At 34.7% G+C, this 111,686-nt stretch overlaps 1 protein-coding gene across 2 annotated transcripts; it reads left to right on the top strand.

Moving 5' to 3' along the window:
* Positions 1 to 3,223: 3,223 nt before the first annotated feature.
* On the top strand, positions 3,224 to 87,957 carry LOC120626862. Of its 2 annotated transcripts, none has more exons than XM_039894652.1 (9): positions 3,224 to 3,345; positions 40,148 to 41,027; positions 45,186 to 45,372; positions 49,496 to 49,595; positions 51,336 to 51,444; positions 81,776 to 81,867; positions 82,845 to 83,037; positions 84,565 to 84,719; positions 87,093 to 87,957. In XM_039894652.1, the coding sequence occupies exons 2-9, from the start codon at positions 40,199 to 40,201 to the stop codon at positions 87,222 to 87,224; spliced, it is 1,797 nt and encodes a 598-aa protein (XP_039750586.1). In that variant the 5' UTR covers positions 3,224 to 3,345; positions 40,148 to 40,198; the 3' UTR covers positions 87,225 to 87,957. The 2 variants fall into 2 exon arrangements, with proteins under 2 accessions (XP_039750586.1, XP_039750578.1); XM_039894644.1 differs by having other exon boundaries at positions 87,090 to 87,957.
* The last annotated feature ends 23,729 nt before the right edge of the window (positions 87,958 to 111,686 follow it).

Genomic DNA, 111,686 nt, shown 5'->3' with positions numbered 1-111,686 from the left:
CTATTTGTCGCAACTCCAGGAAGAAGCTGACAAGAAAATTAGCAGTTGCTCTTGACCAATTGTTTAATAAGCAAACGAAGCTACACCGATTGGCGCAGTTTGCAGCGTACCTGCTTTCTGAGTCCAAGGCCGTGGGTTCGATTCCCACAACTGGAAAATGTTTGCGTGATGAGCATGAATGTTTTTCAGTGTCTGGGTGTTTATATGTATATTCTAAGTATTTATGTATATTATTAATAAAAATATTCATCAGTCATCTTAGTACCCATAACACAAGCTACGCTTACTTAGGGGCTAGATGGCGATGTGTGCGTTGTCTTAATATATTTACTTAATATATTTACCAATGTTTACTAATCAACTTGACATATAAAATCTACGATCTTTATAAGCGTGTATAACTTTGTACCTCTTTATAAATATATCTCGTGTGAATAGTGTGACATTTGGCATAGTAAAGATATATAAACAGAAGTGCAGAATGGTAAAATCCTAACATATTATATCGACGATCTCCCTGACGCAATAGTTAGCGCTTAGGTCTTATAAGTAGAATGGTGACTTAAAATCCCTGGTATATAATTTCTAGGAATATATAGAACAATTGAAACCAGAGACAATACAAGTCAAAGATATTATTACTAAAAGCCGAGTACATTATTGGATAATAACCTATTAATATCCAATTGAACAGCAAGGCCTTTGTAATTACATTACGTGTGTCATTTACATAAAGACGCGTTTACTTGCAGCGTCACCCTACATATTAAGGTAATTACATTTCGAACTATCTATACCTATTAAATTATTATATACCACGGCTTCTTCCGTATTCTTTTCGATTTCTTTTTTTAAATCCCGTGGAAACCGTTAGTTTTCCTGTTATAAAAAGTATCCTATGTCTCCACGAGGCAAGGTTTTATGTGTGGCAAATTTAATGAAAATTGGCATCGGTATTTATGCCGAATATAGATAGCAAACAAATGAAGAGTAAAACATTCTTAACCATAGGGTTAGGTTGATGTTAATTTTTAAACGTCTTAAAAAAAGGAGGAGGTTCTCAATTTCTCGTTATTTATTTATCGAATCGGATTTTTTTTTGTTTGAAACTGTATAATACATTGTATTGTATGTGTATTATACTTCCCAATTGCCTTGTTGGCAATGAACCACCCATTGCCATCAAGTCAAGATGTATTAATGGGATCGTCGCGTTGAAAATTGAATCCATACAAATACACAAAATATAAGCGTATTAGAAAAACAGCTTCTTACTGACTCTTTAATTTACATACCTTTTTTCACAACTTGTAAATAAATCGCTCCTAAATTTTCCAATACTAACCTAGGACAATTCTCACCTATTAACCGAATGACTAATCTTTTTAACAACTTAAAAAACCCTGACATTGACATTTTTCACGACACTTTATTTAGCTTTAAGGCGAAATTATACTTAGAGTAATATTTTTCAAATTCTTTCTTTTAATTGTTTTAAATTTTTTTTTTTTAAATTTTAATCATTATTTTCATTTGTTTAATATTAATTCTTTTACTCTTACTATTTTTGCTTTTGACTTAATTTAATTATTTTTAACCGGACTTACTTCAATGTTGTGTATACCTGTAAGTGATAACTGTACTCGGACATTAAACTATAATGTAAAATGATTAATGATAATACAGTGTATCGTTGGTATATCTAATGAAATAAATAAAAAAATAAATAAATAAAAACCGAAATATTACTTCGCAGGCTTTAGAAGTACCTACTTTATGTGCAGACTCTGAGACTTATCCGTAAAACCGAAACGCTAATAGTTTTTGAATAAACTTCTGATATAGTTATTACTGAAAGAAATCAGATACAACCCTAACATCGCGAAATTAAAATCAAGTGACTTCTGTCACTTTATTATGTACGCGTCGCGTAGCGTACGTACTATGCGCGTGTAGGTATTTTATCTTCAATAGGGCTGTCATAAGTAAACACTTAGAATGTTTTGAATTCGGTTATATGGTAAAATAAACAAGCTTCTTTTGATTTAATATTTTTTCCACGGTGCTTCCTTATGAAATATACATATGCACACTTCCAACGACATTTTTGTGACATTTGAGGTGTACTATTTTTTTTATTCCACTCCAAGTTAGCCCTGAATTCAATCTGACCTGCTGGTGCAACAGCAACCTGTTAAGGGTATGGCTGTTATATTAAACCCATACAGGATTCTAATCGGTTTCTACGCGACAACGTACCGGAACGCTAAATCGCTTAGCGGCACTTCTCTGTCGGTAGGGTGGTAACTAGCCATCGTTAAAGCATCCCACCAGACCAGACCAGATCAAATTCAGAAATTTTAAATTTCCGACTTTTCCCTGCCGGGGATCGAACGCAGGATCACCCACTTAAATCTATAGCGGTCACCGCTACGCCACGGAGGTCATCATACTTCCACACTCATATTATAAAGAGGAATGATTCGTTTGTTTGTTTTTAATCATAAAATTTGGTTTATAAAAAAAAGAATATTAGAAAAAAAAAATTCTGGTTTGCTTTACAAATACCATCATGTATATAGCAAAGTCAGTAAAACGCTTTAATTTTGACATTACTGACTTCCATTTAATTGATTCTTATATTTCACTTTCTTATATTTCGGTTTTACTTGAATTCTTTGGATGTTAAATATACTTAGGAGTAATAATATAATAATATAATCTAATGAGGAGATGGAGATTGGAGAGAGATCCGTAAAGAGCTTCTAAAGTTTCAGATTTTAGGGCACCTAACGAAATGATTAAAAGAGATTGAAATACTCTCGTGTACTTATCAAAATTGTTTTTGATTGCAAACGCAGTACTTTAGAGAACTTAATCGTGAGCAAAGGATTATCACGATCGACCAGACGATGTCTTAATAGTTTCAATACAATCTCAGTTTTAATAATTTAATTAATAACTTTAAAGTTTATGTCATTTTTCAGTCTTTCCTTTTCATATATACAGTTTGATAACGACCAGTTAGAATTATTATTTACAACCTTTTATGTAGTCGGAAAACTGTCCCTTAATGACATAGGATTAAAGAGTCAAATTGCGCCTCGTGTAGTTGAAATCGTAGGAAGCTATCTAAGCGGAGCAGGATTCTTTTTCCCTTGCATCTACTAATATCCTACGGCTACCGATTCCCCAGTCGAGACCAAATCGTTGTGGAGGGCGGACGTACCGAGCGTCTCCCTATAAACCCGTGCAATAAAATCAGGTTTTTATGTGAGATATCTATACGTCATCCCAGTGGTTTGTAACTTGAACTTGGCGAGAGCGGTGCGTGAATATTTCACGGTAAGTTAACTATAAAATTTTCACAGTTCAGTGTACTGTACCTGTTGCGTTCGGTTCGGGCCCAAGATGACTGATTACAGAATGATTACAAACGGCGAAAATTCAGTTTTATTACGGAGCGTACCACGGTTTTGAAATATTTGTAAATATTTATGTCGATTGACACGACGCGTTAGCGTAGATGATGCTTTTTTATTGATCCTTTTCTTGCTTCGAAATTAAGTGCCATTATTATAATTTTTAGGCTGAGAAATAATAATTTTACGCAGCAATTCTATAAATACTCGCTGAAAATAATAATATGTGAAATACTTACTACAAATGAAATGTTAACGTTACCATAAAATATGGTTAGTTTTGTTAATGTTGTTGATACTTTATTGGCGGAAATCTAAAGTTCTAAAGTTTTCAACCAGTGTGTCTATCTCGTCCTCACTTAAACCCTGAAATGTGGATAAACAGTCGTGTGGATTCGTAAATTTAAAACCTTAAGAGGACTATGTTAGTTATTCTTATGTTCAAATGTAAAATGTAATTCGGAATGAAGAGTTTCGCAGGAGAACCAGTATAACTGACATAGCCCAAAACAAGCATGAGCAGGTAGCATGAGGAGGCAATGAACATGTGTCCTAGAATGGAAATCGTATAAGCAAGCATAGTGTAGGTACCAGCAATTCGGCCTTTGATAAAAGAGTAAAGGGAAGTAATAAGTTGATAAAAGGTACATAGATGAGGAAGATTGAGTGGTTTATAAAGATAGCAAATAAATTAAATGAATGAGAAATATTGAGGACCTGATTTGGGGCACTTATTGCTAGAGACCTATGTCCAGTAGTAATAGTCCAAAAGCTTCATGATGATCAAAAAGTACGACGAATACTTTTAAAAGAAAAATGTTCTCGAATTTACTTTGCTTGCGATACTAACTTTCGAAGTACGCACGGATCTCTATCATCTCGGACGAACTTGGGAACAAGCTTCTTTTATATAAAGCGGAAGTTCGGCCTCACATAACCTACTGCTCACACCTGTTGACCGGAACACGTTGGTAGCAACATTTTTTATTTGACTGAGTGTAAAAGCCAGCAGTTCGGTTCTATACAATCTCTAATTGACTTGGACTTGCACAAAAGAGATGTTGGCTCTCTTTGAGTGCTCTTACGGTGGAAAGTGTTCTAAAGAATTGTTTGGTGTAATACCATCATCCCAGTTCTTTGATAGTATATTTCGCCGCGGATAAAAAATTAAATTTCATCATCTAAGTATATGATCTGGATGCCTGGTACTTTGCTACCACTTTGTACTGTGCTACCAAATTGTAGAACCAGCTTCTATTCCACGTTTTCGGATTTCCGTTCTTTAACAATACAATCTGGATTTATTTTTGTTAAACAAATAAATTAATTTACTATAATCGACCGGATCTTTCAAGACATACTTTTGGAATTGAGCTAAGACAAAGATGCAGTTAAAAAGGTGTATAGTGTATAGTGTTTTTAAAGGTAATCCATAATTTAGAATAGGCCAATAAACTGGCTACCTAAATTCTCGAAAACGAACTACCTAAATTCTCGAATGAACACTTCCCATGGTTTTGTTAATATTATGGGAAAACATTTTATTTCTAAAGCCACGCTCTACGAGCGTTTTGTGGCTTCGAACAAAAGAGGAGCGCTGAGGATGTAAAGTATAAGTTTTTTATGAACCCTGTTATTGTGAAGGGATATTAATTAATTAAGAAACCTATTGTTCCTTTTCTTAGGGTTGTTTTTCTGTCTACGAAATTTAGTTCTAAAAATTAAATTCGTTCCAAATAATATATTGCAAAAGTATTTTTCTTTTAAAGTAATGGAGAAAAATTTGAGAAGAGCCCCACCCTCCCAACGAGAGGGTTTGCCCATAATAACCACGCTGGGATTGCATTCGATCAGATTTTGTAGCATATAGAACGCTGCTACCTGCTCGCTCTCCGTTATATTCCCTTTGTCGCCTCGAACGAGACCCACGGGAAAGAGAGGAGAGAGAGAGAAAACTGTGTTCTAACCTGCAGTCACCACACGCAAGTGTACACAGATCCACTTTATATAGCTAAAGCCTAAAATAATTACTTATGTCTATTGTTATAGAGCCGAAAGTTGCCAGCGGTACTGGAATAATATTATAAAATAACATACTCATAAGTCACTTAACATACCAAATGTTTCTTTCATTATCTTTTAGTAAATTAAACGGAAATGTTTACAAAAACAAACAAATATAGATTACTTGCACTAATGAAATAATGTTACTAGGCACCTCCTCTGGCCGTATGGCGTATATATGTAATGTGCGAAGTAAATATTGATCTATGTAATAAATGAAACGTGAAATAGGGTACTCTATTGGATGAATGGTCGATTAATAATGCGGTATGTTCAAATATCCATATACTCGATTGGATACCAAATTCTATACCTACTTGGATTTCACTAAATGTTTTGTTGCTTTATGCTATAACTAACATAGCAATGCATATTATATGCTTCGTAAGTGAGATAAACTTGATTATTTTTCTTACTTCTTTTTGTTTAAACTTCCTTACGCGTATTTCACTCTAATTTACTTAAAGATATTTACAATGTTCTATTTTGTGTTGTTGGTACCATACATTAATTGTTGCGTCTGTTGTTGTCTACTACTGCAACTTTATTCTATCAATTCTGTACCCTTACCAGTATTTTAAACAAATAGAAAATACAATAAATAAAAAATAAATCTACTTTGTTTACTTTGCGTTATCCTAATTATGCAATTTGCATTACTAGGGTCGAAGGACTCTCTCACAGTAGAGAGACAGGGGGGTTAGAAACTCCACACTAGTTTCAAGGTTTTAACGATTACCCTTCTCAGACCTTCGAGGCGCAGTGGGTAGCGCAATGTTGTCTTATAACTGAGCTATCCCCGTAGGAGGCAAAGAGTTTATAAGTCATGTTTTTTCTCTGCTCTGGTCTGGTGGCTGGGTGCATGGTTAGGTATAATTCTACCTCTGCCTCCCATCATGTGGGCCATAGGTTGTGGTGGGTAGGAATATCATTTAACTCAATTTCTGCCCTAAGAAGTCCTCCCTCGCCATAAAAAAATAGATACCACTCTATCGGCGAACCCATCCCCTACTATTGTAAGGGATGGGTTTAACTGCAACTCCTACCGACTGCATCATCAATTATCACCAGTTGTTGTGGCAACCAAGTGCTTACTTGTAATAGAATCAAAATTTTAAAATTAATTACAATCAAAATTATAAAATGTAACAAAATCATATTTAGAAAAAAAAAAAAAAATGTTCCTAGTCGTATAGCTTTTTATGCCAGACCTTGTCCGGGGCAGTACTGCCACCATGCTTATTTCTGCTGCTTAACAGCATTGTCGCGTGTGTTCCAGTCTGAAGGGTGTTGTTGAGGCTTAAAATACTATCAACGCCTTAGGTTGATGGACACAGGGCAAAACTTTGCAGGACGTGTTTCTTGCATTCCCTGCAGAGTGTTGTTTTCTTCTTACCTAAATATATATTTATTTATTAATTTATTTAAACAACTTTATTGCATATAAAGGAAACACACACAGGAACACTTACATTAACATAAATTATATGCAAAAGGCGGCCTTATCACCAACAGTGAATATATAATCGACGGTTTTGTGCGCTCCCTCCCACCCTCGTATCCCAGGTACGTTGGCCATCCCTTATTTCTAAATAACGAGCTGGTATTCCGAAAATCGAACTCAAGCTTCGTGATGAGTAGTCGAATAAGGTAATCAATAGAAAAACGAGATAGTTTAAGGCAATTTAATTTTATTATTTGGATATGACCGACTTGGATGGGTACCGTAGAATAGATATACTCGTATGTATCCCGAACACTGGCAAATCCAGGCAACATCATTCAACATAGTCTCTACGATAACAACGAATGTATCAAATTTAATGTATCCGTCCGTAATCACCTCATCATGAGCATAGCATTTCAATCAATACGTCGATGACTACAAAACGGACTATTTCCATTGTACATGCTCGCTGTATTATAGCAGTCAATGATTCTATTTCGACTTATGAAGTTAGGCATATTGCACACTTGGGGTGACGATTATCGTAGTATGACTTATATTTTCAATGCTTTCTGATTGACTGTCATTATTTCTACAGACTGTTATATATATCATTACAGGATAATTAAACCTAATGCTATAGTGTAGTAAAATAGGTCTCAGTACCAGGGCGCTGTGTTAAGCGTCCTACGGCGTTCCCCACAACGTCCCTAGCGGGCTAACTTACATACGTCCATTCCCACGACACGATCTCGCTTCGGTGACTTCCCACCACGCCGCTTGTCCACTCTGAACCGAAGTGGCTGAACTCTTTTAGAAACTAATTTACTAATTTCTGCTTATATCAGTGCTTACCCCGAATTGGGCGTCAATAATAATAAATATCGTAAATTATAAATGTTCCGATCGTCGTTTCAGTCAATGGTCTTCTCGCGAAAAGCTTCGACCAACATCTTAAGAAGCTTTCGCTTGGTTGTTGGATCAAGGGTCGGATACAGAAGGCAGTAGTCCTTGGAACGGCGCGTATTGTGAGGAGGTTCCTCACTCTGGAGCCCTGACCACCGGTTGCTTGGGCATTCCAAGCCCCGCAAGCGGAGGGTGGAAGTTTTTTTATGCATTGTTAATAATTTAAAAAAAAAAGAAAAATAATAAATGATAGAATAAATAAAAAATATCATAAATATAACAATAATTTCGTTATTCGCACTGATATACCGGTCCTGCAATCGGTTTAGAGGTTTATCGAATTGTTATGACATAGTTACTCGCATATAAGTATAACCTGACGTAGCTTGTAATCTATTAGAAGTAAAGCTTTTTGTGAGCGAGCTCGTCCAGGGAAGTACTACCGCCTTCATTTCTGCTGCCAAGCATTGGTTTCCTACATGCAATCAGATGGGCTCTTTGCTAGATCCATCGAGTTTAACCTAAAGATTACATGTCACGAAATATTTATTTTTCTTCAATTTCAATCAGAATCTTAGCCCTCTGTTTGTGTTTCAATCTTGTTTGAATCCTCTTAGTTGTACGATACAATGTTACTTGGAATAAAAAAAAAAACAATTTCAAATTAGGTATTATGATTTCACATTACATTTACGCTTTTTTACGCGTGCCTGTGAACTTGTCTAGTTTTAATAATTAAGGACTTTATTTATTTTTTTCTTTCGGCATAATAACCCGTCGTCCTTTTTTCTTAAATGCTAATGTAGCTGTTTTCATGGTTGTCACTGCGTATTTTGAATATTGTAAAGTTATTTTTCTGAAAGTATTGTTTCTTTAAAAGAAGTGGATCAAAATTTTTTACACCTTCTTACTAATTTACTGAGAAGAAGCCTTGTATATATAGCATTTAAAATATATATTTATGTGATGTTGGCATGCCTTTATGGGTTTTATCATCATTAAATACTTTTTTCTTTTTTAAATAGTTACCAAGTCTTTAAAATCGGTGCTATTTAACTCCTGTATTTTTTAGGTCTTTGTAAACACATGTTGATTCAGGTGAAGCTAAATCTTTTGCTGAAATTTTAATCGCTAAAAATTCTTCTTTTATTAACATTGCCATGACTACGGAACTCTAAAACATAAATAAGATAATACGCATTTAATTAGTTATTTATACTTATTCGATTAAGATGAGTACGTATGACATGCACACTGCACGCCATTTGTAAACAGAAACACATCGATAAACTAAGGTCGACTGGTAGAAAACCATTTAGTTCGCCTTTTATACGTTGTCATACTTTCTTGTGTAATGAAGTTTAAAAAATACATACATCCAGAGTGCCTACATTGTTTCCATTTTTTTTCATAATGTGTTGACGATTTGAGCACATGCACTAATGTGTAAGCATCTTAACAAAATGTCATAAATATCGCGAATATATATTTAGCGACTAGTTGGTTATTTTGCAAATCAGTTCTTAAAGTTCTCGTTATAAGGAACAAAGTTGTGTAATTTGTTTGGGTGTGTGAATACAAGTTTGAGGTGCTTATTATAGAATGCAATTATTGTATACATAGTTTACTATTTGTATTTTGACGAGCTTTTATGATAGAGTTCTATTTACTAAATTTGCAAACACATTTTTTTTTATATAATATTCTTATAAGCATCGTTCTTTCTCCACTAACTTTAAGATGACAAAACACATAAAAATAAAATAGAAAAGTACACTTTATGCATAAATATAGGTCGGTTAAACTATAAGTATGTCCGATTTTATCTACCAAGGAAACTAGTGGCATGAAATGCACAATCATTAGCAACACGGGGAGAAATTGAAAATTGTGAAGTTTGTTCATTTGTAGTTTAATTATTTTTGATAATAAATATGAATGCAAACTAAATAGTGCAAGATAGAAACATTGTTCATTTTGGTTAACATTTTACATTAAGCTACATAGTGATCTCGAGAGATGGTGCAATATATTACACACACATACAAATATATATGTTGATCATCATATCAACCCATTACCGGCCCACTACAGGGTCTTCTCCCCAAAGAGAAGGGGCTAAGGCCGTAGTCCATCACGCTCGCCCAGTGCGGATTGGTAGAATTCGATCATTATGGAGAACTCTCCGGTATGTACGAGTACGTTTCCTTACGAGTTTTTTTCCTTCACAGTTGGAGTTAGTAATTTTTTAATTGGTAAAACGCACATAACTTAGAAAATAGTGCGTGCTGGGATTCTTGTGTGTTATGGGCACTGAGATTACTGATGAATATTTTTATGAATAATATACATAAATACCTATAATATATAGAAAAACACCCAGACACTGAAAAACTTTCGTCACACAAACATTTTCCAGTTGTGGGAACCCACGGCCTTGGACTTAGAGAGCAGGGTCGCTGCCCACTGTGCCAATCGGCCATTACATTACATATATTACGTCGGATTACTAAATAGTTGTTGTTGGGTCAAGAATCAAGAAGATTGAGTAATAATAATTAAAACACATCAAATTTCTTAACAGTTCCGCTTTGCTAATGTTTAACATCGTAATATTAATCTGAAGTGGGATGATGATAAGCTTTATCGGATAAAATACGAGTGGGTTTCTTGTGATTCCACGTGTAAGACGAAACGTCGGAGTCTCTACTAAGTAATAAAACCTATTTATGACAAACTGTGTTGTTGGTTTATCCATTTTTCATGGAAGAAAAGGGAAAAAATGTATTGTTGTAGTAGAGCGTGTAGACTACTCCCGGATAGTATACGCGAGTAAATCCGCAGGCATAGCTTCGACATATAGATGAGTAGCAGAATGAAGGTCCATGAAGAACCATCAACCGAAATTGTTATCTTGTTTTCATCCATTGTGATCAATTTGATTAAAATCCAGATATTTGTTGATCCCAAAATATTTTTCAGGGTTGATATTTTGATATTAATTAAATTCATGAAACTTAATACGACTTCGGCGGAGAGGATTTATAAATACTTTTATGTCTATATGTAGCAATGTGGGTGCATGTTGCGTAAAAACTTTTGAGCATTTCATATAAGGTTAAAAAAACTGCCCTCCCACTGCCAATGATAATAATTTTAACATTACTAATGTCGAATAGGGATTAGCATGCTCAACTACAGATTACGAAGTCCTGAGTTCGATATAGTGTGGGACTTAAAATTTCGGCTTTTTTACGATCAGTACGTACCATTAGACATCGAGCCAAACGCCGTAGACGTAAAACGTGTGTCCGTACTTCGTGTTATCAAGTAATAATAATAAATAAGTGAAGTTAAAAGTAACAATTTCATGCTTTACGTGGTGCATACATAAATAATAGTGTTGTAAGATCATCCAATAGATCAAAATACAATGGTTTACCATGTCTTAAAGTCAAGTTAAAGTCAAGAGAGAAACATTAGTCCGGCAGGGTGATTACGTATCTCGCGACAGGCTTGCGACAGGCGTAAATGCAATTATTGCTGTCCAACGTCACTTTTGTTTATTTATTGTACGGAAAATAGACATTTAACAGCAGTGATTGCAAGATTAACGCCAGCCGCAACCCTGTCACGAGGTACGTAATTGCCCTGCCGAGTTGGGAAGTTAGCATTGTCCACCTACGCGTCTCGGAGAATACGTTAAGCCAGAAATAACTATTATACCAATGACTAAAAGGCTTTAAAGTTGGCTGATAACTTCTTTATCCGCGCGTGATTTGTTAAATAGTCCGTCATACATAAACACTATGTAAAGCTACTACACAAATATCGTAGCCTCTCTACACTTTCGCAACGCTGTCTAGACGATGTCGGCATTTACCATAACATCAACGTAAAACTAGTGTATTTCTAATCTCTTCTAATATATAATACCATAATTAGATGCACCCTAGTGTGATAGTCACCTGCAGCCTATTAATGTCCCAGAGATGGTTTTAGGTTAGGTTTAATGACATTTATTCCCATAAAAAGACCTTAAGTCACTTAAATAGGATACTTAATTTTCTATAATAGATTAAAACACTTCGCCATTAGACTTAATTACTAAATTCAATATTACTATTATCGACTCATTCAATGTATTCGTCTTTAAATTTATTGGTATTACTTAATATGTAAGAAGCTAATTAAGTTTTTAATACAGTGAATGAGTTTACATTTTTATAGGTATAGGTATTTTATTATAAAATTTGGAAGGTAAGGCCTTCAAAGGTAAGGGATTTTTGTCACTAATTCGTTCTAGTTCTACTAGGTAAGGTGAGGTAACTGGCTCGTTGGTTTCATTTATCTTTTTTGTGAAAGTGAAATTAGTGTGGATTGTTTTGTTTATTGATTCTTTTGATTTCTAATAAAGATGCACGTGCTATATAGGTTAATAATTGATGAATGTTCATTATTTTAGCATCACTATAGATTTTTTTGGTGGAAATTCGAAAAGGATATTGGAAAAGAGTTATTAGTATTTTATTTTGAGCAGTTTGCAGATGAGCTAATCTTTTTTTGTGGTTTTAGAGCATAGACCTACCCAGCTGCTCTAATGGGTTGGTTTGCTGTAATATTTTTGCATACACCTAATAATTATGTGTGACGGAAGGCGGATTAAGAGTTTCAGCCATAAATTTTAAGCGAAGTGCTATCTAATTTAATACATCACCATAAACCTATTACCGGCCCATTACAGGGCAGAGGGTTCTTCTAAGAATGAAAAGGGTTTATGTCGTGGTCAACCGCGTAGGCCAAATGCGGATTAGTAGACTTCACACGCCAGTTAGTGATGCAAACCGGGAATGGAACTCGGACCCCCGAAAGGAATACCGAAGTCTTAGCCACTAGGCTGTCATATATATATACCATTACTTAATTATAAAAATGAATTGTAAAGTAAGTCGGCAATGGAACTATCATCTTATATTAAACAACCTCGTGCCAGTTTAAGATTTTATAAAAAGTAGGAGCGCGGAGGATCCACGTGCAAGCTATCCGATTTTATATAACGTAGACTTTTTATCTCTGTAAGTGACGGAGTTGCAGAAAAAACGTGAACGTTTTGATATTGCTACCGAGTACCGATCCCCTTGACTTTTTATAGTTTTTACTAATTACACTTACTTAGATAGTGAAGTTAATTTCAAATTTAAAATGCATTTGTTTCAAGTAATGTATATGATCATCTAAACTCGACTTATAAACATGCTGAATGTGTTAAAAAAATAAACGATTCCCGCGAGATTTAAAACAAAGCCATAACAAGCGCGGTCGAAGTCGCGAGCAACAACTAGTTAATAATAATTCTTACGACTAACGACTTTCTACGACTATCAGCTAAAAGTTCACCTTTTCGTTTTTTTTTCTAAACTTGATGTGCAGTATCAATAAAATAAAAAAAATAATAAAATCTCAGATAAAGGTAACTATGTCCTTTTTCTTTTAAAAAAATAGTAATAGTATACGTGCAGTGTCTAAAACATCGTATACTATACTATTACTACTTTTACTCATAATATACGTGGTTAAGTATCGGAACTTAGTAATAATATGAGCAACAATAACAATGTTAATCACTGTTCTTAGTTAAAGTGGCAATTGAAGTAAATTTTCCGCACTCTTTGTTGAATTCTGACGTACATTGAACATTAAGAGAAAGGCAGGAGAATTTGTAGGGTGTAGTCATGTCCTTTAATGTCAATTTTTAATTTTTGGTACTAAATAAATGAATAAGTTTTATCAATTGTTCAATGTAACGTCAAAATCTCCTGAGGATGCTGAACTGTTGGAGCGTAGCGTGCGTACAGAGTACATAGCAGATGTTCTTCGGTGAGGGATGGAAGACTGAAGAAATTAAAAATTCCACCGTACAGAGTTCCTACTTTTCGCGGGGTATAGAAAAATAATCTTTATTTTCTTTTTTATCATGGAGTTCTGCAAAGTAAACAAACGCCTGTTTATTTTTACAAGAATTCTGAGATATCGACCCTTTTGTCAACCCTGGAAACATGTGACGTGCTTTACTGATTTTTGCGTAGGCTGGAAAGTGTTTTTAAATTCGTGACGTAGTTCGAAAGCTTAATCCGCCTACATTAACGATCCCTTAACGGAGTCGTCTGGCACGTTTAATAAACTTAAATTATTTAACTATTAATAAATTTCTACTTAGTACCAACTTGCTACTCTTACTTACACTAGGAAAGCCTGTATTGTGGATGTCTTTTCAAGTTTCGAATAGGTACTCCTCGTTCGGTTACCGTAAGTTTTACCGAAATAAATCAGTAAAGAAAAGCAGTACATGCTTTTCTTTCAAGAGAAATTTGTTTACAACCAATTTTCTTTTTAAATTGTGCATTAAAATTTACATTAACATTAAGAAGGTACTTTCCTTTTTGGGGTGGTACTTTACGCTAAGAAATAGTCTCTAAAATCCACATGAAAAGGGACGTAACGGTGGCTGGAAGATAGTGTGAAAGTCCTGTTTTAGAAGTCATAGCATTAAAATCTGCATAGTTAACGGTTTTCTATAACCGTTAAAGGTGCAGAATAAGGAAAGAAAGTTTGAATTGGAAAAATTTTCGTTTTACGCGGAAAAAGAAGTTGGCTACAGCTGGTTCGAAATAAAATAAAAATGAATGTTTTTTATTACATTTTCGTTATTTTCTCCAAGCAATATATGTTATTATCAATATTTTTAGCTGCTAAACCAATTTATCGTTTATTCGCCGGTCTCTAGTGGACGTGAAGGCGTTAAAAGCTTTTAAAAATTTGGACCCTCTTGGGATTACGCAATCGGTTATTCGGTCAACTATTTATTACACTTATATACCTCAATCTAAAAGCACGTAAGGTAGAAAATTTATAACGTTAATACAAACGTTAAAGACTGTATGTTGCCCGCGATCATTATCCGCGTTTATTACGGTTTTTTCACAGATAGCGTGGAACCCGTTTGTTCTCCTGAGATAAAAAGACGTTACTACATACATAATACACATAGATTTAGTTGAAATCGGACCTTTCAATAACTATTCTACAAATCAAGTTAATTATTTGCTTAGTTAGAGCGTGAAGGAAGGACAAACAAGCAAACAAACACACTTTCGCCTTTATATTATTAGTTAGGATATAGTAATTTGGGCAGTTCGAATTTTTGTCTACAAAGTTTATCAACAGTGTTAAAAAAATAACTTTTTCAAAAAGCATGTTGGCCGCCTAACTTAGTTAACCAGCTTTTATAAAATAAAATAATACTAAGAGCTATAAGTCATATTCGGGCGAAAAAAGTACGAAACATATAAAGGTCAGCTCATGTTTTGATAGACATTCACTGTGCGGAATGGATTCGGTAAAAGCTCTTCAAATCAGATGGACGCTATCTGACTATTCACTGCAGGAACGGGTAGGTAGGTGTATCGAAATCAATACTGTAGTGTGCGGTCTGAATATACATAGCAAATGTTTACTAGACTGATAATACACATTTTGCTTATGAAATAATTGCGCGTCCAGCTGTGTAGAGGTCTGTAATTCTAATTTAAATAATTATTATATTACATTTGTCAGTTAGAGTTAAAAGAAGTTTAAATTAAAAAAATAATTTAAATAGAACTCAGGAAAAAGCGGTGAAACTAGTGGACAAGGTGCCTACATGAAGGGGGGTAGCTCGATCTCCAGCAAGATTCTTTATTCTTTTTTTTTTCTATTCGGAGCCAAGCAAAGAGTTCATCATAAGGTTCCCAAAGGGATGTAAAGTCTACCAATCCGCACTTTACCAGCGTGTCGGACGGCCTAAGCCCTTCTCATTCTTGGTAGTGAACGATTAAATTGTATTAAAAGATATCTTTTACCGTTATGGAATCAAAGTAAGAAAATATATCCTAGCGGACACTAGTTAGCAACTTATTTATTATTCCTTAGGCACGCTCAGGAGCCTTACGGGTTGATAATGATAAATGAGACATCGTTAGATTTGACTTAGTTGCTGCGGAGACACTCATTAACAAAAGAAGAAATGATGCCATATCAATATTAACCTATTGCCGGATCACGCCTCAGTACGGGTTTTAGCATGAGAAGGGTTTAGGCTGTAACCAAAATGCTGGCCAAGTTCTGATTGTAGACTTAAATTGCCTTTGCATCACGGCCGACCTTGAACAATGAAATAATTAAGATTAGTCCCCTAGTTCCTCCGACCGTCGCGTTTCGATAACATTATTGAAAGCTCTCAGGTATGCAGGTTTTCTCACAATGTTTTCTTCAGCATTCATGAAAGTTATATTAAATGGCTTAACACGACTATTATTCCACGCTATTACCGTTTCAAAAAAATGTGTTATTAATAAAAAAAATAAAACCATTTGCACAGAGGCCTGCAAAATTTTCAAACTTTCTTTAAAAACTGTATAACAATGTTCGTACTTTTGTTAGTGGGGAATTTATTTTATATATTTTGTGGATTCCTGCGGTCTCTACCTTTTTAGAACGTTGCGCGAGGCCGAGACCGCCTGCGGCTTTCCAATTTCAGTTCGTTTTCATTCTATTTTTGCTTTGGACTTCAGAAACTTTCCACGGGGTCCTATGAGAATTCCTTCAAGCAATATTTTATAATAAAAGAAACCACGCTTTATGGTTAGAATGGGAATAAGAACGAGAAAGTTCTAAACAGTTTTAAATCTCTTTGGATTTAGTTTTTTTTTGGTTAGATAACATTTAGGATAAGTAAAAAAATCCAAATTTCTATTCAAACTTAGAAACCCTTTTCTACCGTTCTACACCCCTCAGGTTTCCTTAAAAGCAACTTATTGAAAACACTGCAGATTTCAATGCCCTTCCCTTCTTCCACCCCTTCACCCCCCTTCACCCCTTTAATACTTAAATTGATTTATGATCTACAGTAATTTCAAAAAATTCAATTATTTTTGGCAAGAGTATACTGTCGCATATATACGAACAATCTCTTATTTTTTTTACATAAAATTGACCCTTCAATTTTACTTAGGTATTTATAGACATAATACCCGCCGTTATCATCATAAACACAATTTTACCCCCACTGCTGTAATGAAACTATACTTATATTGCAGAAAAGAGCTGTACGATCAATATATAAACATAAAATCACGCGAATCCATATTATATTATACGCATAATCAACGCATAATAGGGAAAAAGTTGATATAAACAACCGTCTTACGAGAAATGGTCATAAATTAGTTTCACCTACATATCGCCTGCGAGATACAAAAGTCATTTATAGGATTGAATATACGCTTTTGTAATATGATTCCTAAGGTAATTTGGGACCTTTTCTTTTGAAATGCATAAGTTTAAAAAATTACTATACAATTGATGAATTTCTTAATAAAAAGGTTGCTTGGTATCATTCGGCTCATTTTTACCTCTCACAAGATAGAAAAATGATGTTAAAATGTAACATTTTAATTGTTGATGTTGAAAAAGAGCAACTACGGAGTTTTTTGCCGGCTTCTTTTCGGTAGAATCTGCCTTCCGAATTGGTGGTAGAGTTACTACAAACAGAGAGACCTGACGTTTCAAAAGAGCTTATATTTATGTATTCTTTTGTATGTTGGTTGATGAGTTTCTAGTGAATATTTTCAAATATAATCATATTAAAAAGTGTCTCATTGCATTTAAAAAAACACGAATAAAAAATTATAAAAAAATATGATCAAATGTTAGTGATGATATTCAGGTCCAATAGGCCCTTAGTGATGAGTAAGCCAAATTAGGGCAAAATTCAGTCACCTATCCAGTTATTGATGTTGCTCAACATTGCTTTAAAAGTGTCGCAATAGACTCTGTTCCACTAGGCTTCACTGATTTCCAGTAGTAATAAAGCTTTTTGTGTCAGAGCTCGTCCGGGTAAGTACTAACGCCATGCTAATTTCTGCCACAAAGCAGCATTGTTGTGTTCTGGTCTGAAGGGCGTGGTTGCCAGTGTAATTCAAGACACATGAGGCTTAACACCTTTGCCTCAGGTTGATGGACAGAGCGACACGTTTTAGAATATATTCCGTGCAAGTTGCACGCTATACGAAGTGTTGCTCTGTTTATAAATTTAAGTATCGTTTAAGTATAGGCGATGGCTTTCCGATTATCAACATCTTGGTCCGTCAATTATTACTATTAAAAAAACACCGAAGAAACACGTAATATATGGTATGAAACTCATATATTACGTGATTTTCGGTTTTCATCTGCTCGCAGATTACAGCGCGCATGAACGCTACGCAATTTTCCTTAGTGAAATTTGAATTACGTCATCATTACGTCAAACGCATCGAACGGCGCGTATGGTGCTGGGATACCTTAACCTTTTAGTTGTTGAGGCGTAGTCTTACATTCCTAAACCGAAAGTCTTTCCTTTCAGTAGGCGTTTCATTTGATTGCGGTATTTTCACGCAGCAACAAAGTAACTCAAGTGTTTTATTGTTAGATTTTTTCACACTTCAATAGAGCAACGCGCACTTTTTTATTAAGAACATTTTGAGCTGGAGACAGACTTATTATTCTTTTTATCCCGGGAAAATGCACGGTTCGATCTAAAACGCAATCCACTTTTACTTTTTTTAAATTTTGATAAAATATCGTTTAATGTATTGGAATAATATACAGGATTTTTAGCTTGAGGTAATTTTTGCCTATTCTCATGCATTCGTCTTAGCACTTAGCGTTATATTTTTTGAATACTTTTACCCTTACCCTATATGCAAGGGTAAAAGTAATAATGATACATGAATCCTTAAAACATGACACTATTATGACATTTAAAAATAATGCTAAAAACACATTTGTAGGAATAACACTATTCTTTTTGTGTACAACAGAATACTATTCTCCGGCTCAAACGCATAATGAGTAAGATAGCTTTATTTATTTTTATTTATCAAGATAGAAATGGCAACATCATTAGTATTACTTCCGGTACATTTTGCTAACGTGATGCTCTAACGGCTTCGAAAGCCTGAACAAGAAAGATAAACAAATGTTGCGCTGAAAGGTTAATGGTGCTTTTGAAATTCTATCTTAAGACAAACGTGCACTTATTTAACTTTAGTTATGCCTGTTTTACTTCGCACTAGGTTCTACCTGCGACATTGTTTATGCATGAAATTCGGTTTAGATTAGGAAGTTATATCTGCGAAGTTTTTGAATTTTCCGCATTAGACTGTTATGTAGGGCATAAGCGATCTCCATTTCAAACTTTGGTAAAATAGGTTCATCCTTTTTTTTATAAACTTTATTGCACAAGAAAAGTTACAATGTAGGTACAAAAGCAAACATAAAATGTACAACAGGTAACCTTGGTTCATTCTAAAGGCATGTTCATTGTTTGAGGAAGCGAACATCCAAACATACAAACGTTAACATCCCTTCTAATAGTGTATATGCGAAGGTGTGTCTGTTTGTTTATATTTACCATTTACTATCACGTGGGACAAAGCAGTTTAACTATGTTAGTTATTAAAATTTGCCCGACATATTATCTCCTAATTATTAGGGTACAATCTTGAGCACTTAGTGTAAGAGTGCGTACCCACGCAAGGCTCCATAAAATGATTTTTCCATTTATTCAAAACTTCAAACTTTTTGATACAGCTTTAGAAATTAAATACTTTTCTTATACCTCCACTTTAAGAGTAGATTCCGAAACTGAAACAAATACTTCTGTAATTTAACCATAATATACTGACTCTTAATTTAATTATATTATATACATAGCTCCCAATTAACCACTACCAATTTTTGTGGATATAAGTTTGTGATATAAAAAATAGCTTGAAAACTATGGGACTTTGAAACAAACTTTCATCCCTTGAAAAATTGAATACTTTTCAACAAACATTTATTTTCTATTTCACCTATTTAGAAGTAGTCTCTTCAAAAACTGTGGACAGATGCTTCTTTTGAGAGCCCAACGCCCAATTCTTTACATTTTTCCCGTGTTTACCTTAGAAGTATAATAAAACACTTTCTTGGTACACCTCTAGGGTGCTCGAAGGATTTTCTCTTAAAATTTCAAATGCTAGTTGGCCTGTAGGTTGTCTGTTAGTAAGTCAGGATAGAGCCTTTTATAGTTATTGATTATAATGAAGTACTATAAAGGTTTATTTTTATCATTTCAATGCGGAACCCTAAAAGCAATAATGTTACACACCACTCAATCTGTATCAAAATCATCGATGCGTATTGTTATACTAGATTTTACGTATTACTTTTATGTGGATCAAATTCGGCACTCTGAACCTTTTTATCTTTCTTATATTGCGAAGATCACGAAGATGAAACTCTTAAATCAACATTGAGGATTATAGCACATGTCAACTCAAAGATAAGTCCAATGACTGTTTGCCAAAAATGTACCTGTCTGTGAAAATGGGTAATGTAGGCATTATTAAGGTTATATAATTTGTTATTAAATTATCATAAATTACAAGTGGACTCGGCAGACGTCGTCCTGCCTGGTAAAGCAAACCTATTGTGTTCTTAAACCCGTAGAATTATACACGCAACATTTCATCAAAATCGTGCACACTGGCAGGAGCTAGGTGATAAGCACACGTACTGAATAACTGTACAAATATATAAGAACTATATATAAAATCTTTCCTAGACTTTCACGAATATTTCAAGACCTAAATTAGTCAAATCAGTTCAGCCATCTTAAAAGTTTTAGTGGGACTAACGAACAGCAATTCATTTATATATATATATATATACTTAAAATTAAGAGTAAGTATATTATGGTTAAAATACAGAAGTATTTGTTTCAGTTTGGGAATCTACTCTTAAATAGGATGTATAAGATCGTAGAAAAGTATTTAATTTCTAAAGCTGTATCAAAAAGTTTGAAGTTTTGAATAAATGGGAAAATGCTTTTATGGAGCACTGGGTGGGTACGCACTCTGACACTAATTGCTCAAGATTGTACCCTAATAATTAGTTTATGTATATATATATATATATATATATATATATCTTCATCTCACGGGACACCTAAAATTCTAGGCCCACGAAATTGCTGGCATTCGCTAGCATACCAATATAAGGACAGACACACGTGTGAAGATACCCCTCGTTTATTTATCTCGGTACAGATCATTACGAAATGAAAAAAAACATACTAAATATTAGAGGAAAATAGAAATATAACAGGGAAAATAAAAAGATATCTATAAATAGCACAGTTTTTAGAAATCATATAATATAATAATCCCTAACAAACGAACTTATTAATGCGATGTTTCTTTAGGGACAGTCGAATAATAATAAATTAATTATTAAATACTAGGGGCGTTATATCTATGCGTGTGAAATAATTCGAGACACTCCGTATACTCCAGACGCAAGTCTGGAGCTAATATTATGCCAGGGAGTTAAAAATGAGTAGAAGTTTTGTTATTTCAAATTGGAATACTCTAGACATAGGCAGTAAGCAAGGTAGGGTAAGATTGCTTAAGCCGTACTTAGAGCCTTAGTTGAAAGCAATATCTCATGTTTGTGAAAAAACAATAGCTCTCGTTTGTGACACATAAGCGAGCTGAAATCACACTGCATTTTTAAGCCGTGTGATTAAATTAAAACCAGTAGCGCGCCAGCCTCCGTAATCGAAGAATGGTTAATATAAATAGTAAAATATTTGTCGTTCATTTGGAAGCCATTTCAAAAACCTTTATTTTTTGTTATTTTGACTTGTTCATTTATAGATTTTATGTCTATAGTCACTTAAATCGTACATAGATTATTTTATAGTTTAACGGTGAAGGAAAACATTGTGAAAAGGCGTGTAAATTCTACCAATCTGCTGAGGGGAGACCCGATCCCTAAAGATTGCTGGTAATTGATTGATAATAATATATATATAATAGTAATAGTTTTAATATATTTTGACTACCTCTTTCTAGACATGTCTGAAGAATCTAGTATTACTACTATAGCTATTGCTTTTTCGATCAATTGTTACGTTTTCATGTGAAGTAAGTACCAGCCGGGCGTCATAAAAATTAGGATATAGTTATTAGTTTTATCAAACTTTAATTATCTTTATTTTAATAACGGTCGTCCCTTATGCAGAGATACGACTTCAGCAACCTTCCCCTACGAATACATAACATATTAAATTGAACTAAAGAGTTTCAATAAAACGAGGGTTTAGTTATGGTCGTAATGGCTCCTCGTTTGGGTGCCCTGTGCAATGTGCAGCTGATAAAAATACACTTGCCACCACACCCACATCATTCCGTGGATGTTGTACGCCGACCAAGAGAATATAACATAGAACGGGCAGCGTCCTCAGTGCTACTACTACCATCATTTATTATTATTTTTTTTTTTTTTTTTATGTATTAACAATGCTTACAAATAAATTAAAAAACACTATTAAAAATTTATAAAAAAAAACTTCCACCCTAAGATTGCGGGGCTTTTGAATGCCCAAGCAACCTGTGGTCACGGCTCCAGAGTGAGGAACCTCCTCACAATACGCGCCGTTTCAAGGACTACTGCCTTCTGTATCCGACCCTTGATTCAACAATCAAGTGAAAGCTTCTTAAGATGTTGGCTTTTCGCGAGAAGACCATTGACTGAAACGACGATCGGAACAACAACGGTCGACTCAACCATAATCATTATTATGAAAATAAGCGTCACGCATGTACTTATAATGCATGGTAAATGCGGAGCACAACCTTTCTGCCTTTTTTTTTTGTTTTTTTAATCTTTATATAAAGAGCTTAGTCACCAATATGCCACAAGCCATAACTATGCCACTCTGTTAAAGCCACTTAGTAAGACTTAACTTACCAACTGCATTTTATAAATCAAGATAATTAGGATGACATGTTTCCTAAAACTATGTTTATACCGCCAGTAGATTGGTATTTATTCATTTTGAAAATGGAACGTCGCATCGTCTTATTCCTAACACATTCCATAAAAATATGAAATACGTCCTCCACTACACCGCATTCTGTGCAATGGTTTGTGGAAACCTTACCCATTAAAAAGGGGAATTTCTTTCGTTCTTTCTTTCTGTCCTTCTTTCATCTACTGGGACACCAAGAGTGGTGATTATTGGCAAACCTTCCTGTTGGAAGAGTCCTTTAGTCCAGCAATGGACTGTAACCGTCTATTGATGCCTTACAGTCTGTTTAGATATGCTCAAAATGCTGACTCAATATAGTGAGTTAATATTAACAGTTAGTTAATCGATTGTTTATTGGTAGGTTTGTTGTATATCTCGAATAACCTTCGTTATCCGAAGTTGCGAAATTGTTACGGCGTCGTGGTCAAGTAGTGTACTTTCGTGATTACGTAATGTACCCTCCGTACAGATCGCGTGTTTATTATTACAGTGAACTGTCGCGTTGGTCTAATAGTTAGCATGTTCATGGTTCATGAGATCCTAGGTTTAATATCCGTGTCAAGTCAAGAAGTATTGGGTATTTCCTGCCTATAGATAGAAAATTCGAGAAAATTCGTGGACCCGTGATCACGGGTCCACTCTGCCTCAGGGAGCACGTTAAGCTCTTGGTCTCTATTTTTATCGCATGTAATGATTACAGTTAAAGCCCGGATTGGTAGACTCCACACATCTTTGAGAACATTATGGCGTACTCTCTGGCATGCGGGTTTCCCCACGATACTTTCCTTCAAGTGATATTTAGAGGTGCGTGCTGGGTTTTGAACCAGGACCCCCGAAAGTGAAGCCGAAGTCCTGACCACTAAGCTATCATCATTATATACATATATTTATATATCTGTGGAATATATAGAAATATAAATAAACCTGAGCCTTTCTTAATTGTAAAACCAGTTGTTTTGAACTTTCTAAAGATACTGTAGCGGCACTGGATCGTTATGATTCTTTCAACCATTGCACGCCAAGCTCAATGAAACTACGATCTACATAATTGAAGAAATAGCTAGGTAGTTATTACAACATATTTTTATATTTTAATGAGGCTCCGTAAAAGTTACCGCTTACGAATGGAATTGAGAACTTTTTTTGTGAGCTTATTAACTTTGCTAACTTATTTACGCCGTAATTTCATTTTGAGAAAGTATTAATGAGATTCTTATTGTCAAGCCGGCGAACTTTTCAATTTCTATCGGCATTTGGCAATAGTAGTAGTATAGCTTTTATGACAATGCTCGTCCGGGGGAGTATTGCCGCTGTGCTTAATTCTACCGTCAAGCAACATTTCTGTGCTCTGGTATGAAAGGCGTGGCGCGAGGTAATTACAGGTACATGCGTCGTAACACCTGCGCCTTAGGTTGGATTATACAGGACGGCACAATATACGACGTTTTCTATGCATTCCCTGCGAAGTGATGCTGTTGGTTTAAAGGCGATGGTTTTCTATTCTGGCCGGGCCATAAGCTTGGTCCGTCAGTTATTACTATACTATAGAAAAATAAGTATACAACATACATATCTTACATTTAAGAGATTGTTAACGGACATCCTACAGCTCATCTATGAGCTTAGGGCCTGGACGACCGACGCGATGTTCTTACCTAAATGAAACCCGTCACGTAATTTTCAGTTTATTTCCTAGATCGTAATTTTGATGAGACGTGACGATAATAAACGCACTCTATCAAATATACGGTTCCATGGCCTGGGTGAAATCATCTCCACCACCAGCCTATTAAAGTCCCACTGCTTGTCACATGCCTCCTATCCTCTCATAAGAGACAGAGAGTTTAAAGCGCAGACCCACCATTTTATTTAGTTTAATCTGTTTCGTTTGAATATAATGTTCAGAAATCTCAAGCATTTAATGACAAGATTTCTTGGAAGCATCCGGCTTTGCTGTCGTCTGTAACAAGATAGAAAAATGAATATTAAATGATTGTAAATTGTTGATGTTGGGTTTTTGTCGGCACACTTTCTGCCTTTTGGACCTATGGTAGAGTATAAGTATAAATAAACAAACTTTACTTTTAAAAAGTACAGAGAAAGCCTACTTGAAATAAATGAATTTAATTTTTGTTACCGGGCAAAGATACTAAATATAAACGCAGTATCGCGCGCGCACTTCGCCGTGGTGCTAAGGCAAAATGGAACACCTTTTATTTATTATTTAGTTATAATATGGATTGCTTAAAGCGAAATAATTTTCGCGAAAACTTCTTGTATTAATTTTGCTTCAAATACGTTTTTCAAACACTGGTTCCTGGCCTAATCTTTACACTTGGTTAACAGTGGTTGCAATACCTGGTTGCTATAGCTGAGATCCGCCATTTTGAATAAATTAAGCATCTAGATAATAAAGTGTTCTTTAAATATCTTTCGTAGAATTGAAAGCGCTAATCCATTGCTTTTGGTTTAATTAATTATCAAAATATACTCATTAATTAAGCAAGAAGAATTGCAAGAACGTTTAATTTAATGTGGATAACTAAAATGGATAAATTTCAGGTAAGTATCTAATTATTAAGTTAAAATAATATATGCAAAACCCTTTTATTGGAAAGTATTTACGTTATGTTTGAATTCAAAATACATCTCAGAACGTGGAAATGAGCTCTCAGAACAAAGTTGTTTAAAACCGCGTAAAGAAAAAGTTAATTGCCTGCAGCATTCAACAGAATAAATAACAGAACCTACAAATTCAAGATGAAAATTGGATGCCTTGAATAATATTGCAGAATTGCAGTTCTGTTGCTTTCTTAATTAAAATCAATACAATTGGCGGGCTAAGATCTAAATTATCAAATTGTACAAACCAAAGTTCTGTTTTAGTTAACCTCTAACAGAACTTTGGTTTGTTTGCAAGTTGATATTTTTTTTTCTTTTGATAGTCAAGTGCCTACATAACTGGAATGATTTTATAATCTTTTAATACACTAAGGAATTAATTTAATATTTTCCATACAAAAGCAATTGAAGTTTCATTTTATTACACGGTCAAAGATTATTTGGAGATTGAAAAATGGGCGCTAATATTATTAAGTACCTACCTAAATATACCTTAATGGTTTTATTTTTTATAGTGGGTTTATAGATTTAATAATTGACCTTTGTGAAAAAGTTGTTATGTTTTGTGTGGCAGAAGAATGTGATTTTTCACATCGTATACTCAATGAAATATAAATCAAAAGAGGTAATAACTTTGTAAACGCATTTATTAGCTTCTCCTTCGCGGCCGTTAGATTTTGAAGCAGGAAAATCGAATAAAAATAAAGAGCCCATATCTCCAATCTAATGATCTTTTTCGCTTTGTAAATATTTTCTGGCGGAATTTTTCCTAGAAGGTCAGGTCGCATTACAAGGAGGTCGACCAGTTTAAAGCTCCCGAACAATGTTATTCGTGTTTTTCATATAAGGTTAAAAAATCTGCTCTTAAGATATATGGATCATAGTTATCCCGAATCTGATGAGTCTAGAATCTGTCCAGTGCCGCAGAAAGGAAGTAGCAATGATGAATAAAACCTAGTAACAATTTTTGTTTTACACTTTTATTCCTGAGATAAATATATTATATTACTAAGTACTAAAGTAGTTATATATGTGTTTTTTTAGAGAAGATGGATGGATGTTTGATAAGCTTTCACGTAAAAACTACTAAGCCGATTTAAATAAAACTACACAGTTATAAAGGTTATATATCCGAACTAGCGGTGCCCCGCTACTATGTCCGCGATGCTAACATCATAATCATCGTGGGTAGCTATGTACCTACTATTATTTTACGTGGTATTTAAGTTGATACATACATACATTCATCCCTACATCCATCCCTACATCCATCCTCACAAACTTTCACATTTATAATATTAGTAGGATGGGACGCATGCATTCGATCGTTTTCCCATATGCCTTGCGACTAACAGTTATTTTTGATGAGTTATGTTCTTTATCTCCGACAATATCTTAATAGATCGTTATTAAAATAGGACCATACATGCTTGATAGTAAACACTTTCAAATAAAAAAATAACTATTAAAATCGGTGCAAATTTATGAAGTAAAATTGATAAAAAATTTCATCCCATTTCCCAGAAGAAACTTATTGTTTCTCGGGATAAAAAGTAGCCTATATGTTGACCCGGAATATCAACTACAACTATACAAAGTTTTATATGAATCCGTTCATTAGTTTTCACGTGATGCCCGGACAGACAGACAGACAGACAGACAGACAGACAGACAGACAGACAGACAGACAAAAATTAAATAAAAATCTGTTTTGGACTCAGTATCGATTATAAAGCATCCCTCGGTCAAAATTGTCAAAATATATTCAATGTACAGAAATCTTCCAGTTACAGTTTTATTATAAGTATAGATAATACATATAGTTTAATTTTTGCCCTAGGTGTTAATTTTAGATATTGTGTAAATTGGCCAAAATGGAACAATTAGTTTTAGAAAAAATGTCTTCCATCTGAGGGGTAAAGTACGGCGGTGGCAGGGAACGATGCGACTAAAACAATAGTTAATAACAAGAAATCATAAATGCAACGCTGGTAAAGGGCGGCGCGTAAGGTAGCAGGGCAGGGAACGATGCACCTAAAAAAAAACTTACAAGGAATCGTAAATGCAACAGTCGCGGGTATCCACTTGTTATATTATGTACTTTAAAGAAATAACTTTACAATTTTTTCTTAAAAAGACACGTAGTGATAATCATAACATCAGGTATGTTTACATTTAAGGTCAAATAGGGTCGCGAATTATTAGGGCAACATAGAAAAATAATGGACCTAGATTATATTGAAAAAAACTATTCACACCAACGTTCAGAACACACAGACAGTGTAAACGTGATTCCAAATCATTACAATTAGGTACTTGAGATTGTATTATTTTAAATTTTTTCATAAAAAGATACGTAGTGATAATCATAACATCAGGTGTGTTTACATTTAAGGTCAAATGGGATCGCGAATTACTAGGGCAACATAGAAAAATTATGGACCTACATTATATTGAAAAAAAAATTAGCACCTACGTTCAGAACACACAGACAGTGTAAACGTGATTCCAAATCATTACAATTACTTGAGATTGTTTTTTTTTTTAGTTTATTTTATAAAAACTGAATTATACTAAAAATAAAATAATGGTTCTATAGTGCCACCTTCTAAGGTTGGAGTCCAAGTAGGTACTATGAACTAGGAAGTCATGTTTTCAGCATACTTATTCTTTAACTTATTCCAATATAATATTATGTTATTGGAAATAATTCACTCCTCCATATGCAATATATGCTAAGAAGGGTAAACACAGTTCTCTCCTATACACAGTGTGATGGTTTATGAGAATTGACTCATTTCACCCCCCACTGTTTATGACGACTACCAGCCACTCTATTGATTGTTATTGAATAGATACAATTACGTGTACAGTCATACAATACTAAGTTCAAAGAAGGTACTAACTACCAATTAGCTAGAAACAGGATCTCTTCATATTTTACTAGCTTCATTCCTTTGGTTTTACCTGCGTTGACTAAGGGTCGCAATGTAGTGTTATATTGGCCACGCGGTGACCTTACTTATAGACGTAAACTCCCGTACGTGTTTTAATTTTGATGTTTCAGTTTCGTTCTACGATTATGAATGTGAAAGTAAGTTGGTTGGTTTGTCCTTCTTTCACGCAGGAATTTTCATGTTTATGGACAACATAAGTAGGTAACTAGGCGGAGAACACGCGAATAGTAAGTTCATCTAGAGAAAGCAGCGGATGGAGCTAGTTATGTATTTAATCTATCTGCTGTAATTTTACAAGTTACTGCACATTTCTAATGATTTTCATTTTTAACTCCCGACTCAAAAACGAAGGGGCGTATTGACTGTGTGTGTGTGTGCGTGGTTTATAAAATATTTACTTATGCAAATCAATGCATTCGTACCTATATTGCCAGAGGTTAGCTATAGCAACCGAATTTGGCAAATGTAATTAAATTGGGTAGTTTTGTGCAATTCGATTGGTTATGGCCTTCACTTCGAAAAAGGAGGTTTCAATTTGTTGTATTATTATTAAAATAATATTAGGATGTACTTTGAAATTGATCCCATAAAATCTCATCCAAATCGGTTAAGTACTTTGGTATTAAATCTTTATGCCAAAACATGCTGATGGGAAATCAACCACGGTGCATTGATGGCCCGAGGATCGATGGTAAAAAGTTAATGTGGAGCTAAATTGAATTATATCTATGAGAATACAAGTAACCTTCCTATCTCACGTTAGTAATTAAATTCTTTAAGGTACCATCTGTTTTCCTCACAAAGCTAATTTTTATTGGTTTTATTTGTCTGGAAAGAAATAAAACGTTAACGTGAACGCCTTAATTTAGCGCCGGCTGTAAAAACAAATAGCTTGTTACGCGCTATAGTAATTACGTTTTATTGCAAGTATTGAACTTGTGTCTGTCATAAAAATGTCATCATTCGTTCTCTAAAGGAGGAATTTCATGAGTTTCATTTGTAACATTTCGTTTTAAAAAACTACACTCATTGCCCTACGCTCATTATTCAATCCACCCAATATGCCGTTGAGATTCCAATTTTGAGGAAGAGGTGAACCGCCTCTATTTATGGTACCTAATTCTAATCTAACTTCATAGCTAAATATTTCACTTCATAGCTAAATATGAATTAACCAAGGCTACGTTTGTTGTGGAATTTCCTTAGACCACGGCGCCTTTGGTATATTCGTAGCTTTAGGTTTAAGATGGAGAACATAGTGATCACCATCACCTTACAATTCTGTAAACATATATGTATGGGCGCTCTATAAGTGACTGTAATAGGTCTGAATGAATAAAGAATTTTTAAATTCGAATTAATGTGGATATCAATTCAAAATTAAAGCGTTGAAATAAGTTTACAAATGGCTCTAACTATCCCACCTGTAAGCGTACATTCTGATCGACACTAGGAAATAACTAGCTAACCGCTGATAAAACTTTACCCTATAGCGAGGAATTTTCATTCGAAAACCCGAGGAATACTTTTAATTTTGAATTTGTTTTGGCGTTCCTGAACATTTCGCGCTGGAAATAGGTTAACAATGTGTTTTTATTTTACTATTTAGTTTGTATCGTATCGTATCGCCTCAGTTCTTTATCAATGTATTTACTACCGTAGAAAACACACACACAATGTAATCAGAACAGTTCAATTATTTTTTGTGAACGATAAGCTACAGCCGATTTTGACAGCAGAATAGAAAGAACTTTTAGAATTCCGGCTACTACTCCTCTTTGAAAGCGAATAGGCCTACATCCTGTTCTCTAAAAAAAACACTTTAAATATTATTCAAGAAAATATAATTCTCATTGTGACATTATTAGAAAACTTTGGTGCCTTTTCTTTTAAAGAAAATGGGTCGCTGTAACTTTTATATTTTATCCGTCTTAAGGAAAGAAACTTAAGAATTGATTGTTCGATCCTGAACGGAGATATTTTTTTCATTTTGGGTGTTACGAGAGGCAATTTTTCTTTTCAAACTTCGACTTATGTAAATAAATATAAAATACTTACTGTTGCAGTGATTTAACTATTATCGTTTTTTTGAACTTAACCCCTTTATTATAATTCATGTTACTTATATACTTTATTTAAGTCCTGACGCAAAAACAATGGGATGTTTAGTATAAGTTTGACGTGTCTGTTTTTGTGTGTTTGAGTTGATCCGTGGCATCGTATTTATTGAACGGATGAACTTGATTTTGTTTTTTTTTTGTTTGAAGGTCGGGATATTCACACACACCATAAGTCGGGAGCTTTTTATATCTATCTTTGATGGAAATTGATCCATGATGGCCATCACGTAATGACGGATCACATAATTTTCACAACTGCCTCAATATGGGTATCAAATGAAAGGGCTCGACTAGTAAAATACTATTTATTTATAGAATATTTATTATAAACTAAATAATATTAAATATAAATTATGGATCATTATTTCGATTTGGTTATTTACTTACTGTCATTTTTAATTTTATCATGTGTTTGTAGAGTTTATTTTAATTTAATTTGACATTTAATTAAGGTTGATCTTTTTAATATCCAATGAACCAAATTTGCGCACTATTAATTTAGTAGAATGTTATGCTCTCTAAAATAACTATATTGCTTACCAACATCTTTATATTGTACAAACGTTCTTGCCAATAAATAATTATTATTATTATTATTATACTCTATGATAAACTTCAAATCCAAGGTGGCCACGCAATCACAAAATGGTGAATTATTTTTCTTTCCACAGCTCCCTCAATATGGGATTTAAAAGGCTTGACTATTTATAAATATTAATAAATTAAGCTTAATCTTCATAGGGCTTGGCGAGTAGAGCACTATACTGAAAGTAAAGGTAATTTAAATTAAAATTTTTGATTTTTTAAGAGCCGACCAAACATACCTTTTCATTTTGACTTTTTATTTACAAACTCAATATATATACTATTCATTTCAATAAATAATAGTTTAAATATCGTTTGCCACATTAAAACCATTGATGATTATTAGAACAATAAGATTTAGATAAATATGTTTGAATGATGCTAATAAGTAAATCAGTATTAAAATAAATTTTCAGGTTACCGTAGATGGGTTACGGGCTGACTGGGTGACAAATATTTATTGACCATGTTTTCGGTGCCTGTTTAGGTCAGAGGAAAAAATCATTCTGAGATAAAATGAATTTAAAAGTTCCTCATGATAGTATGAGGTTATATAAGACTGTCGTCACCGAGAATTACCTTAGTAAATCCATTTACATCAATAATTCGTTATCCAAAAAAATCTTTTATAAACCGTTTATTTTTTGCATTATTGTGGTAGGTAAAAGATATTAAGTCCATCAACATTAGTTTTTGCCTCGGAGATAACGTTATCTACGCCGTCTATCCGGGTTATCTATATATACGTGCAGCAAAAACTTTGTTAACCTTTTTACGAAAAATGCATGGACGGAGGAGAATTGAATTTTCCACACGTGTAGTTTATATAGAGGATGAAGGATGTTAATATATTTTTTTAAACTACGCTACGCAACATACACACAATCGATTAAAAAAAACATTACACTCACTACCATTTATTTGACACATACACGCAGCTACTCTTTTTAATCGTTTTTGGATTATAATTGGTTTGAAAAATAGGCAAATTAACAGGGGCAAATTGTCAGTATCAGTAGCATTTAAATAAAATCAGTATATCAGTAGCATTAAAATAATGAAATATGTAATTAAAGAAGTCTTTGACAATAGAACCTTACTAAAGTTCAAACTTATAATTTAAATTAATTATGCTCTAAAAGAATTTCGATCACTAGTTATAACAGGCGTGTGTAATATTTATGGTTAAAGTTCACCAAGCCGTAATGGACCAAAACTTTTTAAAATTCTCTCTGTAGCAGTGGATTTAAGCTCTTAATCCTTCATATCCAGAGGCTTTTACTTTAGCAGCGGGAAATGAATAGGCTTTTCGGAATAGTAGAAGCTATACTTTTTGGGAATTATTACCGCCATGCTTATTTCTGTCGCCAATAGGTCTGGCACATGAGGCTGACCTACGCCTTAGGTTGATGGATGCAAGGCGGCATACTTGGGGATCAGGTGAGCCATCTGCTTGGTACGTCAATTATCACTATAACATTAACTGCTGAATGCGTTTGAATAAAAGGCATTGGCAAGGAGCTCGACTTCACTTTCGGGGGGCCGAGTTCGAACCCCAGCACGCACCTCTAACTTTTCTAAGTTATGTGCATTTTAAGTAATTAAACTATCACTTGCTTCAACAGTGAAGGAAAACATCTTGAGGAAATCAGCATGCCTAAGAGTTCTACCAGGGTTCCAGCGTGGTGGACTACGGCCTTAACCCCTTCATTGTGGGAGGAGACCCGTGCTCCGTAGTGGGCTGGTAATGGGTTGATGTGACTTGACAATATTCTGGATCGACACATAGTTTGCCTTAAAAGACTTGAAACTTGCGGCTAGAAAAAAAAACCTTACACTTTAAAGTAAGTCGCATGTACCTACTAGCTGACTGAACCACTATAAAGCGTCAAAAATCAATACTTTTATCTGCTGATATCATTATTATTAAAGTAATAATATGATACAGTGTCGCATGATAAAATAAATAAGCTTGGTTGACCAACCGCTTAATTTCGTCCAATAGTATCAGCGAGCTTCGTTAGAAAATAAAATAAATAATGATCAGTAGAAAGACCAGATGCTCGACAAACGATGACCGGTCTTTCTACGGATATACACGGTATAACCATGTAAGTACAAAATCCACCGGACCGGTAACGGGAAGCAGCGTCGGTGCGAGAGAGCCACGATGACCACCCCGCATGCCAAGCGTGATGATTATTGGCAAAACTTTTATGGGAAGTACTAAAAATCACAGTCTCCGGTGGTCCCGTAATTCCTAGCTCTAGCAAACATCAAACGAGTCGCTGGAAGCTGCTGGATACGGGCGGCCCGGGACCGTGGATTTTGGAACAACCTACAAAAGATATTTCCAGCGGTGGAAATTTTCTTTTATAGGGCGTTCGGTTCGGTTGAACTGATGATGATGACGTGAAAAAGTTGGATTGGCCTACTCCCCGCTGGGTGGACAGGCAACATCAAAACAATGATATATTTCTTTTTTTTCTCCAATAACAAGTTTGCCCTTGACTGCAACCTCACCTGGTGGTATTTGTAGCGGTGGTAGCGGGCTAACTTGCTAGGAGGTTAAGCAGTTACAGTAAAGTTCGTAGAAATCAATAACTCGTTCGTCAAAGATTTTAATTATTTGTTTGTCATCATCTAGGACCTTTTAGGATGTCTTAAAGTTAGTATTGTTTTTTATATTATTCGTACCTAAGAGTGAAACCACTTTTTTAATCTGTAGGTTTCTTTTCTGTAATATTTTTTTCTCGTTTATAGGAGTTCAGTTAAATTTAATGTAAAGATGTAGACGTAATGTAATTACATAATATTTTAAAATATCCCTACATAAGGATGGCAATGTCTTCTCTTTAAAAACCATTTAGTATAAAATTATATAAGCACCTACCTAGAAGTCTAAGAATACAGAACAACTGTCTTCTGTGCTAGAAGTATACGACGCATGGGCATCACGCTAAACTTCTCGGCTAAACTCTGTCTAAATTATAACTACGTGTCTTGAGTGCTTGATCTTGATATGAATCAAAATTACTTAACGCAAAAATGAAATATTTATGAAAGCAACACGCTTTAATAAATCATTGAAAAATTGTTTTGTAAGAAACGAGTCACCTTATAAATTGTTTTTTTTACAGATTATAGAGATTTCTATAGCAAAAAAGTTGTATCAGTTGAATGGAACACAATCAATAAATAAAATTTATTCAATGTGTTTCATAAGAAATTCTCTGCATTAGGTGTAATTTCGGCAATTTACTGAAACACGCGAGAAGGTAATTCAGCGTTTTGGCTTCAGAGTAATAGCAGTAGTTATTCTTATGGTTTCGCCCAAGTGGACATTTGATGTTATTTCCTTAATGGGCCCCGCGTAGGTACTTCGAAAGTGTTTTTAATTATTTTGGATAAAGTATAACATATTAGATCCTTTTGTTACTAATTCTAATGATAATTTTATTACACTGCAATTAATGGAAATAAAATGGAATAGAGCGTTGATCCACTAGCATCACGTTCAATGATTCTACCTTTATTTTGTTTTAATTTTTACAAATAATTATTTATTTAATTATCCTAAATATTTACAAAAATCGAAATTAATTAATAATTCATTCATCGATTTTGTTCCCGCAGTGGCTTAGATTTATATTCACAATTGAGTTCCGTTAACGGAGTAGATAGGGAAGGAGGATTTTCAGCCGAAACTAGAGCATCCACAGAGGATAGCGACATCTCGATACGCTCTGGCGTAAAAATGCGTTTGAGGGTCCTTTTTTTTTTTTTTTGTTATTTTTATTGTAGAGTATTTGTATGTTTATATGTTTGTATATATGTATGGAATATATTTTATATTTTTGTACATATCTTTAATATGTTATATTTAATATGTACAATGTTTTATGTTTATTTTATGTTAATTTAGTTTAAAATTCTAATATTTCACTAATGTTTGTTCTACCACCTACTAATTTCGTATAGCATTTTCTTGTATGCCTTTGGTTGCCTGGAAGAGATCGCTATTTAGCGATAAGGCCGCCAAATTGTACGTTCTACTTTCTTGTGCTGTTGTATTTGTATCTCTGTAAATTTTCTCTGTGGTGTACAATAAAAGTGTATTCAGGTGTTTAGGTAGTGAATTTTCACCATTTTCTAGTTTAGTCAAACGCAGTATCGTATTCTGCTTTATTGGTTAGAATAAAATTTTATTTCTTTTTTACTAAATCAATGTACAGGTATGTTGACAAATACCACTAACTGCGATTGCGACAGACGGGAATATTCAGTATTTGCCAAACAATCAACTCAGATTGCTGCAAAGGGAAATATTTCTAAAACAAGTTTGTAAATATTGAAACGCTTTTGATGTTCGAAAGCTTATTACTTACCGTGACTTTATTCTTGACCAGCAGTTCCCTACGACTTCGTCTGCTCAAAATTTCTGTTTTAGTTTCCTAAGTTATATCCAGCTGCGCCTATGTAAATTAAGCAATTGCTTAGGGCGTCACTTTTCGAGAGGCAAAAATCCTAATTTCAATAAATAAAAGAATTTGCTTTAATTTTTAAGAAGCAGGTATGACCACGAAAGATTTTCATCATTTTACGCTTAGCTTGCTTGTTAATGATAACTTTAAGTAATACGGCCACCTTTGTACCTTAACACTAAGTACTTTTGTGTTTGTCTTTGTATTTCTTTGTATTGTTTCTTTGTGGTTTGTTGCAATAAATTCTATCTATCTTTATTTTCTTCGTAGGTACACTAAGAGGTTTTAATCCGGCACTGGGTACCTATAACTTTACTTGCCGGCAAAAGGTCTCTCCAAATTAGTTTCAGCCACTCCAAAGATTAGACTGGAGTGGATTTTAAAAATATTAATGTTTTTAAAGATGCTCTGATTAGAGAATATATCTTACTTAATCAAACTTCGAATAAAGTTGAGCGGAAAATGACCTGAATGATCAAATAGAAGCATCATCATGCGAACTACTAAAGGCAGTATAAAATAGTATTGATTTTTTTTTGTTATTCCACCACAAGTTTGCCCTTGATTGCAGTCAGCAATCTCACAAGTGATGAGGCAGTCCAAGATTGTAGCGGGCCATCCTTTCAGAAGTGTGGCAGTTTTATAAAATCCATGCCTCTAATCGGTTTCCTCGCGACATTGTACCAGAATACTACGTCGCTTAGCGACCATCTTTGTCGATAAGGTGGTAACTAGCCACGGCAAAAGCCTCCCACCAGAACAATTTTACTACAGACATTAGGAGATAAACACCAAAAGAACTGGAATATCAAATGGCGAATATACATCATCGAATACTCGTTCGTTTAACAAAATAATAAATAAAATTGTACAGCCAGTGTAAAACCTTTTCACAGCCAGGTGAATGTCAATAAGCGGTAAGCGAGCGTATTGCTAGCAAAACATTCAATATTTACAGAACAATCGACTCTGATGGCTGCATTAGTAAACTATACCTAAAGTTACATACCTAACAGTTGTTGATAATAAATTTTAATTTATTGGTGTTATATTTTTAGCTTTCACGGCGGCTAAGTGTATTTACCAATACTATTTTTGTTATCTCAACATCATTATCATCATGATGAATCTATAAGCGTCGAACTGCTGGGCCCACGCCTCCTTTCCCATAAGAGAGTTTTGGAACGTAAACCCAGCACGCTGCTCCAATGCGGGTGGATGGGCTTGAATCCTAGACTAAACAGACATTAAAGTAGTTCATATTGTTTGGCCATTAAAATATAAAACATATATTTTATTTTCTTAGCTGTGATATAGAATGCAAACAGTGTAACGATAGTACAAGGGGCTTAATTATCTTGTAAGTAAGCTATGGACGTCAGTGGCGTGCACTTCATAAATGCACAAAAGCACCGCCTACCCTAAAATTGATATATAACTCGTTTAGGAGGAGGATTTTTGCCGTTTTATCCAATTTTCCTGCTGTATGCATACCCTGGTGCACGCCACTGATCGACGTAGTATAATATTATTGAGGCTTCGAAATTATTATCCTTATTTTAAGAACATCAAATTATGTCATATAAATACAAGTTACGTAATATTCATTTATAATTTAAAGATTATTTATTTCATGAATTATAATTAATTGTATTTTTGTTTTTTATTAAAATTGTATACCTTTTGGTTCCTTGGTTGACTAAAAAATTCTATATAACCGATCACAGAATTTAGAACATATATAACTGTTCTTAATTCTGTGATACCGATACTGTTACTTGTGACTCTTGGAAAAAGATATTTCCGATGAACTATTTTATTGTGTCACCATTTATTGTATCTAAGATCGAGTTCGTGAATACTGTTTCTACTGTTAATAAATCTGTCCGAAGGGTCTTTCGAGCATCACTTTGATGTTGGCTTCAGTCTTGCATCAGAAGAAACTTGAAAGGTAAATTTGTTTCGTTTTATAAAAAAGTTCAATAAAAATCGTGAAGTAAAAGTGCAACTATGTTATATACATAGATACGATTAGTTAATCAGTTTATACAGTATTTCTACTTTCTCTCTTTTTGACCCCCGAAGCAAAACTGACGAGATGTTATAAGTTTAACGTGCATGTGTGTGTGTGTGTGTGTGCATGTGGCATCGTGTTTACCGAACGGATGAACCGATTTATATTTTGTTATTTTTGAAAGGTGAGGGCTTCACTAGTAGAATAATCTAACCGATAACGAAAGAAGGGGGTTTTAAAATTTATATATTATAGTTTAATGTATTCATATTTATCCTAATTATCACTAGCCTTTTAACGTCCCACTGCTGGCCAACTTCCCATAGGAATGAGGGTTTTTCGAATAGAACCACGAAGGAAAACATCGTGAGGACACATGCATGCCTGAGAGTTAGATAATGTGCTCAAAGGAGTGCGGAGTCCACCAATCCGCATTCGGCCAGCGTGATGGACTACGGCCTTAACCCTTTCTTATGATTAACCCGGAACGATGGCTAAAAGTGCTCCCCGAGCACCTGGCTGTTCCTGAGAATTTTTAAAAAAAAAATTCCACCATAATCATTCTTGACTCGACCATGTCTTCGAATACAGGATCTCAATATCCGTTATGGAATAAACCAAGCTCAAGAAAAGTGATCGAGTTATTTTATTAAACCATATGCGCATGTACTTCAGCCAGTTGCTCTTCTCCTTCTCGCGCTCCTTTTGCCTTGCATCCATCCCTAGACAATCAATTGCAGAAGACCATACTTTGTACCACGGAGGATATGACCAACTCCAAAACTCTTTTCTTAACAGTGTAATGAAGCTCCCGTTTTTTCCCAACGCGCTGCAATACTGTTTCATTTTTAACTTGTGTTGTAAGTGTGTATAAGTGGCTTTATATTTGACTGGGTGGTGACTTTGATAAATGATAAAAATTTATAACTAAAAGTAAAAAAGGAGATTTAAATCTTTTGGTACGAGTATTAAGTAATTGAATCTTTTATCTTCATGAGAAACTTTCAATGACGAAGAGCCAAGAGTTTGCGTGCGCAGCGTTTACTTCCTAACATTTATTTTTGTTTGGTCTGGTAAAGCAAAAACTTAACTTTATAAAAGAAATGAAAGGGCAAAATTTAACAACCATTAATTTATGTTTACTTATTTACAGTGTCAGCTTAATATTTAAATAATAACTTATTTTAGCTAAGATTCTTAAATGCTAACAGCTTATAATAATTATTTCCACTAATCTTATTACTTATATTCATTATTCTAATCTAAAGTAAAAGCTAGTCGCCGACAATTTTTATTTAGATTTTTCAACGACGGCCTAGTTTTATTTAGATAATTAGAGTTTTTTTAGTTTACTTAAAATATTTTATACTTATACCTTGTTACTACAAAATTATTCAAATTTTTTGTGATTTATATAAAAATTGATCTAGGGCGTGAAAGATGACAAACAAACAAACACACTTTCGCTTTTATTATATAAGTTAGGGTTTACAACAATGCTTCTACAGTCGAGTTTTTCCTAATCAATGTTAAGATCATTTTATAAGGTCATCGTTATGATATAGCTTAGAAAAAGTGCCCTAAATATGATATAACCGGATTTAATATAGGAATGCAGATTAAAATGCGAGCTAAAATGTCAAATCGCCACCCAGTGCAATTATTCCCACTATTTTTACAATTTTTAGTTATAAAATAGCAAATTTTCGTCAAAGGTTACAGCCATGAAAAAATGTACAGTTTACGTTTACGGCGGATACCTATTTTGTTGAAATTATGGCGAAGAGTAACATATCTTTTTTTTCGCTATGAATAATCTACCTCATAGACAAAATTATATGGTTAGAACCTTATTTTGGAATACTCATATTTATAAGAATGGTGCCTCAGTCATTAAAGAAAAGGTTACCTTATGTTGCAGTTTCTTCTGTAACAAATTCCTACGTAAAGTATGATACGTGGTTTCATTTAATAAAGGGTATAACTACTTAGACTCTGGGCACTTAGCAAATTCAAAATAGGGCTGTATAGTTTTATTATTCAAATACTGGGGTTTACAAGAACTATTAGTAGAGTAAATTGTTTGGTTTACCATTTGTAAAGTTTTACTAGATTTCCCTTTGTATATCAAATTTAGTGCGGCTAGCCTGTTCATTCTGAATAAATATTAACCTATACGTACGTAAGCTAAGACATTCCAATGATCTGGAATGTTTCCATTCGTTGCAACATGAAGGGACTTCGAAAGGAAACAGGGTGTTTATTTATGGAAACAGTATTTTGCAACTGACTGATGTCAAGAAGTGTAGTTAAATGTGAAATGACAACTTCAATTGATTTCGAAAGGGGCTACATCTGGAATTTATATTCATTGAATGGTGTGTAATATGCGTATGTAGGCAACATTAAACGTGCTGAATACATCTTACTTGCATTATACTCGTATACATAATATCAAAACTGAAATTCGATTGTTAGCAAAAACTCGAGACGTTTTCATTGAAGGATATCGCGAAAACGTATAAAATTTTTATTCAAGTCTTATGATGTTAAGTAGACGTTATATACTTTAACAATTTATTTCTTTTCAGGTCAAGGGGAAATGAATCTTCAGCCGTAGCAATAAAGGTGAAAGTCTTACGATGGCAGTCAACAGCCCTAGCGGGTATCCTCCACTCTCCCCAAAGCCACTCACACCGAAGAGTCCCCGCCACTTCATATTCCCTCAAAAGAGTCCTTCCATAACATCTAGCACGTCCTCTTCGGGTTATTTTACTCCACAATCCGGATGCAGTTACGATAAACATGGTCCGCCTAAAAGTCCAATCGCTCACGGTCATCGCAGCCCAGCAAGTCCAAGGCACTTCCACTTTCCCCAAGTTGCAGAATCGCCTTCCGAACGCACGAGTCCCAGCAACTTCGATCGACCACACCACGGTCTTCACTACACTACATCTCTTAAACACAGCCGTCGTGAAAAGTCCAGATCACCCAAGCCACCTCCAGTGCATATCCATACAAACCCTGGCTACGTTTCTCCTAATAGAATGAGGAAACTATATGGTTCAACTTCCACAGTGAGTTCACCTCGGCTGGTGACCTCTCCAAGCATTATATCAAGTCACACGGATGACTCTACGGATGCGATGCCTGGTACACCGTCCGCAATCGTCAATGACGCGGACGATGAAGCCACAGAAACTTCTTCGAGGATCTGCCGAAAATCCACTTCAGACTTAACAGATTTGACTGAAGATACACCTCAGACACGGTCAACGAGCATCAGTAGACCATGTTCACCAATGCGAAAAGGTTCAATGAAGGGAGGATTAGCGTATTTGGCTAGTAGACGGGGTTCGCGGGAGTCAACTATGTCGAATTGTGATTCAGTGGAAGACATTGGGCCCCTCAATTTTCAAAATACGATGCGTGGTCGACAAAGGCGGACCTCTAATTTCTTGGAATTACCAGGTTAGTAATAATAGTTGTTTCTATGACATTATATTAGACATTTCATCAATAACCTATAACAGTCCACTACTGGAGTAAAGGTTGCTCCAGTAGTGGACTGTTATAGGTTGGGAGGGTTTGCCCAAAAGGCTGCCTCTGCTCATCAGGCTGCAGGTCGACGGGTTTGTGATCGCAGGAGTACTCTGTACACCTCTTTCTCTGTTATGGTCCCTTAGTCACCTTGTATGAAACCTGCGGGAAGAGGACGGGTAGTGTCAACTGTATTTTGATCTGCCGTCACCACACGGCACGAAAATTAACACTTACTTGTTTATTATTATTATAATACTTACTAAGGTACGAGAAATGTCTTGTGTGTACCAAGAATAGATATCATTTGGGTAAATGAAAACTTCTTCAGCACTTTACTTAGTGTAATAGTGTAGTTTAACTAAGGAAAGCTGATTTAATCTAGAAACCATAAGAAACTTTGTTTTCGTATGCTTTTTAAATTTTGCTTTGTTGCGCTTAACTAGTAAAGAGGTAGACCTCGTTTAAAGGTATTTTTAGTATAAATGTACTATATATATATACAAATGAATTCCAGTTTCACGTGTTGTAATAAGACCCACGTAGGTGTACTTTCGTTTACCTTTCTATACGGTAACACCAAATACCAAGAAAGCCTTTTCTTAATTTAAAAATAAATATTCCACGAATAATTATTATCCAGGTTAGTGAAAGCTAAAATCAAAACTTATTAAAATGCCAATCACGAAGAAGAAATTGCTGAAATTTCCTGAAGGTACTTAATTATCATTCACTAGGTGTGCTCCGTGGTTTTACCAACGTTAACTTTGGGTGGTATAGTGTAATATTATATAGTTGTAGCGTTTTGACTTTTTCCGTACATTCAGTATTTGCGGGCGGGAAGTTTTGGCAGTGGCTCGTTACCAACATGTCAACAAAGAGGTGCCGCTTTACGATTTAGGGTTCAAAGTCGAAGTCAAATTCAAAGTCAAATATTTCTTTATTCAAATAGGCATATAGATGGCACTTTTAATGCATAAATTACATGTAAGTTATGACATAGAAGTGAGTTTATGGCGATAACTGAATTCGTCAACTTAAAACTAAAGCTACGAGAACTCCAAACGCGCCGTGGTTCCTCTTAAGGAAACCCACAACAAACCAGTTGTTTTTTTTTGTTGTCACCATCTCACATTTCCATTTAATACTATTAAAGAAGCAATCTGGTTAGAGAAATAATTAACACCAAAGCATTTTTATCGTTGACGTAGTCCTTAGTACTATAATAGGACTTTTCTATAAGCTTACGTTTAATACAAACTTTTTAAGAGACATCTCCAAGATATCAACTGGTAGTTTATTGTAAAATTGTATACAATTTCCTTTAAATGAAGTACATATTTTATGTAGTCTAGTATATTGCAGGTTTATTTTTGCTTCTAATTTTCTAATTATTGCAGTCTCATTTTCTCTTCAATTTAGTTTCGTTGCGATGTCACGTAGAATCGATTAGGGGTATGAATTTGTTTTAGATGCCATACCCCAGTCACCAGATGTAGAATAAAAAAGCATCTCGGAAACCCATTACAATTCTATACTAAAAATGTATGTAGGTAGGTACTTACTTTTTATAATATACTACAATCGAGTGGCCGAGTAGGTAACCCAAATTCACCTACAGGCCTTATATAAGCACTTTTAAACGCCTAATAGTCGAATATGTCGACCACGAAACTAATGAGTAACATAATATACCTATGAAATGGTTACAATTTTCGGTTCGGTCAATGTACCTCCCATAATCAATCCTCGCCCGTCTTTTGACAACTTAATCTATAAAGCTGGGCGCACTTAAGGGGACAGAAACCGACTGATATAGTGACAATTTAATCAATATGGAACTATATATTTTGTTGATGGTTGAAGAAAAGCTAGGATAGGACTTTTGTCTAGTAAATTTGGTCGGGTTTCCCAAATATAAGGCAAGCCAGCTCATGTAAAAAGGATTTTCTTAACTAAAAATTCCTAAATCTAAATATTCTTTCTGCTTTTAAGTCGTAGCAGCTCATAAGTAAATTGTTTTTTTTAATAACGTACCCACATTTATGTTTCAAATGTAGTATTTTTGTATTAACCTTATTTTTATCATAAACTTGCGGAACCGGCATATGTCGCCCTGCTCAAAGCAGTGTTATATACCGGGTCCAATTGAGTTTCAGACCAGCTTCTGGTTCTGCCCGCCACTTCGTCTGCGTGGACTTCAGAATTGGGTCCAAACCCGAAAAAACATCTTTTACCTATGGGAAAACACCTTTAGAGCGTGTACGTGATAACCGAATTACACGCGGACGAAAACGCGGGCGGAAAGCTAGAATGTTAGAAAATAACAATTTCATTATTAACAAATTATTGGTGCAAAGCAATTACGAGTATTTATGCTTTTCCCACGGGAAAATTTTGATAGATCGAAATTAAAAGTAGTAGTAGTAGCTTCTGTCCGCGACATCGTCTGCGTGGACTTCAGAATGGGGTCTAAAGCATCGCTCGTTAACGATTTTTAATATTAGTACGTGAACTATTTGAGAGATTGGTAAAGAAAGTACATGTCTGACATGCATATCAAATTTCAAAACGGTCTGCCAGCGGCTTAGCTCGTAAACAATTTTCAATTTTCCCTCGGGAACTACTTAAGGAATCGGGATGGAAGCCTATTTTCTTTCCATGTCAAAGGCTTCACGTATGTCAAATTGCAGCCAAATCAGTTTCGCTGATTTTTCGCTTTTGACTAACATACATCCACATTTTCACAATTATAATATTAGTGGCAACGAAGTTTGTAGTATTATAACATATTAACTTCGTATTTCCACCCTTTTACTGCATCATGCAATGAAACCTCGAAACTGCTGAAAACTAAATGTTTCACTTTGTAGAGATAAAATTACTTCATACAGAGTGGATTGCTCACAGAGTTTCACTATTAAGATAATTAGATTAAACGACCCTTGTGGCAGTTTGTAAAGTCCGGGCTTATAGGACACCGGTGCTGCGTTGGTATATGTTTAATAAGAACAGGTTTGCAATTTAACATTCTCGCTTTCATGTTAATTAATTAAACAATCTAATAATGTACTTGCAGCAGAGTTTTGCGCCGGCTTTTTCTCAACATAATCTTACTCAAATTAGATTTTAGAGCTACTAGGGTAAATTCACTAATGGATAGTTCCATCATTCCAAAATAAAAAATTACCTTCACACAAACGAACGCCCAATGTCTTAAAACAGATTGCCGGGTTACAGCTATAATACAAAAAAGAGAAACACATTAGATTTTTAAAATATCCTGTACCTTTTTAACTTAACTATACGCGCAGTAGTAACTTTTTTTAAATAGTCTACAAAAACAAATCTTTTCCTCTTTCTTAAATGCATTATTTAAGACTTGCTTTGAGGTAATGTATCCCTACGTGATGCAAATTTGCATCAAAATGGACACGGAAAATATATAACATAGTACAATGAATATTAAAAACAAGCTTTCACCGCCTAATTATGCCGTAAAACATATCTATCATAATCTTAATATATATAAATCTCCTGTCACGATGTTTGTCCGCGATGGACTCCTAAACTACTTAACCGATTTTAAATAAATTGGCACACCGTGAGCAGTCTGCTCCAACTTAAGAGATAGGATAGCTTAGATCTTTAATTATAGTCGCAATTTTATTTTATTGCTAATTTTTTGTCTTTAATTAATTGACAGTCACATGTTATACATATATATACTACTATACTCATTTAAGGCTTAACGATACTGAATACTTTAAAAACAAAATCAAACGCAGACGAAGTCGCGGGCAACAGCTAGTGTTTTATATGTCCTACCTAACCTCAACACCTAACGTTCATATATCTACAGGTACTAATAATAAAGCTGAGTGCCTAGTGTGGTTTTCTGAACACGTTGACTTATTCGATCGCGTGATAGTTAACTACGGATTAAATGGCATAGAAAGAGCCATCTAGCGACTATACTGGGAAACAGCAGAAAAAGTCACACTAGGGACTCAGAAGAGTTTTTTAGTTTCTATATGAACGCGCCTATCTCTGGAACTGCGTTTAAAATTGTGAACATTTTTGTTGCAGTTGTAGAGCACTCAAGACCAAGGGTGTGCTCATTACCAGAGAAACCTTACAACCCTCGGATATCAGATGATCTCTACAGGCTGAGAACATTCTCTATCACCACCAAAGGCGGCGTTGTGAATTGCGGTGACTCCATTTGTAACCGCCGTAGTAGATCCAATACTTCTGTTAACTCTACGAATAGCAGGTAACTATAAAAACACGTATAGTAAGCAGCGATATTCAAAGGCTTACGCTTTTGTACAAGAACTGAGATTTTTTTTTTTTTTTTTTTTTTATTTATTTATCAAATAAAGCAATTACAATAAAATGGTTAGTATAAAAACACCGAAAAAACCGCAGAGGTTTGTCCTCGGTGCCTATCTGCAACGATTACGGTGTTAATTAAAAGAATAAAACCAGCTGTGGGAAAAACATACTGCTACATTGTAGAACGATAGGAACCAAGTAAGACTGTCAATTTTAATTTTTAATAGTAGTAAGTACCAAAATAATATAAACCATACGAGATACAAAAGAGTCAGCCAACTAACTTCGCTAAAAAGTATTCTTGAGTTTACGCTTAATGTTTTTAATATTTACATTTTGGATCAACGTTGAAGGTAGTTCGTTCATGAATCGCGGAACCAAAAAGGCGGTCGTACGCTCACCGTATGTATTGTTAGCGCGCGTAATGAGCAAGCGGTTGGCAGTCATCGTCCGCGTATGTACAGGATGTTCATTTTTCCGGAGTATCTTCTTATTAAAGAACTCATTTTTCAATAAAGTATATTTAAACTGTTCCTGAACAGGTAATGTTTTACAATGATTAAAAAGCCCTAGATCATTACCGTCGTATTTAGATTTAATGGAATGTGAGACAATAGCTTTTAAAATTCTTAACTGTAAGCTATATATGTTATTGAGATAAGTTTTATAAGTACGACCGTAGCTACTGAGACCATATTGTACGTAAGTAAGAGCGAACGAGTTATATAGCATTAATTTGATTTTAAATGGAATCCGTCGATTTAAAATAGTTATATTTGAGAGAAATTGCCTCAGTTTATTACATACGAAGTCTATGTGGAAACTCCAGTTGAATTTGCAGTCAATAGTAAGACCAAGATAGGTATATCGGTCGACTAGCTCAATCGAAGGGCACTTACATGAATTATAATTTACACTGTGTAGACAAGCATGATCGTGAGCTATAATATTTTTAAAGGGAATGAATTTTAGATATGGTGATCTAATATGAATCAGTTTGGTTTTTTTCACATTAAGAACTAAGCCCGCATCGTGACACCACATGGTCAGGGTGTTAAAATCCATCTGCAATGCTTCACAGATCTTGTCAGGGTCCCGACCAGCAAAGATGATGCAAGTATCGTCCGCGAATTGGTAACATGAACAATGCTTTATACAGTTGCTCATGTCATTCACATACGTCAAGAAGTGCAACGGGCCGAGGACGGAACCCTGAGCCGTGCCTTCACTAACCACATGAGTGTCGCTGTAGGCGTTATCAATCCTTACACTAAATGTGCGTTTGCGAAGGTAGTTTGCGCACCAAGCGAGCAAAGGACCGCGGACACCACATGTTTCTAGTTTACTTTGAAGAAGATTATGGTTCAAAGTGTCGAAAGCGCGCGAGAAGTCTATAAACAGTGCAAGTACATGTTTTTTTTGGTTAAGCTGTTCATTAACTTCGTCAGAAAATATTGAGAGAAGATCTATTGATCCCTTTCCCTGCTGAAATCCATATTGGTTGCGGTAAATTACTTCGTTCTTCTTATAAAATGTATGAATTTGTTCGCAGACAAATTTTTCCACAATTTTGTCTACCGACGATAAAAGCGTGATTGGTCGGTAGTTTGAAAAATCATTGCGTTTCCCTTTTTTAAAAACTGGTCGAACACACCTTTTTTTAAATTTTCAGGGTAGAAACCGCTTTTGACACTGCTGTTAATTAGATTTGCTATAGCTAAAGAAATTTTATCCCTAGCCGTCTTTATGTGGCTAACCTTAATGCTGTCCGCTCCTGGCGCTTTACTTGAATTTAAGTTTTGAATAATCTTAGAAATTTTAGTGCATGTCGCTTTCTGAAATAAAATGGAGGAGTTCACTGACTTGGTATACAAACAAGGGTCCAATAGCTTGGAATTGCAGGTCGGAATTATCGATTTAACAGCCTTGTCGAATTCGTTTGCAAAACCATTAGCAATGGCGTTACTGGATAACCCCTGTGATTCAAAGGCTTTTAAAATGGAATCATCAATAGATAAGGATACACGGCCCATCATTTCATTTATTAGTTTATAAATTTTTTTAGAGTTATTAAAGTTGGTATTTATACGTTTAACATAATATAAATTTCGTCGGTCTTCTAGTACTTTATAAGCTTTATTACGTGATAGTAATAAAGTGGACTATTAGTGGACTACTACGCGATCTCTTCGTGATAGAGCCTGTCCGGAGAACTACTACCGCCATGTTAATTTCTGCCGTATAGCAGCTTTGCTGTCGCCAAGCAGCAGTGCTGAAATCCTGTCTAAAGGGTGTGATCGTCCGGGTAATTTAATTACTTCGTGCTCTATAAGGCTATCATGAGGGACCCACGTCCTCAAATTGATAGAAACAGGCGAAATAAACGAGGTTTTTTTTTTGCTCTGTATATAGGGCCATCTGCTCGGTCCGTCGATAATTCATCATCATCATCATTTCAACCAATCGACGTCCACTGCTGGACATTCGTCTTTTGTAAAGAGTTCCACAATCCACGGTCCTGGGCCACTTGCCTCCAGCAGCTCCTAATTATTGACGACATCTTTGTTAGACGTCAATAATTACTAAATAATAAATAAAAACTTTAATTTAGCAGGGGCATTTTTCATTTTATCTACTTATGTCAAAACATAGGAAAAGTAGCCTTTTTTGTGACTAAGGCCACAGGCGACCTTAGTACGTACGACCTTAGTACGTATAGAACTGAGGTACGTATAAATAGGTAAATAATACATATATCTAAGAATCAGTATTTATTTTAGGAATTTATGTATGAATTTGTTACAAATTACACAACCTTAAACTATATATGTGCCATAAACTTAACACTTTTCATAAAAGACATGAGCTGTTTGATTAAAAAATTTAGTTTCAGTTTGAGAATAATTTCTCGTCCAATTCCGTCCTTAGTTTCTGAAGTATTTGGAAAAACAATTAATTCTATACATATAGACATACCTACAGCTAGCATACGAAAAAACTTTAGCCGCCTACGGTAAAGTTTTAGTTTGTAAGTTTTCAACTTGATTTTTAAATGTACATTTAACTGGCTTCGCTTTGTTATTCAGAAAATGTACGTTCATTCCACTTAAAGTAGGAAAACAATGTTCTTAGCAACAGGCAATGGTGGCCTAGTCTGTTAGGCTCACCTGTTAATCTGATTACAGCTGGTTGTGACTGATTACAAAGTTGCGTGACCGAACCGACCTACTTAAAGCGACTCTCTTAACAAACGCTCTGCGGTTTAGTACGGAATACAGATAACACTTATATGGTTAGATCAAAGTTATTATTGATTACAAATCGAGTTTGGAAGTATTAGAGTTTATTTATTTATTTAATTAACACATAAATAAAATTTATTTATTTATATATTTACTATTGTATTATATAATACATTAGCAGATATTTAAGTAAGTTAGAAGCCCAACAAATAAATACCTATGTGTAATGAGCGAAAAACCATTGTCCATTGAATTCTGAACTACAATAAACAGATAAATACACAGCGGTGATAACCCAGTGGGTAGGACTTGGACAACTGCACATTTTAAATATCATCGCATCTACAAAAACACTGCGGTAATTTTTTTAATGACTGTGCTATAATATTTTTTCCTTTCAGCTTTCAGCGCCGACTCTTTTGTAGTTTCGGGTGGTTGCATTTATACGTATAAGTAGGGCAATTTTAAAGTTTTTAAATGTATATCTTAAAACGTAGAGATACACAGGAGTGATAATTCGTAAATGTTCTAAAGGAAGCAAAATAGTACGAGATATAAACGATTTTATTTATTTGACACCGGAATTAAGTACTAAAACAGCTACTACAACCGTTAATTACCAAGGTAGATTTAAAATGAAAATATTTTTGTGTTCTCTATAAATAGTTCTTTCCAATATACCACATGACTCCCTCAGTTTATTTAAACTTATAGTATAGGTGTTATAGATCCTAATATCTATACCGAGGGACGATTTTCCAGACGAAGTTCTGTAATTACTTATCGTGTACAAAAGTTAACTGAAGCGTTTGTCCCCAGAGCATCAGATAGATCGCCATTCGACGGTTCGTGTTGCTCGGGCTATCGGCCAGTCGACTCCGCCAGCCTTGATACCCCCGACGATGATGAACTAGATCCAGTAAGATATATTTTTTTACTTATATCTACCCATTAGATTCTTGCTCAAACCAGTAGCATTTCTTATGACTGGGGTAAGTTGGTATATACCACTGGTTGGATTTCTTGTTTTGGTCTAAACTAAGATGGAAGTCGCACGTAACAAGAGTGCATGAGGTTAAATAATAAAAATAACTTTTATCTATCCTCTTTTCATAAATATTTCGAAACAACACAGCGGATTGTTACGCTTTTATATAAAATTTATTTTAAGTTATGAATTCCAGATAGAAAGAATTTACTTGGAAAGCATAAATTTCATAAAGTATTTTATAAAATATCAAATTAAAACTTACCTCGCACAGTAAATGTTGAACATCATTATCGCCCGCTAAAGTTGTTTACATTGCGCAGTTGCCGGAAAATAAACTTCGACATTCGAAAAGTTACGAGAGTGAATTTTTTTCTGTTGTGGAAACTTATTCCGAATGCAGCTCTGTGGCCTTTGCTAATAACATAATATCTATTTTAATTCAATGAACTTGTTAGGTGTTCATTTTCGAGGAGAGTCTTGAGCATCTTCAGCAACATGTTATGAACAACTGCTGTAAATGCAAAGGTGGTTGTCGCATTTAAATTGGTTTGGTATGAATTTAAAACCATTTTTATCACGGCTTTAATCATGTTTTATTCATCAATTGTGTATGTGGATATCTTTTATTGAAAGCCTTTTTTAATAACAATTTGTATTTGATAAATATGTAAAGGTCCGCGAGAAAGTCAAATGCGCCGCCGCGTAGAAAACGATTTGGGCTGAATATAACTGCCATACCCCTAAGCCTAACAGGTAACCCGTTACCATCATAATCTGCATTATCACTCACTTGTAGCGTAATTAAACAAAATGCTGACGTACCTACATTAAAAAGTACCGGCGAACCGTATTAGGAACTTCAAACATTATAATGATATTTTCATTGTTCCGAACTTGCTCTTGTGCCAGTAAATGTGGCACGATTATATTACGTACATGAATTCGCGAGTCGTTAATCTACTTTTAGATTATCGTGTAATCGATGTTGGGCATTATCGCGTTATTTTAATGGTAAAGAAGATAGATAAAAATTTAACGTTTTGTGTTGATTTAGAAGTTGGTCTGTCTTTATTGTTAACCTCATTGTTCTTTTTATTATTGCTCGAAGGTTTCATACTATAAATACTGTATAAATATAATACCGGATTACGGATACCAAAAATAAAAATATATTTTTGTCAAAATAAAAGTCAGGAGATCGTCAACAGCCCTCTGAAGTTCTGGGGGATTTTATAGGAATTTTCTACTGCCGAGTATCTAACTCGCACGCTACTGCCTGTCATACCTACCTGTTTACACTTTAATTTTTCCGAGGTTTACTTTGAAATACTTACGAGCTATCACCATTACGTAGTTTAGATTTTATATTCTCACGTGTCTTAAAATGTAACAATCTTTTCAACAATTTTAGTAAAAAAATGTTTTCATTTGTTAAAACAACGTGCAAATGCATACTAAATAATGCAGCGGTTGAGCTGAACATAGGTGGCAAACAAAGAATTAACAACCAAACACACTTTCGCATATTTTATATTTTATACTTCGGATTTTTTCTAATACTTAAACATATTTTAAACACCAAAAAATGTCGGTAAGATTATTTAAATTATAAGTCTGGTAACAAATGACCTAATGTAAATGATTATAAATATAATATTTTGTTCATAGATACCAAAATATCGAGTGGTACTTCTGGGAGATTCCGGTGTCGGGAAAACTGCTTTAGTGTCTCAGTTCATGACGTCAGAATACATGAACACTTACGACGCGAGTCTGGGTAAGTTTTTGTTAAAATGAGTTTAGAAAAAAGTTGATAAAGTTTTTATTATACTACCATAAGTTTTCAAATTGAGCGTTAGACTTTTGTAATATTTCTATTACGAAATTATAAAACTTAAGAATAGCTCGTTTTGTACAGCCAAAGATAGGTCAAGTGCTATTCCTTAAAGTAAATACCTACTTAATAATTCCTTAAAGTTAAAACCCTCGTAATACACAATAAACTGTCAGCGATAAAAAACACGGCGCGACGACCCAAAAAATGAGTGATATGTTTTCAAGCATTATATGTATATTGTTTAAACGTTTCTTTATTTTACGATTACTTTAAATGCCAATACAGATTTCGATACATGAGAAACCCTTAGCTCAGCCTGAGGAACACTAACTTAAATTAAAAAAATAAAACATTGTTGCGCTTTTATGGCATCATTTTCAAATGTAACTTTCGTACAGCGCTCAAAAGCCTTTTTTGATTACGTACGCGTTATACGTGACATTAATAATGTTACAATATTAGATTCAAATGCATGCTGCATGTGTAAACTGTTAAAAGATTATGGCTTTGCTTATAGCTATTCATTATTTCAATAGTCATTTAAAGCATAAGTATAATCCAAAACTAAAGGAGTACGTATAATTTTTAAACGTAGTATAAAACAAAGTCCTTTTCCGCGCTATATGTTCATGCGGTTTTCACCATCGCTCTGATAATATTTCACATGGTATCTATATATAATAAAGCCTAATATTTTTTTTCGTAAATAAAAACAAATGAATTGCATAAAATTGTATTTGTATCTATCTATCTGCTAAACAGAAATTTACATGACATTAACTTTAGTCTTTTTTTCTAATGTATACCCGTGCGAAGAAGTAACGGGTTGCTAGTATTAAATGTTCTGATAAATGCCTTTCTCGTCGCATCGCACAAACTGTTCACTCCAATAGGTGTATTGTAATTTGAACTGTTAAGTAAGAAGAAGATAAAAAATATATAATATTGGCGCTATCCAAAACCCCCAATGGTGAGATGTTAAAGGGAATCGTAATTATTAAAGATGTAAATATAAATATACTTTAATATAGTATATTAATCATCTCTACCAACGAACGTTCGCTTCCTAAACAGCTTGCTAAACGGTATGACCCGCTATGAATCACAAAGCATACATTCAACAGATCTTATACCTAATTAAACCACAGAATTATGTTCGGTATATTATGCGGTAGGTCAATTTATATGCAATCGACGCAGCGGTGAGACGTTTCCTAAATTATATTGTTATTTACATTATACTTAATGTAATTGTGGTTAGATTAGTTTTTTTTAAGTTTTAATTTTTTTTCTTTTTTAACCAAATATTTATGTATGAACTGTTTCTGATAAATAATAATTATTTGAATCGTCTTACTATTAATGTTATGTAATAATTTAGAATGACTTGGGATGTATACTAATATTATAAAAAGGAAAGATTTGTCTTTCGTTGTTATTTTTTTCCATTATAAAGCTCTTTTAACCAGAAGTAACATAAGCTGTATTGAATTTCGGGTTCAATAACATTTCAACCCGAAATAATAGGTAGGTACTTATTATAAATCGAGCCAGAAGAAAAAACTCCGTCTGCGTGGCCAGACACAGTAATACGTTAAGAAAAATATCTAAAAAAAAATTGGAAAATCCAAAAGTGCACGACTCATTAATAAAATAGCTATCCAATTATTTGTCAATAAATAACGAAAAAAAACACATGAGTCGTGCAAAATAAAAAGAAAAAAAAAAAAATTTTTAAAACAGCTGTACTAGGAAAGTGATGCACAGGCGCCCCTGGTGGAATAAAATGTACATAATATCTATAGATATATATCACCATCCATGTTAATTTTACATGGATATATATATAGATATACAGTCTTGCAGTTTTCAAATCAAATCAAATCAAATCAAATCGTTTATTTGCAGATTGGTATTACATTGTTGGTAGGTACACAAAACATAGGGACAAACAATCCGCCTTAGATGGCATGCAAAAAATATATATGATCGTACAATAATTATACAATAATAATACTATCTTAAATCAATCGATATTATTAAAATAAGAATAAAATTTAAGAGTGATATCAAAAGTACAAATATTATTATTCATGTCAAATTATAATCACTGTAAATGTCAAACCTATAATATTGTGTCTGTTAAATATTCTTGGATGGTATAATAACATTTCCCAATAAGTAATTTTCGTTTTTTATTTTATTAATTGCAATTAAACTACACTGAATTAATTAATCATTCGCATTCAGTGACCTACAATCGTCGATTGGAATTAAAAAAAAAATTTAACTCAAATAATGGATTTTTTTACAAGTTAAGAGTGTTTTCGGGTTTCACACATGACGGACAGAAATTTTTTTTTGACCTATTTTGGTGTTTTTTTCCAATTCTATTGCAGTAAATCAATTTTTTAAAAGTATGGAATTAATCTCCATTAAATTATCTCGACAATAGTATGCAAAATATCTTGATTCCGTGAACTAACAAGGCTATAATAATAAAAATAGCCGCCGAAATGAGGCGAAAAGTTTTTTTCCCCTCATTTCGGCGCTTCGATCGTAAAGCACTCTCTGATGCTTCGCATCATGAGTCGTGCAATAAGCCACAAAAACGTATTTTACGTCGGAAGACAATTGTATGTGATTCTGAAATTGATATTAAATATTAATCCTTACAAAAAAGTGACAGTTTATTACTAGTCTATATATATATAATGAAAATGGTCTTCGTTTGAGGCTCAATCACGCCTAAACCACTGATCGTATCGACATGAAACTACCACCATTCGATGCGAATTTTTTCCTAGATGGTTTATGGCTATCTATTTTTTGAATTCCAACATTCCTTCATTTTTTTATTGCTGTTTTACTTTTATGAACATTTATCCCGCTAATAAAAACAAAAGATAAGCATTTTCTCTTGATTCTTTTGTTTTCATGGATTTCAACAGAGTGTATTAAACGGATTATGGTTTTTTACATTCAGCTAAGAATCTACTCACGGTAGTGGAGAACGGCTGGACCAATTGGGCTTTTTTTTATCTTCAGAATTGTCAGGAGAAAGTTTTGTATGTAAGAAAATTTTAAAAAAGCCCGATAAATAGTTAAAAATTTCGATGATAATCGAAGAATTCCCATCTATATAGTCACTCACCACGAAATCTCGGGAACCATAAGACTTAGAAACGTGAAACTTGGTAGGAATATTACTTTTGCTATGTAGAGGTCAGGTCAGCTATGAATAGATTTTAAGAAATTCATTCCCCAAAGGGGATTGCGGGGGCGTTAACAATGAACAATTCCCGTTTTTAAACTATAGCTCCTATAGACTTCAAATTTGGTAGGAATCTTCTGTAAGAGGTGTAGAAATAGGCTATGAACGAATTTTACGATAGCTCACCCCACAGGGGGTTGCGGGGGTGGGTATTAACAATTAATAGTTTTAATTTTCCAGCTAAAGCTCCTACAAGCTCCAAATTTTGTAGGAATTTTCTATAAGTGATGTAAAAATGATTTATGAACAAATTTTACGATATCCCACCCCAAAGAAGATTGTGGGGGCGTTAACAATGAAAATTTTCAATTTCCAAGCGATAGCTCCTATAGACTCCAAATTTAGTGAGAGTGTTCTATATGTAATATAAAAATGATCTTCGAGCGGATTTTACAATGAATCACCTCCAATAAGGTTCGCGGGAGTGGGTGTTAACAATAAAAAATTTCAATTTCGAAATATAGCTTCTAAAAATTCTAAATATGGTAGGAATCTTTTATTATTCACATAAACAACATCTCAAAATGGATTTCAATAAAGTCTACTTCCGACAGGAATTGCGGGGGTGGGTGTTAAAATCTAAAATTTTTATTTCTAACCTGTAACTTCTACAGACTCCAAATTTGGTGGGGATCTTCGTGTATGTAGGGGTATTCGTGTATTTCCTTGCAACAATCGTCTTTTTGGCAGCGGAGAAAAAGTCATTGAGAGGTTTCAAAAACTTAACTTTACATGTAGCTATCCAATCAACGGACTAAGAATTTTACATTCATTTTACTTTTGCAGACTACATAACCGACGAATTCTTTTATTGCGGGATCGCGGAAATGTAACAGATTAAAATGAATGCATTTTCCAAGCACATGAGATGTGGAAAAGAAATTTAGTTACTTATTCCAATAGAATTCATAAAAAACATGCACAATTAATTTTCTATAAAAAATTGATGTCACGGAGAAAATTTTAGTTAACAGAAAATTCGTCGCACTTGAACCTAGACAGATTTAAACTTCACATATGAGACTTGCAATGACTTTAACTTAAACTTTCAACGCTCATTTCAAATTTTTTTCTTCATGTCAATTATTATTAATTTTTGGAAGAAAGGCACGGAAATGTTATAATGATTGCACATTGAAAGTTACAATAAATATTAGTGAGAAAAATCACCTGGATGAAAGATACAGGCTAAATCGATGGAATTTGGAATTTGAGTAAGTCTAAACAATATCGATGCTTACAGTTCTATCCGCGGGGCCTATTTATGTTCATACAAAAATAAAAAAAGGAGAATAATAAAAATATGAAAAAAATAAATAAAAATGATACATAAAATGTAATTTATTTCCTTTTTCAATTCGCCCAGCGAAGCGGGCTGGAAACGGCTAGTTTAGTATAAAGTCAACCTTAGATAGATATAACTTTTTTTTTGCCATTTACAGTATGTTATTCGGTAGATAATGAAAAATGATTATTACGGGACTTACGGGAGGGGGTAAGGTACCCATTATAAAATTATGTTACGATCTTTATCTTACACAGGTAAACCCGCGGGGAAAAGCTTGTTACTTATAAATATGTTGTAATCACATAATAATTATGAAAGGATGTAATGTAATAAATTCTATGTGTATCTCTATATTACACTATAGAGATTAAATATATTTTAAACTTAAAATTAAAGTCGTGTTAATGAATTAATTACAAAATTTAAAAGAAATATAATAGTTTCTTATTACATTACCATCATTTCTAATATTTAAAAAGAAAGTGTTTGCATAAAATTATAATTGACACTCCTGCCACTTGTTTAGATTATTTGCTGATAAAATATAGAGGTTAATGTTTATTAGGTTACAATAGGGCTGACATGCAGCTGTTCTGTAAAAGCCCTTAAAATAAAGATATTTCTTATGGGCAAACCCTCCCGTTGGAGATATTTAGTTCCGCAGTTGACTGTTATATGTTTCCGATGATAATCATAAGACATTTCTCATAAAGTAAGTATGTATTTACTTGTGTCATTATGATGAATTCGAAGAAATACCTAATGAAAATACGAAAATTGATGTTTTCCCGCGCTTCCCTTAGGCCAATCAGAATTTTCCCGGGGAGATGGAGGAATTGAAAGAAGAATAGAGAATGGAAGGCGGGGAAGGGTAGAAAAATATGGTGGTGAATGGGATCAACGATAAGAGCTATTGTATTATCGTATAAGACGTATCGTAATTTATGAAGTACTTGTGCTAAATGAGCTACCTGATGAGTTTGGTACCTTGTTCGTAGCATGCTTTAAGAGTAGGGTACGTTTTGTTAATCAGGCTGTAGAAAATATATACCTAATATTTAGTTTATTACTAATCTGATGTCATTCTATAAGTCTGTTTTTTTGCATTGTTGTTTAATTTTCGAGAATCTAATTAACAGCACTTGCCTTAGTACAAGATTTGGTCACTCGAGGAGTCGTTTTCGAGTAGGTATGGAAATACTGGAAAACGAGTAAAAAGGATCTTAACTGCATTACGTTCAAGCGTATCACTATTCTTTTAGGATTTGCTACTCTAAAACGAGTGAAGTCAGTGTCAGTTTTACTTTGAGGATACCGAGTTTGATGATGCGATAACGATACCTTGATTGCGAGAGCAAATCTTGTAGTAATGCTACAGTTAGTCCACTTAAAACCCTGTTCACATTATTTTACCGTGCCATAAATAAACTAAACCCTCTGATTAAATTTTAATGAATCTTCCACGAGACGTCACTAAGTAGACGAGAATGGACTGTTATAAGAACATAATACATTGGAAAATAGCTAAACGGTACAATGTTTGCATTCACTTAGCTATATTACAAAATGGCAAACAAAAATTTTGCCGAGAGATATAATAAAATCTTTGTGAAAGGAATTTTCAAATAAATCCTGCTAGAGTGGGGAAAATCTATTAAGACCCCGTTTAAGTGAAAATGTACATGTATTTAAGTTGAAATTATTGTAAAAAGCTGGGATGAGATTACTTTTATTGAAAACTGGTGTTAAATAATGTGCTAGAGATATATAGGTATTTTATTTTTACTTGTGAAATATTTTATAAAGTAATGTTACCTAAAGAAGGGTCTATCCTACAATTTGAAATATTTTGCGACCTCAGTAACGCGTGCTTTGGTGCTTTGGTCTTATAAAAGGAAGCCCCGAGTTCGATCACGGGAAGGGGCAATTTGGTAATTTATAATTAATGAGTTTTCTCTGGTATGGAGGCAGACATCCCACATGTCTTCTGCTATGGCTTTATTGCAACTATTTCGAGAAATAAATATGACCAAATATTGGTTTATACAACAAAGGTTTATAAAACAAGTTTTTAATAAAAAATAATTTCACAAATTAATTTCGCACCCAGTGTATAAATATTTACTCCGTAATATGTTCTCATAATTAAATTGTAACAAACTGTTTATTATATGCCGCTATGTGTCATATTACATTTAACACGATGTCATGTTACATTACACCCACGACAAATTAATGTTAACCGACGATTAATCTGCCTTATTCATTAAAATGCTTTAACCGGGTAGTTTGTTAAGATTACACGTAATGTGATTTAACTGACAAAAACACAGAGTAAACACCTTTTATAAGTTAACTATCTGTCCCGCGACTTCGTCCGCTAACAATGTCTGAGAGACTGAGTCCTTAAAGGTTTTTAAAAAGGCCGTTAGCGGTATTTAATCTTTAACTACCTACGCGTATTAAAATGGTCTAAGCTCAAAAACAAGGTGCTTCATACAATCTTCCAACAATCGTTTTACCCCTTTAGGAATAAATATTACATTTTCTTTCTCATCGGCTCTTCTCGGTAGAATCTGCTTTCCGAACCGGTGGTAGAGAAACTACAAACATACATACCTCACGTTTCAAAACTTCTTTTAAAGTAGGCCTACTGGAATGGTTTTTATTGTAACTAAATATATATATATAGATAATATACTCTCACAATTACGATTTCAAACAAAAACATACGCAAACTATCTAAGAAAACGCAAAACTAAATTTTTACTATCTAAAACTAGAACCAATTATGGAAAGAAAAGCTTACTGTGTGCAGTGTGAGTGAGTGCTGTTGTACAATGATTTACCTGAGATAATCATTAACACTAAAAGTTTACCAATATTTAAAAAACTTGTTATTGAACATGTACAAAATTCCGTTCATATTATTGTATTCTCGATGTAAGTTATCTATTGTGTTCTTTTGAGAAATAAATGTCTTTAAGCCGAACTATTTCATAGCGGATAACAACACAAACTAATATAAAGCGTGTAAAAATGCCACCATTCCTCCTAAATTTTCATATCCCTAACTTTGAAGAACATCGGATTTTCGTACAGTTTTTAACTCCGTTAAAGTAAAAATTTGTCCAGTCACCAAATTACGACGAGCCGAGTCGAAACAAACAGACAGTCTTTGTTTTCTGTACCATAAATACTTTCTATAGAATCGAATCCGTGGGACTTGCTAGTATGGTATTATAATAGGGGTGGCAACGACGTGTTTATCTAGTTTCGAATGACAGCGCACTTCCCTCTCCTGTAATGGACATAATGACAAGCGACAGAATAATGATTAGAGGTATACCTATATTATATACCTACTATCCTCTACGTAGAATAGAGGGCAATGACATACCTACTTCCTATAATTTGGGCAAATTGACCGAATAATAACCTTATTTTATAGTTGGAATAGCCGTAACAAGTTCACTTTTTATTCGTCTTCTAACTGAAAAAGGATTTGTTTTCTGAGGGGAATGGGTAATTAAAGCGGTTAGACGACGTAAAATGGTTATAATTATTATTTATTTATTTCAATTTTGTCCGTTGCTTCAGAGTGAACTGATTTTAATAACTGTTTTTTCTTAAATTGTTGCTTAGTCAGAAAGAAAACAGTTATATAGGGTAATTACTCACAATAATGGTAAAAAAGTTTAGACGGCCGATTGGCGCAGTGGGCAGCAACCATGCTTTCTGCGTCCATAGGTTTCGATTCCCACAACTGAAAAATGTTTGTGTGATAAACATGAATGTTTTTTCAGTCTCTGGGTGTTTATCTGTATTTTATGTATATAATTCATAAATGTATTCTTCTGTCATCTTAATACCCATAATACAAGCTACGGTTACTTTGGGGCTAGATGGTGTGTGTATTGTCGTAGTGTATTTATTTATTAAAAAAAAAAAGTATATATCGGTATTAGAAGTATTGGTACTGGTATAGTATATAGGCAAAATTTTTATTATCAGAGACATAATCCTGTATGATTGACTCAGCTGGTATTTTGATTATTTTGATTGGTTCACTAGACTTGTGAATTGTGATGGAATGAAATATTTAAATGCGTTCAGTTTCTTAAACAAGACTGCAAATTTATTGCAGTTTTCAAACTAGTTGTCAAAGTATATTTAAAATAGAACTATAAACTAAATACTAAATCAAATACACTTGATACGCCTCCACCCACTATTCGGTATTGATAATCAGTCAAATGCATTTGTTTCCAGCTCTCGCCGACTGTAACAGATTTATCACGATGCTCCGCCATCGATCTTGTTTCTTACACTGTAAACAACTCTGTTATAGTCGTTTGCCCTCGGGCAACGAGTTCTATGACATTGTAAAGAGCCGCTTTAAGAAGTATTTTTTTTACACAAAAGGATGTTTTGGTATGGAGCTTGCTTTACCTACGGTCCGCCATATTGGTGATTTCCTCCACAGCGGCTACGCATATAAAATAAAATGAAAATAAATAAATTATTGTTTAAATATTCGTCAGTTTACAATAGTGTTGGGAATCCTGAAGTTAGTTTTAAAATAAAACCTGTGTCTCTCTCCTACGTATACAATCCCTATCCCTACTAATATTATAAATGTCAATGTAAGTTTGTTTGTTACACTTGCACGCAAAAACTACTTAACCGATCCCCATGAAACTTTGTACACATATTCTTGGAAGTGTTAGAAGTAATATAGCATACTTTTATCCCGACATTAAGCTTGGTTACTTTGGGAGAGGGGATGAGTGTTTGACAATTTTACACCATAACTCCGACAAATTATAACCGATTTAAATAATTATTTTTGTGCTATAGAGGTTATAATATGTTTTTTAATTTTGCCCAAACTGTGGTTGGAGATAGAGGGCAGAACTCCTCAGCGGACAGCAACAAACCCCTCATTTAAATCTTAGCGATACTGAATAATTTTTTTTTTTTTAGATCTACAACAATATTTAATGCCACATCAAAAAACAAAATCAAACGCAGATGAAGTCGCGGGCAACAGCTAGTATATTATAAAACTTGCCATAATCGATGGCTGGCATTAAGAACATAATAATCCTCCGGGAGTGCCGACAGAAGTCAAAACTTATTGTTAAAATAAGTTTTCACTTCTTGAGGCACTATTTTTTAGATGGGTACTAGTGTTATTGGGGTACGAATTGTATTTTATTATTTACTAGCTTTTGCCCGCGGCCCGCACACGATAAGTTAAATTTTTGCTTTGGTTCAAATTTTCATCCCCTATTTGATGCCTATGCGAGTTGGAATTTTTAAAATTTGTGAAACACTTATTTCTTTATTTTTAATCGAAAACCTAAAATCAAAGTTTCATGGATGTAACTTGAAAAACAAAATGATAAATGAAGGTTTTTATATTAAGGGATTATGGGAGTTTTGAAAAAATAAATGTAATTCGCTATTTTGTGGTGGCGCCCAATTTGCATATGAAATTTTTCATAGTCTATTGCATTTTACTAGTCTAGCCCTTTCATTTGATATCCATATTGAGGGTCTTATAAAAAAAAATCCCTTTTTTGTGGCGGCGGCCATCTTAGACTAATTTATCAAACGTAGCTAGCACTCCCGAAACAATAAAATTAAAATCAAAATCGGTCATCTGTTTGGGAGCGACGATGCCACCGGTACACACACACACACACACACATACACATACACACACACACGCATACATACATACATAGATATATTCACACAGACACGTCCAACCTATAACACCGAACACCCCGTCGTTTTTGCTTTAAAAAAGGGGTTAAAAAGCACTTAGACCTGTATTAATTTAATACCTTTTAAGTAACCAATATACTCAAATGCAGGTTAGCGGGCGTTATAATTATTATCACAAATTAGTGATAGTCATATGTAGAGGTTAGCATGTTTGAGTTGATCACGAGGCCTGGGTTCAGTTCCCGCGCAGGCCTCAAAGATTGGTATTTAAAAAGTAAATATCGTTAGGAAATTGGCATTGAACAACGTGGTGGTGGTAACATGTGTTACGTTGAAACCCGCCAACCCAAATCGGATTAGTATGGAGTATGTTCTGAATTCCTGGCCGGCGGACTGTGGCCGGAAGTTGGACGATGATAATCTAAGGATGTTGATACTGAAAAAATGTAACTTTTTATATATATAAGGTGTATTTGCAGAATGTCTTCTTTAATAAGGCCTAGTAGGATTCTATCGGAAACAATTTTTCAGCCTTTACGAGCAATTTCAATAAGCATCGAGCCCTTCCCAGCCACTCTATTGCTCAAAGGGTCCCGGCTTACGGTCCGGGTCTCCACAAAATAGGTACTTGGGTAAATCGAGGTCAATTTCGAGGAGATGTGGAAAGGCTACAAAAATGTGTTGACATTTTCATACATGTACAAAGACGGTTCATTAGATCGACCTTGCTTTATTTGTTCATAAGCTTTACATTCAGACATTTATCCAATATATCCTACCTACTTTCGTCTGTATTTTGTTATAAATTAAGTAAAACCAATATTCTAATATTGTAAAATGCAATCTTTGGTCGATTCGTATGCACAGTGTAATTTTTCAACTAATCAGTTTTGATCATAAGAAAATGAACTAATGGGTAATATTTTTGCATTTAGTTAGCATTTTTTCTCTTTTAGATAAATTTAATATCAAAGATATGTCAGGAATATAATACGCTATGCAAGCTTTTAATTTACTTACAGCTGATACATACATTGGGACTTACTAATTTCTATGTACTGGATTGGTAAGGTCACACCATGCATTACCCCCTGTGGATGTTTCACAGAGGGTAATCTGTGATAACATTAAATAAAGTTGTTAAAATATATTATGTAATTTAAGCTATATTATAGAACATTTTTTTATTTAAAGCGTGATAAACCGGGGTTATGACTAAATTCTGTATGTACATATTTAATACCCGTCTCTGGAAGCCAACCCCAATTCCAAACAGATATAAGCCCGGATTAAGCAGCTCTGAAACAATCTAAATAACTTTTGTGACCTTTTCAATCTAAGGGCTGGTTTTGCTGTCAATACAATATGCTGATTATCGTAGACACGAAAAGCAACTTTAAATCTATACCAATATTTCTGTTCGTTTGTTTTGTTTGATTGTTACATATTCAGTACTATAGTTATGCGACGAAATCGCCTGAATTCCGCTACCGGTATTCCGGTTTAAATTGGTGCTGTTTAACCATTGTGGCTCGGAGAGCACGTTGAGCCTTTGCAGTCTTACCCTGGGCTATTTCTAGTCTTGTTGGAGCTGCTGTCCCATCAGACTATGAGAGTGAGGGTATGGAGAGTACACCTGTGTTAGCGCACACACTTGTGCACTATAATATCTCCTGCGTAGTTGGGAAATGTCTCTGGAAAACTTCAAACTTCTTCTGGAAACTGCACTCAGTTTTTTTTTCGAATGATTTTTTTTGAATTTAGATTTTTTTCACTCAGAATGGCATTAACTACATTTTGTTATTTCCCATCTCAAAAATGTCTCTACTCGCTCTGTAGCGGAGCTTCTAAAATGTTAAAAAAGAAACAAAATATCTCTATTTCAACAAGTCAGGATGTCTTTGATCAGTAATGCGACATTAACAAGCTGTCATTTCAGCCCATGCAAATAGAGAAGAGCGTAATTTTATATCTACGTAAAATGAAAATGAATTTTAAAGAGGAGTGAATGTTTGCAAGGAATTTGTAAGCTGAGAATTGAGATAATCTATCTCGTCCTCAACCGAGCGAGCTTCTAGAAAATGTACCCTAATAACAATATTTCTGTGAATACCATTATACATTGTTCGATGTTTTAACTAAGCGTTATATAAGCATGGTTTTAGAGTACCTACGTGGTTCTAATGACTTGTTTGAAATTTGACATGTTGGTTCAAATCATACAAATAACTTTTATATACATACCGACTGACAGACAGCTGAGTGACAACCTTGGGGTACGAAACCCATTAAAATATTTTTTCCCTTAAATTATTTTTTCTTCTATCTCTATAGATAAGTTTGGCTTTGTAATTTGCTGTCGAGGTGCTGAGTCAAGGCTCAGTTATCACTTATCTGTAAGAGCGCTGTCTCATGGACTATCAATCTTATGGAATAAAGCTGTCTGAAACTCCATATAAATATCGGCGATTTTCGTTCAGCCGGCTATGAATATTTTTTGGGAATACAAACAATGTTTCTTACGTGACAAATAACTTAGGCTGTTGGAAGTAAATAGGACAATAGTTCAAAAGATAAGTCGAAAATGTTTGTTTTACTACGTGAAAAACACAAAATGAAAGAATCGGGGCCATCGCCCTCTGTAACATATCTGCTTCCTATCTACCTCTATTAACCCCCGACGCAAAAGTGACGGGGTGTTATAATTTTAACGTGTTAGTGTGTGTGTGTCTGTGTGTATGTGTGTGTGCGTGTCTGTGGCATCATGGCGGCCAAACAGATGAACCGATTTTTACTTTGTTATTTTTTTTTTTCGAAAGGTGATAGAGTGGGGAGTTTTCTTAGCTATGTTGAATGAAAATTTTACCATAAGAGATATCATAAGAGATAAAACTATAACCACTGAATCAATGGTAGCTGTAATTTTATATATATAAACCAGTTATGTTGGTTTCAAAAACTCTAAAAGTTCTGCACAGATCGAGCTGAAATTTTAGCATGGTATATAATACGCATCAAGGATTGTTTTTATCTATTTTTCTCAACCATTCAATCAAATTGTGCCGCATCGAAGCGTGGCAGGGTACAGTTTGTACATGTGTATATAAATATTTATATATTTTTTTACTTTCTTGCTAAAGCACCCTCACTCGTTTTTCTCGCACGTCCGAAGGTTGGCTGGTTGCTTCAGCAATAAGCCCGCCGTTTGTAAGCCGTTTTTTTGGGTTACGGTAGCGTAAGCTACTAATTGAGGAGAGTAGTATGTCACTTAGCCTACTAAGTAGAATAGAAATCAGCGGCTATAATAATCCCACACCCGTCTGTTTATTCGCCGAAGTTTTACGCTACCATTGTTATACGTTTGTTGGTAGGGTTTATATAAAACCGGGTAAACTAAGCGATCTATCACACGCGCGTTTGTATAGGCATCAATGATTAGCTTTAGTGTTGATTGCTTGTGTATGTATACAATACATAATCCAGTTGGTAACTACACTAAACCAAGCGATCGATTACATGTGTTTCTGGATAGATTTACTATTAAGGCGATTATTAAGGCGACTTCTAGTCGGCCAGTTTGCGGAGCCGATCCAAAATCGAGGAAATACCTTCGTACAGTGATTCGGGTGGATGTAGCGAATATGCGGCCAACTTTAATTACTCTAATCTATCGAAACATTCCTTTAAAAAATTGGATTGGCTATAAATAATTTCCAAAATTTTACACCTTATTAGAAATAGTCATATTCGTAATGAGAACAATTTTTTTAGTCGTATAAAAAGATTGTCATGTCATAGGTATTCACATTTAAAACGCGTGAGACGCTTGATTTCTTATGAAAACGCGCTTCGGATGCTTTTAAGGCAAACAAACATTAGTATTCAAGAAGAAAGAAACTTTACGTTACCTATATTCGCAACGAGATACCCGGGTGTAGCGATATCGAATACAAAATGCGCCGCACTATGTACTACGTAGGTGATACCAAAGTTTAACGATCATGCCTATATTTCGCAACGAGAGACATATTGCTCGCGCTAGACATTCCGAGCTGTGGTAGCTGTAAGCTGCGGTAATACCTACCGAGCGTAGGCGAGAATGCCAGGGCAAATAAGCAGGATTTTCGCAGTCGATTGAACAGCGCGGCCGCGTCACTATGTACCAGCACCTTTAGATATTTTTAGAGTTAAAGGTATCTGGAACTCATATTCAGGTCATACTCGTTGGTCTAGTGATTTAACTACGGATCATTAGGTCCGTAGTTCCAGGTTCAATTCCCATGTCAAGCCAAATATTGTTATCATCAATAGCCTATAACAGCCTATATGTCTATAGCTGGACTAATCGGCCCATAATCTCCACGCTGGGCAGACGGGTTAGTGATCGCAGAAGATGATAGTAGTATCACAGAGGACTCTGCTGCCTGCTCTCCGTTATATTCCCTTGGTCACTTTGTACTACACCCGCGGGAAACGAGAATTTCTTAGTACAAAATAGAAGCGTACGTAATAAAAATAAAATTCCCTAGCAGTTTTAAGTAGGTATATCAGAACATTTCGTGTATAACTTAGGGTATTTAATAATCAAGGTATTATGAAATAGGCAGGATGATTACGTATCTCAAAACAGGCTTGCGACAGGCATAAATCTTGCGATCTTTGCTGTCAAATGTCGCTTATGTATTTTTATTGTATGCAAAGTCATAAACCTGTTGTGAGATACCCAATACCGCTGTCAGTCTACTACGTATAAAGTAATTTCTTGAGTATGATGAGAATAAATTATGAAGTTATATAAGTGTCAGGCAGCAAATGTGTGAGTGCGAGGGAAAGGCATCTTATGAGATAAGAGCTAAAGCTTAGAAGTTAGCCAGACGGATTATAAATGAATTATATAATTTTATAGAAATAACTGAGTTATTTATGTTTTCAACTTTATTAATGTTCCTATTCTTGATTGATAAGTAATTCTTTTGTAGCAATATTATCGTTTTTCTATTAGTGATGAATGTTCATATATTGATCATGTTTTCATTTCAGAAAGTAACTCAGTCGAATGAACTGTACACCTACTCTTAGCTTAATGCGACGCGTTACGCGTAGCAAGGAATAACGAAAATCTTTTAACTAGTATGATGTTTATAATATCTAGTAAGCCGAAATGTCATCATCGATTCCAGATGCACAGTTTATTCGAGGCCAAATAAACGCGTCCAGGTGCCCCATTCACTAACTTTTCCAACAGTTGTTGGATCTCCATACAAAAAATGCTATGTTGACATCAGTATTCTGTCGCTATCAAATTAGGAATTTTGTAAGATGACGTCGAGTTGGCAACTTGTTGGATAAGTTAGTGAATCGCGCAATATTTGCATTCGCGATGAAGTGAATTTTTTCGACCTATAACAAGACGCGAAGGATTGGGCATGAGTTTATATTGGACGCAAGTAGGACGAAACTGTGGACGCGACCATTGCCTTTTTTTTAGCGATGATATAGACAAAGATGCAACGTTTTAGGTTACTCATTTTAGGTTTCGTACAATGGCTGTAGTGTTTACTAGTTATAGTGCTTACAACTACAGTATAAATATGCAACCAGTAGTTCCACTTCCAGTGTCTAATTCAATAAAAGGCGTTCACTACAGGCTCTTTTGAAAGGTAGTACCGGAGCTGAGAGGAAGCCGGTTAACTCAGCTCTTTTCAAACATCAACAGTTTTGTTTTGTTTAATTTATTTAATTATATCTTTTTGTTCAAATTCTTTGTTATTACAAGCTTTTATTTAATTAACTGCACGTAAGTCTTTTCAGTTGAAATGTTCAAGATCGCATCGAGCCGACTGAGCTAAAATTAAGTTGCTTTTCACTTTTCTGACCATATTCACTGGTTCGAACATCAAAATTATGTACTAATTTTAAAGCTGGTTAAAAGCCTATTAAAAGTATTAAAAAATTCCCAGAAATCGGAGTTTATTTAGAATCTTATTAAGTCTCATAAATTTCTCAAATCGATAAAAATTTAACTAGTGTACTGTGTACGATACTAAAGTTGCGAACTAGTATAAACTTTATGTCACTCTTGTTTCAGTCCTGTACTCGGTACTGACTTATATTAAATCTCTCTCTGACAGTTTGCATAATTATTGTACAATTTATCCTTATTAAATACTTAATTTTGTGCTTAGCGAGCACAAAATCTTAATGAATTTATATTTGAGCTCAATTGCCTTTGCTATAATTAAAATTTTCAATAAATCAATGTTTTTTTCTATAATTCGCGACAAAAAATCTATCTGGCTAATCTATAAATAAAAATTTACGTTTCACTCCGATAACCCAGATTTTGACTTCACAACACATTCAAAAGTAAAAGAATTCTAAAGTCAACATCCCTTGAAGGTGCCAGGTTACAGACTTAGTTAAATATGCGATGAAAATATCTTTGTGGGTATATACATCCCCAATGTAACGCTTGCTTCTATCTAGTACAATTACTACCTATTTGTCATACTGCTGGTTACGTTTTTATACTGTGTCATTTTAACACGCTTTATTTTCAAAATAGCTAAAAATAATCTTAACACTATTCTATAGCGAAATAGTTGTATTTGGCTGGCTAATGCTCCTTTTGTAAATAAAATTACTTCTTTTTATTGCTATCTGGTGAAGTAAAACGCGGTAAGTTCACTTTTGAATGTGTATGTTATACTTAATCACCTTTTCTTTTTATTTTTTCTTACAGGTTAAAGAAAAAGACAGATGTAGCAAAGTACTTCTTTAAAAAAGGCTAATTGGGCTTGGTAGCTTGGTACCCCTTGTACCAAGCTGATGCGAAATTACAGTATTCATATTATAGAAAAACTTCTTTTCCACCGTTTTTTTCTTAAATCAATACTGTAAGTAAAATAAATAAACTAAGTTGTTACAAAAAGAGACGCAATAACCATAACATCAGCTATGAATTTACATTTAAGATCGAATATACCTGTATATATAACTGTACAATCCGTGGTAGTATAATAAACAAGAAACTTTTCCTCTAAAAAAATGGTACGTATTGAATATACCTATTTTGTATATATATTTAACAGACAGATTGTAATATGGTATAATAAATAATAAGCCTTTTGATAGTTGATACTACATCAGTCTTTTTCTGTGTATGATAATTGTTTATATGTCTACTTCTTATATGCTTTGGTCTACTTAGTCAGTTTTTAAATTTAAAAAAAAACGCACCGTAGTGACAACCCTTGTGTTTCTTTTTGAAAGCCTTTAACAGACATTATTAAAATGGTTTTATATAATTGTAACGTTTTTTTATTCATACGAAATGACAGATTTCTCTAATGCAACTGTAATAAATGGCTGCTCGATGTAGCCACAACTATGTAAGTTACTTAATTATAGTCAGATGAGGCTTAGCTTTTCCCCCTTAGGTTGATGGACACAGAGAAGCTTGATGTTAGTCTATAGTTATAGGTGATGGTTATTTACTAAACATCAGGTGGGCCACCCACGGGGTCCGTCAATAATTACTATTAAAAAGCCATCACATGTTTTACACGCTCAGCGGTGCGTTTAATAACATATTTTGTTTTTTAGCAAATTTAATCAATTATGTAATGTCGCACGGCTATTTTACTGGTCCTAATTATTGTAATAGCAATTAAAAATACAAGATAATGGGGAACCTATTGTCTAAGGGGAAGATAGATGCGAAACATGTTTAATACATTTGGCAGTCTTCATAATTTTTTTGTCTGTGTATATTTGGCGTAATTCATCTTGCTCGGGATTGCGTCCGTGTTTTTCTGGTTTTTTGTCTTGGTCTTCGTCCGTCTTTCGTCCGTTTCTTTGCCCGGATTAAATTTCCTGCCGCCATTTTTATTTCGAGGTTGCTAAAGCTAAAAATAGGCCTAAAGCTCGCTCCAGGTGATTTGTCGTTCTATTTCTACGAAACAAGACGAGATCATGGTGAGACATAATTATTTCTACTGGAGACCAGTGGCGTGCATACAGGGTATGCAGAGGGTATGGAGATGATATAAAATAAAGAAAATCCCCATAACGAATGATATAAACTTAAGGGTATGCTTTTTATAACTCTTACAATGCCTATCCTTAAGATTTTTATAACTCGTACTGGATATTTATTTCATTTTGTATAATCTGCCCGCTTAGTGCATACCCTGTATTCACCAAACTGCTGGAGACGACGCTAAGCTAACTACTTATAGTTAGCTTGCTAGCGTCCTTATCGTTATCTCTTAAGATAACGATAAGAAATAAACAAACATTCACATTCAATATTGCCTGTTTATGTAGGTTGGATAGATTAAAAGGGCTGTCGAAATTTACAGAAAAAAAATCACTGCGTATTATATTGTTCTATATGGATCAAAACAAGCACTTTCAAAGTCCTACTAATGGTTGATATTGGCAAAGCTTTAGAGAGCATCGACATTTTTATGTATACCTTCATTTCCATTTTTATATTGTTGAACTTTCAGTTTGTGTCATTTCAATGGAATATCTATCTATCTATCTAGTAGATGTATGATGCTTGACCCAGCAGTATAAAAGTGCTCATAGAATTTTACACGTAAATACATTTTATTTTGTTATTTTTTAACGGCTTGTTGATTATATTGTATTAGCCATATTGTAGTAGCCATCATTCAGATTACTGAGTACGGTATAACATCCTGCAAGCACTTTGGACCGGCAGCACTCCCTTTATATCAGAATAAAATACAGCGCAGTTCCTCAAAACTCTGCTCCGACAATCGACCTCAGAAGATGTTAACTCTATAAAGGTTTTCCTATACTAGACCTGGGAACTAGTTCTTAAAATATCCCTACTCTTCATTTACGTATTCCTCACTGTTTTGTGTTCCACTGCTGGGCAAAGAGCTCCTCCCTAAATGTAGAGCATGATTAAGAGAACAATAACACTGTTTCGATCACTGTTCTATTAAAATGATATATAGTCATAATAAACGCTTAACGTGTATTTCTCAGGCGAGGAGATAATGCAATTTTCATATCCAATACTGAACATATCTATATATGTAAAAGAGAAAGTGTTTGGGTATGTTCCGTATAGGCTTCGAAACGGCTGGACCGATTTTAATGAAACTTTCAGGGAATCTCCGGATTGACCTGGCGAGTAATCCTGTAAAGTTTGGTGACGATCGGAGAACTCCTATTTTTGAACTGTCAAACTGTCTAATACAGATTTTATTTACAATGATGATATTCTATTGTTGGGTGTACATGGGTGTAGATAATGATCTCCACCTGCTCGAGAAGTGAATAGAAGAGAATGAATACGGAGAGAAATAAATGATTTAATATATTATGAGACTTAAATTAAAAATTTAATTATGTAAGTTTATTGTTTAAATAAAATAAAGCAAAATCTAGCCCAGCGAAGCGGGCTGGGTACGCTAGTTGTCCATACAAAAGTACATAAATACTTATACCTAATAACTTAAAAAAAATCCTAACACCGGCGAGTTTGTCACATTAACTTGAAACTCAAACACCCTATTGTGATATTAAATTATTTCTAATTGCTCCCGTGGTTTGTGTGCTGATCGCTGACCTCCATTATACTATATAGTATATAAGAGGTCAGTAGTGATGGTGGTATATTTGTAATGAAACGTAATTTACTTAATTGACAATTAATTAAGCAATTCAATTGAAACAATACCGTGGAACTTATTAACAAATAACAAACCTAAGCCTTAAAAAGGCTTTATCGTGCTTTATGTCGGGAATGATCGGACTATTTTGTTTATGTACCTTTGAAATGAAATAGTTGAAGGTTTTATGCACTTTTCTATAGCAAAAAAGGCAATGACAATTGTATAAGCGGACAGACTAGGTCAAAAAAACCATATCTATAAAAACGTTTTTAAATCATTTTAGAAAAATTAAAAGTAAAATTACAGTGAAATTCACGTTCGCTTAGACGTTCGTGCTAAACATTTTTGGAAAAGAAAATAGTTTGTTTGACTACGCCAGTGGCGTAGTAAGTGCTACGTTGGATTCGTAGCGAGTTCGCGGAGCCTGCTCTTGCTACAAGAGCATAAAACGATTATATTAAAAATACTTGCACGCCAACTAAACTCCCTGCTGTCTGGTAGATTACACTTTCTCACTGTTCTTATCTGTTTTGATAAACACTTGACTAATTGTAAATCGGGCATAATAGGTTTTGAACATTGCTACCGTAAAATCCTGTAATGCCAGAGAATATATAATGGCTAATGTGTGAATACAAACTCAACATATTGTAATGGATGGGCAAGATTTATTTGGGTCTCGGGCAACAGCGCTTTTGTTCAGCCTCCCTTTCAGATAGGGCCGGGCAAAATCCCTTTGGGTTTCAAATGATAAAAAAAGTCCCCATGCGTTGTAATTAACTAATATAGAATTTAAGCACAAAGAGGTTTTTGTACCTTTATAAGTACTACCTTTATTCAAGTTGCTACAGAGTTCTAAAAGTACATAACTGTTTAATCCATACTCCTTACCAATATTATAAAGAGCTCGAACAGCGCTTATGATTAAATTATTGAGCTGATATTGCTAGAACGTTTGAGATACATAAATTCTTTATAATAATTATTTAGAGGTCTACGTTCGATGAGGGTACATTGCTGAAGATCTTTTTGTGGAGTATAAGGATTGAAGAAATTATAAATTACACCATACAGATTCTCTTGCTGTTCGCGGAGTATAGCAAATTAAGCTTAATTTTCATAATAAACCATGAAACGGTTTATATAGTCATTGTCAGAGGTGGCCCAGGGAAGTGATACCATGTTTATTTCTGCATCGATCGAACTGTACCGACAAAGACGTACCGCTAACCGCTTTAACGTTCCGGTACGATGTTGCGAAGCAACCGATGGATACGGATTTGAGACAATTGCCATACCCCTATCAGGTTAGCTCGCTACCACCTTAGACTGCATCATCATTTACGTAGTAAGATTGTAATCATGGGCATACCTTGCAGCAGAATGAAAAATAAACACACATACATTTTTTGAAGTAAAACTTCTTTAGGCACGACTACGGAGTAACTCACATCTTTTTTCTGATGGAAGTAACGCTTATGTCAGACGTCTGTGTAGTTTCCGTTATTTAAAAATCATAATTTGGTCGTAGGTGGGTATATGTCATATACTCCACGCCTTTTGACTTATACTGCACTTATTGCGTCATTCTATAATATTCAAATCTTACTCACAATTATTCTATTTAACCAATGAAAATATTTATAAAATTTGAAAGTGATTTTAATAAATTTGAAATAGAATATAATGTAATATTAAATGAAATGGCGGAGTCCCAGGAACATTTTACTCTATCATCAATAAATAATAATAAAAGTTTTAATTCAAACGCGCGTAAAGGTTACACGCGCACACTTTTTTTTCATCATAGAAATATACCATCATCATAGCAACATACCTACGTTTACCTATTACAAAAACGTTTTTATAAGAATATCAACTCGATTACTTAATTACATCTCAATCCCAAGAGTTTTCTTGTGCTATTCATCACAGATATCCGAAGGGAATTTGCCTGGTTCCAACTGAATGGGATGTTGAATAAAGTTATTACTCGATTCAGAGAATAGATAAGGGCGGCTACACGATATAAAATGCATCGAATCAAAATGTAGCATCAGTATCTAAATACATTATAAAATTATCTATTTATTTCGTACGTTTGTTTTCCCGAGCTTAGAAGTACCACAATATGTTAGTCACCATGGTGATTACATGTCCAAAAATTTTTTCAAACCAAATAACTTTCCAATAAATCATAAGGAATTTTTCCCTATTATTACGTGTTCCCAACTTGGTATATTTAGATAACTTCAGTAGGTAATATTACGACTATTGTGCGTAAAAGCCCTTACCGCAAATAAGGCAAACTTACTAAAGTGTAAGAGCATCATTAGTATAGGAAACCAGCTAAGTTTACCAAACATCGATTCCTTACGAATTTTCTGCTTGCAAAAGATATTGCGAACTCTACTTGAACGTGCTTGCTCAAAATTAACGAGATATGTTTTATGTTGAGAAATATGTGAATATCATTTAAACCGTTAGGTATATTATATCTACAGCAACAAGTGTTATCCTATTCTCTTCTTCTTATGATTCTGGACCTCTTTCCGTACTTTAGTCGTCGGAATCGTCCGTTGTACGTCGTGCCGCTGTTGCGACTCCCAGATGGGTTGCTTCGGCAAGTCAAGCCCACTCCAGAAGTGTAGCAGACCGCCCAGGTCACCGAGTGAGTCGGAACACTCTCCGACACTCACTCTCAGCATCACTATGCTGAGAGTTTGTTGCGTTGTGTTCGTGATTGTCAGGTACCTGCTCCTTTTTATCAGACCATTACCTGTATCGATGTTTTCTCTACACGCATGCTGTGCACAGAGGACTGTAAGTTTTCATAAGGTATGGCCTCGTCGGAAGATGCACGTCAATGCCTGGCAACAAGTATTATGTAGAAATTTCCAAAATTCCACGATTTTATACCGTTTGGCTGTGCTGTGGAGAGGCCACTGCCACTTCAGCTTCCCATCTGCCTGTGTTATGTCGATAACTCTTGTTCTTCTAAAGATCTCCTAGATTCTGATTTGATCAAGCAGCTTTCAAGCATATACCTCTCTAACTAAAAGCCCTCTCTAAAATCTAAATTTTTAATTTCCCGAACCGTACCGAATTTTTCAGTCAAGACGTTTTTCGGCCAGATGGCCAAATGGCCAGAAATCTGTCTAGCTATTTTTCCCTGAATTTGAAGCAGGTCATGTTCATAATTTCCACCTTTTAAGTGTTTTAAGATTTTTTAGATCTTTGCTAAAGAAATTATTTAGTTAAATTGAATAATAAAATCGGGGAAATGAAATCTACCATGTAAACTTACGAGCGTAATATATAATACCTTTAAATTTTGCACAGCGTTGAGTGCCTCATTAGTGTTTTACATTGGAACACCCAATTAGCGGTACAAGGCGAGAGTTCTTCAATCTCCATGCGCCGGCTTTTAAAGTATGGGCGAATGATGTTTGTACAAAAATAAATCCTTATTTTTCAATTCTAATATATTTTGAAATTATACTCAACTAGATTTTATAATAAGCACTTTTGATTAAATTAAATTTAAAAAATCCCCGACTATCAATATAGTGTACACTATTCTACTAGTCAAGTCCTATTAACACCATTATGTGGTGGCGGCCATCTTGGAATTGTATTTTTCATAGACTGTATATTCTATTAGAGAAGTCCTTGTATTTGACTGACATATTGAGGGAGTTGAGAAATAAAACCGCCATTATGCGGTGGCAGCCATCTTGGATTTGAAATTTGTCATAGTGTTGGATTTATAAGCCTGCCAGCCAAGCCTTTTCATTTGATACCCATATTGAGGGAATTGTCAAAAAATATCTAATCTGCCATTTTGTTGCGGGCCATCTTGGACCGATTTTCATGAAACATAGCTAAGAGCACGTAATTAAGAATATACAGAAACCGTGTACACGTGTACTATTGCAGTGAAGCATAAAAAACCACTCCACTTTAGTATGGTTCCTCGAACAAACGGTTAGTCACTTCATACAATTTAGCAGTCGACAGTAAGTATTTCACCATAGAATGGGAAAATAGGAAACATTGTGAGCTAGCCACCTTTTTTCGACACAATGCACTACATACAATAATGGCTGAATGAGGATTCTGTTTCTTATTCACTTTTTAAACAAAAAAAAAAAGAAAATTAAAAATCGGTCAATTTAATACATGTACACGTGCCACTTAAGAAAAACATGGTTTATAAAAACAAAATTGTTATGGTTAATTAGAATAGATTAATATAATGCAGGAGAAACTTTGCTTGCTTTTTATAAACAAAGCGATCGATAGGCGACGTAATTGGCTACAATTCACAGTTGAGACATGAAACAATCAAAAGCGTTCGACCGTGGCGCAAAAGCTTGAATACATTTAAATATTAATAAGTAATTTAATATATTTTCATGCGGCCCGCGACTTCGTAAGCGTACAAGTAGCAGAATGTCAAACTTTTAAATAAAATTCTTATCCCATTGATTTAATATGTTACTATTCCCCTATTCTACACATAATTTTAACTCCCGGTACGGTTAGATGGGAAACTCTTTTTCAGTGAATAAAAACAACCTCATAGGAACCTAAGAAATGTCAGTAGAATAGAACGTGTTACTGACTGTGTAATCTCTCTTCCCGCCAGTGGAAGTGGAAGTTCCCTATAAATTGGTCAAGTTATTTCGTAGATTTCGTAAAAGTAAAAATAAGGGCAACAAACTGACACTACAACTTAAATTAATTGTATAGACAAGCGGGTCGTTTGCCACGGCGTCCGCGTAATAATTTAGTTTCGTTCTATTTTGTTATTTTGGTTGAGACTAAGGAATAAGAAAACCGAATGTTTCAGCCTGTCTCCAGAAAGCACGCTACGAGTACAAACTGTAAAAATTTAGGTTAGTATTACATTAGCGTTTTCTCTAAAGTGTCATAAGCTGCCATCTCTACCTAAATAAACAAGACAAGAACCAAGTAAAGATGTTGATAACTATAGGTTACACATATTCCTTTGCCTAAGAACTTCCACGTTTTTTGCACTGGGTAAAGGGCTTCAAAGATTTAAATTATTCAACCGTCTTCAAAAAAGAAGTTGAGTATAATTTTTGTTACATAAACTAATGACTTAACAGAACATTAACTTTTCGGTGTAAGATTGTATGAATAATGAACCTCCTACTTCGTCGTTCGTAGTCTAGCAAAATTTGGATCTCTTGTACATTATGTTTGACTCAAATGGCACGAGATTGTCGCTTAGGCGAACTGTGTTTAACAACTTTCTCGACCTTTCTGGCGCTGGCAATCTAAAATTTATAATTTCTAAAATTTCTCATAAAGGGGTGTAAGTGGGTGTGGCTGGGGTGTAAGTGGGTGTGGCTAGTACCAGTCAGCCTCCCAAATTGCCAACCTCACCTGCACGTGGTGCACCCTGCCGTTTAACCGACGAGGCTCTGGCGACCGACAAGTGGCGGTATAACCACTTCAAATTGGCTAGGCTGAACAAATGGCACAGACCGGTGTCGGGCAGCAGCGACGCCGGGGCGATCAGTCTAGCCCTGCGATGACCAACCCGCCTGCCCAGCGTGGTCATTATCGGGCATATCTTTAATGGGAAGGAGAAAAAAACCACAGCCCCTAGTTCCCGGCGGCCCCGCTATTCCTGGCTCTGGCAGCGGTTATGGTAACGGCGGGGCAAGGGGTGTTAAGAATCTCCGGCAGAGATTCCGCTGCCAACCCCGACGACTTGACCTGGCAACATACAACGCACGCACGTTGAGGACCGATGGAAAGGTGATTGAGCTGGAAGAAGTGGTGAGCAAGTTGCGCTGGGATATTATAGGATTGTCTGAAGTCCGGCGAGAGGGGGAGGACTCGATAATCTTGGAATCCGGCAACTTGTTTTACTACCGGGAGGGTGACCAACAGTCACAGGGTGGTGTCGGGTTTATCGTCCACAAGTCTCTCGTCAACAATGTTGTAAAACTCGAAAGTGTGTCGAGCAGGGTAGCATACCTTATACTCAGAATTACCAAACGGTATTCGTTGAAGGTCATACAGGTATACGCGCCGACTTCGGCACACCCAGACGAGGATGTAGAGGTTTTGTATGAGGACATTTCAAAAGCCATACATGCCTCGAACACCTACTACAATATTGTGATGGGGGATTTCAACGCGAAGCTTGGCGAGCGAACTGGTTCAGAGTTGAGGGTGGGGCAATTTGGGTATGGGCAACGGAACCACAGGGGTCAAATGTTGGCTGACTTCATGGAGAAGGAGGGCCTTTATATGATGAACTCCTTCTTCAAGAAGCGGCCACACAGGAAATGGACCTGGATAAGCCCCGATGGTTCCACGAGAAACGAGATCGACTTCATCATGTCGACCAAACGGCATGTATTCAATGATGTCTCTGTGATCAACAGGGTTAAAACCGGAAGTGATCACCGTATGGTAAGAGGCACATTGAGTATAAACGTTCAACTTGAAAGAGTCAGACTGGTGAAGTCTACACTCCGGCCTACTCGTGCCCATATTCAAAACCCCGAGAGCTTTCAACTAGAACTACAGAACCGGTTCGGTTGCCTAGCAGATTGCGACACTGTGGACGATTTGAACAACAGGCTGGTGGAAACTGTCCAAACAGTCGGGTCCAAATTCTACAAGGCCCACCGTAGAAACAAGGCCAATAGGTTCTCAACCAATACACTCAAGCTTATGACGGAGAGGCAAGAGATGAGACTACAGTCTATAGCAGACGCGTCCGCTTACCGGCGGATTAATAGGCAGATCTCTAAATCACAGACTCGTGATATGCGGCACTTCAATACAGAGCGTATTAAAAATGCCATCGAGCAAAACAGAGGCTCTAAAGTGTTCGCTAGAGATCTGTCTATCGGTCAGAGCCAGTTGATGCGACTGAAGACCAATAATGGTAGTCTTGTCTCTTCCAAACCTGAGATCTTGGGTGAGGTTGAGAACTTTTATGGACAGTTGTACACCACAGTACAGACGCCTGTTGAAGATTTGGCTAAGGATCCTAGAGCCAAATTAACTCGACACTATACCGAAGATATCCCAGACGTCAGCCTATACGAGATTAGTGTGGCTCTCAAGCAGCTTAAAAATGGCAAGGCGCCGGGTGATGACGGAATAACGGCAGAACTCCTGAAGGCAGGTGGAAAACCGATACTGAGAGTCCTTCAGCGATTGTTTGATTCCGTTATTCACCAAGGCACAACGCCAGAGGCATGGCACAGGAGTGTGGTGGTTCTGTTCTTCAAAAAAGGTGATAATACCTTGTTGAAGAATTACAGACCCATCTCGCTGCTGAGTCATATCTACAAGCTGTTTTCGAGAGTCATTACGAATCGTCTCGCTCGTAGGTTTGATGACTTCCAGCCTCCCGAACAAGCCGGTTTCCGTAAGGGCTTTAGTACCATAGACCACATTCATACGCTGCGGCAGGTTATACAGAAGACTGAAGAGTATAACCGGCCACTTTGCTTAGCGTTTGTGGACTATGAAAAAGCCTTTGATTCGGTGGAAACTTGGGCTGTGTTTAGGTCACTGCAGAGATGCCGAATTGACTACCGGTATATCCAAGTGTTGCAGTGTTTGTACAAAAACGCCACTATGTCAGTTCGTATACAGGATCAGACTACGAGACCAATCCAATTGCAGCGAGGCGTGCGACAGGGAGATGTTATCTCCCCGAAACTATTTACCGCTGCGTTGGAGGACGTCTTTAAGCTTCTGGAATGGAACGGACTTGGCATCAACATTAACGGCGAGTACATCACTCAACTTCGGTTTGCCGACGATGTAGTCATAATGGCAGAGACTCTGGGAGACCTAAATACGATGCTCGATGGCCTCAGCAGAGCTTCTCAACAGGTTGGCCTACGAATGAACATGAGCAAGACGAAGATTATGTCTAATGCTCATGTTCCGCTTCAACCAGTAATCGTTGAGAACACTGCACTCGAAATTGTTGACGAATACGTATACCTAGGACACACGATCCAGTTAGGTAGGTCCAATTTCGAGAAGGAGGTGAACCGCCGAATCCAACTCGGATGGGCAGCGTTCGGGAAACTCCGTGCCATCTTTTCGTCAGAAATCCCTCAGTGCCTGAAGACGAAAGTCTTCGAACAGTGCGTGTTGCCAGTGATGACCTATGGCTCTGAAACATGGTCGTTAACTATGGGCCTCATAAGAAGGCTTAGAGTCACTCAGCGGGCGATGGAGAGAGCTATGCTCGGAGTATCTCTACGCGATCGAATCAGAAATGTGGAGATTCGTAGAAGAACCAAAGTTACCGACATAGCTCAACGAGTCGCGAAGCTTAAGTGGCAATGGGCCGGGCACATAGTTCGGAGAAAGGATGGACGTTGGGGTCCCAAGGTGCTGGAATGGCAGCCCCGTACTGGTAAGCGCAGCGTTGGTCGACCCCCAACGAGGTGGACAGACGACATTAAGCGCGTCGCAGGTAGCCGTTGGATCCAAGCGGCTCAGAATCGTGGAACTTGGAACTCCCTACAAAAGACCTATGTCCAGCAGTGGACGTCTATCGGTTGATGTGATGATGATGATGATGATGATGAAAATTTCTCTGGTCTGATGGAGGCTTGGACAGACTTGAAAGTACCGCCTATTGTTTTACCGCTACGGTACGAAGTCGCGTAAAAACCGATAAACATTTAATCTATTGAATTTAAAGTGGTAAATATACAAAATGTGTTTGACTTGTCTGTCTGGGAAATATACAAAAATATAGAATTAATAATAAACCGGCGTTGCACCGCGTTTCTCGCGCACCTTTTTTTATTTACCAGTGAATTGTGTATAATTGTACCTACTATGTTGCGTTGTGTGCTGTTAACCCTAACAAAACCTTGTATAATTACAAGCAAATTTTGGACTCGGCAAGTTGTGAAGAAATAGGGATTAAAGTTTTGTCTCCATTAATCATTGTCAAGTCTATGTTTTACGATTTACGCTTCGTAACCGTCAATCTGTCCCAACTGAATTTAATTATTCATCCTTGGTACCCAAAAATATTAATGATAAATTATTTCAAAATACATTTAGACAACTTTTTCTACGGCTATTAATTTATTGCGATTATTTTCAAAATAAATCCGCTAGAGAGCGATTGTGTAAAGTTGTTTATGGATTGTATAAAACTGTCTATTAATGCGGTGATTATAAATCAAAACTGATGCACCTTTTGTAAGCTTACCAATAAGTGCATCATAAAAATTGAGAAATGAATTTGAAGCTGTTAAATCAATACGATTTTCTCATACAAATGCACCTATAGCAAATCGACCTCCCTAGCGCAATGACCTAAAAGTGGGAGGGGTACCAACTTCTAGGCGTTTGTATTTTTTTATAGAAATACTTCGGCCGTAGCTTTTCACTGCCTTTATTTTCCATTACTTTCATATTGTACCGTTATGGAATGACAATTTATTTGTTTTCATATAACAATAGCAGATGAGGCGGAGAACTTCTATTAATTTTAAAACTTGTGTTAGAAGATCTTGCTCTTCTCTTACAAAATTATTTCAATTTATTTATATAGTACATTTATTTATTTATTTGTGATATGAAAATAAAACATGCAGTGTATGCCAGTATGTGTAAGTGTGTTTGCGTGTGTGTGTATGTGTGTGATCGTGCTTGCGGGCGGTGTGTGTATGCGTGAGACTGATTATGGCTGAAGTCATACACCTTATTGTTTATTAAGTGTAAAATGACACTTATTTGAGCAGTTGCAAAAGGAGTTCCGTTTTTTTATATATCAGAGATTGTTACCATTGAGTAATTTTTGTTTTACAGACGTAAGACTTTAATTGGTAGATATTAAGTGCTTTATTAATTCTGTTATATAAAGAATTAATTAAGCACCGTTTTATTAACCGTACCGTTCCGTACCTTTATATCCGTTCTTTTCATAAAAAATACTATTTCTTTCATCAAACTCAGCGCTCCAACCAACATTTCTCTAGTGTGTTTTGTTAGTTCACTTGTATTCAATACCTGCATAAGTCTTTTGTTACCTGAACCTGAAAATAGAGTGAATATTGAATATTTCGTCAGTTTTGCTTTTAAGATTTAGTTGTTGTAAAAAAAAATGTATTTTCTGTTAATCAATTTCCTTTATTTTTGCTTAACCTAATTTTGCTTATCTTATCTATTTGTTTCAAACTTTTGCTAAATATTATTTCTTTCGCTCACAAACATCAAAAAAGATTCGTTTTACGTTTCCAAAGAATATAAAAATGAAAGTCATAATATTTGTTGCAGATGATGAGTTTGGAGAAAAGTCAGTGTCGGTGTTGTTGGATGGCGAAGAGTCAGAGCTAATATTCATCGACCATCCAAGTACAGAAATGTCGGTGAGTGGATATTCTTTGATTTTCCAGAACAAACGGAAAAGTTTGTTATTTAATATTTTCCATAACACACCATAATAGTAGTTTGTTGTATATTCTATTTACTCCAAATGTTGGCTTAAATAAGCGAAATGTCTTGACTAAAACTCATCTTAAACTGCGAAGTTATGTTAAATTAATTGAATATAATTGCCATGCAAATACAAAGCAAATCACCTTATATCAATTTTAAAATAAGTCCCATTTCCAAAACATAAGAAGATATTAACACCGAGTAAAGAACGATACTCATATTATATAATTAATTTATCTTTTATATAAGATTTGTACGTACCTACGTTCGGAAACGCGGTTTAGTTTCGAGTGGAAAACTCTTTGACGTCAAAGTCAATTGGTTGTAGCTATCTTGTTTTATTTTTAAGTCGAACATTTGTAAAAAAAAAAGCAGTATTAAACGAGCAGTATATCTAAAATGTATTTTACTTTGACTTTTAAGTTCAAAGACTTTCATCAAGTTTCTAATAAGTGCTAGGCATGAAGTGCCAAACATTATTTATATACCCTTCCAAAATTTTAGCGTTTTTATATTTTTACAAACTCAAACAAATTCAAACTGAAAATTGAGGCCGTCAACAAAGGCTCTTGTAAAAAACTATGGCATAACCATTTTATTGTTTCTCCTACAAAATGCTTAAATTATTTTTTTTTTATTTAAAGAATCTGAAGCTCGTATTTGATGTCAATCTCAATATATTGTTTTATTTTTTTCTGTGCCCATTTTTTATGTCTATCATTGAAAAAAATAGGTATCAGGGAACAGATGAATCTACAGACACAGAGATAGACACACAACAAACAAACATAAAAATATAGACCTTGCGCAGACGGGTGAGGTTACGACAGATGGTCTTAGATCCAGTTAAGAAGATAATCATGGCAAGATACTATTAGCAAGATAAATATAAAGTTTTTTTTTGTAGGTGGAAAACTGTCTATCGACTTACGAACCACACGCCTGCGTGGTTGTTTACTCTGTGGTTGCCAAGAGCTCATTTATCAGGGCTAACGAACTATTGTCGTACCTAGCAAGAGAGCTATTCACTGTAGAACGGACAGCTGTGCTTGTGGGGAATAAAGCGGATCTGGCGAGGGCTCGGCAGGTCACTACTAATGGTAGGTACCCTGCTTTGACCCCTTTACTAGCGATCGAACGAGGTATAATTTATTTGGTAACCGCTTGATTAGTAGTATAAATTGAAAACAGAATGGCGAAGTTGGTGCCAGCAATTTAAGAAACCTTTCAGACTCAGAAATAATCTATTTTGTATTCATATTTTCAAACACTGTATTTTTAAAAGGAAATAAAAATTAAACTATTTACAGTAAACTTAACTCTGAGTCCAGAACTATGAGTTCGCCATTCGGCTTTTAAATTAGAAAAGAAGTCGAGCTAAACCAAAATAAACAAAGGACAACTGTTGTATCCTTTTGCCAAGAAAATAACGATATATCTTTATTTTCTTGGCAAAAGAATTTGCATCCTTCAAAACTGAACAACCATCGCCTATAAACAGAAAAACACTTCGTAGGGCATGCAAGGAACACGCCCTACAAGGTGCAGCCCTGGGTTCATCTGCCTGAGGCGTAGGTGTTAAGCCTCATGTGCCTGTAATAATGATAAATAAATAAATAAATAAATAAATATACTACACACATCGTCATCTAGCCCCAATTTAAGCATAGCTTGTGTTATGGGTACTAAGATGACTGATGAATATTTTTTATAAATAATATACACAAATACTTAGAATATACATATAAACCCCCAGACACTGAAAAACATTCATTCTCATCACACAAACATTTTCCAGTAGTGGGAATCGAACCCACGGCCTTGGACTTAGAAAGCAGGCTCGTTGCAAACTGCGCCAATCGGCCGTCAATGATAAAGTCTAAGTTGATAGCGGGCTGAGAAAGTCGTTAAAGATTTTCTACATCGCATCGCCATCAACACTAAATTAATTGTCTACACTAAATAATATGTCTTTGTTAGTAGGGTGGTGAACCCGGCATATACAATTTGCAAGAACAACATTTATAGTCACGTCAGTTATATGTGTTTGTGTGTTCAAATAAACACCACAGAGAAAATATAAAATGTACAAAAGTGCAAGTCCCATAAACATACACTTTCACGTATATAGTACTATATATAGTGACAATAAGTGTTGGCATTAACTAATGTTTCCTTAGATACAAATTTTAAGATAACTCAGATTTTTACAGCGCAAAGACTGCATTGCGAGACTTGCATTTCCGTATGTGTTTCCTCTGTGGTGTTCATTAGAACACACAAACGCATACATACAAATTAACTTATTTATAATTTAATACTTATCCATATAACAAAGGTTTTAGATCAGCTTAATATGTTTTACCAAGAGAAGCATAATATTATATGGTTATTGAGAAATAAAATGTTTTAATTATCTATATTCGCTTTGTGGTAATAGTTTTAGAAAAATAGCGAGCTAGGTTTTATTACTATTATTGCCTTCACAACATCAACATCAAATGTAAACATCATGAACAATAACATCAAAAGATAGCATCTTGAATTATAATTCCGATCCTTCGAATTGAATTTATCTTGTTCCCTCGGTCTAGGGTCTAATTAGTGATTCAGTTAATCCTTTACAGAGGGTAAAGCTTTGGCTACGTCAAAAGATAGCAAATTTATCGAGACCTCGTCTGGAATACAGCACAATGTTGATGAACTTCTGGTTGGAATTTTAAAACAGATACGGCTGAAGGAAAGCCGTGAAAAGAAGCAAGCAAAGAAAATTGCGAAACAGGTAGGTACCTATTACTACTTAAAGAACTAACATTTTTTATTTATGCCTAAATTAGATGTTAACTATTAGATGTTTCGTGGATCTAGTAGTTGCCTTCTAATTTTTAAATTATTATTATGTACTCCACGTACGTATATGCCGAATGCCTACAGCGCTCGAATATACAAGTCTTAAATTCAAAAATTCATTTACTTTAAGTAGGCCTAAATATAAACACTTTAAACTCCAAGTCTGTCTGTGTGTCGTAAATAGTAGTAGTGACTTTACCACTTATATAATGATCCGTACATCCAAATTAATACTCTGAAGTTGAAGGTGTATGTTTAATTATTACTAACTGTCTGCTCTGGCAATTGGTTGGGTGAAAAAAAAACACTAGAACTAGATTATTTATGTTTTAATAATTAATATCAAATTATTGACTAGAAATTGCATACAATTTTACAATAAACTACCGGTGGACATCTTGGAGATGTCTCTTAAAAAGTTCAAAATTTAAATCAAATTTTAAATTAAATTAAGAAATTTTGGATTCGAATTAAAAAGAGAAGAAAACCTGAAACCACATATGCCTATCTTCAGCAGAACCTCAAAATCAGTTCATGTTTTATACGTTATCAGGTCACAATAAGACATAAACACATCAAGTTTATATATTGTAAATAATATATCTGATTTATAACAGCAAAGTGTTACAGAATTCTGTTAAAACTCCTAAATATTACAAAAACTATTAAACAAAAAGAAATCGTCTTTATTATTACGGAAAAATAATAATATGAAGTAATAACATGTATGTCAGTATTTTAGGGATGGAAAATTACGCACGGCTTAACAGCTGAATTTATCTGGCCGATTTTTTATCAAATAATAGCTTATAATTAATTATCCTGGATACAGACAGGATACTTTTCAACCCGGGAAAACAAACGAAAATCGCGGATTTTCAAAATGAAAGAACAAATACGGTTAATTCGTTAGTTCAATTTCTTAGTTTTTTTATAATGACAATAGACTGAAACACGCTAAAAGAAAGGTATCGCATTGAGCTTCATTATTCTCAATTCGTTTTATGGTCCTCAGACGCAATATAAATTCAGGGTAGCATTAATTATATTTTTTAATTATTTGTGATATAAATTACTGACGGGTAATTTTTTCTCAGTAGCTGTCGCCTGCTTCATTAAGCTCAATCTTTTAAGCGCCTTCGGCCGCTTGGTTTCATTCGTTTTAATATAATGGGCGCGATGAAAAGGCAAATCTAACAATGTCGCAATGAATCGCAGTCTCGCGGTTTAAGAGCCTCTCCTATACTAATATTACCTACTGTAATATTTAAATCTTCCTTTGAGTGTGTATAATGTATATACGGCTAAAATAGTAAATGTACACCTAGTTTAAGCCGGTTAACTAGTCGGTGTTAAACAGGTGTTCTTATTTATTTTCGACATCGTAACCATCATCAGCAGGTTTTAATAAATATTATCATATGCTATATTTACTAGTAACGAGGGCCCAATGTGCTTACCGAGGCACAGGAGTGTTTTTTTTAATTTTTTTAACGTTCTCTCGGAGGGTTCACCATTTTCCAAATTCAGGGGTAGTACGAAGATTTTTTGACAGAATAACCTATTCTATTCATTTGCTCGACCTGTTACATATGCAATCTTACGTATACAGCGTGTAAATGAAAAAAAGAATAAAACTTCAGAGGCTTTAGAAGTACATTATTTACTGTCTTTGAGTTTCATCTGTGAAACCGAAACGCTAATAGTTTATAAGTAAACCGTTGCCATCGTTTTTAGTGAAAGAAATCAGATACAGCCCTACAAAAGTAAAATCAAGTGACTCCTGTACTTTATTAGGTACGAATCGCGTAACGAAGGTGCTATGCACGTGTCGCTCTTTTATCTTCAATAGTCTGGAGCATTGCATGGCATCATATAACTGTCAGCCACCCACCGAATTAAGGATTTATGACTAATTTGGTGATCAAAATTTCCTTTCACTTAGTCAAACTGAATATAAGTAAAACAAACTGATCAAAACTTTGTTACCAACTGATTGAACTCGTGGGGTGAAATTCAATTAACAAAGTATCTTCGAAAATATGGCGTCGGGGAAAATTAAACAAAAGAGACTCAAAATAAAGGCCTTTGACAGAAGCTCTTTGGTAAATTTCAATCAACTTTAATCGAGTTTGATATACAGTGATACAGTACGTCGGTAAATTGCTTTCGTACAATTACTCGGGAAAATGGAAAAGCTGTTTTCCCATAAATGATTACTTTTTTAAAACCTAATCACTCAAATTATGTGAAGTTTATATGTATCTTGCTCAAATTTTACCTACTTGACATTTTTGTTCAGCAGGAAACAAAGCCTTCGAAACTGGCAAGCTCTCGCACCCACATCTCTCTCAGCATTGCACGGGAGCTCCTTCAGAAGATCTGCATTAACGACATATCTAAATCCAAGTCCTGTGAAAATTTACACGTTCTTTAAACTTTAAGAAAACTACTTCCTAAGTACTTATTTAGATATTTCTTTACGATTTATGTAAAGTCAGAAAGACTTCTTTTTCTCGTGAAAATCTTTTTTTGGTGTTACAATGTATACCTACCAACGTTTCCGAATTTCAACTAATAACGAAAATTTTCAGGTTCTAACATTATTTATTTTACAGTGAGTTGGTGATAACTATGTACCTAATTGCATGTATGTAGAACTAAATAGTCATTGCACGTAGATGGATAATGTATTGAGTTCCAACAATATCCATTCCATTAATTGCAGCAATGTTAAGTAACTATTTATTAGGTATCATTGGCTATACACTAATCTCACTCCTGCAATTAATTTGACAAACATCCCCAAGCATTGCATGAAATGTCTAATCTAGTAGGAACGATACAATTAAATTGTTGTTTAAAACAGTTAAATATTTTGTGATTGTTTCTAAAATGACGCAACGGATTTCTTCGGAATAGAAAAAAAAAGCGTTATGATATAAGTGAAAAATGGTTATCCTAACCGATATTTAATAATTTAAACTAATATACCAATCAAGATAGTCAGTTGTTGTTACTTTTACAACCCACTGAGAGGTACCATAAATCGACTTTCCGCACGTCATCATAAATTTGGGCTTAAGAAAGTCCAAATAACTTGTGATTATTGTTCGTGAATGCCATTTAAAAGTAACTAAATTAAACTCGCATAATACGAGTTTTTAAACTTAAATATAATACGATAATTCCCTCTGTTATCTTAAATGTTAAAATATAGATGTTGACACAGAGCAAATTCTTAATAATTTAACATTTTACCACAGAGTTAAGATCATCCAGAAACCGCGTGAACGACGTAATGAAGTATCACAATCCTTTAAAGGTTAGTCACTTCATTCATTTAGCAGTTGACAGTAATTATTTTACGAGTACCTCAAATGTTCTAAACTTTTACAAAACAAATGGGGAAAATGGGAAAGTTTGTGACATTCAGGGGGTGTAACATTCAGGGGGTGTGAAGTGATACTTGCTCGGAGCTCGTTCTCTGTTTTTGGACACAATGCACTGCATGCAATATTGAATGAGGATTCTGTATGTTCTTAATTCTGTACATGTGACCTTAATAAAGGACATAATATTATAGAAATTGTTAAAGGTTGAAAACGGGGATACTTTAAGAAAATTAAACGGTATATATACTCCTGTTGTAGAGAAATTATGGTAAAAATTTCTCTTAGGTTTTGAGCACTACTTTTTCTTGTAGTTATAATTTTCCCTGGTTGTGTAGGTTCTTCCTCTTATACCTACATTGCCTATTCTGCCTTAAATTATACTGAATGTTCCTATAAATTAAACCAAGTGTTTCTTTCGTATGACAAAGTAAAAAGCCTTATAACTTTTGACATGCCCTCACAAAATAATTCAAAACATTTTAAATACTGAGTTAGGCACGGTTGTTGAAGTGATAAGGTGTATAAAAATATATAGATAAACGAAGGCTGAAAATTTCACAGTGATGCCTTTTGTCTTATTTCGACCTCCCGCCTGCGTCGACATCGGCCTCGACCGTGGCAAGTTCCAAGATCATCATACCGCCAAAAGCATACCGCCAAGCAATTAGGCGTTCCGGTACGATGCCACGTACTTAACAAATTTGGGTATGGTTTTTAATATGACTGCAATATCTAAATTTGGGAAATCAAGTTCAGTGTTTTGTACGTTGCAAAGTGAATTTTGAATTGGTTAATTAAGTAGTGCGAGATCTTTCATTAATTTAGTTCAGTATGATTTGATTTCAACATTCAGTATAATGGTTTCAGTTTATATGTATAATCTTATTATATAATTATGCATGATGAAATAACTTTAATGGTATTTTCCATCATTAGTCTTGAAATTTCAAATAAATATAATTATTCTAAGTGTATTAATTGTCTGTCAGTATTAAAGTAAAAAAGCAAAAATTACGCTTCGTAAAACTTAGAAGGTATTAATAAAATTTATATTTAAGTCTACATGTTATTGTTAGAATACTAACTATATTTTTCTATGTAAAACTTTCTACGGTTTTTATATTGTACAATCTGTTGTATATTTTATCTGTGCCATAAAAAATGGAACTATGAATGTAAATATTTTAACAGTCCAGCCAAAATCAAGCTGCTACGAGTATGATTCTGAGCTTTGATTATGTAACTTGTATTGCATGCTATAAATTTTATGGCACAGTTAAAGCATTATTAGAATTGTGTATTTTTCTTCCTATTTTTCTTAGAATTTATCTACATTCTCTTAAGAACGTAAACAAAGGTAACTGTAATAATTTTAGAAGAAATAATTTTCTTATTAGTAATAGACTTATTATTGTGACTGTAAAAATATTCTACGTATACGTTTCTTTTATTGAAAAATGGTAGACCACCCAAATTCGGTTGCATACCTCAAGTAGTTTAAGTATATACTTATTACTTAGCCCATTTTTTCTTACTTGTCTTATTGCGTAAACAATATTTTCACTATTTAAGAGAGCTTCTATTTTTAGTATTTTAGTATTATCAATATTTTCACTATTTCCTGAACTCTCTATTGTTATCATTGGAGAGGCTGTTGCCACTTTATTTTTGTCTCTAATAGTTTCAAGACATTTTGGTCCTGTGCTTTACAGGACCTTTGTTATACGAGTGTTCTAGGAACTAAAATTTAAATTACTAAAAGCACAATTTTATGTATTTATCTTCTTGTTTTTTACCTTCTTGTTTTGTGTTATAACATAATTTACACTTAAAATTAATGAAAATAATACATTTAAAATTATACATAATAACACAAGTAAAAAAAAGTAGAGTAGCTATATACACTGGCAGCCATGTTACCATAATTCGAAGCGACGGGGACGATCATAATTGTTCTAACATTGTAAGCAAAGAATTAAGAAAATACAGAAACCGTAGTAGTGTTTCTTGAACAGGCAGTTTCAGTCACTTTATTCAATTTAGCAGTTGGCAGTTATTATTTTACCTATAATGGTCTAAACTTTTACTATAAAATGGGGAAAATGGGAAAGTTTGCGAGCTAGCATCATTCCGCGGTTGTGAAGTGAGATGTGCGCGGGGCGTTTTCACTGCATGCAATAATGGCTGAATGAGGGTTCTGTTTGCTCTTAATTTTGTGATCTTAAGTATATTTAAATTTACAACATTTCGAATCCTTTTACTGAATTTCTTTACATCTGAATAGAAACCCTAATAATCATACACGTATACTATAAGTTCATAAAAAAATATGTTAATTAAAATTCACAGTGTTTTCAAAGTATTTATTCACAATAACCACTACCTTGTAATAAAGCACCTACCATGGAATAAAGTATTAACTTAATTTTCATCAGTATCTTCTATTTTTAACAGAACAAGGGTTTTTTCATTGCATGCAAAAGAATGCGAGTGGGCTCTTATTATTTTGATACAAATCTAATCGAAATGCGTATCAAATATTGTGTGTTCGCTTTTTTTTCTTTTGCTGTATCATGCCAGAGACTACAATAACGTTATACATACGTTATAACGTGAGTAAAAAGCAAACATAAGCGGTTTTCAAAATAAAGTATGAACTAATTTCTGCTAAGGGTGTCTTTCTTCGTGTGAACAAATCGAGAGAAGATTGTTTTCGTAGTCTTAATTCTTTTTTAAAAAGTTGTTAATTGCTGTTGAACCTGATGGTGATAATTTCGCTGCGGATCATTATGTATAGGTTTTACCGAATGCATTCGTTTTAGCCAAAAGATAAAAATATTACAAAAGAGAAAGGGGTAGGAAAAGAAAATTAGTTTATCAAAATAAGAACCCCTACGTTGGAATTATAATCTATAGAGATAGAAATGATATAGTTATGAGCTTACAATGTAAGGTCAAACGTTGCTAATAATATTATATCATTATTTGTTATATGACTCAATGCTTTAATAGGATTACTTACAGACAAACGTAATTTCTTCTCCGCTGTTAAACTAAAACTCTTTGTTGATTCCATCCATTTGTGAAACTATTTCTAAAAGTGTTTTCTTATGTTCGTCGCAACTTACAAACCGCCGATGCCATGAGAGACACACTAAGCCATTTTTAAAACCGTACTTAAGTAACAAATTTTTTTTTTTATTAATAAATAAATAAATATACTACGAAAACACACACATCGCCATCCAGCGAATTTCGAATGACGCCATCAGCACAAATCTTCTCATCATCATTGAGGCTGAAGTGGTAACCCGTGGTGTAATTTTGTACATGCACAAAAGCACTGCCTACCCTATGTTACACATTAATCGTTTAGGAAGAGGATGTTCCATTTTATGCCATCTTCCTTATCTATGCTGACCCTGGTCACATATCTTGTGTAGAACGTATGAACGTTGGGTTCCATGGCAGCAAACCTAAACTGGATAACACACCGCCACGTTCGTTAGACTCTCACTAGGTTAACAGACAACATCGAGTGACAGGAGTGTAAAAATCCTGAGGTATGCAATTGTGCAGCAATGGATAAGTCAAAAGCGCGATTGAAATTCAGGTTATAACTGACACTGGTGCATCCTGCAGCAGCTTCAGCAGGCATCACTTACTTAAGAAGGGTAGCGCAATCTTTCATTATGTCCTATGTTAACAGTTTACCTGCTCAAGTATTGCACTTATTGCAATTTTATAAGTATCTGTTGAAAATATAAAAGTTAAATTTTAATGGAGCCTCTGAATGAACTATAAAAGGAGATACGAAGTTACGTCGCTAAAAATAATAAAACACTAATTGAAGTTTAAAAAGTAAGCTTTAAAGTGAATGTGAATAAGAAAAAGACTAATGGATTGTGAATTTTTTATTATTCTACTTAAACTGTAAAAGTTTGTGTAACTTTTTCATTCCATATTGAAAGCTCTGTCTGTCTGTATTATAAACTTTGGGTATCTTTTATTACGAATGTCAAGCATTCTGTCTAATCCGAATGTATTTGCACGTTATTTTTTCAAACTATCTTCAGACTTCAGAAACAATATGAAAGAAATTTCATCGGATATTCAGACAGTTATTGATAATGTCACAGATAAAACCATAAAATATGTATAATATTTTTATGAGTAGTTATAACTTCTTACTTTTATTATATTGAAATAGTCTACCCCCTACATATTTATCAGCTGTAATTTGCTACATAATTTTCTTGTAAAATTTCCTTTGTATTGTCAATATTTGTGTACGTAATATGGGATCCGTTTTATTCCATGGTACAAATAGATTCTATTTTACTTATCGTTGAAATTGTCTGTCAGCTTCGGGCAAGTGTTGGCGGTTGCAGGCCGTTTTTTGTTCGTGAGATTTATTTACCCAATACATGTTACGTGAGTTATTGCTGAATATATCGGAATACACCTGTCTGACAAACAATAATATACTATTGATATGAGGAGTTTGGTATTTTATTGTGAGTTATACATATTTTCTTATTGGAAAAACTCAGTTATTTCTGAACAGGTCGTTCACGATTATAAAAATTTCCTCGACCTATGCAAAAATGGCAGAGAATCAAAAAGCCTGTGGCCGACTGAAGAGAACGTTTTGTAAAGTTAAATATTTCTAATGTTAATGGAGCTAAATGTAACTTGTTGTAATCTTAAAACTATTTTTCTATGTAGGGTCTAAATGTGCATGCTTTTTTTTGTACACAATTTTATGGTAATTGTGACCTTCAGGTTTTATTGAGAAATGTTTCTTTAGATCATGGATTCGTATTGTGATAAGCCCAAATTTAATAATTAACCTAACCGAAAATATTGAGATGGCTTATTAAATTTAATAGTGTTATTCTATTCTTACTCTGAAGATAAGGATCCCATTAAAAATTCATTCTGTCATCTGAAGATTTTGGCTTATATTGATTATTTATTAACATCAGGCACTAACCTGTCAATTGAATAATAATGTAAAGAAATGCAACTGTCTCAGATAACTAGATTTTTTTTTTAATGTATCAATGTATAAACACTTTCTTGACTTTTTAAAGTATCTATGTATGCCAAACACTATTCGAAAATTGTTTGACAATTGGAACTATTTATCAACCAACGTTTTATCAAGTTTAAATTAATAGATACGAATTTCGATTTTAATTTCGATTCCCAACAAGTTTGTATCCGGTCCTAGGTATAGCATTGTGCCTCTTATTGGTGAATTCTATAGTGGATACAGCAGTTGTATCTATATAACGTTACTTACCTAATTGGCACACATCATCGTACGTACGGAAATGTTAAATGTTCGTCAGTACTCCGTCCTAAATTTCCGGAAATTTCCAAAATAACCAGGGCTCGGCTTCAGTATAACATTGAAAGCTGTATTTTGTGAGGTTAAATTGGTAACTTCTTTTAATAATAATCATTTATTTCAGGCTTTACCCATAAAAAATTTAACACCGTACATCAGTTACAAAATCAAATTAAATGCAATTAAATTAATACATGTCAGAAATAAATTAGTTCAAATCCAAATAAACCAAATCAAAATTTAAATTTAAAGAAGAATAAGAAAAGAAGAATAATCCCTCAATACTGTCTAAGCGGTATTGGTATTGCAACGTGCCTATCACAGCAATGTCGGAGGTAATGACAGTCCAGTATAGACGCGATTATGAGAGGTTTTTTTTTCTTTTTGTAACAGAGAAAATGCCTGAAGCATACCACTCCGTTAGGGGAAACGGAATGGTTAAGTGGGACTTGCACATACTAAAAACTCTGTGTCCCTCGACAGACCTATAAGAGAGTGTACGGGATTCACTTGCGTATTCACCGCACTCTCGCCAAGGTTTTGACCCTGCATGGCGTGTCCCATCGTCAATGGCCTTGTCACTGCCGAATCCTCCAGATAAGCGCACGCCACCTTCTCAAGCCTGTCAATAGTCGGGTGACAAACTTCCCCTTAAATTCGCCACCCGCAGGCCTGCAACTCATGGGGGACGGAGGTCATTGATTGCCCTCCGGCGCCTGGTGCGTCCCCTGCGAGAGGGGAGTGATAATGTCCTTTCTCTCGCTCCGCCGGCTCAGGGTCATCACCTCCTCGCAAAAGGAAACAGCGGTATTTCACCAGGCTAGCCGTGATAATATATCCCGATTATAAAATCAAAAGTTGCTGCATGAAAGAAAGCCAGCCAATAAACTCAGTATCTTTTAAAAATATCATTAGTAGCTATGGGCCGCTACTAGAACTTATAGCTGCATAGAGTTTCTTATTACCCGTAGGATTAAGATAACCTGCAAACTTCTCCCACAAATCACACCTCAGAAAGTGCTAAATTTATTTTATAAGAAAATATAGTTTTTTATTTTCTTAAAAGGTTTTTCGGGAGTGTGTTTCAAGTCCATTCCATTCGGCTATTCTATTTTAGTATGACTCTTCAAGTTACTACGTTGTCATATTTTCAAATCGACGTTTCTCGACGAATCTCACTTAAAATATAACAAAAATACGTTTTCATAATATATGAATCATAAATCATTAGATATCAGTCATAAAGCATATTGCCTTTTAAATCAGCAGTTTTCGTCATTAAAAGCACTCTGATCCATAGACTACATGCCTACGCTTTAAAACTAAATATTTTAAAATATTCACGTCAATCCTTTGCTCTGCTGCTACGTGGAAGAAGGATAAAGCAACAAACATGCTTTCGCATGTACAATACCATGATTAACAAAGCAAAGTGTTAGGAGAGTACAAACCTAACAAAGTCAATTTAGAAAATAATGGTACCGAAAAAAAGCATGCACGTTTATACCCTAAAATTTAAAGTCTGAGCCTTCTTAACATTATTTAATAGATTAAAACTTACGGTAATAACATTATGTTATCCATTGGAAATGTGTATAGTTGTTTCATAATAGTTACGTTCATGTTTTTTGATGTTTTTCAATATAAACTATTAATAATTATGCGTTTCGATATAATAGTTGGAAATAAACAAACTACATATTAAAATGATACCGTTGTTTTATTTTCAATGTGCCTTGGATCCTCTAATATAATTAAAACTATGAATTTGCATCCGAATCCGCTCTGTTTCGTAACGGCAGATCCGAATGCAGTTGTCACCACGTCTAACACACTATTTTAAAAACTATGTGTAAATAAATAAATCAATACATTATTTCATTAATTAATACCTGATTTATCTCACTTATTTAACTTTCATTACAATAATGAAACGGAGCGGAAAGTCACACACATCTAAATCACGACGCACAAAAGTACCTACACTGCATTTGTACACTACAGTTACGTGCCGAAACAAATATACTACAACAATTATATACAGGTCGCCATCTAGCCCCATAGTAAGCGTTGCTTGTGTTATGGGTACACTAACCTAACCTAACCTAACCTAGCCGTATAAGTGGCAGAATCACACACAAAATTTCACTCAATTACAAAAAAGTTCTTAACACATCGCAATAAGAACTGTATTTAGATTTCAGGGCTTTTCAACTTAAAGGTACTTTGTTTTGAATATTTCAGTGTCCGTTACACTTAATTCGGCCTTTTGAAGTAACACCTAAAACATAAGGACTTATAAAGGGTTTGGGTACAGGCAAAATTCCTCTTTATAACGGAACGTAAGCGTGCTAAAATGTCTTTTCAAATTACGTGTGTTATTTGTTCCACAGTACAAGTGTTTCAAACGAACAATGGATAGGAGTCGAAAAGCATTAAAAATTCAAATGCACTTAAAAATTCAACACATCAAAAATGACCGAGAAATTCGGGATATATTAAGGTAGAGCGAGCCGTATAGCACTTAGCCATATACTTAAGGAAGCGGTGATAGAGGCCCGTACCCAGGAGTTGGCCGGTAATGGGCTGACATGATGATGATCATGATGAAATAACATATAACAAAACAACATCACGCCTGTACACTAGAAATGTATGACATATCATAAAGAAACCTAATAGAAATATCTATTATTATTAATATCTATACTCGCAGCGCCTTGAAAGTGTACAGCGCGCTATTACTCGGCACCTAGCTTTTCATGTCAGTGGCCTTTCACACAGACAGCCATATAATCAGCGATTGGCAGTGTTTAAAATGACATCTCTTCGAAACAGGCGGGATATTCTTGATCTGTGTTATTTACATAAAATATTACAAAACAAAATTCAATGTAACAACGTGCTCAATGATATATCTCTGACTGTCCCGCACCGGTACACCAGAAGTTGCAAATCCACCATTTTTTTCATATACCGTTTACTGAATCCCATCTCTGAAAACAAGCGCCTATTATACGTATATGTGCGAAATACAACGAGTTATCTAAAAAGATGCCTGGCATGACTTCTGATCTTCCATGACTCACCCACAGCTTTTAGGAAAAAACTTCCCGAACACTTATTGGTGAGTTAAATTTTTCGTCAAATTAAGTTATATATTTTGTATCAATAAGTCTCAGCTCGAACCACTAACAAAGAATAGTAAAATGAAAAAACTAAATGTTAGTTGATTCGTATGCTGCAGGTTAACCAAAATATTTTTTATATTTTTTTATTTAGCCTTTATTCATGTAGCAACACTATGTGAGGGGGTTTCTGCAGCCCGCTGAGTAGTTCTACCCTCTAACTCCAATATTATTCTACAGATCTACACTAAATTTGGGCAGAACTAAACTGAGACTTTAACCATTCAGTACAAAAATAATTATTTAAACTCCGTTTACATTTGACGTAGTTATGGTGGACGTCTAACAATTTACAGCCTCTCTTAAAATAACAGTGCTGCATTCCGGGTAACAAGTGTAGAAATTCCACGGTTAACATAAATCAGAAGCAAAAGTTATTGGGTTAATAGTTAACTGTATCACCTCTTATTGACAATTATCAAACAATGTCTTAACATTGAAGGTATTCAGATAATTATTAATGGAATCACCTACTCTCGAAATCACAACTAAAATATTAATTGTTGTATATCCAAATAATTTTATTATCATTTAATTTAACTAATCCAAATGTTACTCGCGCAATTAAAGTGTAAACCAATCATTGACATTCAATCAAAACTTAACTTTACTTGTTTAATTGCTCTTCGATACCAATATTCAAGATGGCGGGAATCAGCCATAACAACAATCATTGATTAATTAACCTTATTAAATCTAAGATAATCTAAGGGCATTATTGATTTGATTCGGCATGATTGCCATTACGCCACTCATCAAATGTACAACCTGAATACCAGAGTTATTGATTGACTGGTTGCCGAGCCTCTCAGAAAGAGACTGATGTTTGTATTCGATTTTCGGATAAACCCTTGTCAATAACCACCTGCTGAGGGGTTGCCACGGCGTCGACGGGGGAGTGGGGCAAGCGCGAGAGGTCGCCATGAGAAGAGCCCCAGGGCTCGTAGACATCGGCCGGGAGAAGTTTGTATTGCTCCGATATTTATACTAACATACCCACAGACATCACGTGACACAAGCACTCGCGGTAAGTCAAATATTACTATGAATATTTCTTCGAACTATTCATTAAAATAAATAAAATTATTATTGAATTCCTAAAGTTGCAAATTAAGTACCTCGTAGTATGAACTCAAATTATACAAAGTTTAATTTAAATCCATGCAGTAGTTTCAAAGTTTTGCGCAGCCAAGATACAGAAAGATAACCAAAAATGAAAAAAAATACAGTTTTAGCTTCAGTTTTGACTATAGAGTGCCCTCCATACAGAATTGAACCCGTTTAAGTATGTATAGAAATCGAGGTATACTCACATTTACTACCAAAGTGAGTAGTAGTTGCATTTTTTTCGCGGCTGAAAGCTGCACATAGTAATCAAACTTGATGAACTTTCCCGTTAGCATAGCATTTATTTCCGAAGTCAGTTTTTTGTGAAAAATTTGTCTCAAGTGACTTTTTAAAATTATTTCGAATAAATAAAGATCTTAAAAAAATAACCACATTATGGGTTAAGATCTTTATTTCTCAAAAGAATTACAAAAATTTGCTTGTTGTCGACAAAATTAACCACATTAAAAACTATGAGGAAAAAATATTCTATATTGATTATGAATTCGATGAGTTAAAAGACATACATACAAAGAAATTTAACAAATATAACACAAAATAATATGATCGCATACGCAACCAAGCCAAAACAGTAGCACCACAATTATGACTTGTGTAGTAATATATTTTTTATAATATAGTATTTGTAAGATAACATATTAATGTTTATAAACAAAAGTGGATATAAACAGTCGACTTACATAGCCTACGACTGAGGAACAGGGGAAAGACCTCGTGGCATGCGACAGGCGCGCTCAGACGCGTCATTTCGAAATACAGATGGGTATAAGCTTTCCCTGGGTTATTCGCTATGCCCGGGCTTCCACTACATCTTCGATTGCAAATGATTATGCTGCCCAAGATAAATAACTGATAGCAGTTGCACCTAACGCAAACGGCAAGACCACAAAATTATCTGATTTTGTAAGAACTAACTAAGTAGGTTTTACTTTTGGGCTGTTCCTAAAAGTTTTACCTTTTTCTAACCTATTGAGGCAAACAAAAAAAATCGAATAGGGCCAGCCATATTTATTTTTTGCGAGTAACGTACACGAATATTTCAATAATTTTTGAATATGTAAAAAGAATAGATTTAATTCATCAGGATCAACCAAACGAAATCAGCCCAAGTAATAAGTAAGTACGTAATTGCTAACAGCGTCTAAATTGTTGGAAACTTTATTAATATGTCCCCGAGGCCTCGTGATTCATGTTTTATATTAATTAACAAGGAAACACGGCTTCTGTAAAGATCTTAATAATCGAATCTTTGCTTTAGGCAGGAAGGCATGGGAATATATTTAGGCTATAGGCATTTTATTGCGACAAACATTACATTTACGCTTATAAATAATACCTATGATTTTTTTATAAATGTAATGGGACATAAACCAATAAAGTTTCCGCAACTGAGTTATAACTAAGAGAAAACATAAACCACAAAATAATAAAGTAGCAAGCCAAAGTTAAAATCTAAAAGATCTTATATTGTCCAATAACCATTGTCTTGAAAGCGCGTGTGCGCGTGTGGTGGCGGCAGATCAGAATACAATTGTTACCACCCTTCCTCACCCCAGGGAGTCGTACGAGACGACTAAGGGAATATAAAGGCGAAGGGGCAGCTCTGTTCTACTACCATCTACTGACTAATCACCAACCGGTCTACCCTGCGCGGCGTGGTGAATAAATTAAACACTCCCTTTGGGAGAGGACTTTAGCCCAGCAGTGGACTGTTATAGGCTATTAAGATATAAGTATTGGTGACCCGTAGCATTTAATTTGAGGTTAGTTCATAAGATTAAATGGCAGATTGCAATGTCTATTTACGTTGGTCCAATGTAAACACGAACTAGTATAATATTTGTTCAAGTGAAATTAATATGTTCACCAGACAGTTGTGGGGTAAGGTGTTTGCGTTCCTACCGCATGCTAACAATAGTTACGGTCAACTGCGTATCAAAGACGATTTGTCCCTTCTTCAATGTATGGTATTATTGGTAATTCAACGGAAAAATCAAGATTCTTAATACGTCTAAGCAGGAATATCTAATGCACTGTAAACTTTAGCTTTTTCTCACTAATAGAGGTTTTTGTGACACGAGCTGTCACAAAAACCTCTATTAGTGCTGCTTGTCTGGGGAGTAGAAACTTACTAGCGTCATGCTTTTTTCTGCCGCTAAGCAGCATAGCTGTGTTCTGTCCTTAAGAGCGTGGTTGCCAATGTAATTACCAAAGACCTACACCTAAAAATTACACAGGGCGGCTCGTTGTAGGACGTAGTCCGTGCATGACGTGTTGCTCTGGCAATAGTTTTTAACTTCTATATCATCATGTGGGCCATCTTCGTCTATCAATTATTACGTAAAAGTCCCAACAGCAACTTGTGGAGGTTGCTGTTATTCCAGGTTCCACGTTATTCTCATTTCTTATGCTTAAAACTCTGTCGTTAAGTCCATTAAAACATTGTTACATTACGGATTTACGATTCCTTTTTGTGAGTAATTAATTTGGTTTTTTCTCCACTTTGTGAGTTATTAATTTGTATTAAAAGCAATACTTTGGTTTTTTCTCCGTTTTAAAATGTTTTCGTGTTTGGTCTAAAACGGACCAGAAACTAGAGTCGGAAATATCTTATGCATTAAATTCAGTATTAGTTCAATTACATAATATCGCTAATGTTATGCTTTGTATTGGCAGGTAACACTTATGAAACTTCTAAAATACACCATAATATTTCTAGTGCGCATTTTATAATTAAATATGACTGTATAAAATCACATTTGTGATTTGATTTGATCACGTAGATATATCAAATAATCCATCGCTACGTAACTTTTAACTAAACGAATTTATTAAGATAGATACACTATCCAATATCTTTATCGAATCTAAAATACCTAATACTTCCTGATCTGTCCGATGATAATCGTTTTTATGTCAAGAGAATTTTCTCGTTTATTTTCCCCTTTCTCTTTGCGCTCGAATTATCTTGGGTATTTTGTCTAGAATACGAGATCATTCTGACGTGAGTTTTCTCTAAAGTAATTGCTGTGCAATTAATCATGAACGTGCCGTTTATGGTTTAGGGTTGAGCTTTACTTGCTAAAGTTATTTTTTTTGTATCTTAATGTTTTACAACATCAAACGAGTCGCTGGGAGCCGCAGCGGCCCAAGACCGTGGATTTTAGAATATTTTTTTTTATGTTTATAGACGAGCGCTTGACTGCAATCACACCTGATGTTAAGCGATGATGTAGCCTAGAAGATGTCTATTCACTCTTGATTTGGAGGTACTCATATTGTACTCACTGGGGAAAATGGAAGCTGGAAGGGAATTCCAGATCCTAGCGGTGCGGATCAGAAACGAAGATGCGAAGCGCTTCGTACGCGTCCTACAAAAGAGTAAAGACCTATGTCCAGTGATGATGATGCTGACTATTTTACTGAATTTAAAAACAATATTTCATCACCATCATGTCAGTACGTTAATAACGCTACCAAGCGCCGCGCCGCCTTTTGTATTCTACTTTCATCTTTGTATTGCTATTCTTCTTTTATTTTCCTAACTTCGTACTGGTGTATAAATAAAGAGTTTCAATCAAAATAAAAAAATGTGTAACGCTGGCACGTGGGGGTTTTAACTATAATATGAGAGAGAGGTTTAATTACTTGGATGTTGCCTGCGACTAAATCAACGTTTGTGTTTAAAGTGTTAATATTCCCGGTATTTAAAGTATAAGATCTGACTGTCACCAGGAAGCAAGATTCAAGATTTGGTCTCTATGTTAAATCGCGCACAGATCAGTTAAGCTGATCAGGCATCAAAGGCTTTTTTCTAAATCCCCCGGAAACCATACTCTACTGCTTTAATAATGCAAGCTTTTTTTCAGACCGTTTGTTTCCCTGGGATAAAAATAATCTATGTGTATCTATGCTTTTGTAACATACGTGCGAACATTTTTTTTTAACCTCGTAGCAACGGCTCAAGTACTTTTTAGGAATAAAAAGTAACTTTTGAATATCCCCAGAACAACTTTGAGCTGTGCCTCAAATAAACAGATAGGTACACTTTCGATTAGATTTGTGTACTTAATGCTATGTTGTTTCGACCCCTGTTATTGATGAAAGACTCTACCCCCGCTATAAAACCTCTTTATAGTCTAGTCTGATCGGGCTATAAATAACCTACTGATACAATTTATAGTAAGAGACGTTAAAAAAAAATTGCAGCTTAAGATACGTGACTAATAACCTAATATCGTTAGTTTTTTCATCTAGTGTTTAAGATCTTTGTCAGCATTCTAAAGACAAGCTTTAAGTATCTAATAAAAACTTATTTAAAAAATAAGTTTATTTAAGGCTTGTTAAGTGTTAAGATAATTTTAGATTAAATGCGCAGAAAGTAAATTAATACTAAGATGCTAATTGTTAAATATTGGGTACAAGGAACAACTTCTTCTTCTTAACAATTATTCATTGTAAAGTCAACATCTCTTGAGGATGCTCCGGTTTCGGAGCGAAACGTGTGTAGAGGATACATTGCCGAGGATCTGTTTGGTGTGGAGTATACGGATTCAAGAAATTATAAATTTCACCATACAGATTCTCCTGCTGTTTACGAAAAAAAATCCCCGCTAAATATAGCCCCGTTCGAGCTCACAAATGTATTTACCTCCTTTTACATGCAAATGTTGTTGTGCCAGTGAGTAATTTAGAAAACCTGAATCTTTTATTGCATTTGAATGTTTTAAGCGTTGGTCGAACTGTGCAAATGCCGACGCTTCCTCCGCATATATCTTACCCACTTCGTATACAAAGAATTAAGAACGTACAAAATCCTCATTTAGCCATTATTGTTTGCAGTGCATTGTGTCCAAAAATAGTGAAAACGCCCGCGCACGTGTCACTTTACAGCCGCGGAATGTTGTAAGGTCACAATTTTTTTCCCATTTTTCCATTTTATGGTGAACGCTTAGAGGTACAATGATTACTGTCAAGTGTCAACCGTTAAATGGCATGAAGTGACTAAAAGTTTGTTTGTTGTTTGTTTGCAAATAAGCTTAATTTACTACTTGTTCGTTTACAATCGCAAAATGTACGAAGTCTCGCAACAGCTAGTATATTATGAATTAAAAATACTAAGTTAGTATTAAAAGGAACGGTTATGTTTATTAGCACCTTCGTGTAAATTATGCAGGAAATTTCAATGATTACTAGTAGAAGTAGAGAAGCTTGCGAGCCGAGATAGGTTATTCATATAATTAAAGCAAAATTATTCTGTTAAATGTCAGAGTTCAGTCAGCATTCTTAAAGCAGGATTCTCGAGCACCCTCACATCTGTTTTGTATAACGATGAGCGCAGGGGCTGAATTTCAATGCAAGGGAGGTTTCATCAATTACATTAGCGAAGTACTTAATTAGGTAATATACAATGGAAGTTTTTGTCGATTCAACTCCATAACTCTGCCATTCCTAGACTGATTATATTAATTCTACTTTTACCGAAAAGTTTTTGGTTAAATGAGGGATGCCGTATCTGTGACTAAGCTTGGCTTGGTGTTCTTGCTCAAAAAATGATAGGGTTCATGGGACATGGAAAGGGTTCAACTGCCATATTTGCGGCCGTAAATGTCGCTCAAGCATCGGCTTATTTAGCCATACAAAGAAGTGTTGCTTAGACAGTGTTTTGAACCGTCTCTCAAGACGTACAGGCCATTGAAGGAATGAATGAAGTAACATTAGTTTGTTTAACAGTAGCTACGTCTCTGTATTCTGCACTAACTTCTGCCTGTGACCCTCGGGCTATTGATCTGAAGGAACTTTTCTAAAAATTTTCTAACTTTTATAATTTTTAATCCTAATTTCATTAAAATCAGTTCATATATTGTTAGCACATAATAGTGATTATCATGAAGCAATCATAAAAAAATTGATTTCTATCCAAAATGGACAATCGCCAGGCGTTACTTTGCGGAATTCCATGGTATGCTATGAAAATTACGCTTAATTTGCAAAAAGCAGGAGAATCTGTACGGAGTAATTTATAATTTCTTCAATGCAAGAGATGTTGACTTTTGAGAGGATATAATATATCTTCTATCTATCTTAAATACATAATATAATATAATATGTAAGCGATAAATGCTATAATTAGGTAATAGAAAGTCATGCGATCAAAGAGTTTCTATATTATTTTATTTACCTACCTACTCGTTCGATTGTTTATCTATATATTACTCGTGATCTCCGCTCATAACGTAGCCACGACAGCATTCATGTAAACAGTTGTATGACTATTTTAAATCTCTATGTAACACGGCGCTTACGTATGAAAATAAATTTTGTAAACGGTCGCCTAGTTGTTGGAAAACTTTTACTGAAAAATGCCCGAAGTAAATTTGTCTATGTGGATGCTATAAAAAGTCATTAAAAAATGACATGAACTGTGTAGTAAATTCTTCTCTGTAGGTGCAACCAAAAAACAAAAGGAACAGAAAAATAAACAAAAAAGAGAAAAAAGGAGAAAATTGCTGAAAAGGCTGTGCTAACAATTATTTTTCATACAAATGTTATAAAATAGAAAATATAACCAAAGGAAATAAGTATCAGAAACAACTATTGTAAGATGAAAACAAAAGAAAGGGGCAAGTAAGCAAGGTATACCTTTTGAATACTAAAGTCTCAGAGCTAACACTATTGTGTTGTGATTTTCCAACTGTAGACTCATTACGTAAGAAAGCGTTTAGTCTAGTAGACAAGTTGAAAATGGTACAAAGTAATATAAACAAAGTGTAAATATTTTACTTTTATGGCCCGATGTTGTTAAGTATATATGAAAGAAAGACCCTACGAAGCGGAATTTTTTGACAACTATTATTTAAACATTTTTTTTCACTTACAATTAAGACGGAAGATCGAGAAATTATTGTTAGTTAACAATTATTTAACTTATTGAACAATTAACTTTAAGCAAAATTTCCAACGGAAATAAGTTATTTATAGTGTTCAAACTCACCGTAATTTTTTCAAATAAAAAAAAAAATATTCAATACTTTAAATAAATTAATTAATGTATATGTAACACGCATTTGACGTCGCGCACGCAATCTAAAAATGTCGCGCGCAGACCTATTTTCAGCGATAAATTTAAATTATAAATAATGGAGATAGAGTTCCGGGAGTTCTGAGTTTTTTATTGGAAAATTCCTTCTCTTTCAGTATCTTTTTTGAAATTTCTTAAATATTAATAGTTTATGAAAAATTGGCAATTTTTTTTTCATTTTCAAATGTTAATAACTTTTGCAATTTTTTATGTACTAATACACGCTTTTAGCACATTTTTCTTTCCAATTTTAAAAGCAGTATCTCTATTTTGTACCATTTTCAACTTGTCGACTAATTTAGTTTACGAGTCTAAACTACTGGCATTTTCGTTCATACACTAAGCGGGCACATGATTTCCAATGGAGAAAATCGCCAGTACTAGTTATGAAAACTTAAGAATAAGCTTTGTGTAAATCGTACAATGTCTTCATTAGTTTCTAATAACCTCTACCGGAGATTTTTTCCATTTAATATTATCAGCCCGCCAATGTCCTGTGCATACTCTGTATGCACGCCACTAGGCTTCTGGTATATGTATAGTTTTTACTTATAATAAATTATAGTTTAGAAGAACCTTCATCATATCAACCCATTACCGGTCCAATACAGAGCACGGGTCTCCTCCTACAATGAGAAGGGGTTAAGGCCGTAGTCCACCACACTGGCCCAGTGCGGATTCGTGGACTTCACACAACTTTGAGGACATTATGAAGAACTGCCACATATGCAGGTTTCCTCACGATGTTTTCCTTTACCGTTGAAGCAAGTGATATTTTAATTACTTAAAACGCACATAACTTTGGAGCTGCGTGCTGGGATTCGAACTCGCCCCCCCAAAGGTCGAGCTCCTACCCACTGGGCAATCACCGCAAAAGAACCTTATTAGGGGCTTAAAGTTCGTAATCCCGCATGACAACGTATAAGGGTGCAAATAAAAACCTAATACCTACGAAACAGCAAACAAGTTCTGAGAATAGTCCTGTAGGACTATTTCTCTAATAATAGTCCTAAAATAGTTATAAATAAAAAATAGAGGACCTTACTGAATAGTTAGTTTCTTTATTCGTTTCCTAGTATTACCAGTCATCAAGTGTCGACTACCTTGTGTAGGACTATTTCTGACGGCCGAGTGGCGCAGTGGGCAGCGAACCCTGCTTTCTGAGTCCAAGCCCGTGGATTCGATTTCGATTCCCACAACTGGAGAGTGTTTGTGTGATGAACATGAATGATTTTCAGTGTCTGGGTGTTTATCTGTATATTATAAGTATTTATGTGTATTTATATTCATAAAAAAATATTCATCAGCTATCTCAGTACCCATAACACAAGCTATGCTTACTTTGGGGCTAGAGTGCGATGTGTATTTATTTATTATTTATTTATTATTATTATTATTATTATTTCTCTAATAATAGTTATCAAATAGTTATAAATAAAAGTGTTTACCTTTATATTATAAGTATTTATGTATATTGTTCATAAAAAGTATTCATCAGTTATCTTATTACCCATAACACAAGCTAAGCTTACTTTGGGACTAGATGGCGACGTGTGTGTTGTCGTAATATATTTATTTAGCAACCAGGGCTTTCAAACTGGAACACAGCATTGCAACTATTCTGTTTTGCGGCCGAAATAAGCATCCATTTGAAAAGCTGATTAAAATCTTACCAGTCATCAAGCTCTTATTCCAAATTTTCGTTGCTTAGAACGTAACAATACATATTGTTACTTGTTTGCTTAGTCAAACTCATCAAACTTATTATTCACACTGTAAAATAGAGCGAGTCGAACGGAATTAATTGGTTTAGCTCGGTGAATGCGCTCTGTAGCCTTAGTACAAGGTTTGTTCGCTCACAATCGAGGAGTCGTTTTCGAGTATGAAAATACTTGAACATCAAAGAAAAATGGATGTCATATGTATTGTATTAAAGCTCGAATTTGGCAATAATTCTTTAGCTCGGAAATCATTGTAAAACAAAAATCGGAAGTAAAGGATTTACGACTATAAATCTAGAAAAATTAGGTGCTATTTTCTTTGACGATATAGAGTTTGATACACGAAAACGACTCCTCGATTGTCAGCGAGCAAATCTTGTACTTAGGCTACTGGTAATATTGTTTTAACTGGTAAACTTTGGTAGTGGGTACACTGGGAAACAAATAAAACTTTGATATACATATTATTAAATCGATTTACCAGCATCGGCTACTATAAACATGTTAATATCAACATAATATTTATAGTACCAATATGGGGTCTTGTAGGCAATAAAGCTATTGTTTGATTTTAGCCTGCCACTGTGTATGTGACGGTAGTCGATTGAAGCAAGGATAATCTGCTGGTGAAATCTAGCTATCAACTGCAATCACGAGTGCAGTCTTAGATGTTAGTGGGCTAGTTAGGTGTGTCAATAGCCTAAAATAGTCCACTGCTGGATTAAAGGGATTAAGGGTGTAACGGATACGGAGGCATATACTGCGATAACCAACTAGTTATCGCAGTTGATGGTAGTAGAAGTAGCATTAAAGACGCTGCTGACCATTCTCAGTTAGGGGTATGGTATTTTTCTAAGCCATATGCCTAATCGGATTCCTCGCGGCATCGCACCTTTACGCTAGATCGCTCGGCGTTCTTAGATCTTTGTCGTTGGGGTGATAACCCATCGTTATATCGATCGATAAAACCCGCGATCACCATTTATAAGACCACAGCGTTCACCACCGGACCAGGGATATCGTTGAATCCCTGTTTTGAAATAACTGATATAAATAATTTAAATTTAGACAAATAGTGTGTTGAAAATGAGCAGAATTTCTCCGCAGTGATAAAGTGATCTGTCGCTTATTCTACCGGCAAAACCGTACTACCAAGCGATATGGCGTGGTTCAGTGCGGAACCTAATAGCCAATTAGTTCTGGCTTTAACGACGCACAGAAATCGCTTGGAAAACCAAATTCTGCATAGTTTTGCAATTTTTTGATGCAAAACATCTGTTGGTTTAGCCTTAAAATAATCACCATCCCCTAAGAATAAAATGATATGCCGATGTATTACTTTTAGTGTAATGTCACTAACATACAGTCATTTATGAAATTGTAATTTTAAATCCTGTTTATGGTTTAGTTGATAGTTTTGGTGAGGCAAAAGCAAAATTGAGGAAAGAAAGATATTGAATTAGTATGTGTTATCCACATTTTTACTCAAACATTAAATACAAGGCTGCTAACTGATATTATACGAGGTTTTCTACTTTTCCTATAAAGTCGCTGACACGGCAAACGGCATGACGCTTTGTGCAGTCTTGCTACCGTATATTTATATTCAGCACTCTTGGCTCCACCAAAGAATACTAACAGTACTTATTTACTTTTCTTCATACTGTATATTATATAATCTATAATTATGTTATGTGGAAAGATTTTACTACGTATTTTCTTAAGTGAGTGTATTTTTTTGCCACCAAAATCAGCTCAAAATGTTTTTCAGCTTCATGCAAATCTACATGTTTCGAAACTTTAGATTTTAACTTTATTTTCTGTGATGAAACTGTATCTACATACCTTTTAAATATTAGGTAATAGATTTAATAAAGTTGATGCGCAGAACCCTCCTTATCCTATTTTAATTCTAATTAGTACAATCTTAATAAAGTCAAAGTCAAAGTCAAAAATATCTTTATTGAATTAGGCCCACAGGTGGCACTTTTGATGCGTACATAAGAATTACACGGTAGTGAGATGATGGCGATAACCACATTCGTAAACTTAAAACTAAAGCTACGAGGGTTCCAAACGCGTCCCGGTCTAAGAAGAAGCCCACAACAAACTTAGCCGGGTGTTTTTTTTTTTTTGTTATCGCCATCTCACAATGTCATTTTAAATTATTAGAAGAGCAACCTGGTTAGAGCACTAATTTACACCCAAGCTTTTTTATCGTTTACGTAGTCCTTTATACTATAATAGGACTTTTCTATAGGCTTACGTTTAATACAAACTTTGAACTTTTTAAGAGACATCTCCAAGATGTCAACTGGTAGTTTATTGTAGAATTGTATGCAATTTCCTTTAAACGAATTATGAATTTTATGTAACCTTATTATTGCACTGTAAGTTTATTCTTACTTCTAATGTTCAAATTATTGCAGTCACATTTTTTCTTAAATTTAGAAATGTTTTTATGAACGTACATTAAATTTTCAAATATGTACTGACTATACACTGTCATTATTTTATATCTTTAAATTTATCTCTCAATGACTCTCTCGGACCCATTTTGTAGATAGAACGAACAGCCCTCTTCTGCAGCACGAAAATAGTGATAATATAAAATTATTAAAATCTAGGCTCCATTATAAGCCCGCTGTCGAATGGCGCAGAGAGTTTAATTAATATCAATGCAAGTAAAAGCCATTCTAAAATACCTACTATCTGGGTACTTCTAGGAATGGCGGAAAGTCAAAATATCACCGCACAGACTTTTGGGATAACTGTAGGTACCTACTACTTGGCAACAGTAACAAAAAGTCGATTCGATTTTATTAAAATTACATATACCTGTGTTAGTGTGAAAACATTAACCACTCAGCTGTTTCAGTTCCGTTTGCAAATTAGTCGTCATCGGAATATAAAAGAGTATTTATAATTATGTATATAAATAAATAAATAATAAATAAATATACTACGACAATACACACATCGCCATCTAGCACCAAAGTAAGGGTAGCTTGTGTTATGGGTACTAAGATGATGATGAATAATATACATAAATACTTAAAATATACATATAAACATCCAGACACTGAAAAAAATTAATGCTCATCACACAAACGTTTTCCAGTAGTGGGATTCGAACCCACGGCCTTGGACTCAGAAAGTAGGGTCGCTGCAAACTACAACAAAAGCGTAGCCATTAACCTATAAGTACAATTATAACAACCGATGTCCTATACAATTTGTAACCGAATATCCAAAAAATATTGAAGGATGTATAAGTTTATTTCATAAGAAATCGCCCTGTAAAAATATTAAATCGAAAGAAGCATTTATTTCCATAAAAACTAATTGAAAACATAAATGATGCTAGGGCTTTTATTTCGGTGTTCATTTACACGTTGTATAAATAACACAGCGTTCTTCCCTTGACGAGGTAGACATGCAGCTGACATATAACGAATCGCTGGACCCAAGTGGCACAAGAAAGTGGTATTTGGAATTCAAACCTACAAACCACGATTTTCCAGCACGTCCATTAATTGAGATATTTATTATACATTGGACAAAGACATAAATATTCGGCATCGCCCTTTAACAATCTAAAATATTCATTGGAATTTGTTTGCGATATACGAGGGTCGGGAAACGTCGTCCTGATGGAGTTTACGAAGTTCAAAATTTGTGACATGTTATTGGATTAAGTATTTTGGGACGCATTTTAAAGGGACTAGGTAAAGCTATTTCCAACTCACCAGGGAAGTTTCAATCTACTATAACAGGCTGTTGTAGATTGAAACACAAACAAATCCAGGGAACTACAGTCTACGGCCGTCTGAATTTGATTTTGTTACAGCAACCTAAAGCAACTCTAGCGTCTTAGGCATATAACACAAAAAGCACTCGGTTAAACAAAACAGTCTCCATAAAATAAATTTTAGTTTAGTATATAAACCTCTTCAGTCAGGAATTTTGGTGGAAAAGATATGTTTAAACATAAAAGATCCTTCTTATTCACTGACTGACTTATAAACGTCCAGCTCAGAATCCTGGAAATACAGCCAAAGCTGTAGAAGTTCCAGTAAAAATATAAACCAGAAATCATTCCGCTTCCGGTTTTAATAATTTCCCGGAGTCACGTATTGCGTTCTGGATAATATAAAATTTGAGTAGAAATCGGTGCTACCTAACTCGACTTCAAAATGGTGGTAACGTTACGACAGAATTTGGTCGCCGTGTTGTATTTAGAATATAATCAATGGCCTCCCTTTGGGCTTCTCAATTGTAGGAACTGGATCAGTCAAGGGCCGATCGACCGTCTCGTTGCGATCGTTCTGCTAAGTGGCTGTAAACTCACCATGTCAACAAGCAAAATCGACTAACCTAGACCATCGCATCTTTATATTCATCTAAGCCTTACATCGTTGGGCTGACCATTGAAGGGTTTATTGAAGCGATACAGCAGCGGCGCGTTCCTCGTAACGGCATTCCCTCAACTATTTAGGGTTTGGCATAAGTTTAACTTTAGCGAGGAATCAAATAGTATTTTCTATGTCCCTGGATATAAAAAATACTGTACGCGAGTCAGATACTGATGCAATTTAGTCTTGGACATCTGCAAAACACGGTTCAGTTAATCTTAATAACTTAACTCCTACTGTAAAAAAGATTTTAATTTAATAAACTAAACACAAAAATGAAGAATAGTTATTTATTTAAGCTTGATTGAGCTTAGTGTCGCGTCGCGTATTTCGCTCGCACCTCGCAGTGACAGATACAGTAGCAAGGCGTAGGTTGGCGTACAGGATTACATGAGTGCTACGCCTGGGCAGACTACTCTGAATACATCTAACATATACTCAGCCACCTGTGACCAGAGAAATTATAAATGTCTTCTATTTAAACGCTACCTGTAAAAATAAAAAAAATACCTGCGTAACGGATAAATGCTTACCTTTTGAATGTACTTACTCGTATCTTAAAACGTAAACTAAAAAATTACTTGTTCTTAATCTTTTTTACGATACATGATAAAT

Source organism: Pararge aegeria, chromosome 1, assembly GCF_905163445.1.
Source record: "Pararge aegeria chromosome 1, ilParAegt1.1, whole genome shotgun sequence".
NCBI classification, from domain to species: domain Eukaryota; kingdom Metazoa; phylum Arthropoda; class Insecta; order Lepidoptera; family Nymphalidae; genus Pararge; species Pararge aegeria.
Note: the sequence above shows the minus strand (reverse complement) of the source record. Positions and strands in the feature narration are given on the sequence as shown.

Coding starts and splice junctions, on each gene's coding strand:
- LOC120626862 (XM_039894644.1), top strand. CDS start 40,199: ATGGCAGTCAACAGCCCTAGCGGGTATCCTCCACTCTCCCCAAAGCCA. Junction 81,868..82,844: donor ATCCAAGTACAGAAATGTCG/GTGAGTGGATAT, acceptor TTTTTTTTGTAG/GTGGAAAACTGTCTATCGAC. Junction 84,720..87,089: donor CAAAGAAAATTGCGAAACAG/GTAGGTACCTAT, acceptor ATTTTTGTTCAG/CAGGAAACAAAGCCTTCGAA.